Raw genomic sequence first — 121,896 nt, forward strand, 5'->3', positions numbered from 1 at the left:
GTCTACAAATAACAAAATGCTGGAGAGGGTGTGGAGAAAAGGGAACCCTCCTACAGTGTTGGTGGGAATGTAAGTTGGTGCAGCCAATATGGAGAACAGTATGGAGGTTCCTTAAAAAACTGAAAATAGAACTACCATACGACCCAGCAATCCCACTCCTGGGCATATACCAGGGGAAAATTATAAGAAGATACATCACCCCTATGTTCATAGCTGCACTATTTACAATAGTGAAGACACGGAAGCAACATAAGTGTCCATCAACAGATGAGTGGATAAAGAAGAAGCGATATATATATAGAGAGATAGATATATACACACATACAATGGAATATTACTCAGCCATAAAAAAGAATGAAATCATGCCATTTGCAGCAACATGGATGAAACTAGAGGTTATCATACTAAGTGAAGTAAGTCAGAAAGAGAAAGACAAATGCCATATATCATATGTGGAGTCTAAAATATGGCACAAATGAACCTACCTACAAAACAGAAACAGACTCACAGGCATAGAGAACAGACTTGTGGTTACCAAGAGGGAGAGGGGGAGGGGGAGGGATGGACTGGGAGTTTGGGGTTAGTAGATGCAAACCATTACATTTAGAGTGGATAAACCACAAGGTCCTAATGTAGAACATGGAACTATAGTCAGTATCCTATGATAAACCGTAATGGAAACGGAACTATAGTCAATATCCTATGATAAACCATAATGGAGAATATGAAAAAAAGAATGTATATATGTGTATAACTGAGTCACTTTGCTGTACAGCAGAGATAGGCACAGCATTGTAAATCAACTATACTGCAATTAATAAAAGAGAGAGAGGGACTTCCCTGGTGGCGCAGTGGTTAAGAATCTGCCTGCCAATGCAGGCGACACGGGTTTGAGCCCTGGTCCGGGAAGATCCCACGTGCCACGGAGCAACTAAGCCCGTGCGCCACAGCTACTGAGCCTGCATTCTAGAGCCCACGAGCCACAACTACGGAGCCCGTGTGCCACAACTACTGAAGCCCGCATGCCTAGAGCCCCTGCTCCGCAACAAGAGAAGCCACCACGATGAGAAGCCCGCGCACCGCAACCAAGAGTAGCCCTGGCTCGCCGCAACAAGAGAAAGCCCGTGCGCAACAACAAAGACCCAACACGGCCGAAAAAAAAAAGAATTTGCCTGCCAATGCAGAGGACATGGTTTCGAGCCCTGGTCCAGGAAGATCCCACATGCCACGGAGCAACTAAGCCCATGCTCCACAACTACTGAAGCCTGCACACCTAGAGCCCACGAGCCACAACAAGAGAAGCCAACACTTGCCACAGCTAGAGAAAACCCACGTGCAGCAACCAAGACCTGACACAGCCAAAAATGAATAAATAAATAAATAAATTTTTACAAAAAGAGAGAAAAAAAAAACAGGTCTCTCAAGCCCCAGTGCCATGCATTCAGCCATTAGCTCCCACTAATACCTTGAGTTTGATTTATATGTCGTATTTCCAGCTGTTCTCTTAGCAGTGATAAATTATCACTGAAGGACAGGAGAGTCTGGAAAGGGGACACTACCCAGAAGTTACAAATTCAGGGCTCTGAAGTGGGAAGTACTGGGTGACAGTGGGGACTGGAGAGGCAATGAGAAGGCAGAGATGAGAAGGAAGCTCAGCACTTCCCTGGCAGTCCAGTGGTTAGGCCTCTGCACTTTCACTGCAGAGGGCCTGGGTTCAATCCCTGTTTGGGGAACTAAGATCCCACAAGCCAAGTGGTACAGCCAAAACAAAGAAAAGGAAGCTGGACAAATAACAAATGTTAATGAGGATATGAGGAAAAGGGAACCGTCCTGCCCTGTTGGTGGGAATGTAAGTTGGTGCAGCCACTGTGAAGAATAGTATGGAGGTTTCTCAGAAAACTAAAAATAGAACAATGACCCAGCAATTCATTCCTGGGGATTTATCTGAAAAAAACAAAAACACTAATCCAAAAAGATACATGCACCCCAATGTTCGTAGCAGCAGAATTTACAATAGCCAGACATGGAAGCAACCTAAATGTCCATTGACAGATGAATGGATAAAGAAGATATGGTACATATATACGATGGAATATTACTCAGCCATGAAAAAGAATGAAATTTTGCCCTTTTGCAGCAACATGGATGGACTTGGAAGGCATTATGCTAAGTGAAATAAGTCAGACAGAAAGACGAACATTGTATATCATTTATATGTGGAATCTAAAAAAAATACAACAAACTAGTGAATATAACAAAAAGACGTACTCACAGATATTGAGAACAAACTAGTGGTTACCACTGGGGAGAGAGAAGTGGGGAAGGGCAACATAGGGGTACGGGAGTAAGAGGTGCTAACTATTTGGTATAAAATAAGTTACAAGGACATAATTATACAGCCTAGGGCCTATAGCCAATATTTTATAATAATTATAAATGGAGTATAACCTTTAAAAATTGTGAATCACTATACTGTACACCTGTAACATGTTCAGTATAATATTGTACATCAACTATACTTCAATTTAAAAAAAAAGAAGGGCTTCCCTGGTGGCGCAGTGGTTGAGAGTCCGCCTGCCGATGCAGGGGACACGGGTTCATGCCCTGGTCCGGGAGGATCCCACATGCTGCGGAGCGGCTGGGCCCCTGAGCCATGGCCGCTGGGCCTGCGCGTCCGGAGCCTGTGCTCTGCAACGGGAGAGGCCACAGCAGTGAGAGGCCCGCGTACCGCAAAAAAAAAAAAAAAAAAAAAAAAAAAAAGAAATGGAATCTGGAGAGATGACAAAACAACCATCCTCAACTTAGTTTCTACCTTTGGCCACTGAACTAGTGTTTGCTATGATGCTACAGTGAAACCTGGGTTATGTAATTATTTCCCAAATCCCTAGGCATTAAAGGAAAACAGTCTACCTAGTTCCTATCTCTGCCAGCCCTCAAAATGTACCTTTTCCTCCCCAAGCCGATATCAACGGCACCTAATTGAGAATTCACAATTTCACATGGAATAATTTGTGAGCACTGGGTCTCAAATGGATATCAGGTGTGGCTAACACGCATAATAAAATCTCAAGGGCTTGCCAACTAGAGGTGTAACCTGTAAACTGGTTCTAATAGCAATTCATTCTGTGACAGACACTGCGTGATGAAAGCGTCCCACAGAATAAAAGAGCTTCTGTTTGCACAGAATACCATGGCAACTGGCAATTGCATCCTGATAGAAACATTAGGATAAAAGCAATCTAACAGAGGTTTGGAAGAATCAGAACTTCCCTGAGAGCCTGGTCAGTTGGAGGGTTTGCTCCTGGCTTGGCCTGTGAGGCCCAAGAAGCAAAAGCTGGGCAGTGACTTGGGGAGGGAGCTCACGGGAGATGGCAGGACGTTGTCACCTGGGGGAGAGAGAAGTAAAAGCCCAGCATCTCGGAAACCACCACATCCTCTGCAGCAATCAAGGCAGCTGGAGAGATGGAGGTGGTGGCCATGAGACCGTGGGTCAGGGGAAGGTCACCCCTCTCATTCCCCGCCCTGCAAACACTTCTATCTCTCACCACTGCTCCACTGGCCAAGGCCACACTGAGTCAGCTCATGAACCTGGTACCTTGCAGCAGGCCTCCTGGTGTGAAACCCACCTGACCGTTCAGATCCACTCTCTGGGCAGGCTCTTCCTCTTGCATTTGGACAAAAATTCTTACAGTCAGCCTCGGATATCAAAAAGCCTCCAGCAATGTGAAGTCATTAAAAATTTGTTTCGATTCAGTGACGACTGTATCCAGTCTGGTGCAATAAGTTAAAATTTCAATCTTCATTCAGAGTTAACGTCTTCTCTCTCAGCTAAGGCCTGACACGACCAAGTGGACCTGGGGCTTCTCTCTCCTTGGCCTCTCATTCCCACAGCTGGGCACTCACTCAGGTGCCTCTGGGTCCTCAGGAGCTGAATCCCAGCCCCAATTCTCCAGATATGTGAGTAATGGATTGAGATCACTGCTGGTTTCTGACCACCTACACCTTTGATTGACTCAACAAATTCATTAAAATATCCATTTGACTTCTTGATTTAATAAAAATTTACAGGATAACACCGTGCTAGATACTGCATAAGACACACTCCCTGCCATCCAGAAACTTTGGCTCTAGTTCTGATGAGAAAATATGTACACAGATCACGAGACCACAAGGCCGTGTAGACTGGCCCTATTGGTCGTGAGCACAGTAAGTGCTCCAAGAAATGAGCGAAGGAAACTATCCTTTCCAACATGGCTCATCGGAGAAGCCTTTATGAGGAAGTGGGACGTGAATTTGAGACGTGAATGCTGTGTAATAATAAGAGCTCAATGTGGTGTTTTACATGGATATGACTCCTTAATCCCTTCAGCAACCTTGTGAAGGGGGTACTATTATTATCTGTAGTTACCGCTGAGAAAATTAAAGCCTGGTGATATCAAGTAATTTGTCTAAGTTCTCGTATCTGGGAAGTGAAGGATCAGGGATTCGAACCAACATTGTCCATTTCTGAACCTGGAGAGAACTTTCCAAAATGGGAGGTGGAGGTGGAATAACAGATAAAGGAACAAAGTGAGGAAAGGAGAAAGGTGGCTCAGGTGTGGCTCATCTGATCCTTGACCAAAGGAGTCCCCTCAGCAGGAGTGAGGAAGATAGTCCTGGGGTTAGACAGGGCAGTGGACTCCACCGTCTCCACTCCAAGAAGAACAGCCTTTAAGAACTCTAAGGCTTCCCTGGTGGCGCAGTCGTTAAGAGTCCGCCTGCCAACGCAGGGGACACGGGTTCGAGCCCTGGTCCGGGAAGATCCCACACGCGGTGGAGCAACTAAGCCTGTGCAACACAACTACTGAACCTGCAAGCCACAACTACGGAAGCCCGCGTGCCTAGAGCCCGTGCTCTGCAACAAGAGAAGCCACTGCAATGAGAAGCCCGCACACTGCAACGAAGAGTAGCCCCCGCTCGCAGCAACTAGAGAAAGCCCATGTGCAGCAATGAAGACCCAACGCAGCCAAAAATAAGTACAAATCAATCTTTTTTCAAATTGTATTAAAAAGAAAAAAACTCTCACCGAAGAGCATGTCTGGAAGATCTGTGTCCCATTTGCGAGCTCCCAGCGCCCCTGTTGCTGGCTGCATGGCAAGTTTTTCCTGAGCTCCTGCGTGGGTTTACTTCTTTATTTCCTGTGGCAGCAGGATTTGATCTTACAGCCATGTACAGGAGGGCCTCTATCTGCACAGTCCTGTGTTCATGCACCTGGGCAGCTCATGCTGGTTCCGCTCCTTTTCCTCAACCCAGATAAATAAATATGCCAATCAAAAGTGTCCAGTAGGGGGCTTCCCTGGTGGCGCAGTGGTTGAGAGTCCGCCTGCCGATGCAGGGGACACGGGTTCGTGCCCCGGTCCGGGAAGATCCCACATGCCGCGGAGCGGCTGGGCCCGTGAGCCATGGCCGCTGAGCCTGCGCGTCCGGAGCCTGGGCTCCGCAGCGGGAGAGGCCACGACGGTGAGAGGCCCGCGTACCACACACACACACACACAAAGTGTCCAGTAGGGCAGGCTGCTTTGGTTTAATCTTCTGGTGTGTTTAGAGGGTAGGTTCGGCGGGGGGAGACCTGAGCGATACAGGAAAGAATAGACTCAGACTAGGGAATTCAACAGCGGGATGATCTAGAGGGTGGATCCGTCAAAACTAAGAAAAATCAATTCATCTGCCCAAAGCCAGTCACGATTTTCAGTGAGTTCTCAGGAAGTGTGACATAAACTGCCATTTAGCCACAAAATGCCTTTTTTATTTTTTTAAAAAAGTATGTATTACCTATTGTTATGTTTGGTGATTTATAGAGTTATTTCATTGTGAAATGATGAGACTAGTGATTTTTCTTTCAAAATCAGCAGTTCACATGCTGCTTCTTCATCTCCTACGTGACCATCTCTCCCCTGGTCTGGGCTCTTGTGCTTTAATCCACAAACACAGTCACATTTGTCACCAAGAGTTTGCATTTACTAGACTCCCTAGCTACTACTTTTTTCTCCAAATTAAAAAGAGACATAAAATGGTGAGTGCAGCCCTTGACAGCTACAGGAGAGTGAGCTAGAACTTCAAACCTGGGGGTGTCCTGGTTAGTGCTGGGTCTGGCCCTGTGTTGTAATGCCTATAAGGGTTCCTGTCAGTGAGGTCCAGGAGGAAATTCCAAAAGCATCAGGCAATACAATAATTGATACTTTCCATGTGGTTTTCCCCGTTTCTCAGAAGAGGTATGGTCTCAGGTTTTGGATTCTCTTTTCAGGCATGTTTTTTTGATATAGTAACGTTTGGAACCTTGCTTTTCATCTCCAAGAAGAGCAGCAAATGTGCATGAAATGCCTCTCTAGGAGTTGCAGAGTGGTGTGCTGATAAGCTCTGTAATAAAGAATTACACTCAATTTTGTTCCTCCTGGAAGACCCGATAATTTTCTTCTTGTAATAGCTAATTGTCATCTTGTAGACCGTGCTAGGAAGCACTGTTACACATGAAAGGGAAGGCATGCAGCATCTGGACCATCAGACTGGATTATAATAAAAGTCTTTTCATTGGACAGGAAGAAACATAATGGAGAGTGCATAACAGTAAGTGTTTTTTTCCCGCGACACCTGTAAATTAACTGCATATCCTGAATATAAACTGTTGCTATGAGTTTTAAGATGCCTGAGATAAAAATAAAATAAATAAACCAGAGCTTATCAATGCAAGTCTCATTTTCATGCTGTTTCCCACAGAAACACACTCTAGGCTTCCAGAGAAATCTCTGGACTTTTCAAATGAACATTCTGAATGTAGCCGAGCTCCATACCCTGGCTCCTTATTTCACCTGTATAAATAGGTGTGACCCACTGAAAACTGCAGAGGTGCAGTTATGTGCCAGGAAAGTACAATTGCAGACAATTTTTTTTTTCCTGCAAACTGGGATGAAGCCCTCCAGTGGCTAATTTAATCAAGCAGTGATTCCCTACCTAAGCAGAAAAGCATGCAAAGCAGCAGCTTCACTGCAGCTGTAGCCATGACAAGGTGCTCTGAGTCTAAGAGACCTAGGAATAAACAGCCCTGTGACAAATACACATTTCCCTGGGAAGAGAAAATAAAGCCTGAGGACAGAAGGAACAGAGTTTACCTCCTTACTTTGTGGGTGGCCTCTGAAGCCATTCTCATCAATTTCATGGCGGTGATTTACCAAAGGGAAAGGCCCGGAATTCGGTGCCGCGTCAACAGTGAGAGAATATTAGTGCCTAAAAAAAGGAAACCCACCTATTTCCATGACTCAAATGTCCCAAATGTTAAACGAAAAAGAATTTTCCATTTATCCAGAAATAATTTATCTGGCAGGTGCTATAGGTTGACTGATTGTGTGCCCTGCAAATTCATATGTTAAAAATCTAACGCCCATTGTGATGCTGTGAGGAGGTGGAGCCTTTGGGAGGTCATGAGGTCATGAGGGCAGAGTCCTTATGAGGGAATTAGTGCCCTTATGAAAGTGACCCCATAGAGCTCCTTCGCCCCTACTGCCGATGCGGGTACAGGTACAGTGAAAAGACAGCCGTCAGCTAGGAGGAAGGTCCTCAGCAGACACGGAATCTACCAGCGCCATGATCTCGGGCTCACAGCCTCCAGAACTACAGGAATAAATGTCTGTCGTGTATAAACCACCAGTTCGTGGGCTTTTGTTACAGCAGCCCTAGTGGACTAAGGCAGACATTGGTACCGAGAGTAGAATGCCGCTGTAACAAATCCATAAAAATGTGGAAGACGTTTTGGAATGGGGTAATGGTGAGAGGCTGGAAGAGCTTTGAGGTTCCTGCTGGAAGAAGCCCAGTTGCCATGAACAGACCACGAAGGGCGATTCTGGTCAGAGACCAGAAAGAAAAGAATAGACTTCTAGAGAAGGCCTCAGTTTTTTAGAGAATACCTAAGGAATCCTGAACAGAGTTTTGGTGGGAATATGGACAACGAAGCCCATTCTGATGAGATCACAGATGGAAATGACAAACAGATGACTGAGTGATGGAGGAGAGGCCAACCTTGTTACAAAGTAGCAACGAGCTTAGAGGAATTATGCTCACCTGGGAGGGTTTTGTGTCAGGTACGGCTTTCCAGGGGTGAAACCGGATATATGGCTGAGAAAATTTCAAAGTGTCAGAGAGATTGCCTGATGCCTCTTGACTGCTTATAATAAAATGCAAGGACAGAGGCATGACAGAGATGGAATTGTTAATCAATGATTGTGAGAATCAGGCCTGCCCCTCCCATCACAGGCCCTGAGAGCAAGGGCCTGGGGGCGACCCATTTCAAAGGAGGGGGTCTGCCCCACCCCCTGCACTCCATCGCCCCCCTGGTGGAGCAAAGCTGTGGGGAGGTAGCTGCCTCCTCCCAGACTTCAAAGGATGCCCCCAAGAGCCTCAGGTCCAGGCAGAGAACCGAGGGGGGAGTGGGGCTCCTGCCAAGAGCCCCAGCTAGGGCCACGCCCAGCGGGACAGCAGAGGGGAGCCAGTGGACTCAGCGGTGGTGTGGTGAGTTCCCGTGGAGAGAGCCGCATGCCTGGGCTCCCACCCAGCAAAGCCCCTGGGGCAGGCCCTCTAGAGCCCTGCAAAGGGGGCCTCCAGAATCCCCGTCCCAGTGTGTCTGGAAGGCAGAGCCTCCGCGAGGTGGGCCCGAGGCCAGAACACCAGGCCCAAGGTTATTCCTGAACCTTGAGGTGTGGGTTGGATTTGGGAGGTGCTGGGCGCTCTGACCTTCCTATGTCTGTACTGTGCCTGCGTCACCACTGTGTTTTGGAACCAGAGATTCACGGCTGGAGTCTCCCCCACATCTGCTTTCGACGGTGTTTAGAGGAGACTTTTAAAAAACAAAATTGGAGGGTAAGGAGAATGACCTCATCCAAGACAGATATTACTCAGCAGAATTTGGTTGCATTCTTGCAGTCACTGCTCCCCAAGCTCCCATCTCCTGTTTCCTTGGCTGTTTTCCTCATTCTTGGTCTTGGCTACTGCTTTTGATGCCCCTCCCCACCCCGCCCCATAACATCACCAGGTGAAGTCCTTGTTTCAGCTGAGCTTGGTCCCCTAATCAAGTACTAATCAGTACTGCCCTTTGCTGCTGTGTCATTTGTCATTTCCTGGTAATAACACTACTTGCTCAGAATTTTAGGTCTGATCAACTCTGTGATCTTCTAAGAATAAAACGATAAGAGCAGTTCTTTGAAGGAGGCTGATCTGGAGCAAGACATCTGGAAGACTGGAGTGTGATAAAGACGACGTGACGCTTCTGCCTCTTTAGGTGGATACGGGATTCTCCGTGTCTCCAGGACTCTTCAGTCGCCTGTGAGCTCCTGGAACACACCACCTGCATCCTCTTGGCTTTTCCAGTGCCTAACACAGTTCTGACCCATAACTGGCACTTAATAAATGTTTCGAATGAGTAAATGACTAAATGGATGGAGGGAAGGGTAACTATTTAATGGTGGTGATGGCTATTTGCTAATGGAGATCAGCCAGTCAATTAATATTTATTGAGAACCCATGATGTGCCACTTTGTGCTTGGAGCTAGATTCCACGAAATTGTAGTAGAGAAAAAGTGGATTGGTGCATCAGCTGGACCTGTAATCCAGTGTGAATGTGACGGCTCAGCCATCTGTGAAGCCTTTTTAAGGGCGTTTGGATCGTCCTCCTAGTGCTAGCTAAAGGATAAATGGTCCCAGGGCTACTGATCTGGATTAAGCATAGCTGGACAGACCAGGCAGTTTAGTCACTGTTTAGTTGGTAGTCTGCCAGGGTCCAGTGGTCACAGATAGGGTCAGCATGCAGTATCAAAGATTAACTCGGGCTTCCCTGGTGGTCCAGCGGTTAAGAATCCACCTGCCAATGCAGGGGACACAGGTTCGAGCCCTGGTCCGGGAAGATCCCACATGCCTCGGGGCAACTAAGCCCGTGTGCCACAACTACTGAGTCCGTGTGCCTGGAGCCTGTGCTCCACAACAAGAGAAGCCACCGCAATGAGAAGCCCGCACACCACAACCAAGAGTAGCCCCCGCTCACCGCAACTAGAGAAAGCCCACACGCAGCAACGAAGACCCAGCGCAGCCAAAAAAAACCAACACACACACACACACACACAACAACAACAAAAAACTGAAGTGGATTGCATCAAGGATTTTACATTAAAAAAAGATGAATTCGACAGCTCATCTGCAGTCCATCCGTGTAGCAACCACCTGGGACCAGCTCTGTCTGAAGCTGCCTCTGACTTTTGATCTGGCAACTTAGACAAAAATGGACCCTTCCCACCTCTCCCTGTCCTCTGGGTTTAACACAATCACCTGGGTTTCCCTAATTAGGTGCCTCACGATCAACAGCCCCTACAGGAAGTCCTTTCTGCCAGGACAGGCCAGGAGCCTGAATGCCCCAGGGGCTCTGGGCCTTATCAATGCTGATGCTACCCTCCAGGGGTGGGCAGTGCCCTGTCAGGGGCTCATTCCTGATTGGTAGTGTTAATGGTTCCCACATCCAGAGCCTCATACTGCTTCGGTAGGAGCCTGGTTTCACCCCAGGACCTGGAATTCCACGTGCATCCAGTCTTGTCTTTTATTTGCAGCAGCTCTTATAACAAATGCAGAAAGAGGTGTTTATTCCAGAGGCCAGTTGTGACGTCTGTTGTCTTGAAAGCATTAAAAAGATGGGAAATAAATATTCCTTTTAAAATCTTATCTTGGATCAGGAGCTTAAAGTTAGCTGAATCCTAGAATCAACCACTCTTAAGGAATAGAGAGGAATTCTGATTCCATTTTCATTGTCTTTTATTAATCCATGTTTCACTAACAGTCTAACCCTAAATAGTAACCCCAGTGACTTTTAGCTCTAAAAAAGATATTCATTTGGTAGCTACTATTTTTGCAGTGTGTGTTTTCTCAGTCTGTACTGTGATTAGCATCCTTTTCTATTTTAGCATTTTATTGGGTCTGAGAGCCTTCAACTATGCGATCTTAAACATTTCACTGATTTTACTTGTCAATTCCCCTGTTTTCATAGAGAATTTTCCTTCAGAAGTCCACCAGCAAAAATATCTGTTTTAAAGTATGTTGGTGATAATTGTGTTACCCCAAATTTGGCAAAAAAAAAAAATTCAAAGAATTACTCTTTTCCCCCAGCAAGGTCAACAATCTTATACAAGTCTATGGACACACTGTAGCTTAATTCTAGGCAGACTTTAGTTTGTCTTAGTGACAAGCTTTTATTAACAAAAAAGAATACCTTTCAAAGATACAGATCTCAAGAGGATCTTATTTAAGACCGACTCAGTTAAGTAAAACAAAAGCGTGGGTGGACAGAAATTGTGTGATTTCAAACCATTAAAGATGAATCAGGGCTGGGCAAGAGGGACAGAAAGAGGAGTCTTTTAAACGAATACAGACGAAGGAGCACCGGCCTTGCCCCAGTGAAGGCCTGGGGAGGAAGGGGACCTCCGCAGCGTCCGAGTCTGGGCCGGGGTCCCTGTGCCCCCGGAGAAGCTCAGGCGGCTCAGCCCGCGGGACGCGCACGGGCGTACGAAGGGAACACCTGCCAGGCTGGCCGGGTGGGCGGGGCCTCGGCCGCGCGCTCGGTTGTGGGGGCGGGGCCTTCCCTATATTTGTGTGCGCCGGGGCGCGGAGAAGTGATTGGTCGCCCTTGAACCGGAAGCAGTCGGCGGCGCACGGTTTCTCGGCGGGACGGGCTTCTTGCAGCGGCCACAGGATGGTGGGCGGCGGCGGGAAGCGCAGGCCCGGCGCGGAGGGGCCGCAGGTACCGCGCGGAGGTCCAAGGGCGGTGGCGGGACTGAGGGCGGCGCGGCGCGTTTGCCCCCAGCCGGAGCGGAGAGCGGCGCCTCGCGTTCCTGCGTCTCCCGGGGGCGGGCCCGGGGCGGGTTACATCTCGGGGTTCCCCCGGGGCCGGGTTGGCGCAGTCAGGAGCCCTCCCCCGGGGGGGGGTTGACTCAGCCCGGTCCCCCCACAGCACGCTCCCCCAACCCTCTGGTCCGGCCGGCCGGCCAAAGAACCGCGGACGCCCCGGAAGGAGGGCGTCCCCGAAGGCGGGAGACGCGGCGGAGGGGTGGCCGGGCGCAGCGCCGAGCTCGGCCGCGGGGAGGCCGGGATGGGGATGGAGGGGCGCTGACTACGGAGGGGCGTCGGCTCAGGCTTTCCTGCGACCTCACACGTTCTGTCTCCACTGCAAGAGCGGCAGGGAGTCAAGCAGGAAAAAAGTAGAGGTTTCCGAAACTCTGGCTGCGCTGTCAGCTGGATGGGGAGAGACGGTGCAGGAGGGCCGCGTTCTGGGCGTTCTTTACCCCGGCCCCGCTCCCCAGGAGCGGAAGGGTTAAGGATAAGGGCAGCCCCTGAAGGGCACAGCCGTCCTAAACTCTAGTTATTAGGGATTTGGGCATGCAGCCAGCGTGTGAGCTCAGGCAGAGCTGAAAACACCCTTTTCTCTCTTTGAAAGGGCAGTGAACTTCTTTGACAGAGTGTTAGTCTTAGAAATAAAGCATCAAAAACTACGATGCGTCTGCAGAGACTACGGCCAACAGTAATAGCCAGCATTTATGTATTCTGTGCTAGCACTGTTTGTGTATTTTTACGAATAATTTATTCCTTGTAACAACCCTGTGATAGAGGTACTACACAGGCCTTTTTTTGTAGATGAGAGAACGGCACAGAGAGGTTAGGTAACTTGCCCAAGGCGACAGAGCTGGAAATGGGAAAAATCAAGAATCAACCAGGGCAGCTTAACCATTATGCAACACTGCCTTTCGGCAAGGTAGATTTAAAGCTCTTCTTTCTAACATCTTAAGTTTGAGCTAGTCTTTGGAAGTCTCACCAAAGGCGGGCATACACACAGAGGGGAGGCTGGGTCAGGACTTGACATGCTCCTGCTGTTGTGTGTTTGCAGCTGAAGAGACAGCATGAAGTGGTTGGATCTGCTGGGGGGCCAGCCCACCTGGGGTTAAATGCCTGTTCTCCCACTTTCTAGTTAGGGACCCAGGGGAAGTCAGCTAACCTCAGTTTCCTTGTCTGTAGAATGTGGATAACAGAATCTAGCTCATAAGGAATTTCTGAGGACTAAATGAGTTAATCCATAGAAGGAGTTTAGCAAAGTGGCTTGGCACCATAGTAAGTGCATAACAAGTAGCTGTTACTTACTGTTTTTACTGTTATATTTATTACTGTTTGCTATTATCACCATCGGTTTTGGATCCATATTTGAACAGCCTTCTTGTTCAATTTAATTTTTTATGACTTCATATAGACATGTTATAATCCTTGGCGTGATACACTGTTATTCTTGGTCATGGTCCTGTTTTACCTGATTTGTTTAATAATACGACAGACACCTGTGAGGCTGTTGCCCAGGCCAAGCGCTGAAAGGCTGACCGTGGCGCTCCATCGTCATGTTGCTCACCTGTCCTGTCTGCCTAACTCCTTCCTGTCGACCCCATTCGGTGTAGCTACGATCCTGAACTGTTTGTTTTCTTCTGTCTTCTTTTTATGGCTTTATCACCCATGAGTTGATGCCTGAACAGTATTTTTTGAACTTCATAAAAAGGCTATCATGCTGCCTATAATCTTCTGGGACGTTTTTCTTCATTCGCCATTATATTACTAAGATTGATCCATACTGTGTGTGGCTCTGTTTCCTTTGCACTAAGCGTAGTATTCCATCGTTTGAAAGTCCTGTAACCATTCTGTCAACAGGCATTTTCATTTGTCCTGTTTTCCACTCGTAAAACAATGCCATCAAGAACATTCTTGTATATGTCATCTGGTTCATAAATACACTTTGCAGACTTTGAACGATACCCAAAATAACATCAATAAACTTGAGCCTGCTGGAGAATGTGAATATGAGAAACATCAGGTTAGAATTTCTCAGTCGTGACCCCTGTGGACATCTGGGCCAGATAGGTGTTTGTTAAGGGGCCTCTCCTGTGCGCTGTAGGCTGTTTAGCAGCATCCCTGGCCTCTCCCCACTGAACGCCAGCAGCACACCACCCCCCAAGTTTGTACAACCGAAAAGGTCTCCAGAAACTGCTAACCGTGTCCCCTTGGGGGCAGAATACCTCCGGGTTGGGCAGCACTGATGTCCTGATAGCTGGACAGGAAGGACAGGAAGGAAAGGATCCAGGTGCCCGGAAAGAACAACACGCACGGCCGCTCCCGAGACTGAAGATGCATCCTCTCCCACCACGCGTTTTATTCTAGTGGGAATAGGTCTCAGATGTAATAAGCATTCTGAAGCCTAGCATACTTACAGGGTGAACCTATACTGCAGAGCTGCTGGAGCTGAGTTTTATAACCTAGTCTGGCCTTAAACGACCTTTTCTGAAATCATTGTTTTAACTGGTAAATCCCCTTGCATCCACTTATTTCTGGCAGTTTGCTTCTGGTGTGGGCACTGAGTCTGTTTAAACGAAAGGCACGATGACAGCTGTTTACCAAAACAGGGCAAAACCTGCCATTTTCTTATTCCTCTTTTCCTGCTGTTTACCTTTCCTTTTATACTTTCTGGTTTTTTATTTTCTGCGTTTCCATTATCTTAGGGAAATATGTTTAAAGAGTTGCTGTGTGCGTCCCTCTTGACACCTATATATTATAAACTGTTCTTTTTTTCCTCACCCAAAAGAATCCCCAGATTTTACTCAAATACCATTTATAGAGTTTTAAAGGAAACTCGTAGAGTTGGGGTGAACAAAAATGAGCGGTATTATTAAGCAGTCCAAGTTGCTGAAATTTCTTTGGGAGAAACACAGTTTTGTGTGCGGATTTTCAGGGTGAAAAAGCAGTCGCCGAGAAGAAGGGTAAATGCGGTGAAGCCGACGTGCCCAGCGACCTTCGAACAGAGGCAGAAAGTCATTACAGGCTTTCTCTGCCTGAAGACTTCTATCACTTCTGGAGGTTCTGTGAAGGACTTGATCCTGAACAGCCAGCTGGTGAGTTGCTCCAGAATCTTTCTCTGGCTTCTGCCAGTGGAAAAGACAGTAGGAAACTGGACCCAGGATCTAAACAGTTCATGGAAAAGAAACTTTTCCAAAGATGTTTCAAATGAGAAATAAAATGTTATACTAGCAAAGGTACATCATTCCACAGCATGCTTTGATGAGAGTTTGAAAGAAAACGAGCACATACTTCTACGTGTTCCAGGACTTTTAGTGTGACCTGGCAGTGTTGCTCCTGGGAACTTGTCTTAAGGGTTAGGTGAACCCAAACTATGTTAAATGATACTGAAACAAAAAGGAGAAAATGGCTTAAATGCTCATCAGTTACCCATCTTTCAGTGGACTTATATAGTTTTAGAAGAATCAGGCAGATTTTTAAGCGATGACAAAGTATCATGCCTAGAATATTTCAAAAGAAAAAAGGAGAGTGTGTAGCATATGCTACCGTTAGTATTTTTAGGTCAAGAATACACACACACACACACACACACACATCCCTACATACCTCCCATGTGCGTATACTCTCTCTGAAAAGGTAACACTAAAAACTGATAATGTGGTAACAGTTACTTTTCATTGTTACCCTTTTGTACTGTTTAAATGTCTTCACATGAGGTGGGGGGAAGCAGTCCCAGAGACTGCTGACGAAAATGTATACTGGGAGCTATCTGAATTTTGGCAGTATATCAAAACACTGCAACCGTGCAGCACCTTCTCTGAAAGTACTCATGGATGTGTACAAACGTGTTAGCAGAGATATTCACTGAAGCATCGTTTAGAATAAAAAAGAAACAGTAAATGCCTAGCAATGGTAGACATATTAAAGAAACGTTTAATAGCCTGAGAAACTATTCAGAAGATTTAAATGAGGACAGGATGAAGAACAAAAAAACACTACAAAGCAGCACGATCTCCCTTTATCTATATATTTATATCTGTCTGTATAGGGGGGAAATTAAACTGCCCCCATGCTTGTTTTCCACATTGTTTCCTCCTCCAAGAATTTTCTTCCTCTCTCCATCCTCACCTCCTTGCATATCCAGGTCCTGCCTGAAGTGCTTGCCTCCCTCTTAGAGAAGCACGAAGGCCCATCTGATGCTGTAAACGTGTACATTTGAACAGACTTGATGACTGATCTGTGGGTGGAGAAAGAAGGTGGGCTCATCCAGGATTAGGGTGAGCCGGATGGATGGTCAAGGAGGCAACGAGTCGAGAGTGATAATTAGCTGAGGTGCAGGGAAGGGGAAGGAAATACTTAACATTAAACACCTTTTTAGTTAAATTGTTCGTCCTCGTGTGCTGTCTGTCACCTCTCCCTTGGTCTGGAGGTGCTACAAATATTTGAGGCCGACAGCAACATAGTAATGAGACAAGGTAAAGGTTTGCAGTGCATAGGAACACAAAGCAGTCTTGTTTTGGCCAAAATAAGAAACAGCAGGAATGTTTGAAATGTCATCAGTGGTAAAGGTAAGAGGAAATCCTAAATGTAAGTGCCACATCTTCATTGCTCTGATTTCTTTTCCACTGAGTATTTACAACTAACATCTTCACATGTAACTAAAGACTTCTCTCTTTTTCTTTAGAAGCTCTTTTTTAAGACAACTGCTTAGAAATATTTTCTGAACGAAATGCAGTGTTTTCTGTCTGCCTCCAGAAAGACACTGTCTAAATAAACATATTTAATTTATAGATTCACTTTCTGCAAGCCTCGGACTTCGATTAGTGGGTCCTTACGATATCCTTGCCGGAAAACATAAAATGAAGAAAAAGTCAGCAAGCCTGAATTTTAACCTTCACTGGAGATTTTACTATGATCCTCCTGAGTTCCAGACCATTATTATTGGAGATTGTAAAACTGAGTTCCACATGGGGTATTTCAGGTAAAGGGTCTTTTCTTCTCCTAAAATATAGCTACCGTCCCTGTAACGAGTGTAAGCAGATGTTCACTGGCCTCACCCCACGTGAGGGATATGTACCCTCTCCTGGTGGGTACGCAGGCTGTCTGCCCTTTTAACCTGCTAACCTCCCCTGGGAGGGGTGAGCTCGTTAGGCTAAACCTCTCCAGCTTTTCCTCTGTAGTTATAAACTGTTTTTTTCCTTTTGAGTTCAGAAAAGCTCTTTTAGCCTAGGAAAGGTCATTTAGAGCAGCTGCTGTGACTTAAGTTGGCCTTGTGCTTCCAGGGGCCATAGAATTAAGAACACGCTTTGGAGGCAGGCTGGTCCTCCTCCTTATTACCTGGCTGACCCTGTGCCAGTGACTTTCTGTGACTCAGTTTCCTGTCCTGTGATCATCAGACACGCCTAACGGGAATGTTCGGAAGGTTAACTGATAACGTGCAGGAAGTGTAGACTGTTAGAAGTGGGGGTCAGGGGTGGCTCCTCCGCTTGGAGCAACGCTGGCACTGACAGCAAGACCAGGAGAAGAGGACGTGGAGAAGGGGTGCGGGGGAGCCAGGGGGCCGTGGACGCGCGGGGCTGGGAGCCGGGGCACCTGGGTCTGCTGGCCTCCCGCCGCCTCACCAGGACCTCGGCCCAGTCGCCTCGTCTCCATCGGTCCCCTCAGTCGTAGAGTAAAGGGATTTGTTATAGATGTGAACCGGCTCCTTCCGCTGCCAATGTTTTATGATCCTTTCTGGCCTGTTTCTCTTGGTTTGTCCACCTTTCTTTTTTTCACGGACTGTTAAACTGGGGTAGAGATGATTGTGTATAATTTCACCTCCTTTTGACAAGCTTTATTCCCTCTTTCTTTGCATTCAGGTATAAAAGTAACTAGGTCCTAAGAATCTTAATTTTAGATTCATTATATAAATAAGATTTGTCCTAGTTATTCATAAGAAAACTAGAGCTTAAACCTGGCAAATCCATTGGCGATTTTTTGAAACATGCAGATATAATTTGTTGTTTATAGACCTAAAATTCTGCTTTGCTGATAATACAAATTATGGGCAGCTAAATTTTTAATATCTTTTGCTTAAACAGGGATTCTCCTGACGAACTTCCTGTATTTGTTGGTACAAATGAAGCAAAGAAAAATTGTATAATTGTTCAAAATGGAGATAATGTGTTTGCTGCAGTCAAGTAAGAAAATGTTTTATTTCAGTATGTCTCCTATTTATATTGATTTACAATTTTTGTACTGTATCAGCCCGTCTCTGAGGGGAAATGAGGTAACCAAAAATTATTAGATACCTGGAGATCATTTACGTGACTTTTGCAGGCATCTTATCCACACTTCAACTTTTCGCCAAACAACAGACAAATAGAAATAGAAAACAAAAATACATTGGTGATAGATTTATAACTTAGGTGAAGACCAGCAAGTGAGTATATTTGAGTACCTAATGCTATTTCACACCAAAAATGTTTTGCACCTCCAATAATTTATCTCAAACATAAAGGTTAAAAGCTTATTATACTTTTCAAGTGTTACAGTATATATAGTATTCTTTTTTTTTGAGACTTTACTTAAATCAGCTAATCAAAACAATTTCTATATCAGCCTCAGTAATGTCTTTTAAGGCAGACCGATTGTTATACACAAATTATTTTTATGCCCAGGGAAACTAGTTCTCTTTGTGTAGGATTTAATAGTAGCCAAAGAAATGCAAATTTCAGCTAGCAAAGATGAGTAAAGATTAAAGAATGGTAATACCCAAGGATGGTTAGGGTATAAGAAACCTTTCTGACATGTGTTAATTGGTAAGACGTTTGTGGAAAGCAGTTGGAATAAGGTTTAAATATTTTTTCAAAGATTTCTTAACAGATAATGAACATTGCCAGCTAATATGCTATACCTTAAATCAGCGATTCCATTTCTAGCTATTTATCTGAAGAAATTTTGGATGGGTACACATAAATATCTGTGTATATTTCAGACTATTTATAAAAAGGAAAAATTAGAAAAAACATACATATCCAGCAGTTAGAGAAAATTAGGTAACTAAAGAGAAAATGTCCATAAAGTGTAACACCAGGATATTGATCTGTTGTTTTGGGAAGGAGTTGATACATTATGTGAAGAGGTCAAATAACACAGCAGTGTGGAACGGTTGGTTCCCTTTTCACATCCTCTAATGCACATGGAGAGAAATCTAGATAGATTGAAAGTTTTAAAATACTTATCTTTGGACAACAAAATTAGGAATGATTTTCTTTTTATTCTGTTCTTTTCCCTAAAATAACTGTAGCAATAGTTTGGACCTCAAAAACCTCCTAAAAGGTCTCAGGGGTCTTTGGGGTCCACAGACCACTATTTGACCACTGCTGTTTAGTTAATGGTTTCAAACCTGACTACACACGGAAGCCTCCCGGGCTCGTGGTTAAGAGCTTCACCTCAGCTTCATTCACTTCAGCATGTCTAGAGCAGGACTCGGGAACGTTCTTTAAAAATACATATTCCAGGGCTTCCCTGGTGGCGCAGTGGTTGAGAGTCCGCCTGCCGATGCAGGGGACACGGGTTGGTGCCCTGGTCTGGGAGGATCCCACGTGCCGCGGAGCGGCTGGGCCCGTGAGCCATGGCCACTGAGCCTGCGCGTCCGGAGCCTGTGCTCCGCAACGGGAGAGGCCACAACAGTGAGAGGCCCGCGTACCGCAAAAAAAAAAAAAAACATGTTCCAGGTGTATCTAAGTGTAGATATACTTAGAGATCTCATACCTGTATGTCTATAATTTTAATTCTTAAGTTTAAAAAATTCATTTCAAGTGAATGAACATTCATTTTAACGAACATTTAATGAATGCTTCCTTTGTACAGGCCCGAAAACCATTTAAAACACTTGGTGCATAGTACAAGAGTACGTGCAGGCAGGGTATCGGCTCTTGGGTCGAGACGCGCTGCTAAATAGTCTCTTTTCCTCTTATCTGCACCCCCCAGCATTCTCTGCCACCCTACGTTGCTGTACTGGGTACTTTCAACCAGGAACCCAGGAGGTTCTGACGTGTAGTCACGTTTAAAACCATTAACTAAACAGCAGCTATCAAACAGTGGGGTGTGGCCCCCAGGGGTGCTTGCCCACTTCCCAGGAGGCCTGTGAGCTGCAAACTCTGGGTGATGACAGGGTGTCGTTCTCACACCAACAGCACAAAGGTGGAGGCGGGTAAGCCCTGCTGGAGCCTCGACGGGGTTGGGGCGGTGGACCTGGTGGGCAGTGGACCGTGGGTTATCACAGCTGGGATGTGACGCGGGTGTCACTACGAAGGTCCGTGATGACACAGTAAAGGCGGATCAGATCCCTGCCACTGGGCACGTGTCTTCTTAACGTCCTGTGTGACGGGAGGGGAGGTACGGAAAAGGCACTCTGCACGCTTAGGGTTTGTCTCGAGGAAAAAGGTCTTGTGAGGCCGAGTTGTGAGCTCAGCTTTTTCCACTTTGCTGAAGAGAGGGACTGGCAGACACTGGTTACTCTGACGTGAGTGTTTGGCCGGCGTCTCAAACGAACCGATGGAAACAACTGACTGTGTTGCCAGTGTTAAAATTTAAGATTTCAAAAGCAAACATGAGAATTGGGGAGAGTTGTAACCACCCTTGTGAGCTTGACAGCTTCTCACTTCCTGAAGACTTCGCTAACGAGGTTGGTGGTACTATTAATGAATGTGGTTTTTTCATACTGTGATAGAATGTAGTAAATCAGATCCAGTGAAAAGGGTCACTCTTTGGGACATCTGCATAACTTAGTGAACCAGTGTTTTCTGCATGACCGCTGCAGGACTCACTCAAGGTTCACAGTCTCCCACTAGGTTTAATGGGACAGCACAGAATGTTCTGGCTGTTCTGTGTGCACATTGCAGCAGAGTATTGGATTGTAGGTGTGAAGCTGGGAGACAAAAGCTTAATAAACTGGAACGGAAGTGGTCCTATAATGTGGTAAGGATGAGAAGACCAGTACCGAGGGCCGTCAGGAGACGTGGACGTCTTCTGAGAGGGTGTTTCCCGTGGGCCTGATGAAGGCAACAGCCTCCCGGGAGGAAGGGTGCTGTGGACAGAGAACAGCACAGTGAGGACAGCAGCCCGGGGCCCTGGCGTCGCCGGTGTGCTTTGTATGGTCGTTGTAGATAGAGCCTCTTGATTACTGTGACGCTGTGCTGTAATCATAAGACCGTGGTTTTGGTGGTCTTGGCTTCTGTGGCACTTTAGTCCACGCACACTGATTCTGTCAGCTTGGGTAAGTTGATTATCCTCTGTGCCTCAGTTTCCTGATCTGTAAAATGGGGATCAGAATAGCACCCACAGCGCCCAGCCCATAGCAAACTGCTGAATGTTAGTGGTGGGCAGGAGCGGGTTTCCTCCTGGCAGCCTGGTAGTGGCTGCAGGAAGGGGACCAACTGTGTCCAGCTGGGCACTGTGTCCAGCTCTTCCTTTCGCTCTTGCTCTGATGGCAAAAGTCTTTTTTTTTTTTTTTTTGGAGTATAGTTGATTTACAATGTTGTGTTAGTTTCAGGTGTACAGCAAAGTGAATCAGTTATACATATACATATATCCACTCCTTTTTAGATTATTTTCCCATATAGGCCATTACAGAGTACTGAGTAGAGTTCCCTGTGCTGTACAGTAGGGCCTTATTAGTTATCTATTTTGTATATGATCGTGTGTAGATGTCAGTCCCAATTTCCCAATTTATCCCTCCCCCTTACCCTCTGGTAACCATGTTTGTTTTCTACATCTGTAACTATTTCTGTTTTGTAGATAGGTTCATTTGTACCCTTTTTTTTAGATTCCACATATAAGTGATATATGATATTTGTCTTTCTCTATCTGACTTAGTTCACTCAGCATGACAATCTCTAGGTCCATCCATGTGCTGCAAATGGCATTATTTCGTTCTTTTATAGCTGAGTAATATTCTTTATCCGTTCCTGTGTCAATGGACTTTTAGGTTGCTTCCATGTCCTGGCTATTGTAAATAGTGCTGCAGTGAACATAAGGGTGCATGTAGCTTTTCGAAATAGGGTTTTCTCCAGGCATATGCCCAGGAGTGGGATTGCCGGATCATCTGGTAACCCTAATTTTAGTTTTTAAAGGAACCTCCATGCTGTTTAACATAGTGGCTGTACCAGTTTGCATTCCCACCAGCAGTGTAAGAGGGTTCCCTTTTCTCCACACCCTCTGCAGCATTCTTAACATAAAATTATTTCCGTAACTGGCAATAATATATTGTACTATTCACATACCTTTAAAAATATTTTTTAAACATTTTTATTAAATAAAAATATTTTATTTTTTTTAGAAACTGCTTTTTTTAAAGAAATTACTGTTGATGACAGAATGTGTCATCAACACATTGTACGAAAGCACAATAAGCTGATACGAAAGCACAGTGGACTTTTAGGTTGTGCTTTCGTATCAGCTTATAGAATAGTTTTGCTTTCCTTTTATATTATTTAAATTTATCTTAATGCAGATTTGAAAGTAACATTGAAAAGAATCTCCTGATGCTTACGTATTCTAAACGTCCTCTGGCTCTTTAAAAGTAGAAAATCCTTTTTGGTGTCTCCACTCTTCTGTTACGTCAGACTTCTCCAGGGCGGTACGCCGATCTTAGCATCAGGCGATGCGACAGGAACTTGGCTTAACCTCATTTTGGTAATACCCTATGTCTTCGTTGTAGACATTACAGAGATAATACAGACAAATCTTGTTTGCTGTTTCTGTGACTGGCAGCTGTTTATTATAGTGCTTTTCTCTTGCTTGAAGAACCTGCTCGGGATTCTGGGGGCTCTGGTGGTGGTTCTGCGGTCTTTCCCTCGCATGGAGTTTGATGTCTGTAACTCGGCTCCCCGTAACTTCCCAAGGTCTGTGTGCTTAGCACAGTGGCCTGCGTACTAATGAGGGCTTTTACTTCTTTTTCAGATTATTTTTGATGAAAAAACTTAAAGAAGTAACAGATAAAAAGAAAACTAGTCTCTTGAAAACCATAGATGAGAAGCTCACAGAAGCAGCCAGAGAACTGGGGTTCTCACTGGAACAGAGAACCGTGAAGATGAAACAGAGAGATAAGGAAGTATGATTCACATCTGTTCGTCTCTGACGCTTTTGCTGTTTTTTTTTTTTTTTTTTTTTTTTTTTTTGCGGTACGCAGGCCTCTCACTGCTGTGGCCTCTCCTATTGCGGAGCACAGACTCCGGACGCGCAGGCTCAGTGGCCATGGCTCACGGGCCCAGCCGCTCCGTGGCATGTGGGATCTTCCCGGACCGGGGCACGAACCCGTGTCCCCTGCATCGGCAGGCGGACTCTCAACCACTGCGCCACCAGGGAAGCCCCTGCTTTTGCTGGTTTAATGGGCGGTTTTCCTCTCTCCACTGCTTCCCACCTGCACCTTCTCCCCATCTCTCGCTGCCCTGTCCTGGAGAGAGCTGGACGCTGCCCTCATGGGGCTCCCGCGGAGGCTGTCCAGGATCTGGCCCGGGAGGTCCTGCAGGTGGGCGGCCAGGCTGGGTCACGTGACGCAGTGCCCTTGCTGCGGGTGCATGACTCAGCCAGGTCTTCTCACTCGTGGATCTTGATTTACCAGTTTCTCCTGTAGAAGAGTGAAAGCGGCTTTGTGCATAATATTTGCTTGAATTTCTTTTTTCAATGGCTAAGGTCTGTTGATTTCGTGCCAGGTGTTTTGGGGGTAGATGTGTAAAGGTCTGCCTTACAGTGCCTTATAGTTATAGCCCCTCAGGCAGTTGGCATTTGGGAGCCGTGTGTACTGAGGTGTGTAAACTTCTCCGGGAAATGGTGCATGAGGAGGCCCCTCTCCTTTGCCTTATGGAGCCCACCAACCAGCGCTTCCCTTGGCGCCTGCAGTGTGAGTGGTCTTGTAAACAGCAAATACTTCTGGGTTTTGGATCCTTTGGGTTTTTCACTTACAATTGTCAGAGTAAGTTAATAGAGAAGCTAGAAGAATTCTGCCCTGGGGTAAATGAGAATCGTGTAGGAGTCTGTCCTAATAACCCTGGGGAAGGAGGGCGTTCGTCACCGGGGTCGGGGCCGCCAGCCTCTCAGCAGCGTCTCGTGTGCGTGCGGCTTCACCTGAGCGTCCTATAGGCCAAATAACCCGGAACCAACTGGTGCTGGCCGCCAAGTACGTCAGCTTACTTAGTTATTGAAAATCCTACCTCAGTGCTTTTTCTGATCTTGACTCGGCTGCAGGGGTGATGTTCTGATAAGTTACAGTCCCTGAATCGCAGTCTTATCAACTCTTTCTTTAGTCCTTGAGATCAGAAGCAGTTTCTAAAAATGTTGTTCATTTGAATGAAACTCCTTGCAAGGGGGCATTTTTCAGTTGCTCTAAGATTTCATATTGCCATTTCACCTTTCTGGTTTTCACAGGGAGCCTCTCCCACCTTATAGGGTAGGAAGGTGAGCATTTCTCACCCCGTTGTGACGTATTTGTCCTAATTTGTCTTGACTAAAGACTAAGCTGCTCTGAGCAGAACAGCTGCCAGCAGCACATTCTGTCATCAACAGTAATTTCAGATGAGACTTCATTAATTCTTCCCCATAACTGTAAATTAGATAGGAGTCTAATGTAATCTGAGTCTTAATCTAAACTTATTAGATTAAGTTTCATAGGAATGTTTGTCCTGGCCCCCTCCCCCCATGAGGTTTCTTTTTAGTATTTGTTTTTCTTACAAAAATCGCTGGTAAACACAAATTCAGAGAAAAAAAGAACTTTTAATACAACCATGATTTTATCTTCCCAAAGGCAACATGTGGTAATAATGCTTCCAGATCCTTTTCTAAGCTTATTCTTTTATTGTTATTGTGAGATCTTCAGGGAATGAATATTTTTTTAGTCCTGATTTTTTCAACTCAGCTCCACTAGTATCTGTGAGTTAGTGACTCGGTCCTTATGTGTGTGAAAGTCGCACGTGCATTCTAGGACAATGGAGCCCTGCACGGCACACTAACAATCTGTGTGTTCATACCAGCCGTGCCTTACAGTGCTTTGGCCGGAAGTCCTTGTGAGCTGCTCACTCCACCCTGCGACTGACAGGCAAGTGCAGTGGGTCTGCAGAGGCTTTGCTGCTTGTGCAGAATTTTACATGACAGGCCTGAGACCCAAACTCACACCTTTCATAGCTGGCATTCCGTTCACCCTGTCTGACTAGCTGGCTGTGTGCCACTTCACCTCTTCCAGTACCCAGATGTCACTTTGAAAATCGACATGGAGTTAATGTCGCTGTAAAATGAGGGTCCATCATTCTGTCCACCTCTGGTTCTGATGCCTCACGACATCACCCACCCTTGGGCAGGGTTTTCCTAAACTGGTAATCTGATTCTTTGTAATACAATTAGGATTCTGATGCTCTACTAACAACTGATACCTCTTTACGGACAATTAGTACAATTTCTCATCAGTGAAAATACGTACATGGCGTGGATCTTGTTGGGTGTCACAGCCGTGCCATCACTGTTCCCTTTTGCGTCCGTCGTCAGCGCTGCTTTGTGAACGCGCTGTGGTCATCGCACCATGTGCTGCATGGCAGGTCTGCCTCGTAAGGGCGCCGTGTTTATGTTCAGAGTTTAGGGTGATGAAAACTCCACACGTGCAGACAGCCTGCCATAAATAACGGTTCACACCTTTATTTGCACACTTACCTGATTATTTCCTTAGAAGAAATTCCTAGATGTAGTATTGCCAGGTCCAAAGTGGTTTTTTAAAAAAATTTATACAGGTATAAAAAAAATTGTGTGTGTGTGTTTGTTTGCAGAACTCCCCCCCAGGAGTTGGACTCCTTTGCACCCCACCTGCAGGGGCTGTGCGCCCCTTTCCCTGGGTCCTCGCCGGTGCTGGTCTTACTAATCCCTTTGGTCTTTCCATCCTGAAATGTATAAAATGATCTACCATTGTTTTAATCAGCATTTCTTTGATTGTAAAGGACATTAAGTCGTTTTCATTTCTCCACTGGCCATTTATATTTCTTCTGTGAACTGCTTGAACTTTGCCCGTTTTTCCATCAGGTTAGAATTACTTGTGTTTTCATTAGGGTGTTAAGTCTTTTCCATTATTTGTAAGACTTGCTTTATAGTTTAAAGACATTCATCTTTATTAACTTTATTGTTATATGTATATATTGCAGATATTTTTCATCATTTAATTTGTGTTAATTTTGTTCTTGGTTTTCACTTGATTTTTTTTGTTAATTTTTTTAACCTTTGGCTGCATTGGGTCTTTGTTGCGGCACGCGGGCTTTCTCTAGTTGCGGTGAACGGGGGCTACTCTTCGTTGTGGTGCACGGGCTTCTCATTGTGGTGGCTTCTCTTGTTGCGGAGCACAGGCTCTAGGCACGCGGGCTTCAGTAGTGGCAGCATGTGAGCTCAGGGGTTGTGGCTCATGGGCTCTAGAGCGTAGGCTCAGTAGTTGTGGCGCACGGGCTTAGTTGCTCTGCGGCATGTGGGATCTTCCCAGATCGGGGCTCGAACCCGTGTCCCCTGCATTGGGAGGCGGATTCTTAACCACTGCACCACCAGGGAAGTCTGATTTTTTTTTTTAAATGTAGTCAAGTCTATAAGTCTTTTCCTTCTCCAACCCAAAATCATATAAAATATTTGCCTTTTCTTCTAGTAGTTTTATGGTTTTATTTTTACATTTAATCCTAAAATCCAACTGCAAGTTATTTTGGTATCAGGAGTAAGATACAACATAACTGTGACTTCATTTGTTTTTTCCCAAGGGGTGAGCAGTTGTCTTGGGACTTGTTTGGAATAACCTGTCCCCTGTGTTGCTTAATGAAAGACAGTGAAAGCAGCGAGAGGGTGGAGAGCTGGTACAGAGACTTGGGGGCGAGGACCTTAAAACTGAGAGCGTCCTTCCCTCAGGAATGTCACTGGACTGCACAGAGAGATACTGGAAGCAGATGTTTTGTTCAGGAAAGACCTAAGAAGAATGCCACTAGTGTAAGAGAAAAACACAGACTGGAAGGGTTATGATGGGGGTTGTGTTTGGACCTCTGTTTGTCTTTGAAAATTAACACTTAAGAGAAGCTCACCGGTTTATGTTATTTGCCTCCATGAGGGGCACCACAACACTAGAAACTGCCCTACTTTGGGGAAGTTTGCTGACGAGCCTGAATTTTCTAGGTAGGAATGGGGGACCTGAATTTCATAAGATGGAAAGGAGTTCTGCCTTCCACGTCTTCCTGCTGACAAAAACCATCCCTTCTCCTTCAGGGCCCAGTCCCGCAGGCTCTCTGCCTAGAAGATCCCGTGGCCGTGGATGGAACTGACACCGCGCCCTGCTTCCTGTAGTGGGACGCACAGCGCAGACTCAGACAGCTGACACAGCTAATGAAAGCCGGCTGTTTCACTGTCGTACTTACTTCAAGTGCTTGACTTCTAGCTAATCTTAAAGGAAAGAAATAATATTAAACTTGTGCCCTGGGGTCCAAATTTACTGAAATAAAAGGACATTGCATGTTGCATTTTGGCAGAAGTCTTGAGGGTTTGTGTGTGTGCTTTGTTTTGGGGTTTTTTTCCCCCGTTGTTTTCGTCTATTTACGGTGACTAAATTTTGTTTTTTTGTTTTGTTTTTTCCTTTTATTTAGGTCGTGACAAAGACCTTTCATGGGGCAGGCTTGGTTGTCCCAGTAGATAAAAATGATGTGGGATACAGAGAGCTCCCTGAAACGGATGGTAACGTATTTCTCATGTGAACATGTGCGTGTGCGTTAATGTATGTGGAGAAAGGTTTCCTTATGTTGAGAAAGGTGAGGACATGTGCCATGTGGGGGACAGTCACCTCCCCTTAGTGCAGAAGGACTCAGGCTCTACGGTCAGTGAGGCCTGAACTGAAGCTGGGTTTGCCGCTGTGTAGCCTCAGCAAGTTATTGAACTAACCGGAACCGTGGTCTTCTTTACCCGCCACGCGGGTAGTAATGGTGAATACCACCCGTAGGGGTGTTTGTGGTGTATCTGAGCACGTAAGTGCTTAGCACACTCCTTGCCTGATAGCGCTCAAAACAGAGTATTTTTACAAGTTTAAAGAACGTGAACCTCTGGTCTACGTGACTTTTTCTGAACTATTTCAGAGCCATTGACCTCGTAGCCAACAATGTACAGTATAGTAATTCGTGAGACACCACGTGTTTGTCTAGCGCTTTGTGAACAGTCTTTCTTCTGTATGTAAGTCTGTTGAGCTTTTAGAAGCCAGTGCTGAGTTACTTCATCTGTAAGTATAAAAACGACACAAAATCTACTTCTTGCCACGTTGAAAAGAGGATGAAAATCGCTTCTCAGCTCCCCGTGCCCACCCCCCTTTACTTGAGCACCCCGAGGGCACCACCTTCTCATCACCCTGCTCCCTGGGGGTCAGCGGGGCGAGGGGCCCACAGCGAGAGGGAATTAGAGGCGCTCCTGCGCAGCACGTAAAATGCAGGCCCTCCCTTGTTCAGAAAAGACTTGTGGCCTCAGCTGCCCTCCGCCTGGAGGACTCCCAGGGAAAAGCATTATTGCACGTGGGCCCCGCGGTGGAGGGGCTGAACTTGTAGTCTGGCTTGGTTTTAACTCACTTGGATGTAAAAACTGCAGCAGCGTTAAGTTTTTCCTACATTGACCATGTGTAGAAATGATACTGTTTCGGATATGTTGGGCTAAATTAGATAGCTTAAAATTACTTCCACATTTCTGTTTTGGTGTGATGCCAAGGTGGATTACACGTGCTGCACGTGCGCTGCACATGCTGGGCCTTCCTGGACCGCCCCCCTGAGGCCGGAGGGGAGAGGGTCTCTGTCCCGGGGGCGGGGGGCAAACCCTGGTCTTTGCCGCCTCCCTGTGAGCCAGTCCACCCCGAGCTTTAGCAGCTGCTTTACTGTCCTGTTGGGGAGACTGAGGGCATTTGTTACAGCGATCGCGGTGGCTGTTAAACCACGGTGCCCTGGAGTAAACCGTTACCTCCCCTGGCTGGGGTTCTGGGTTTTATGTCCAAGGTCACTTTTAGCTACTTGTCCTTTTTTCTAACATCCTAGCGTTAGATCCTTCCGCGGTTTGATTATTTCTGAATGAGAAGTGGTGGCAGACACAGTTCAGGATCTAGCGAGTGTCTCACTGCTTCGTTGGCCAGGAGGTGTAAGTGGCTGGTGGTCTGTGGACGGTGCCAGCGCCCAGCGGGTCACAGGAAGTCTGCTCCCGCCCAGCCTCCCCCGAGGCTCTCGACACGGAACACTGTGACGCGGCCCGGGGGAACCACTTATTGGGCACTGGATCGTGTGGTGGTTGACGCTGTCGGGGACGTGTACACGGCGTCAACTCAGTCCTCGCCCAGGCCTTGGCGCGGCTCTTACTCTCACGTCCGGGAGGCGGGGACCTGAGACGTGACTGAGTGTGGCGTGGTCGCCGAGCCGGCGGCCTGACTCCCCTGAGCTGCATGCAGCCCGCGGCCCCGCGGCCGTGCGCCGGGGGCGGGGGCGGCGGCGGGGGCGGCGGGGGTCAGAGCAGAGGCACTGAAGCGCAGTGGCCGTGGAGGTGCTCGCACGGTCTCGCGTTTGGGTTCGGAGGCGACGCGCTGCAGCTGCCGGTGGAAGAACATGTCTGTCCTCCAGTAAACGCGTCACTGCGGTCTGTCCAGCGCAGCACTGCCTGCCGCGGGGCGGGGCCGGAGCGCAGCCCGTGAGCTCATGCGCAGGCTGTGTGCCGGGGCGCGCGTTCCGAGGTCAGGCCCTGGCAGACGCTCACCGCGTCGTCAGCCTGGCTGTGTGGTTGGTGTCAGCGGAGTGTGTAATGTCAGGCCCTCCTGCGAGAAACGCGGCACCGCGAGCTCCAGGCGGGGCTGTTCCCGTCGTGACCGACCCCCGCCCCCGCCGGCACGGCCGCCCCGCGTCCAGGAGCGTGTCTGTTGCTCCGAGAGAGGGATAGCTCGTCCGCATTATCGGATTTTCCCAGGTTGTCAGAAAGGAAGTCTAATGAGGCATCGTTCGGTGCCTTCCTTCTCACGTGCCTCGCGGGAGCTGACGCACCCTGGCATCCGAAAGCAGGGAGAGAAACGTTCCAAGTCAGATAGAGATGTTAAAGCACTCGTTTTTATTTAGATAAATGTTAGCAGTTTTCTCTGTTCTCACCTCGGATTACACTTTGGCCGTAGCTGCACTTCTTTCCCCCACTTTGGTAAAAGTACTGGTAAAGGTTTAATTCTACAATGATTTCTTGTCTCTCGTATGTCTTTTTCTGGCTTTTAAGTAAGGTAGGAGGGGGCAAAAAGAGCAGACTTTACTGTCTGGATTTTTTTTTAATTCCTTGTTCTCCATATTGTTTTTGTTTTTTCCAACCATTTACAAATGGGAAAACACTCTTAGCTTGAGGGCAGTTAGAAACAGGTGGGTCAGGTTTGGCCATAGTCTGTGGACCCTGGACTAGCCCAGGGAAAACCTCTGGAAGCTGGTGTGATTCCTGATGGCAGCTAGGTCCCACTGTGCTAATACAAGAAGTCTTTTTTGTTAAGTAAGCCATTTTTATGCTTGAATCTTAAGTAGAAAAACCATGGCCGTTGTAAAATACAGTGCCAACCAAGGAGGTGCCCGTTGCACTAGGACAGTCAGTCATGAGGAAACACCCAGGTTACCGCCTGCGCGTGGTGGTTACAGGTAACCTCGTGTCCTTGATCTTCCAGCCAGTCTCAGGAGAATCTGCAAGACCATCGTGGAGGCCCCCAGTGATGCTGAGAGACTCAAAGCTTTTGCTCCTGTTCAGGAAATGATGACTTACGTGCAGTTTGCTAATGATGAGTGCGATTATGGGATGGGGCTGGAGCTCGGGATGGACCTCTTCTGCCACGGTTCCCACGTGAGTGAGCACACCCCGCCCCCTCCCTCCCCTGCGCCCCCCCGCCCACACACACCCGCTCTTGCTGTCCGCAAGTCCAGCGCGCAGGGTATGGATTCAGCTTGAATTTCAAAATGAACATTTTGAAATGATTTTTAACCAGATGTTGTGAGCATACTTTTTGTTTGAAGTTCCCCTTGTACTCCGGCCGAGGTGAATGACCCGGATGTTCTGCCCAAGTGACTTACTAGCCACGTGCACGGCTGTGCCTTCACTCGGGGGTGGACACGCCTTCCTGGCTCCACCTCACTTTCCTTGGGGGTTTGTTCTTGTGCTTGAATTCCTGGATGAAGAGTCAATGGTGTCTGTAAATATGCTGGAAATTCTTTAACATAGAGGAGTTGCCGTTTTACCATGAACTCCCTGCTCGTCACGTAGGAGAAACGTACAAGGCAGCTGCAGGAGGCCGCTGAGCCGCGGCTGGCGGGGGGTCGGGCAGGCGGGCGGAGTGGGGGCCCCGGCCTGCGTCCCGTCTCCCCAGGAGTAGCCATGGGAGCGTGGGCCGTGCTCCCCGCACCTCCGCGCCACCTGGGGCCCTCCCAGGCCGTCTGCCCGCTGTGGAGACCACCTAAGTCTCCCTTCACCTACCGTGTCACCCGCGGCACAGAAAGAGCCCCGGGGGCTCAGGGCCACACGGGCAGGCGGCTCCTGCATCAGCCTTTACCCCAGAAGCTGACTGTGCAGGCTGTGGAGTGCAGGGTCACCTGGGGACACTGCGGGGCTGGAGCGGCGCCCCGCCCGCGTCAGGGTGCCCCGGGGGCTTGTTCCCCACAGGCTGGTGCGCCCCCGACCCCCCCAGTCCCCCTGGGCCTCACCCAGTTCCCTTCCCGCGGGGGCCTGAGCATTTGCGTTTCTGATCGACAGTTACTGGGTCAGGCTGACACCACTGTCGGGGAGTCCGTTTGGGGGACTCTTTCGTGTAGGGCTGCCTGTTAGCAGTAAAAACAATCAGAGTGGTTAACAGCAAAGAGTCAGTGACCGATCAGAATAGCTCTTGACCAGCTTCACAGAAACTCGGTTGTCTCGAGAATCCAGCAGCATCGGAGAAGGGACGGTGGGGCCGGCAGCAGGCGCCGACGGCGGTGCCCTCCCTTGTCCTCGGAGCGCGTCTGGGCCCTTGGCAGACGGAGGCAGCGACTTCAGGGGTGGAGGCTGACACGGGGCGTGGGGAGAGAAGGAACTGAAGACACGGGGGAGCCTTCAGTGCGACGTGAAAACTCACATTCAGCTCCGTGTTCTGACGGTGCCAGCTAACGGAAATGGTGACTGAAGTCTTAAGCGGTGGGGACACGCCGACGAGAAGGAAAAGGCATTTGAGCGTATTGGGGGCCAAAGGGGGTGAATAAACCGTATCTGAGGGAATAAGGGCGCTTGCAGTGTTTACTTGGTTTTCTGGAGTTTCCTTCAAGAAGTGCCCTTCGTCCTGAACAGCTGCACGATGCCCCAGGGACGGTGCCAGGCGCTGTCTCAGAACTCACTGTTGTCATGCAGACGCTGACTGAAACCCGGCGTGTGGGGAGCGGGCTTTGTTAGCAACTGCTTTTTCCAGTATATTACCTGCTGCGTCCTCTGGCTAATGTCATCTTTTGTTTTTCAGTATTTTCATAAAGTTGCTGGCCAGCTTTTACCTCTTGCGTATAATCTGTTGAAGAGGAATCTCTTTGCAGAAATTATTGAAGCTCACCTGGCAGACAGAAGCAGAGAGGACGTGGACCAGCTTGCAGCATGAGTGGGAGGTGCCTCTCGCGGGCGTACAGTATTTCAGAGCTTCAGTATGAAACGGGATGTTTTGTTTTTAAGGGGTACGGAAAATAAATGGACGGAAACATTTACTAAAAACTTTTCTGAAGCTCTCGTGGCCGGTTTTCTTTCTTTCACGTGCAGTCAGATCATCTGCGTGGTGATGCCCTCATCACATGTGAAGAGGGGATGTAGCCGCCGTGGTCCTCTCCGATGTCATAGGATGTCATGCCTGACACCTGTGGACGAGCACGCGGTCCTCCTCACTCCTCACTCCTCCCGGGAGTGAGTCCTGCTTCAGCGTTTAACACATAGGCAGCGAGGAATGTGTTTCTGGGACTTAAGGTGACAAAAGCTTCAGCTGTAAGCACTGGGCTCCTGGGCAGCAGGGAGGGCACAGGGGAGCAGACTCAGGACCCACCCCGGATCCTCCACAGCCGCATCTGAACAGCAGCTGCAGGCACGCGGGCCTCACCCCACGAGCGTCCACTCGCTCCGTTAGGTTTGTTCCTTGCAGCAGCGCCCCTCGGGCTCTGTCTGTACCTGACAATCGACCCAGCGTTAGGGTGTCGACACAGTATGCAGTCAGGGTGCCATTCAAGTTTTCCATTGGGTTTCCAGTACAGTCTGTGGGTAGCTGTGTTTTTGACCAGCTCCAGATCCTTCTTCAACCTGACAGAACGTCCTTCACCTTAAAACCTCAGAGCTCACAGTGAAACACAAAATAACAGCACACTGTGGATTGGGCCAAAGGGCCCCTTAATGAGGTTTCCCTTGTGAGGTTCAAGGTGGGAAAGCCGCAGGTCACCTGGCTCACCCCCCATCTTGCAGGCCTGACTGGACCTGCCCGCAGAACTCTGCAGAGTTAACTGGGTCAGCCGCCTCCTTAGAACCCACCTGAGACCCGGGCTCTTCATGGCAGAGGGCGAGGAGATGGGCAGGATCAGGTGCCCCTGGTGAGGCTGTGGGCTTTCAGGCCCCTCAGTAGCACCAACCCTTGGACATACGCGTATCTGTTAACCACCGTGGCCCACACTCAGCGCCCAGGGAACCCACGCTAGCACGGTCTGGGGAACTGCCTGGTGAGATGCCCAGAAGCTGGGGAGCCCTGACCTCTGGGGCCACTAGTCCCCTCTGCTGCAGCCCACGTGCGCAGCCGTCCTCCCGCTGTGGGCAGTTAAGACTCAGCTGATGGCGCCTGTCCCTCCCTTTCACTCCCGTCCAGGAACGTCCTCGTCCTGACATCAGGGCTCCCGTTCTAAGAACGGACGGAGTTCCCTTACGTGACACCCTGCCTGTGGCCACCTGGGCCCAGCTGAACACTGAGCTGCTGTAAGTTAAAACGTGACAGTAACAACCAGCTCACACGTGCTTTGATTCGGAAAAAAACGGATCACGTTTGGTCTTAAATAACAACCTTTTAAGAAGCTCTTGAGCTTTTTCCCACAGATTTCTTCCTAGAGTGCTTGTCAGTACTGTGGCAGTATTTAGAAATAGTTACTAACACATTTATCTAAAATACTGATTACGAAACAAGTGTCTTCCACTAAAACGGTTTGCTCAGCTAGAAATCCTAGGTTCCCTTAAACTTGCTATTTGTTGATCCAACAATCTCAAATGTGAGTTTTTAAAATTTGCCTTCTTGTGATCAGTAATGCGGATTACAACAGGATTTCCTACGAAGGGATAAATGAAAGGGGACAAAAAAATTCAGCTTTTCATCCATACCTTACACAAACCTGAGTGCAAATCTTCAGAAAGCTGGGTATACTGGAGCCAAGACAGGATTTGGACAGGAGTGCCAGGCACGTGGCAGTTACAATTTGGATGCTACAGCTGTGAGCAGAGCTTCCTGAGGACAAGAGTCTTGTGAAATACAGACATCTCCAGTCTCAAAGCCCAGCGGTTGTGTCCGAGGGCTGGCAGCGCGTTTCAGGAGGGACTGGCCTTCCAAGGACCGAGCCTCGGCCGTTCGAGAACAAGCTCCTCCCGCCAGCCCGACACCAAGCACTCCTTTTTCTACCTTTTTCCTGCACTGACTGAAGGCACAGTCCTTTGAAACCTCGTTTACTAGATATTTTTATCTACTCTTCAATGGCTATTGCGGCCTCCAAATGCCACCTGCCTTCCTGTTCATTTTAAGTACGTGGGCTCTTTCAGGAATAAAGCACCTTGACCCAATCAGTTTAACAAAATCATTACCTAGCTCAAATTTAGCTAAGCTCACACCTGGAGCTTGAAAAGTTTTTTCTGTGTAACCTCTAACACATGTAGAATGATTCACCCAAGAAAATAAGCGGAAGCAATAAACCTCACCCGAGACCGTGATCTCAACTGTCTCCACAAGGACACACCCCCTCGCTCCAGCTCAAAGCTCCCGCTCAAGGCCGCCTGTCCAACCTGCTCCCCGCCCCCTGGAGTCCCTCCTGCTACTCAAGGACCCCCCCCGCCCCCCGCTCTCAGAACAGTGAGTCTCCCTCAAACATCCCCACTGCTTAAAAGAAGCAAAATCCAACTGAGTAAACCCCGAAGACCTTGCTGGCTGTGTTCAGCGATTCATCCCATCCAGCGAGCAGGAGGGGGTCCGAGGGGCTGTGGAAAACGGGCGGCCCTCCTGGGCCCAAGGGGAGACGGCGCCCTGTTGGGGCTCAGGTTACCTACCTGCGGGGGACAGAGGGGCCCGTGGCAGATGACCTCACTGGTGCTGACCGGGCACCTCCAGGCTGCTGGGGGCTGGACCTGCCCTTAGCTGAGGGACTGAGCCGTGGTTTGGTGACGTGGGCTTGGTACAGGGCCTCCGTCGGGGCCCGCGGTGTCCTTATAACACCACGAACAGCAGCACAAGCCATAGTTTCCCGCAGCTTACTCACAACACAGCACCGTCCATCACACACCGCTCTCCCGAAGGCGGCCCCGGATGCATTCAGCCCCTTCCGGTCTCCGCAGAACTCCCTCCAGTCACACTGCGGCCGCCCGATCCCGCTGAACCTGCCCCGGCCAAAGTCATCGGTGACGTCCGAGGGGCCGACTCGTCCTCACTGACTTCACCTGTCGGCGACCGTGACTCACGCGCCCGGGCGGCCCACCTCTCCCACGAGGGGCCTCTGCCCCCGGCCTCACGCTGCCCTGGCCGCTCGACCCCACGGTGGCCTTGCCCTGCCCCCGAGGAGGCTCAGGTCAGGCCTGCGTCCCGAACACGGACCTCAGACACAACCGCCCACTGGACGCCCTCCCCCACCCAGCCGGTGCTCCGAGCTCCCTGGCCCGAAGCCCGGGAGACCTGACGGCCGGCACCCCGCTCCAGCCCTGCACGTCCCGAGGGTCCGCACGCCCCGCCCCGCAGGCCGAGCCTCAGGAGCGCCCCCCGCCACGCCACGCCCCGCCCCACGGTCTGGACCCACAGAGCGGCCGGACGCCTGCCCCGCCCACCCTGCTCCTCCTCTCCCGCCCCGCCCCCAGCCCCGCCCCCACCACCTGCCGTCCGCACCTGCCGGGGCTCCCGCCTCGGGACGCGTGCTCAGCGTGGCTCCTACCCCCGCGGGGAACTGCGTCAGCCTGCCGCCCCCACGGTGCGCTCACGAGTAACCCTACCCCTCGGACACGACCAGCATCCCCGCCCCCCGTGGCTCGTGTCCCCCCGACCCGAGTCACCGGCCGGGACAGCGCGCGGTCCCCGGGATCGCATAAACACACGTGCTCGGCAACCACCAGACACGTGTCGGCATCTGACACCCCGCGTGCCGGGAGGCCTCGGGAGCAGGGAGCAGCGCTGAGCACAGTCGGTGCTCCGGCACGTGTTAAGCAATGACACAAGGCCCACCGGGCGCGTGGGGCCCGGGCTCCTCCCGCCGGACACCTCGGAGGCCTTTCCACAGCGCACCCGGCACCACCTCCTCGCAGGCAGTTCTCTCAGCAAACCTCCACACTTGTTCTTAAAAGCACACGGTGCCGCTGACTCACGCGTCGCCTTTCAGGGGTGTGACAGCAAACTGAGAGCCATCTCTGTGCGGGCCCGGAGACGCTGCCGACCCCATCGCTGGTACGTCTACCTGCTGTCACCCCAGCGTCTGTCCCCTGTCGCTCCTGCCTGCAAAGGACAGCACCGGCCCTGTAACGCGAGAGACGCGGGACGACCCTCCCCCAACTTCGAAGCTGCGCGCCGGGCGCCTCGGCTGCACCACGGCTGTGACCGCGGGGGACAGTGACAGAGGGAATCAAAGGCCAAACCACACACTGTCATACAGATTTTAATAGTTTCTGATTGACTCATCACAGTAACCATTTTTACTGTAATGATATGCAGCTTTACTACATGAGTATAAATAAAAACAGATAAATACAGCTCTAGGCAACATCACAGATTAACAAACTAAGCATTCTTCATGAGCCAAAACTGAAAACAATGCTGAATAAGAAGAGATGCTGACACCCTTGCCCATTCTCATCATACCTTCTCTAAAAGGGTACTCAAATGAGGCGCTCCACCCACATCGGTCAATCTGTTCGCCCACGAGCCAGGCACATGGATCTCATGGTCTCCAGTGTTCCCTCCATTGGCTGAAAAGCAGACACACCCCAACGTACCAAAAGGAAAAGTGGAACAGAGTGACGCAGACAACCACAAGCGCACTGGAGACACGGCCCCCCTCCCCTGTCTCAGCAGGGCGGACACACCGAGAAGAAAATCAACATCCGCCCGAGATGTCAGTCTCTGAAGCAGGACCTGAAATCGGAAAGGAAACGTGGGAGACAAAATCCACGCCACGTGTGACTTCGTGAGGCCACGCCTCTCGGGGGCAAATGCACGGATGACAGGTCGAGAGGAGACGCACAGGACCATCATTCAGGAAGGACTGCCCTCCAGACACCAGGAAGAAAGCGTGGAGGCGGCCAACAGGGGAGGAACGGGAACAAAACACTAACTGCAGGCAGACAGCAAAACTCAGAAGGTCTCGCGAAATTCCTAACATTTTGCTCAGCTCTCAACTGTCACTCTAATCTGGCCGCATGATCTTATAAACCTTCCAGATCGTAAAGATCTTCCGTGATCTCACAGATCTTACAGATACATTAAGAACCAGGAAGTGAAGAACCACTGCTAAAATGTAAAAACAGCTCATTGCCAGTTATGTTTCAGAAAATGTGCCCGTAAAAATTCATTTTTGCCTCTTTTAGGCCAGTGCTTCAAGTAAACTGCCTTTGCCAATAGTGAATTAAGACCACGATTAAGTCAGATATTTCCAAAACCCACAATTCCAAACACATCCCAGAACATTTTCAACTCATCCTGCAAAAAAGTGCAGTGTGGATTCAAAACATCACTGGACACCTGGACGCGACCTATGCAAAGATTCACAGGTTCTGTTCAGATTAACGTTTTAACTGCCACCTCTGCAATTCTACTGTTTTCATTTCATTTTTTTTTAAAGGTTAACAGTATTTAACTTTTGGTTTTAATCTGCAAAATAATATGTAGTGTTTCAGCTTCCAGTTAATGAGTCAAAATGGACAGGTCAGAAGACAACCCAGGGGATGGCAGTGAAAGATCAGAAAAGGTTTCCGTACACATCTGATCACAGAGAAATAACCATAACCACATCTTAAACCCTTGTTCCCACTGTAAACTTTGTTCATATCTCCATATTTCTAAGTCTGAATTAGTCTACAAAAATCACATTAAAAAGGTAAAATTACTTAAGTGAGATATTAACTGATCTGTATTTTATAAATTTTAATCCATAAAAATATAAATAAGAATGGTAAATTTTTAAGAAAGAAATATACATTTAGTGCAAGTTATGAATTACATTTCTTCTTCAGTGTCAGCAGTAAAACACCTTGAGGAAAGAAAAGAAAAGAAAAAGACTGATCTAATTTCAAGAAAAAGAAAATTCCAGTGTTTAAACATGCAACTCATACCAGGTGCAGCTAAACAGAATTCTTCCTTCTCGTCACTGTCAAGGAAGCAGCATCTTGTCTCCTTACGCTCAACAGTACGTGTGTATTATAGGAGTTTTAGAAACAGAAAATCTGCATACGACCAGGTCACATTATCCATAAAGTCAGAGAGGGGCGGAAAAAAAAGCAAAAAGAAAACTGTTTATCCTCACAAGTCAAGTTCCCCGTCGTTGGTTCTGAATCACACGGCACCCGAGCGGGAGCTCGTCTCTCCTCCGCGGAGGTCTTCCCGGTGCCACGGCCCCTGTCGGCGCCCATGTGACTGCACCGAGCATCTCGTGACGGGGCAAACTACAGGGTTAAGGGCACAAGAAACACTCCCTTCTTCTGTGTGAAACCTCAGTACAACCTCAGTACATCTCAATATGAGAAAGGACTGCTTCCAAAGGGCACACCAACTTACAGAGGCTTTGTTAGAGCGCGCGAGAGAGGGGCGGCGGGGAGAGGGAGAAGCTCGTCCGGAATGTAGAAAGGTAGCGCCTTAACTGTACACTTCATGAGTTAAACAGAAAAGTTTTGATTAAAAAAGGGCAAGACCTTGCAGTCTTAGAGATGGCTCGATTCAGAGGGATCCCTCCCGGAACAGGCACGTCTCCGCGGTGCTGGAGAGCAGGCCGGGGGCCGGGGTCAGGCTCGGCCGCCCTCCCTGTGGAGGGAGGCCCAGGCCGCACCCCGGGCTGAGCGCATCCAGCGCAGACAGCAGACCACGTGGCCCCCTCGTGGGACGGGAGATACTCACCGGCCTCCTTCTCTCCCTCCTTTCCCTCCCCAAACAACTCCCCCATTCCACCAGCAGGACTGCAAACCACGTTGCAGCAGCCCGGCTTTTCTATTTCCTTTTCGGAAGGGGGTTAAAGCACGGCGCTGCTCAGCAGGCAGGCCTCCTCCCCGGCCTCCTCTCCCTCTGACGTCACGGGACTCAGTTGAACATTATGGACGCGGGGTCTTGGTTTGCCGTCTGGGCCATATGACGGAGGATATCTTTTTTTGTGATGATACCAAGGAGGCGTCTGAAAAGGATAAACAGAAGGCTGACGTTAAAATCAACCGGAAAAGAAGAGAGGAGCTAAATCCACAGCTAAACCCTTTTTGTTGACAGGAGTACAGCAAAGCAAGCAGCCCGAGTCTGTATTTTCTAAAAGCATTTTATCGGTGAAGATAATTAAATACCCAGCACCCATCCTTGGATATAACGAGTACGACGTCACGGACAGCTCGGTGTCCTTTCCCCGAGACCGAGGACTGAGCCCCCCTGAAGCAGAGCCACTCTGAGTAACGTGTGCCAGCGAGAAAGGGACAAAGACGGGAGGACGTAGAACAGAAAAGGACGCTGACCCCACCTGAGAAGGAGGATGTGTTCCCACCGCATCAAGAAAGACGTGTCTGATGACCAAATCCCCTCAGTGTTCCACTTTTTTTAAAGCCAAAATGAACTAACTTTAAAAAAATAACTTAAGGATTGCCCAGTTGTATGCAGAATCTACATGAAAGCACATACAACTGCGATAAAATGCATATAAAATGGTCAACACAGAATTTCAATCCCAAACTTCAGAATCCCAAGAATAAATCTCTGAGACAACCCAAATTTCTAGTACAGTCATCAATGTCTTCCTTTTTTGATTTTGGTCAAAAAAGTTCAGATACAGTGCTTTTATGAAAGTCTGAGTTGTTAATGCTTACATTAAAAGATAGGTGAAAACGTCAAGAAGCAGTCCTGAAAGATGATTATAGATGAAGCAGAAAGCAGAGTGGATGGGTAGCTACTTACTATTCTGGTTAGTAGCTTTTTTTAAAAAAGGATGCATGAAACACTTGTGAAGGGTTAGCGCACAACAGGGGTGCCTGGTCGGTGCTGGACTGGGACAGGTCTCACGGAGGGATGGCAACTGCAGGGCAAGACAGTTCCAGGCAGTAACGGCCAAAGCCAGGCCACTTATCGGATGATTCAAAATCATCTCCAGTCATGACCCCACTGGGACAGAGAGCCAGTTAGAACCACCGCACATGGCTCTCAAAGCTGCTGACAGCGTTCTAGAAACAGCCTGCGAAGGGCACCGGGGCCCACGCCCCAGGGCTCTGCAGGTACGGCAGAGAACGGAGGCCCGTGACAACCACGTCTGAGCCAGAGTCCCCACAAGACGGCCAAAGACCAGGGAACAAGACAGAGACGGGGCGGGGCTGGGGGACACTGTAAGCAGAGCGGCTGTCCTCGAGGGCACGTATTTGCCGCAAGAACGTCCAAGAGGGTCCACTCGTCCGCCGACCAACTGCCTACAGCCCCAAATCCAAGGAAAGACCCTGATGGGAGGTGGGACCCGCTGGCCCTCCCTACGGTGGGGCCTGGACACGCCCCCAGCCTCGCGGACAGACTGCGGGCGTGTGGGGGCCGGAGGGTCACGGCCCCCAGGTTCCCGCCTCGGCCCCGGCGGTCTGGCGGCGTGTGCCCAGGTGCACGGTCACGTCACAGCGCGCCCCCCACCCCCGGGTCTGGGGAGCAGCTGCGTGATCACCAGGGGCTCGGCGCGCCGCGTCAGCTCCTCCAGATGCTCTACCATGTTCTTCTTGGTGATGATCCCCAAGACGGTCCTGCAACAGACCACGTGATGCTAATGACTGCGGGAGAACTGAGGCGGGAGGGGCTTCCAATCATAATGATAGAGAATGCGAGAAAAAATTAAAACATGAACCATAAGAACGCTTTCATGAGCTTTAGGAAAACAAACACAAAAATGATCTGAAATCCCAGGTCCCACTGCACGAATTGTACTGACTTTCCAAAGTGACATGATCCTATTTGAAACACTGGTGGGTGGTTATCCTTTTTAAATTAAAAATCAAACGCTCACAATGACGATGACTACAAAAAAGTACAAAGAAACAGCATCCATCACAGCTACGAAACTCTGAAATGGAGCTTCATTTTCTGCGTTCTTCCCACAGAGGAGAGCGTTTCTCTCATTTCTGAAATGTCGCCCGCGGCCCTCCTCACTGGGCCCACCCTGCCGGGGAAAAGGCAGAGGCGGCTCAGGCTCCTCGGGCTCTGGCCTCCAAGCCTCTTGCCTGTCAAGAGACTTAAGAAACCCCGTCACTATTACTTGGAATTAAAATGAAAGAAAACGCACACTAAATAAAGCTGACTAATACACGAGCTCCCTGATTTTCAGGACCTGCCAAATTCTGCTTCTTAAAATAAGCTTAATAAAAATGATTTTTTGATTTTATACATTTTTCTCTAAATAATGATTATTTCTCGGTTAATATCATTATTATAACATCAAGCAAGATGATGAACAAATTCTCATGAGGGTACTTGAAAATAATTCAACTGCTTTTTAATCATTAAAACAAAATTCTGGTAACTGGCTTTATAATGGAAGTGAATGACTTCAACTACAATGTATGGCAATACAGACGGTGAATGTCAAGAACCCTAAAAAGCTTTCATCTTTGAATTCTGAAAGCCCATTCAGCGTGCCCTTCAGGATGACTGGATGTCCCTGTGATCTGGTTAAGTCAGCACTGTATGGCACTGCCTCAGACCATCCTGACTTCCCAAAGAAGTCACAGGGGACCTCGTTCAGTCAAAGGCTCTGGTCCCCCACCGATGTCAGTTATAAAGCTGTCACTGGGGGATGCTCGGGGCGGGGCGGCAAACAGGGAGGGTAGGGAATGGGAAAGGCAGAAACAGGTTCTTTGCTAATGTTTTCTCATTATGTTTTAAAATAACATACTTTGGGCTTCCCTGGTGGCGCAGTGGTTGAGAGTCCGCCTGCCGATGCAGGGGACACGGGTTCGTGCCCCGGTCCGGGAAGATCCCACATGCCGCGGAGCGGCTGGGCCCGTGAGCCATGGCTGCTGAGCCTGCGCGTCCGGAGCCTGTGCTCCGCAACGGGAGAGGCCACAACAGTGAGAGGCCCGCGTACCACAAAATAAATAAATAAATAACGTACTTTTCCTTAAGAACAAAGACAAACTAACTGAACAGTTCTCAGAGCATGGGAGCCAGTTTCCCTCCAAAAAGCTCAAAAAATGCACTACATAAAATAAACACTAACTCAATAGATGTTCTTCTCTGACAAAATGTTTGAGGTAAAACAGACAAAAACCATCTATTCACTTGCATTTATAGCTGGAATCAAGAAATGTGATCATCCTGACAATTCAGGAAAAGAATCGCAGTTTAGTTCTTACTCATTCTTTTCCACCCAGTTACATGCAATGATTAATTTCAGTTAATATGTTAGTAACGTCTGCCAAACCGCAAGGTACACAGTGAGGACAGTCACGAACTTATTAAAGACACAATGGCAAATTTATAGACTTCTAAAGTAATCTTCGTATTTACCAAGTAACAGCCCTAAAAAGGAGGAAATACACATATTTCCTCTCTTTAGTTACTGGAGAAAAGAGATTTGACAGTAATAAGGGCAAATTCAGTGCTGCTTTATTACTTTCAGAAGTGCAAGGAAAACCAATGCAAAATGGGATTCGCGTAGGAAACAATTTTCTGTTCCCTGGGGCAGGGGGGTGGGGGGGCGAACACTGACCTGAGAGTGAACAGGGCGTGACCCAGCATCTTCCCCAAGTATCAATACTGGTTTCCAAGAAACACCAGTCCCAGGAGTTCCTCTGCGCCCGTTTTCCTCCCCTAAAGGGTGCACGTTTGGAAAACCACGTTTGCTGTTCACCCCACTCTGAGAAGCTCCACAGTAAAGAACCTCCACTGTATTTAATCCAACCCTTTACAAACACATATGGTCACGGACCTCTTTTTTGAGCCATTGTAGTTAACATCCTGCTGGTTCCACCAAGACTAAAAGATTTTGAGAAATTCTGCTAATCAGAATACACAACGTGGGGAACCTTCAACGCTGACCGACACCCGCCTAGTCTCACTTTCTCCCTGCATCTCAGAGTCTAGGCTCCTCAGGTCTTCTTCCCCCCAAATACACAGTTATTTTCCACCTCGAAGGGCCCAGCATGAACTGTAACATGTTGACCATTAGACTCTCCACTGAAATGCAGAAGAGATGAGCTCTCTTCTTTTATCTTCCAGTCTATTTTCCTTGAAGGACATAAGTAAGGAAAATATAATCAAGGCCAATAAACATGAAAAGCCACCCCCCCTCCCACACTTTCTTACAAACAGGCCGGATCAGGTAAGATCTTCCTCAGCTGTCCCCCGCCTCCCCCCTTCACTCCTCTCCAGCGTCCGTGCTGCTGAGAACCTGAACTCCGTCAGCAGAGTGCACGACGGGCATGAACCCACACAGCCTGTGACGTGCTCCACCGGGACTGCAGAAGGACATCCACACTTGTTAAGACACAGGAGGACAAGCCACGCCAGGCACAGAGAGCAGCACAGAGCAGGTCAACGTTCAATAAGCCAACTCACTCCACCAGGCTTCCAAGCGAGCCATTCAATACTAAAAGGACCCCAAACCTCCATGAAAAGGTACTCCATTTAGCGTGTACTTATTAAGCTTTTTAAACAATGAAGTCTGGCACCATTACTCTTTAAATCAAACATTAAACAGAAGAAAGTAGTTATTTCACAACATTCACCTCTTCTCCCATCAGCATCTGTGGCATTTGATCGTCGGACTCCCTGCCCTTGATCAAGAGCTGCAACCCTCCAATGACTTATTTCCTCTTACCTAGACTTAATCTTAACTGGTTGGCACAGTGGAAACACCAATCATGGATCGAGTTCTCTAGCTTTCTGCTTCTGTTCCTAACCCAATACAGGCTAATATACTGTCCAAGAAAACAGCAGTTTAAGGAATCACAAAGAAAGAAGACAGACTCTATCGGTCAATCTCCACGTAAAGCAGCAAGAGGCTGGGCTTCCGAGCTGGAAGGCTACCTGACCCCTGAGCTACGCCGTGCTGATCACGTGTCTGGACACATCTCCCCAGCCTCGACGACCACCTCTGTGCAGGGGGCCGCAGAGGTAAATGAGAAACTCAAGGGAGGTGTCCCATCGGGAGGTGTTCACTTTCCCTCCTTTCTCTACAGAGGGGTCGTGTGTTTTGTCCCTACGGGACTGTTTGTTAAACCGCTGGGTCCTGTAAGTGTGCAGTGTTTCCAGGAGCCTCACGCGGCGCAGGGGAATCATCCCACGCACACACAGTCCAGCCTTGCTGTCATCCGCCTGCAGGTAAAACACTGTGCCTGAGGATTCCAAGTAGGAAGAGCCACACAGTAGGGATCAAGGGGCCCGGAGAGAAAGGGCAGGAGGCAGATGCCAGCCCAGAAGCAGGGGAGGGACGCCGGGCTGAGGCCCGTGCGCCGGGGCAGGCCCGCAGTGCGTCTCCACGCTGCCTGACACCCGCCAGGCCATGCCTCCCCACACTCCTACCGTGGGGAAACACGTGCAAAGTTTACGTGCAAAGGGCAGGGAAATCAATTGATACATTTTAAGTGCACTGGTGTTCATCTGCCAGCTCCTTATTCAAAAGATTTGTGGATGGAGACCACGGAAAAGCAGAAACAAAGCGTCTGCAAAAGGTTTTCATCTAATTCACAAACCTCGTTTAATTATATATGCTTTCCCTCATTACGCGATAAATCAAAGAGTAAACAGCAAAACATTTAGAAAGCTATTACTGTACTGGAGATGAATACTCTAACCATGGAACACTTACAAAAAGAGAACAGGGCGCCGCGGTGCTCCAGGCCGCGGGCTCCGCCGCCCTCTAAGAGGGGAAAGGCCCCCGGCCCGGCCCCGCCCACCCCGCACCAGGACGCCCCGGCTCCCTGCAGCTGCGAAGTGCCCCTGACAAATGTCACTTCCTGTTTTGGCAAAGACCTGGCAGTTGACACTCTGCTCGCCGTTGGTAAGTGGGACTCCGAGGAACCCCCTCCTCCCGGGAGGGCGATGGGGCTGACCGGGCCCCCCAGAGCGTCCCGCAGGCTGGCGGCGGCCCGGCCGAGCACACTCACCCGTTGTGCGTGACCAGGCACTGCCGCAGGCCCAGCTTCCGGAAGATGTCCACCACGATCTCCATGGGCGTGTGGTCCGTGACCGTGAATGGGCTCATGTCAAGGATGCTGCGGAGCTTCAGTGGCCGGGGACTCTCTGCTGGGAGGGACGGGGTGTGCTGCGCAAAGCACACGCGGGAACTGCCCACTATCCCTTCCTGTTTTTTTCTGGCACTCTCTGAAGAGACAGAGAAGACCAAAAATTAAAAAGCGGTAGGTTTTCTTTGGTTTGTTTTGTTTTCAGGACAACCTGCTTATTCAGAGATTTAAAACAATAAATAAACGTATCCTTTCGTTCCCCTCTTTCTTTTCCCATCTTCCTAACCAAGAAAAAAAAACGAATGAAAAGCCATTTAGCAATTTCTTAAGTTAGACAGAATTAGAATCCACCAATAACAAATCATCTTCATGCAGATAAAATGCATGTGGTATACTTATATCATGGTATAATTTTCTTTGCTGTGGTCTAACTTTGGGGGACAAGGAAGCATATTCGGAATACGGGCTTTTAAAGGTACACAAGTAACGACAGCACCACTGACTACAGGAACGCACCCCCGAGCGGCCTGCCTGTGCCGTGGGCCACTCCTCCTGCCTTGGAAGTGGGAGAATCGCATCCTTGCCTGGACCGTGCTGTCTGTCCTACCCCTGTGAACCAGCTAGTTCTTCCTCTTTTCTGATGTTCAAGCTTAATTTTCCAGGTGCGTCACGAGGTGGGTTGAAAGTACAGTTCCACACGTAACGGACGCCGACCGACTTCTGAGGTTTATCAGGCTCCGTTCGTTCCCGCTCTCCGGGGCTCCGCCTCAAGTGCTCCTGTCCTGTGCCTACTTCCTCCCTGCCACCTCTCAAACTGTGAGACAACAGGTGGCCAAGACGCAGAAAACGGCAGAGCAGGGGCAGAGGCCGTGGGGAGGAGAAGGAATCCCACGAGAGGGAGAGAATACACAAGCAAAGTGAGAGAGCTCACACTCCTCGTTAGTATGAATCCAAAGCTGTGTGTACAAATATCGTATCTGTCATACTGAACATATTCTGAACGTGAGTTTTGCCACAGAAATACGTAAGCCAAAATAACAAGCATCAGCCCTACACGAGCAGTGAGCCCAGCTCATACACACACACCGCGACGCCTTCTCCTCCTCCCGTCCAGCAAGGCCCTGCTTCACTGTGCGGTCACGGTCAGTGACGTTCTAGCCCTAGGGCTCCCTAAAGCACCTCAGAAGCATGAGAAGGGCACAGAGAAGAAGAAAGCCCATCGGCAACGGACATAAATGACTTCTGGAAAATGCTCGTGAAGCTGCTTTTGGCCCGTAGAAGCATCAGGCTAGTGGCTTGTGAATGGAGGAACGGAGGTGCTGTTAGCTTGTATGACAGTTGCTCTGTGAAACCTGGTAGTGGCAGATTCCAAAAACATCCCCCAGGGATCTACAGCTCTTTCACTTGTATTAATTTTAGAAACCAAAAGTCTCTATACTCATAAAATGGTGTTTCAACTACCTGAGCAGGTACAAAGCTAATTTTAACTCCCACAAAGAGATAAACAAAAGGCTGGTCCACGTACTGCAGTTCGGATTATTGAGTAAACGCTGTTTCACAGTCTAAGGCAGATAATAATACTGCCATGGGAAAAACCTTCAGCAGATCCTCTCTCCCAGGTGCACAAGCTAAACCTTTACTCTGAACAGAAGCTCCTGAGGGAGCAGGAGAAAAGGACGAGGGGAGCAGCCTAACTGTCACCGTGCCATGTACCTTTCTCGTGTTCAACATGTCGGCGGTATTCGAGTTCTCACGCATTAAGAATCTCCCTGTAAAGCTCACAGCTCCTAGCACGTAATCAGAAAGGAGCAAGTACACTTTTATACCTTAAGGTGGAAAATAGGAAAGATGATGCAATTCACACTATAAATGTAGTATTAAATATATGCTTCATTTTAAACAAATCTATAAAAAAGCATTCAGCCTCACTTTTACATCTGGACAAAAAAATGCAGGAGAAATGTCTCTCCATTTGGACTAAACTTTAACACAGTAAACTGTCATCTACTCCTGGTGAGAGTCCATGGCAGAACCACGACTTCGTGCAATCTGGAAATACCTTACAAAATTGCAAATGCACTACCCTCTGGTCCAGCGATTCCATTTCTAGTACTTCCCTACATCTGCATAGGCAAAACGTCAAGTACACAAGGTTATCAGATATGTGAGGTGGCAATTTTTATCATAGCAAGGCTGAAAACATCTTAAATGTCTATCAGCGGGAAGCGGATTTTAAAAAATCATGATGTATCCCACAATACATCCACTCAGTGGAGTACTGTGTAGCTGTTAAAAAAAAATGATTTGGAAAGATGTACAAGAAAACATTGCTTAGTGAAAAAAACAAGACACAGAACAGCACGTATTGGGTAGCATGTTATGACTTGTTTTTAAAAAAGGAGAAAATGTATACACTTACTTACACAGGCAGAGAATGATACCTACAGAAAACGTAAGAAGCCAAGGAGACAGCTGCCTACGGAGCTAAACTGGTGATTACGAGGTCGTGGGTGAGAGACTTTTCACTATATACCTTTTTTTTCTTTCTCTGTATGGCAATTCATCACTATAAACTTTTAATCTTCTCAAATTTGAATTATGTGAATGTACTATCTACATACAAACTAAAAAAAGGGACTTCCCTGGTGGCGCAGTGGTTAAGAACCTGCCTGCCAATGCAGGGCACACGGGTTCGAGCCCTGGTCCAGGAAGATCCCACATGCCGCGGAGCAACTAAGCCCGTGCGCCACAAACACTGAGCCTGTGCTCTAGAGCCCGCGAGCCACAACTACTGAGCCACGTTCCACAACTATGGAGCCCACACGCCCTAGAGCCCATGCTCCACAACACGAGAAGCCACTGCAATGAGAAGCCTGCGCGCTGCAACCAAGAGTAGCCCCCGCTCACCACAACTAGAGAAAGCCCACGCGCAGCAACATAAATAAAATGCAGCCAAAAATAAAATTAAATTAAAAAAAGAAACTAAAAAAAAATTTTAACGATATAACATAAAATTTAATGCCGAGTTTATAAATAAATTTGGAGAAAACTGCTCTTTTAAAATCTTGAGTTTTCCACCCCCAGACAGTATATAGTTCACAATTTATTCAAGCATTCCTTTAGGTCCTTTGATAAACTATTTTATATAAATATCTATAAACTATTATATACAAAACTCTAGTATACAGGTCTATTTCTCCCATTCAAAAACTAAAACTTTACCAAAATATATGTTGGCAAATATTTAAGGTATGTTAAAAAAAATCATGCTGTGACTAACCCTTCTGATGACATGAGTTGCTATTTCACACATCTAAAGTACCCTCATTCCCTTAAACTGACATTATCTGCTGGTCCCCAATGGTCTATTTCTCAAGACAGTAATAAAATCAACTTTTAAAAATATGTCCACAGAATCAATGGGAATATAAATAATTCTTAACTTTACCACTTTATCTTTTAAAAACCTGGGCTTTTTTTCCTTTAAATTTCTACATAAATTCCAAAATTCTGACCCTTTTCTTTTTTGCTTACTATTACAACGTAGTGAACAGCGAAACTCTTCTCCGACTGTAGGTCGGCCGTGGTGACGGCTCAGAGGCTGAAACACTTGAACGCGGCCACGTCTAACACACACTCTGACCACTCGGACAACTACCAGTCTATTAGCTCAAGGGAATGCTAGGCTTTGAGCAAGTCTCCCAAAGCTGCAGCCTTTCCTTAGCTGAACTGGATATTCTGCATAGGCTCTTTTCTTTCTTTCCTCTTTTTGCTTGAATAGCTCTTGTAAACTGAGCGCTTCCAGTTTGCCTTGAGATATGCTGCCCATCTACACCATCTAGCCTTCCCTCCTCAAATGGCTCAAGAACTGAAATATTTTACAACCCTTTGGCCACAGAGGTTAAGTTGGAGGGAGGTGACTGGCTTACAGGAATGACCTTTGGGGACAGGCTGAATGCTCTACATTTTCAGCTCTGAGTCCTCTACTGAACACCAGGAGTGGCTGGACGAAAATACCCTCTATCACAGGGGTCCCCAACCCCTGGGCCACGGACCAGTACCGGTGCGCGGCCCGTTAGCAACCAAGCCACACGGCAGGAGGTGAGCGGCAGGCGGATGAGCAAATGAAGCTTCATCGGCCGCTCCCCATCACTCGCACCACCGCCTGAGCCATCCCCCATCCCTACCCACCCACCCAGTCCGTGGAAAAACTGTCTGCTGTGAAACCAGTCCCTGATGCGAAAAAGGCTGGGGACCGCTGCTTTAAACTATATATTACAAGTTAATACTGTAAATCTACATCCAAAAATTGAAAAACCAAAACCCTACGGATCTGACATGAGACAGACCAAAGATGATGGAATTTTCAGCAACCTGCATTCAAATAAGCCAACTTTATTAACTACAAGCTGTATGCCTTGTATTAACATACAAGCTGTATGCCTCGGCAGTTACTAAGGCCTTGTATTACATGCTATTATGAATACTGTCAACAAGACTTATCTGAGTGAGAAAAGAAAGAGCCGGACTCCAGTCCCTGATAACAATGCCAAGTCAAAAGATAAAACAGTATTTAGCTGGAAAGCATCCCACGGAAAAGGGTAAATTCCCTTCCTAAAGCACCTAAGATATTACGAGACATAAAATACACCACTTGTCCCCACGAACCCAACCAATTAAATTTTATAGCTTTCCTTTCTTTCAGAAATCTATGACATATTTATATTCGTCCACCTAGGTATCTAGATACCAATAGACAGAGCCGTAGATAGACGTATATGTGTGTGTAGTTCTTTAAAAGGGTACCTATTGCAATTGTCAGGTCTCTTCTGAGGGCAAATCCCACTAATCTCTGAGACTCTTTGGACATTATGACAGGAAAGCCGTTGTAGCTGGTCTCGTTAATCATGTTTTCTATGTCATCCACGGTCATGTTGTCCTGGGTCAGGACGGCCAGGGGAGGGTCACTCCTCCGAGGTCTCATGACGTCAGCAGCCAGGGTGGTATGAGTGAATTCTTCTTTTGCATCCAAGAAAGGGTATCCGTTTAGCCGGATGTGAGCTTCATAAATGCCTTCCCGCCCAAAGGCATCTCCAACCCATTTACTGGTCATTACTGCGGCCATCAGGGGAACAATATACTCCAAGCCTCCAGTGAGCTCAAAAACAATGACCACCAGGGACACAGTCATCCTTGTCACACCACCTGAAAAAAATAAGACCACAGGTCAGCAAGGGCAGGGTCCTCACCAATCCACGGTGGGAGAATTTCTGCACTAGGCAGGCAGACACAAATTATAAACGGAACTTAGTGCAAAGGATCATCGCTATTTTAATAAGATCTAGAGAAAACAATCTTCTTTGTTCATAACACAGAAGACTATTAACATAACATTTTAAAACTGGTTTACTTCAGATAAAAAAAAGCACAGCTGACCGACTAATACAGATTGCCATTTTGGTTTACTGCTATCACAAAGACATAATTTCACCGCTATAAAAGCTTACAATTAATCCTTAAAGAACTTGGTGAAGCACATCATAGCTAACTTGTTTACTACCAATTTACAAATTAAACTCATGGGTAGAATATTAAATTAATACATTTCTCCCCTCTAAATCTCTTCCAAATGAATAAAACACTCTGACGCCTTGCGGTTTCTGTTAACAGTGTAATGCCCCCGCTTAGAAAACTCACCTGAACTATTCCAGGTACCTACCAGATCACTGTGAACCCTGCTCCCTGCTGAGGCCTCCCTGACCCAGGCCCCTCCACCCACGCTGTGTCTGTCCCGTGTCTCTGGCTATCCACACCTTATCTTCCGGCTATGCTGGTCTCATTTCCAACTGTGAAGACTCTGGGGGACCCACTGTCGCAGAAACCACCACACACTCAAAGCCAAACCCCTCTCCTCCCCCAGAGAGCTCCCATCCCGGCCCCCAACTCCAGGACCAGATAACACATTCCTCCTGACAACCCAGTGGCCACTCCCGGTTCATCCCTTTACTCTATCCCAACATCTAGACTCTCACCTAGTCCCAGCTGATGTGCTCTGCAAACATCTATCTAGTAGGGGCCCCTTTCTCAGTATTCTCTCTATTACCCACCTAGTCACACCCTCAAGTCTCAGCTCCTGAATTTGAATACTGTTTCATCTAACCTCCCGTTATCTTCCACCCACTTTTTTTTTTTTTTTTCTTTTTGCGGTATGCGGGCCTCTCACTGTTGTGGCCTCTCCCGTTGCGGAGCACAGGCTCCGGATGCGCAGGCCCAGCGGCCATGGCTCACGGGCCCAGCCGCTCCGCGGCATATGGGATCCTCCCAGACCGGGGCACGAACCCGTATCCCCTGCATCGGCAGGCGGACTCTTAACCACTGCGCCACCAGGGAGGCCCTCTTCCACCCACTTTATAAGCCATGTCCCCAGGTTAATCTTCCCTAAGTGCTACTTTCACCATGTTGCTCCTTTGCTCAAAAATCTACCAAGGCTTGTCAGTTGATACTGTGTGAAGCTAAAGCTCTTCCTTTTTGTTTTTTAACCTAAAAATAGAAGGGAGAAAGAACCTACTATATGTTAGGTATCTACACTATGCCAGGGATGCCCTAGGTGGTTTACAAAGGCTTTTATTTTTTTAACCAAGCACATATTTTACCAAGCACTGTGCTAACAGCTTTATATGCATTTTATTTTACATAATCCTCAAAAACAACTGTAGGAAATAAGTAGTTATTATTTCCATTTTAAAGATAAGAAAGATAAAAATCAAGCAGTAAAGGAATTTTCCCAAAATCATCCCACTAAAAATGGCAAAGCCACAACCCTGCCACGGATCTGACCAATTCCAAATAGAAATTCATCCTGACATAAGTCACTGCCTCCTTCTCACCAATCCACCTTTCTTTCCCAAAGTGCCCAAAATGCACTCTCTACTTCAACACTGCCGGGTTCTCCAAAGCCCCCCGCGTGCCGAGTTCACCCGTCCCAACCCGCTGTCTGCACATCACTCTCCTCTTCAACAAAGGTGGCTCCTTCAAGCCCTGCTCCTCTTCCAGAACCCCTGCCACCACCCGCCCTCTGGACGCCCGCAGGGCCCATGACGCTGCTCCTGCACTGGAGCCTTGTCCCCCACCCGCGTCTCGTGAGGGGAGGGCCCACGCTCACACTTCGCTCTGTACAGCCCACCGCACCCCGCGCGGCGCTCAGCACCAAGTGGATGCCTGCTTGCTGCTCTGCAGAAAACGATTCTTCCCAACACTTTCCTTTAATATTACACTTTAGAAGATCAATAACTACACAATTCTGGCTCACTGAACAAAACTGAGTCAAAATACCAGTTGTAATTAAATATTATAACCAAAGTTTAGTTGACATTTTAAATATAAAATAAAATAATGATTTTTCATGTCCAAGAGGACAAGAAATAGACTTAAGAATGTAATGCAGACATTTTGCTTTTCTTTGCCTTAGAACACTAGTTAGCTTTTTCCTTCGGCTGTAAATGCATCTTAAATGGAGGCAGCCTTGCAAAGGACCTTTTACTAAGGCTGACGGGGAACCTCTGCAGAGGCGGAGTAAAGGTACCCCTTAGCTCTGCTGAGTGCTAACCCAGGAACCACGCTAGAGGGGCTGCAGGTAAGCCAAGCACCCCGACAACGAAAAAACAAACACCTCCTTGGCCAGGATTCAAATCAAGCCTCTGTTGTAGTGAGATGTTTTCTGCTTACAGAATCACGCGATATTAAAAAGATGTTACCTGCTCCTACGGTTTTGCATGAACAAGTGTGCAGGGGCTGCCGAGATGAAAACCAGTGCCGCACAGGCCACATGCCTCGCCGTGCCCTCCTCTCCCACCCCGCTCCTCTCTCAGCCACAGACACGCGCGCGCGCGCCCGCGCAGGGCCCCGTTACCTAAGCACGCGGCCGCGCCGACCATGGCGTAAAGGCCAGGGGTGATGCAGTCGGCCCCGACCTCACACCACTCCTTGAAGATGAACCAGTCGTGGTGATAGTAGGCCAGCTGCTCCACTGCAATGCCCACGATGCGGCCGGCGATTGCACCGATGGCCATGCTGGGGATGAACAAGCCGGACGGGACCTGCAACGGGGCAAGAGCTCGGTGAGGCACGTCCTCTGAACGCCTGCTCCAGACCGACGGTCTAAGCCTTGAGGCACAACGCAAAATCCTGGTGCAAAGGAACTACAGCAAACCCTTGTTGTAACTGTAAGGGCAATAATCCCACCAGCTCAGTTACAAAGTAACAACCCACACTCCCCAGCCCAAAGAGAAGGTGACCCAAGGGTTATTTCTCCTTTAGCTCAGGGGTCTCTTCATGCCGGTCCCTTACATACACACACACATGAAATGATTAAAAGGCGCACAGTTTTCTTGATTCAATTTAGTGAGGAAACCAGGAACAGTACAGACCAACTATTTAACCAATATTAAAAGACCAACAAATCCAACCTGCCAGGCACGAAACGAGCCCAGCACAGAGCAATACGTGTTGACGACTGTGTCAGGTCATGAAAAGAATATGCACGTAGAAGGGATCAAAACAAACATTTCACTCTCCCACCAGGTAGGCCCTCGGCCAGAGTGGAGGGCTACGTGGGCCTTGGCGGCCTGCCCGCTGCCTCCGGCTTCCGCAGGAGAAAGTTGGATTTACAGAGCAAACTCCCTGCAGAAGGGGGGCTTTAGTGGCTCTTCTAACTTGATTCACTATGAAAAAAGGGGAAACTTCACGGCTTTTCTATGCCTTAAACCTTATGCCCAGCGGACTAAGGCAGAGCACAACAGAAGAGAGAGAGCGTGGTTCAAAGGCTGCTGCCGCTGCAGTCTGCTGAGCTGCAGCTGTCCTCCCGTGGCTCACGGTGGTGTGTCACTAGTGAATGGTAGCAGCTGCGTCAGCCACAGGGGCCGGCCTTTAAAGAACAAGGGTCCGAAGGACAGACATCGGATTCCCACACACATCACTGACGATCGTAAGAATTATATCTCTGGCAAATCACTAACTGATGAATGTTATTTCTCACTTTCATAAATTCAAAAGAAGCGATGTCCCGGGGCACAAGGCCTAGCTGCCTGAAACCCCTGGTGGAAAGGCCTGGTGCCCCCAGGCCTAGTGACTGAGCTCTGAGCCCACAGGGCCCTCTCCAGCCAACATCCCACAGCATACAGGAGGCAGACCAAGGGCTCCCCACAAACACCCACCCCCGAATTCCTGGGCATCGGTCTGCGGTCCGCCGCAGGGCTGTTTAATCAGCTGACCTGAAAACAGGAGGTTACCCCGATGATGTGGCTGGGCCTGAAGTAATCACAAAGGCTTTTCAAAGGTGAAAGAAGGCTTTAGAAGAGATTGTGTCAGAATGCTGAGATAAAGCAAAGACTTGACCAGCCATGGCTCTGAGGATGAAGGACGGGGCCAGGAACCAAGGCACGTGGAGGCTGGAAAAGGCAAGAAGACGGACTCTCCCCCAGAATCTCCGTGAATCCCTGTTTGCACCTTCACTTTAGCCCAGGGAGACCCAATTTGGATTTCTGATGTCCAGAACTGTAATAAATGTATGTGGCTTTGTGGTAATTTGTCACAGCAGCAACAGGAAGCTACTAAAAATGGTTTTTAATGGTTTTAAAACATGATGATGAATTCTCTGACACCCCTTCCCACTCTGAGGTATAGTGTGCGTCCCCTCCCTGAACCCGGGGCCTCTGTGACCGCACAGAGGAACAGAACTCAACAGGAGGCGTGCTGCAGGACATCCTTGGCTGGGTTAGAAACGGTCCTCTTGGAACCATGCTCTGGGGACCCTGAACTGCCACCATGTGAGGAATCTACCCACCCTGAGGCCACCAACAGGGAAAAACCAGAGACAGACAGCGCAGGAGCCCAGCTGTCTGAACCTGCGCAGCCCAGGTACCTGACACACGAATGGCTCTGAGATGCCTGACACACGAATGGCTCTGAAATGACCCGCCGAGCCGTGTCTTGATGACAACCGTGGAACTGACCACGAACACGATACGCCCAGCTGAGAGCTTCCCATCTTACTGGCCCAACAACAAGAGCACAGTAAGAGGTTCTCTTAAGCTGCTGGGTTTGGGGTAAGTTGTTAACCCAGCAAGAGACACCATGTTCAACAATATATCCTAAAAAATTCTTCTTTTCATGACTAAACCTTGAACCCAAAAGATAACTTTTTCAGCCTACATTTGAGAAGCAACCATCTTTAGATAAAACTTTCATTTCTCATTCCACATACAAGTTCTGAACCTGCCAAGACTACTTACGTATCACCTCACAGGCGCACCTACCTTGATACCAAAAGTAAACACTGTCATTATGATTTTAAAGATGAGTGCCAAGCATAACTGCCATATAGCTGAATATACGCCAAGGCCTGCTGGACGATCAGGAATGTCATCAACGATTTTACTGGCGTTCATGTCATTTCTGTAGTCACAGAGAGAAGAGGATTCCAGGGGGCCGCAGTCTGTAAAAAGCTCTTTAATCAGTTCGCTGGTGTTGAGCCTTGTGTAGGGATTAGGGAAGGCTGCCACAGCAGTGATGGCTGCAACAATGATGACCTCGAGTACAGGATACTTTCCAAACTTGGTGGATTTACGTCGGCGACACCAGGCGATATTTGCCCTAATGAAAAAGGCTCCCCATAGCCCTCCAAATACCCCGAGGAGAATAAAAGGAAACAGTTCAAAAAGGTACCATGGTGTATGATACTCCACATAAAAAAGGACCAGACGGCTATTACCAAATGGATTGATGGATCTCAAAACAAATGCAGCCACTAAAGCAGCAAAAAATGATCTCCATAAAGTTTTTAGAGGAAAATAATAGCTAACCTAAAAAAAAGGAAAAGAAAAATTAATGCTATAATTTTATAAGATAGTTCTGATATGTTATAACTTGAACAGTAAATGTCAACACTCTAAATTTTGCTGCAGCTAGAATTTACATATAATGGATTTTACCGTGGTAAGAAAAATACCACTATTTAGTAACTTTGGCTATCACATCATTACTAATTCACTGTATCAACTGATTATAAATGTCTAATAATTATTTAAAATACCGAGCATCGTGTTATTTTTAAAATGAGCTTCATGCCAATTCAATCATGGTAGTTAAGAATAAATGTACCACCACCAACTCCTGTTAGTTCATAAAGAAGTATTTAATTTCCCTCTTAGATATTAAAGCAAAAAGAAGAACATAAACAACTGGGGGAGAAAAGTAAATTTTAAACATTTCTAAGTCACATTTTTGTGTAGATGTGTAAAAACTCTTAAGCACCAGTGAGAACACAAAAACAAAATATTCCACTGAAGCGACTAGAATTATTTCCTTAAACATCAATAACTGCCACAGAAATAATCACACAAGAAAAACTTAAAAAGACGACTTAGAAACTGATTAAAAATCTTTAAATAAAAACAAGGCTATAATTTAGCCAATAAGGATTGTTTCCAATATTTTCTATTTGTGCTTACTCTTAATTATGTTCAACAAAGTTAAATTTTAAATAATCACTAACATTTTATACATGAATAATATTTTTTAAAGACGTTTCTCAATAAAGAATATATTTTCATGACTTTTTAATGTAAGAAAGTGAAAAATAACTATGAAAATAAATTTGAAAACTTAAAAGCAAAGTCTGTATCTATTACACTAGCTATAAAACTGAAAAGTTCTTTTTTCTCAATAAAGAACATATATATTACTTTTTATGACTTATTAATGTAAGAAAGAGTGAAAAATAACTATGAAAATAAATTTGAAAACTTAAAAACAAAGTCTGTATCTATTACACTAGCTATAAAACTGAAAGGTGTGCCAAAATACATGTGTAATGGTAATTATACATAATTTTAATTGCTGGTGGTTGTTGTTTTTAACCTACCTCTTCCAGGCTGAAAAGAACTCCTCCGATTGGTGCACCAAAAGCTACAGAAACACCTGCAGCTGAGGCAGCTGATAGCACCTACAAAGAGGATGTGGGTTATTTCACATGTTCTTATCAACTCAAATATACCAAACACAAATTCTTCATGTTACTCAAATTTTCGAAATGCCCTTCTGAATTTAACTCACATGTCTCCCTCTCTCCAAGCAAAGGCAAATATTTCTTCTAAAAAGATCTTCTTCTCTTCTGCTTTAATTGAAAGGTCACTCTTATATTCAATATTCAGTCAAAAAAAACATTTGTGTGAGATATACCAATGTAATAAGCAGGATGTAAAAAAAAGGCAATGACCACAGACAACCTTTGAGATGTGTGCTTGAGGACACCAGTGGAGAGACCAGTGGAGAGAGCTGTTTGTTTGTTTTTAAACAGGATATTATTTCTTCAGATTTTGGAGCTCACTGTTGCATCATTAATAATTACTCTAGCCCACATCCTAGTGAAATGTCCAGGGAACTTAAAACCTATCGAGCTCCCTACAGGTTCAGTTCCCTAAGTCCTCTGAAGAGACCGCTACTGCTCCCATGGGAGCCTCAGGTGAGGGTACAAACCATGGCCACCCGAGGGCGCACGCCCAGCACAGGTCACAGCAAGGAAGAAACAGCACTCACGGTCCTCCCTCCAGTCCCCAGGTGGCCACCAAATGCTGCCCACCTCCCACCAGGGCGAACGAAGCCAAACACACATATCAAGTCACTGGGCATCTACTGGTAATCAAGTACTTTTCTAAGTCTTTATTCCTTTTACTACTTTACTCCAGTAAATATCTGAGGCTACCAAAGCATTTCCTCAGATGGTGAATTCTGATATCTCTGAAAGAGAAATTTGAAATAATAAATTGTAAGTGTTAAGAGCATGAACTCCATAGTCAGGCTCCACAGTCAGTAGTTGGTAAATTAAAAATGAACAAATACTTGTTTTAATTAAATTGTACCCAGCTTTAGAAGGCAGACTGCTTATTTGGGGGGAGGAGGGAAAGCAAATCTAACTTACTATTTTGTTTTTTTTTTCCACCAACAGGATTGCAGACAACAGACTTAACTGAATTCTCTGATTCTATGTTTAATATAATAGAATTTTACAATCAAGCTAGCACCCACATACCTAAAAGTCACAGATGTTTTCATCTGTTTCATAAATATCTAAAAATCACTTAATTTAAACTCATCAAGGAAGTGGTCAAGGGAAGAAGGCCAAAATACGAAGCCTAAATGCTTTCAACTAACCTGCGAACTCTAGTCATTTACGCGCCAAGGTGTCAGAATCAAGTTAATGTCAAAAACATTACTAATCTTCACAGTGTGCACATTAAAATCTGGGTGAATTTAATTTCTATAATGTTTTCTAATAAATTAATTTTTGTACTTATAATGAATAAATAAAAATTAAAATCTTACCCCACAAATGTCAAGGTACAATAGCAAGTAAAGGAACTGCACTGGGTAGACAAATGCAGTTGAGACTGGGGAAACAGGAAGGGACTGGGCTCCCAAAGTCTAGAGCTAATAAGAAGGTCCCAGGGGCCCACTTTTCTTCTAGAAAATATCCACAGCAACCTAGAAACATCAGGGGAACTCTATGATATATCAAGTTTAAAGGTCTCCTAGAAGATCTCAGGCAAGAGGAAGTCCTGTTTCCCCTTAACATGAATCTCTGATGTAACCTCAGGAGGTTAAAGACCCTTCGAACTTTCCTAAGGTTCAAGAGAGCTCTCTGAGATGACACACCTCTCCCACTGGGCATCAGACACCTCCTCCAGAGGAACACAGCTGGTGAGATGGCCCACCCCAGGAGAAACACTGATCCGGAGAAACAGGAGTAAAAACAATGTTACATTTGGGAAACACTTCAGAGGACGAGAGGTGTCAGGCAAAGCAAAACCAAATGCAAATCTTTGTGAAATTCAGCTGAAACCAATGGACACCAGGCCACCTAAACCTCCCTGAAATACAGGAGTGAGCCGCACTGGGGATGGACTCCAGATATTGGAGATCATTCAGAACACATTAAAATTATAATCTGAATACAGAATGTATCCAATGTGATCCTTACACGAGAAAATTCTTCACTGATTAAGTCTATGTAACAGATGTTCGTCTGTCAAATAAACAACAGAAGATGCTTACCTCTCTTTTCTTAGCTTCATTTGTGCTGTACTTCGGAAAGAGGTAGGAAAAGATATTTCCACAGCAACAGGCAACGTGTACCAAGGGCCCTTCTTTACCTAAACTCAAACCTGATGCCACAGCCAGTACTAATGTGATGGTTTTAATCATTAAAGTCCATTTTCCCAAGTAGCCTCTGATGATGAATCCACTCAAAATAGTTTTAATCTACAAAGGAAAGATCAAGGCAGCTTAATTTCCTTCAAGAAACATGAGACCTTAACTAATAGATCACTCTCTTGTTTTACTCACCCTGCAAACTTTGGTGGACAATGGAAAGATGCACAATTCATTTTCTGAAACCTTGAACTATTATGCTCTATATAATAAATCTGTAATGTATTCTAATTCTCTTCCCCAGCAAGGATAGAAGGCAACCCTATCTCATGAACAAAACTAAAATACCAGGCCATGTTAAGGGGCTACAGACTTCAATGCAAGGGGTATAATTACATAACCAGCAAATGGTAAATTGGGATATTTCTGTTACAGACATATAATACAGTTAGATACATTTCAGACATTCTGTGTCAGAAATAAAGATATTTTGCCTTTAAAGATATTGTGCCTTCTCAGAGTACTGTAATAATGTGTAATATTTTCCTATATATTAAGAAGGATGAGTGACAACTGCTAAATACTACACAGCATTGCTCCTTATCAAAGATATTCTTAATTAACACAGCTTTAAAATCACTAAAATTGTTTTTAAAAGCAATGCACTAGGAAAAGCTAGTAACTTATTTAAGACAGAAAAATAAAAAGGGAAAAGAAATAAGTTCACATCATGTTCAATCCTAAGTATATTCTTCTTTAAGTCACTGTTGATAAAAAATAAAATCCAAAAGTTTGTACTATGGACCCACTATGATCAAATATTTATTTTGAAGTACAAAAGGGTTATAAATGTTATCTGCCAAATTCAAGGATTATTAACTTATCTAATTAAAAGATACTTATAAAAAGAAAATGAACGTAATCAAATCCAGTTCATATGAGCAAAACATCAACTAAGTCACCAAAGAACTTTAGGCTGCAAGATATTTTCCAGGTTCTTGGTGTTAGCTGAGTGCTGATATTCGTTTAGTCATGTGCGAAATTAGTGGTGAGGAAAAAAAATCAACCTCCACAACAAACAATGAAATGAGTACGGGGAAGAATGTCTTTCAACGATGTGTACTATCAGCTGACATTTAAAATATTTTCTTTTTCATATTACAGACAAACCACTTCCCCAGAAAAACCACTACTTTTCCCCCCTACAGGCAAAAAGATAAGTATCACAACTGCAACATGCTGATGACACTAAACACTGCATGGCTTACCTCTGGAATCCCAGAGCCACAGGCATATGGAGCAAACACCTTCACCAGGGAAACGGCAAGAAAGGCGAAACTCAAGGCCCAGAAGATGTACATTATGTAGTTCATGATGTACGAACCAGGACCCTAAGAAACAAACAGTTCAATAGCATGAACTTAATTTACGGGCACCACTAATTCAAGTGCTTGCCACCTAAGCAGCTTGGGTAAAACCTGTAGAAGGCTCCTGGTTTACTGCCACAATAATAAAAGCTTTACATGAACAAAATATTTAAGTAGAGTCTAAAAACGTATTTGTATACGTACCAAGGAGACCATCTATTTAATATTTTTCCTAGCTTCTTCCTGATCCTCAAAGTCTTGTGGCCAAGAATCTCAGCTGCACTTCAATCTCCGCCAACCCACAAACCACTTTTTGGAAACAGTTGGTGAAGACAAAACTACCTTCACACTCAGATTTCATTTTGCTGCGATTCTCCTGAAGATTAAGTGAGAAACAGCATACTGCCCATCTCACCAGCAGATATATTCTTTTTAGTGCTAAAATTCAGCTATAACAAAATTTTAAAAACATAGCCATATTTTACCATGTAACCATATATATATATATATATATATATATATATATATATATATAAAATATAATACTGTAACTTCTAAAATGTTCTTTATAGAACATCAACAATAGTAAAATACTCATTTAAAAACTGTCAGGCCACAAAGAAAAATCTAGGCATTTCTGCAAGATATTTCCAGTTAGAAGGCTTATTTTCACTAAAATTTTTGATAATTCATACTTCCCAAACAATTGTGATGAATTATGTTCATAGGCACTTTGTGGGTACACAGCTCCTACTGCACTTATTTTCTACAATAAGAAACACATTTTACGTCATAACCCAGCAGATTTGTACGTGGCTATGCAGTTAATAGAAGAGCCTCTTGAAACAGTACCTACATTTTACTCACGGCAATGTATTCTCATATTTTCCATTCTATCCTATTAAATTTCTTTCTTTATTTTCCTTTAATGCAGCTGCAGTCATCTAACATGTCATTAATTCTATAATTAAATGAACTGGAGACTCATTTCACGGTATCAATTATTAATTCACTTTGAGACAAAGCAAGACTCACCTCCGCTTGCCCTATGATTAACTCCGCCCATGTTTTCCACTGTGGACATTTATCCCTCTCCTCAAATGTGGTTTCATTAGACCCCCAGCAACACTGTTCGTGGTTGTACCACAGTGCGCTAAGGCAGATGCCCTCCTTGAGGTCAGTCATCCAGTCGGCGGCGATGTCTATTAAGCCAGCCAATGCCCCTGGAAAAAATGTTGGAGGTGGTGAAAACAGGCAGTCCATTTCTGGGGAGCCCAGAACTATCAGGTTAAAAGGGTCAAGGAAAGCTGGGGACTCCCTACAAATCAAGGGTCATAAAGGGAATACTACACACATTTAAGATTTCAAATCGTATCAGAAATAAGTTTCTATTACTTTTTAAAAAGTGTAAATAGCTATTCTTTAAAATAAAGTTGTTATTCTTTGCTTGAAATTAACACTACTCACATCATTAAAATTCACTGTGATTTTTAAAATGTGTCGGAATCTTCCAAAGACAACCACCTGGCGGGAGGGGCTCATCTCAGGCTGTGAAGTCACAGTTTTTACTAGTGTTTTCATCTGAAACCTAATCCGTAGATTTACAAAGGATCTCAAGCTCATCAAAATGGAATATCCGTTAGAATTAGTGAAACTCATGGCATTAATGAATTACTGTGACAGACTATCAGGTTTTCGTTTTTTTTTTCTTTTAACAGAAAATCAAATATACCAAGATCACCTTACTGACAGAATACAGAGAATCCACAGATTTATGGTCAAAATCTAGGTCCTTCTCATATAAAAAGATCAATGGGTCACATAAACGGCGGCCAGCCAATAAGGGGTATCAGACTGCCTCTACTCTCTACACACATTTTAACTTTCCCTCATGTTCTTCGGGACATAATCTTCCACAGTGGAAGCTGAAAGTCAGTAAAACAGCCCATCATGTTTGTTTTCACATCTTCAACCGCTATTAAAGTCTCACCCAGAGGGCCTCTGGGCACGGCACAGCCCACACAGAGCTTAAGTGCGGGCTCTGACCGTGGCCTGCCGACTCTCTAGCTACGTGACCTCGGTCAAGTCGCTTAAGCTCTCTGTGCTTAGTCCCCTGGGCTGTTAAGACCCAGGCCATAGGACTGCCATGAGGCTTACACACACGTAAAGCTTTCGGAACAGTGTATGACCCACAGGAAGCACTCAGTAAGTATCAGCTGTTTACTGTGATGTTAACATTAAAATATACTTCACTCATCATCGGGTCCAAACCACGTCTTTTACAGATAAAGAAACAGAGCGAGAAAGGTCAGCCCAATTGGATAGACACGTACGGGGACAGAGCGAGACTAGAACTCTGAGCCTCCTGCCTCCTCGTCTTATATTGAAGAAGATTTTTTTTGAAGGAAAGAAACAAAACAAATGCTTCTAAAAATCGAAAAGTACCTGAAAAAAAAAACTGCAAGAAGGAGGGGAGAACTATTTATTATCCTGTTAACCAAAAAAGGGTTACATTAAAAATTTTCTTTACCTGATGCCAATCCTGTTAGTGTTACTACTAGCCATCCTGACCACGCATCATACAAACTTTTTGTCATTTCCCATGCTGATTCTTTCTTTTTGCTGTTGATCTGAAATTAGAAATGTTTATGCTTCATTTTTCAAACTACGAACAGAAGCCAGAATTCTAGACTCTAACAATTTTCTCAGTTACTATACATGGAACAGTGCTTTCTGAACTAAATAATGGGATAAGTGAGTTTGGCGCAGAATCACGAGGTCAGGCACCTGTGATCCAGATGACAAGCATTTACCCAGAAATCTGTATGTTTAACAAGAACCACAGGATGAGAGCAAAGGGGTCCACAAACCACATGAAGTCTGACAGAGATTGTTTTAAACTGAATCACTCTTAGCTGGTATACATCTTTTATATTAACAGAAATAAGACATTAGAGCTTGAGATGTCTGTCATTCCCTGCTCATTCTCTGCTTGTAGCAGTTAAGTGGAACATCATAGTCTTTAGAAGGTAAGGTCCGTGAATAACAGTACTATGCCCATAAATGGAGTACAAAGCAGTCATGTGAATAAAGGGGCTGCCAAAATGTGCAGGCCTGTAATATGCGGGCATGGAGCGCTCCAATCCCAGGGGAAGGGTCCCATCACTGTGTAAGGCAGAAGCCTCGTCTACAAATTCAGAGCAGGAGGTAAGATTCACAGGACGGCAACAGACGTGACTTCTAGATCTCACTCTAAGACACAAGAGGGCAAGTCTCTCCTCTCTTCCTAGGAAACAACCCCTGACTCGCCCAAACCTCTGCTGTGCTAACTACCATGGCCGCTTCACAAATCCACATTCTCGGGCCAGGACTTCAGTGCTCCTTCATCCCACAGGAGGGCTACAGCCGGAATTCCATGATCTGGCCTATTTCAAACATTTGCTCTATTTCAGGCCACAAGGCTCCATTCAAAAGACTCAGTAAGTTCTAAATTGAATGAGGCAATTTTATTCCTTCTATATGATAAGCAACCAATCACAGATATTAACCATTCTTTAGAATTGAAAGTAGGTCATTCCTTTCAAAAACAATAAACCTCATGTTGCTTCTTCCTCTAAGTAAGAATAACTGTAATGTTTAATGAGATATAACATTAAGTAAAAATTTGAAAATCATCTAAATGTTCATCAATATAGTACTGGTTAAATAAATTGCAGTACATCTATGTCATGAAAAACTCTGTAGCCATTAAAAAAGAATGAGATAAATGCAGTACCATTTGGGGGAGAAGCAAGGTATAAGTGTGTATAGGATGCTACCATTTATCTGAGAAAAATAAGTAAATAAATATATATGCTTGTATTTTAAAAAATAAAGGGACAAAACATAACATTGAAAGTGTGAATCATTACCTGTAAGAGGAGGAAGGCAATAAGTTGGAAGGCACAGGGACTATAAAAGAAAGTAATTTGTATGTATAACCCTAGTGGGATAAACACTAAGGACAAAAAGTATCGTAAAAAAAGAAAACACAAACTCTTCAGTAAGCATACTGCTGGCGAGAGTGCTGGCAGCATTATTCTGAAATAACACATCTGCTGTGTGTGTGCTGTGAGGAGAATCAATGCACGTGATGCTGAGGTTCTGGGCTTGGCTGAAAGGAGATACAGGTTTAAGGACTAGAAGTCAAATGAAAGCCCTCCAGCATTTAACTTAAATTAGAAGGTTCCTCTAAACTTAAGAGGCTAGAAACGAGGGCCAGCCTGCAAGCAGTAAGAGCCTCCAGCGCTCAGGCTGCCTGTGTACCATTTTCCTTCAAAGGAACCAGAGCTCCTTGGAGAGGTCCAGGTTCGGTGCAGGAAACGTGTAACATGAGCCAGGATTATCTTGTCTTCCCAGAATACATCAAAGTGTACTAAGCACGGGCCAAAGGACTCAGACACCAACCTAAATCAGCTGCCACTGGTCAGCAAAGGAGTAACATGGGCATCAATAAGGATACTAATTGTGATGATTAAAACACATCAAATATGTTTAGACCCAGGAAGATACAGAAACAGCAACCAAGCAAGCGAACCAAACCCTCACTGGTCAACTCTGAGGATGCTAGGGCGGCGTGAGGTGTCAAACCTCCTCCCTTCTCTGTACAGCCCGAACCTGAGGGAGTCCAGGTAACTGGTGTGGGAAGGTTCTCTTTATAGAAAAAGTCAAGCTAATAAATAAAAATGGAATGAGAATTAGATTGCTACCATCCTGCGAAATAATGACATAAATATTTGAAATGAAATAATGCTGAATTTGCTTCAAAATAAGCTGGGGTAGGAGGGCTACAAGGATAATTAAAAGTTTAGGGGAAAAAGGAATTAGATAGCTATACATACTGAAATAGAAAGTTTTCTTTTTTTTTAATTTGATGCTTTAAGAACAACAGTAAGAACATCTACATGTAGAACTTCCCAGCTTTAACAGAGTTTTATGCTTATATAAGCATATACTGAAGCACTGAAAATGATATTTGACTTACTTAGAAAGAGACGATCGATGTGAATAGCCAGGACACTCACTGACTACTTCACTTATTGTTATATTATTTGAAATGTTTTCAAGGACCATGGACTACTTTCATAACCAGAGAAAAAAAGGGATGCGTTGTGGTTTTAGTTTCAGTTTTCTCTGAAATTTTATAAACACGGCATCTATGGACCCTTTCCTACCCCTCACTTGAGAACACATTTAAACCCTCCCTGAATATGTCAGTGACTCTGCAAAGTAATATACTTCCAAGTACAACTGTGTTTACCTAACAATCACACAAGGTACGGAATTTATAGTATGTGTGATTTAGGCACACTGGATTAAAACAGTGGTTCTCAGGGGCTTCCCTGGTGGCACAGTAGTTAAGAATCCACCTGCCAATGCAGGGGACACGGGTTCGAGCCCTAGCCAGGGAAGATCCCATATGCCGCAGAGCAACTAAGCCCGTGCACCACAACTACTGAGCCTGTACTCTAGAGCCTGTGAGCCACAACTACTGAGCCCATGTGCCACAACTACTGAAGCCTGAGCACCTAGAGCCCATGCTCCGCAACAAGAGAAGCCACCGCAATGAGAAGCCCGCGCACCTCAACGAAGAGTAGCCCCCGCTCACCGCAACTAGAGAAAGCCTGCGCGCAGCAATAAAGATCCAGCACAGCCAAAAATTAAAATTAAAAAAAAAAAACAAAAAAACAGTGGTTCTCATGGTGTGGCCCAGACACCCTGTGTGTCCCTGAGACCTCTTCTCAGGGGTCTTCAAGGTCAAAGCTATTTTCATAGTAATATTAAAACATGATGTGCCTTTTTCACCATGTTGATGCTTTCACTGATAACACAAAAGCGATAACATAACTGCTGGGTCCTCAGCAGAGTCAAGGCGGTGGCATCCAAACACCCTGGCAGTCATCACATTCTTCACTGCCACTTAGAGCTAAAAGGTAAGTAAGTGCCAGTTTCACTTTGAAATGTCTTTGAGGAAAAGCAGTAAAAAGTATTGCGCCCAGTCCACTGAGGCTTCCTAACACTGCGTGTGATGACTGAAGTATACACACAGCACTTCCGATGCACACTGAAGCCAGAGGCGAGGCCTTGAGGAAAAGCACCTGTGCGATCTACTTGAGCTGCAAAATAAACCGCTTCCATGGAACACCCATATTACTTGAAAGAAAACCACCAAGCCATGGTTTTTCAGACTTGGAAATTTGACAGGTATTTTTCTCAAAAATGAACCAAGTAAGCCTGTCATTTCAAGTAAAATGTGTATTTGTTTCCAATGATAGAATTTGAGCTTTCAAGTAGAAATGAATTTTAGAAAACTTGTAGCCATCACTATAAGAATGACAGATCCCAGTCCTTAAAGACTTTTCTGAGGAGATCAGTGTTGATATTAACAAATGTGCCTTTTTTGATATTGTATAATGATATGGTGTAATGAAAGTGTCAACTATTAAAAGAACTGCATGAATCAATGAATCACTATTTTTTTCTTTCTTTCTTATTTTTTAATTTTTTTACTATTTTTCAAAGGATCATGGCATAATGTTACAAAATCATCCATTCAAAGTTCAACAGGAACCAACAGATTTTAATGTAATAGGAGACAAAAAGTTCATTGATACAGTTTCAGATTACACACTGCATCTAACCTTTAAGAAACTACCACTTGTCACTGTCACTGTCATGCGGTATCAAAGAATATCCACAATGATCTGAAAAGGTTATTAAAATACTCCTGGCTTTTCCAACTACACATCTGTGTGAGGCTGGATTTTCTTCATGTACTTCAATCAAAACATATCACAACAGACTGCAGCAGCAGATATGAGAAACCAGCGTTTTTAGTAAACCAGACAACAATGAATGAATGATTTATAAAGATTTATAGAGATGTAATACAAGATACTCTCTCACTAAATATTTTTTATTTTGGGAAATAGTTATTTTTCATAAAAATATGTTTTTTATGTCAGCATGTAATGGGTTTGTTATTGTTACTTTTTTTTTTTTTTTTTTTGCGGTACGCAGGCCTCTCACTGTTGTGGCCCCTCCCGTTGCAGAGCACAGGCTCCGGACGCGCAGGCTCAGCGGCCATGGCTCACGGGCCCAGCCGCTCCGCGGCATGTGGGATCTTCCCAGACCGGGGCACAAACCCGTGTCCCCTGCATCGGCAGGCGGACTCTCAACCACTGCGCCACCAGGGAAGCCCCTATTGTTACTTTTAAATGAATTAATATTTTTGAAATTTTTCCGTTTTAGTACCTAATATGGTATTACCTCTTATTTTCAGTTACACTCTAGTTATAATGTTCCCAGAAAAGGTAAATATTGACTAATGAATCTCAGAAGCAGTACTTTTCATAAACAATATAATCTAAGTCCAACTTAAGGTTTAAAACACATATATACATTATTATGAAAGGTAATACCTAATTTGTACAAGCAATTATTTCATTTACAAGTAACTTTCAGAGCTCAAATTTGCAAACGGCCTTTTAGAATTTGGAATTTTATTTTCAAGAGATTTTTTTTTCTATTTTAAAATTATTTTTGAATTATGCTGTATCAGTAAGGCACAATCGACAACAAAAAAGTTAACATAAGTTGTAGTTTTTAGCAAAAGCCATTCTTTTTTAAATTAGTGATTCATTACAACATTCAATATGCCCTATACAGGACTCAATTTGAGAAATATCTCAGAATTTAAAACCAAGAAAGGAGATAAAAGAAAACAGCAAAACCCCAGGAAACTATCTCCCCAGTAAGCTGCTTCTTTTTCCAACAACTGAAATTATGTAATACGTCTCCTCCTTTGCCGTAGCCGCTGTGCTGCTCACAGCCGGATATCATGCTGACTCTGCTACATCCTGAACTTGGCTTCACCCTCCCTCCATTCACAGGCCGCGTTTTCCCTTTCCTTCCCGCTTTGTCTTACTATACTTCTTTGATTTTAAGCTACTTCAAATCCTTTCCAGAAAGACATGGGATATAAATAAACTTTTAAAAAATTACATAGAGAAAAAACATATTACTTATAAAATGTAGGAATTTACTTGAATGTACTTTTAATGTGTAACATATTTTGGCAGGCCAAGATCACATATTATTAACTGATCTAATTGTGCACCGTCCTTTTAAAGATTACTGCAAACACTCACCCGTCTATGCCTTTCCCTGTCTTTACATCTCTCCCGCACCCAATCAATGGTGTGGAAATCGTCATAGGTACCAACCCCGGGGATGGGTTCATCCAGAAGGTCCAGCAGGTGGGTGGAACTGCTGACGCTGCCTCCGTTTGTCATTGTGTAATGAGTCCCTACAAAGAAAAAGGGGACAATGAGCGTGTTCTGTGAGACACAGTGGTGAACTATGCAGCCTCCTCAGCAGTTCATCAGGGATTCATAAAGAAAGAGTTATCGCTTGAAATAATTACACTAAAACAGAGGAAGGAAAGCATTAGAAAAATGCATCTGAGACTTGGAAATAGGCAAAAAGACGATGGCATGTCCTTTCCAACTCACACACTATCCCCTAAATCAGCTTTGTCGTCAAGCTGGTTCCCTCATTAGAGTTAAATAAATATTTGACAAGCGTCCACTATGTAACAGACTTGAAGGTACAAGGAAGTTGAGACAAAGACAATTCACAGAAAATAAAAACTGGCTATTAAATTTGAAAAGAAGTTCAATCTAACACAGAAAAAGAAATGCAGATAAAACCTACAATATCATTTTCCTCTATCAGATTGGTAAAGATTAAAAAAGCTGGCTAATGCACTGAGTTGGCAAAGTTATGGGGAAAAGAGGTCCTGCCACAAAAGCATTAGTTTCAGTATAAACTTGTAAAACCTCTTTGGGCAGGCAAAGCTACACAATCTCCAACCCAGTGGCCACATATCTAGGAATTCTTCCTGCACGTATCCTTGTACAAGTCCATAAGTCATGCACAGTGTGGGGAGAACATCTTACTAGTGCTCCAGAAAGTAAGCAAAAACAAATGCCAGATGCTTACGATCTAAAAGAGGGGTCAGCAAAAGAGCCAGAGAGTATATGTTTTAGGCCTTGGAGGCCGTATAGTCAGAACTACTCAACTTTGCCACGGTAGCACAAAAGAAGGCATAGACAATATATAAATGAATGAATATGGCTGTGTTTCAATAATAGTTTACTTACAGGTGAAGAATGAGATCTGACCTAACCCCTGACCCTATTTTCAAGTGCAGATGAGCATGTTTAATTTGAAAATTATTTAGTAAGATTTATTTTGGTTTACAAGTTACGCTTACATGTATATTTAAATACAGAGAAAACAGTATGAAGAGATATGAAACATGTTAATAATGGTTACCTCTGGCAAGTAGATTTGTTAGAAAAAGCAGAGAATGAACTTTGTCTGCATAACCCTTGTAGGTATATGAATATACCTATCAATATCAATGAAAATTACTTTTCTAAATAAACACACACACTATTAACAGGGATGTGAACGGGACTGAGAATAAAGGAACCTAATGGATCTAACCATTAGGTAAATGAAAAGAGCAACAAACTGCTACCAAAGGCCCAGTTCTAGTCATAGACAGCTAAGTAACTTTGGACAAGCCATCTTCAAATATTAAGCATCTAAATGATATATGTTATGCATCATTTTGTTATACCTTATAACAAAGACATATAAGCAAAGAAGCATTTGGAATTTTTCTAAAGCCCTAAAAACTTAGAAACGCCGATACATAATTTCAAACAGGTGATCTTAGCATAAGTGATTACAGATTACATCTTCAAATTATGTAGCAGTAATATAGATTTTATGCCAAAAATAATCATCTAAAAGCGTGTCATTTTAATAAAAATGTACTAACTGATATAGAATATAAGCAGTGGCACTATACTCACGTTTAAACAAACACTATAGAAAGAAACCCAAGAAACCAGTTTATTTTATTCTGTAGCTTTTAAGGAACAGAGTAAAATTTCCAGACTACTCCTGCAGTCTGATGGTTTAAACTGACTTGTTCTCTTTCGTTTACAAAGAAACTATCATAAAGGTGAAGTCATTCACCAAAGGATCACGTGGCAAAGCCAGAATCTGAACTTTCCCCCCTCGCTATAGACAACGCCTAGATTAGAGCAGGAGGGGGTCTTGAAGCAGTGGGGCAGTGGGAGGGAGAGAGACACACAGCCACCATGCCAAGACAGGGACTCATTTTGTTACTGTTCAGACAGAAACCAAACAGACGTCACTGTGGGTTGCAAGCTCTGTTTCTTGATCATTCAAAGAGGCAGTATTAGGAACACGCATTAACACAAAAAGGGTTAGTATTTCAAACAATGTAATAAATACTGAATATTGTACTAATAAACTTCATGTCTCTTTACTTCTACGAGATAGAACAGAGTTCTCTCTTACCTCCCCATTTAATACATTTGTGCTTGCCTTGGAACGGTGTAAAACTTCTAAAAGGAGAGGAATGTACTGATTTCAGTGTTTCGGCAGAAGCCCTCCAGGAATAAATAATTCACCATTTTGGCTGAGGGTTTAAAGGCCCAAGCCCTGCAATGGCCCATGCTTGCTTACATAAAACATATGCTCTAAACCTTCCTCTTCAGCCTTTACATACACTAGCTCTTTCTTCCTCCCTCTATGCTGACTTTATTCACTAATTTCCACTTTGTGAAAGCTAACTGAAAGGCCACACATCTTCTGAAGAAAAAGCGACAGGAGAGTAAAAATAATAAGAGTATGTATAACATCTGACGAATTTCAGAAATCTGACTCTGCTTTCTGTACGATAATACTAAAACTGGTCATTGTGAAGACAGTTTCTGGAGGGAAGCACCACAGCCTCTGTACCATTTAGGAAAACTTCTGGATGCTCTGCCCAAAACGCACGATCAACACGACAAATCCAAGCTGAGGGAAATTCTGCAAGATAAATGGTTTGCATTCTTCAACAATGGCAAAGTCACGAAAGACAAAGCATGACTGAGGAGCGGCTCTAGATTAAAGGAGACCCAAGAGACAGCCACAGAACATAACCTGTGCCCTGGACGAGCAGAGCAGGACGGGGACAGACATGTTTGCGCTTTTGTATTAAAGGACACACGGCAACAAGCAGCAAATCTGGAAACAGCCTGTAGCTCTAATAACAGTACTGTATCAATGTCAGTTTTCTGAGGTTGAAAACTGTACTTAGCTATACATAAGCTATATATCCTTCCATAAGGAAATACACACTGACATATTTAGAGGTTAAAGTGTATCACGTCTGCATCTTACCCTTATAGAGTTCAGGAAAAAATTATGTGGTAATTATATGCACCACATACATATAAATAGCCGTATATATTATGTATTACACAGAAAACAGTACATATAACAGCGAGAGAAAGAACAAGACACAGGATGAACAAATGTAAAATGTTAACATTTCAGGAATCTGGGTGAAGGGTATATGGGATTCTCTGCACTATTTTTCAACATCTCGAAGTTTGAAATTAAAAGAAAAAAATGTTTTAAGTCTACTGTGATATATTTTGCAAACTTCAAACTTTTCCCCTGTTTGCCCTTATCTGGGTAGAGTTGAAGAGACATGAACTCCTGATCTTTATTATTATCTTCTATGAAAAATCAAAAGCAAAATTTCTATAGCACTTAACATGCACGCACACAATAGGTCACCAGCCCCATGATGAGAATTCCCAACCGTGTGCACCATGCGGGTACTAAGCAAACACAGAGTGTATCCCTCCCACAGGCTTCTGAGCTAGGGAGGGGCGGGGAGAGACCACTAGGCCTAATTTCGGAGGCTGCCCCCCACACACGTCCACAGAAGCCCTGTGTCTTGCCTCAGTGACTTTCAAATCATTCGTCTGTAGAAACTACCCTGACATCTAACTTACATAACGACACAGTAACTCAAAAGTCCTGGACGTCAGATATAAAGTATTCACCTTTTTAAACCAAGGACCCTGTGCACCAATGATTTATGTTTGGGGACTTCTATGTGTGTCCCTTGGAATTTCTGGGGCTGCCACTGCACATTTTAGCGTAGGAATTAGCCAGAGCAGTTTGTGTCCCCAACAGACGATTTGAAGTCAGTCTGCCCTCTCACGCCTATTTGCTTCTACCTGACACAGCAATGCTGTTTGAAAAAAGCAGAGTATGGGAGAAATGCTGATTGGTCTTGGTTTGGGGGGAGCCCGAAGAAACAGAGGTTCACTGTTTCCCCTCTAAATTATTCCGAGAAGAGGTCTGAGTCCTTCTTGTGACTCTTGCTATCAAATCGGCTTAGAAAGTAACCAAGATGGATTTTGCTATGAAAGTAAAATAACACCTTTTTGCTAGCTGATTAGAATATTTCTCTGGCACTGATAAATATAATTAAAAGGAATCTCCCGGAAGAAAAAGGCAGACATTTCTTTTTTTTTTCCTTTTTTGGCTGTGCCACGTGGCATGCGGGTTCTTAGTTCCCCCACCAGGGCTCGAACCCATGCCCCCTGCAGTGGAAGCACGGAGTCTTAACCATTGGACCACCAGGGAAGTCCCAAAACAGACATTTCAATCTGGCTTTAACCTCTCTCCTTTCATCCTGTTTCTTACTGGGTTATTATTAACAAATGAAAGATATATCATATTGAATGCAAAATCAATTAACATATTTTTTATATTTAAAGTCTGCTTTGGACTTCCCTGGTGGCACAGGGGTTAAGAATCCGCCTACCAATGCAGGGGACACAGGTTCGAGCCCTGGTCCAGGAGGATCCCACATGCCACGGAGCAACTAAGCCCGTGCGCCACAACTATGGAACCTGCGCTCTAGAACCCACGAGCCACAACTACTGAGCCCACGTGCCACAACTACTGAAGCCCACGCGCCTAGAGCCCATGCTCCGCAACAAGAGAAGCCACTGCAATGAGAAGCCCACGCATCACAATGAAGAGTAGCCCCTGCTCGCTGCAACTAGAGAAAGCCCATGCGCAGCAGCGAAAACCCAATGCAGCCAAAATAAAATAAAATAAAATAATTTATTTAAAAAAAATAAAAAGACTCCGCGCTCCCAATGCAGAGGGCCTGGGTTCGACCCCTGCTCGGGGAACTAAGATCCCACATGCCACAACTACTGAGCCTGCACGCCGTAACGAAGAGCCCACGTGCTGCAATGAAGATCCAGTGCGGCCACAATAAATAAATAAATAATAAATTTTAAAGTTCTCTCATACGTTAAGTGCATCTCTCTTTCTTTCCTAAAATATTATTTCAAGGGTTGGTTAATTAGGAAATTATAACATGGCTTTCCTAACGCTGTTCTCTGTCCAGAAGACAAAGAGGTCGACAGGATGAAATAAAGGGGTGAGGCCGCACTTCCCCGACAAGGCCTCTCTTTGCCTCAGTAAAAACTCTTGTTATAGACGCATGAACACAAAAATGACATGATTTACCTGGACCTCCCATTTCTCAAAGCATGTGCAGCTCTCACTGATCTATCTGTGGAGACGGTAGCAGAGACGTACCGGGACACCTTTTGGAAATACTACTCATCAGGTTCCTTATCCGACACGATCGCCTCATCCTCTCCACACGTGTTCCCCACCAATTCAGGAAACACTCACCACCACAGGGAAAGAAACACACAGCAGAACACAGAAAACAAGATTCAGCACTGTGGCTTCTACGAGTTTCCAACTCAGGCTTTTGAAACCCATGTAAAAGGCAAAGTCTTAAAAGCCAATACCTTTGAGTTGTAAGCAACGGGTTTCTGGGTTTCAAAATGTTTTAAGTAAAAAAGAGAGTTTCTGCAATAAGCCTTGGATTGAAAAAGGAACAGATGAAGAAGCAATTCTACACAGTTACATAAGGTTTGTGGGAGAAGCAAGGAGAGGGAACTGAGTAAACAAGAGAGTTTAAAATAGTTACACTGGCAACTGGTTTCAGCTTTTAACATTTTATGCAAGAAAAAAAGATAAGATCTAATTAGCCACATTTATTTATAAGCTTGTAGCATATTTTCATTACCCAACATACTTTCTAAAAACCATCTCATGTCATTAAATGCATAGGCACATCATTTTCAAAGGACTTCAGACTACTGCAACTGTTGTGATATACTCTATCATTTAGGTTAGTTTGCATTAAAAACAGTATAATATACAATGAACATACGTGTACCTAGTCGTCCTCTTTTCCATTTTTAAAATTTTAATCTTGTTCTTGTCCTTAACTTTTTTCCCAACCCTATGTCCAGATAGTCAATATTAATAACCAGATATATCGCCAAACTTAAAATAACCACATGACCTAGTAACCGTCCTCAGATTAGGTTAATATTTATGTAATGGATCCTTATTGTCTCTGCCCATCTAGCAACCCTTTCCCCTTCTTTCTGAAACAGAACCCAATTATTTTTAGGAAACTTCTACTCCTCACTGCACGCAATCTTGATGGGGGCATCAATCAAAGTATCTTCCCCAGTCCAGCTAAGAAAACGGCACACAATCCAAGGTCGGTTAATCAAACTCTACCTCTTGAAAATATAAACCCTGAGCAGAGTGATACAAAGACAGTAGGAGTTTATTAATTTTAACACCTGAACTTCAAAAGGATATAGGATAGTCCCTGCTCCCTAGATCCCCAGATCTCAGAGTGTAAGAAAGTAGGACCTGAAAGTAGTAGCTCCCAAATTTAAGACAAAAACTTTTCTGGAGGTCTGGCTACCAGATGCCAGTGACTACCCTTCCACTACCCAATGGCTGAAAAACAGTAACAAGGAAAGACCAGAGAAAAGATCACCTTCTTTTCAGAGTGGCCCAGTAGAGAAATTCCACGACCTTAATGCACTTCGAGGTCAGAAAGACCTAGAGTCAAATCCCACACAAGCCAGCACGAACTATGAATTAACCTCTTAGAGTACCGGGGTGATCTCACCCACTTTTAGAATGTGGTGTGTGGACTGGAGATAAAACATGTAAAATACCAACTAGTATATCTGACAAACAGTAGGAAATCAATAAACACAAGTTATTGTTTCTGCTCAAATATTTTGGCATTTAAAATTTCATCAGGCTTAATTATGTTACTCATATGGTATTAATCTTAACCAGAAGACTGAAATATGACAAAGGGAAGAAAAAGGGTCTTACAAATTTGAGCAATGAGTTCTTCTGTAACTGTATACTAGGCAAAAATCCTGTAGAGTTTTAAAAGATAACTTAATTCATTACACCTGGTATGGACACAAAAACAAATTTCTAAAATGTATGGTCGGACTTCCCTGGTGGCACAGTGGTTAAGAATCCGCCTGCCAATGCAGGGGACACGGGTTCGAACCCTGGTCTGGGAAGATCCCACACACCTCGGAGCAACTAAGCCCATGAGCCACAACTACTGAGCCTGTGCTCTAGAGCCCGAGAGCTACAACTACTGAAGCCCACACACCTAGAGCCCGTGCTCCGCAAGAGAAGCCACCGCAATGAGAAGCCCACACACTGCAACGAAGAGTAGCCCCCACTTGCTGCAACTAGAGGAAGCCCACACACAGCAACGAAGACCCAATGCAGCCAATAAATTAACTAATTAATTAAAAAAGGAAATACCATTAAAAAATAAAATAAAATGTATGCTCAATGACCAACCTTTCCACAAAATGTACATCGTATAATTTAAATATCACCAACAATATTTCATAGTTCAAGTATCACTAACACTAAAATATCAATACCTCAGCAAGTAGGAAAAATTATCCAGTCAATGAGCTGTAACTGTAACTGGTTTGCAGCTTTCTTGCAAAAATAACTTTATTGATAAGAGGACTTTTTGCCTTGTTTATTATTTCCCCAGACACAAAAGCATACCTATGTAAACACAACTTTATTATTAACGTCTATAATCTAAACAAAGAGTTTTTAAATTATCTGTCGGAAAATTTTAATTTATGTTATTTTGTTTTGGTTTTGGTTTTTGTATTGAAGTATAGTTGATTTACAGTGTTACGCTAGTTTAAGGTGTACAGCAAAGTGATTCAGTTATACGTATATATCTATTCTTTTTCAGATTCTTTTCCCTTATAGGTTATTACAAAATATTGAGTAGAGTTCTCTGTGCTATACAGTAGGTCCTTGTTGGTTATCTATTTTATATATAGTAGTGTGTATATGTTAATCCGAAACTCCTCATTTATTCCCCCTGCTTTCCCCCCTTTGGTAACCATAAGTTTGTTTTCTGTGTCTGTGGGTATATTTCTGTTTTGTATAAAAGTTCATTTGTATCACATTTTTTTTTAGATTCCACATATAAGCAATATCATGTATTTGTCTTTCTTTGTCCAGTATGCTTCACTTAATATGATAATCTCTAGGTCCATCCATGTTGCTGAAAATGGCATTATTTCATTTTTTATGGCTGAGTAATATTCCATTGTATATATATATACCACATCTTCATTATCCATTCATCCGTCAATGGACATTTAGGTTGCTTCCATGTCTTGGCTATTGTAAATAGTGCTGCTATGAACACTGGGGTGCATGTATCTTTTCAAATTATGGTTTTCTCCAGATATATGTCCAGGAATGGGATTGCAGGATCATATGGTAGCTCTATTTTTAGTTTTTTAAGGCACCTCCATACTGTTCTCCATAGTGGTTGTACCAATTTACATTCCCACCAACAGTGTAGGAGGGTTCCTTTTTCTCCACACCCTCTCCTGAATTTATTATTTGTAGATTTTTAATGATGGCCATTCTGAGCATTGTGAGGTGATACGTCACTGTAGCTTTTATTTGCATTTCTTTAATAATTAGCAATATTGAGCATCTTTTCATGTGCTTTTTGTCTATCTGTATGTCTTCTTTGGAGAAATGTCTATTTGGATCTTCTGCTTATTTTCTGAATAGGCTGTGGGTTTTTTTGATATTGAACTGTATGAGCTGTTTGTATATTTTGGAGATTAATCCCTTGTCAGTCACATTGTTTGCAAATATTTTCTCCCATTCTGTAGGTTTCCTTTTCATTTTGTTTATGGTTTCCTTTGCTGTGCTAAAGCTTTTAAGTTTAATTAGGTCCCATTTGTTTATTTTTGTTTTTATTTCCATTGCTCTAGGAAATGGATCCAAACAGATACTGTTAACGATGTATGTCAGTGTTCTGCCTATGTTTTCCTCTAGAAGTTTTAGAGTATCTGGTCTTACATTTAGGCCTTTAATCCATTTTGAGTTTACTTTCGTGTATGGTGTTACAGAATGTTCTAATTTCATTTTTTTTACGTGTAGCTGTCCAGTTTTCCCAGCACCACTTACTGAAGAGACTGTCTTTTCTCCACTGTATATTCTTGCCTCCTTTGTTGTTGATTAATTGACTGTAAGTGCATGGGTTTATTTCTGGGCTTTCCATCCTGTTCCATTGATCTATATGTCTGTTTTTCTACCAGGACCATACTGTTTTGATTACTGTAGCTTTGTAGTATGGTCTGAAGTCAGGGAGCCTGATTCCTCCAGCTCCATTTTTCTTTCTAAAGATTGCTTTGGCTATTCGGGGGTCTTCTGTACTTCCATACAAATTTTAACATTGGTAATTTCATAGGGATTGCACTGAATCTATAGATTGCCTTGGGTAGTATAGTCATTTTGACAATACTGATTCATCCAATCCAAGAACATGGTGTATTTTTCCATCTGTTTATGGTGTCTTCAGTTTCTTTCACCAGCCTCTTACAGTTTTCAGAGCACACGTCTTTTGCCTCCCTAGATAAGTTTACTCCTAGGTATTTTATTCTTTTTGATGCGATGGTAAATGGGACTGTTTCCTTAATTTCTCTTTCTGATCTTTTGTTGTTAGTGTATAGAAATGCAACAAATTTCTGCGTATTAATTTTACATCCTGCAACTTTACCGAATTCTTTAATGAGCTCTAGTAGTTTTCTGGTTATATTATTATTTAAAGAAATATTTTCATCAATGGGAAAAGAACAGTCTCTTCAACAAACGACGCTGGGACAATGGGCTAGCTATATGTGAAAGAATGAAGTTGGACCCTACCTACCTCACACCATACATGAAAATTAACTCAAAATGGATCACAAACCCAAATGTAAGGGCTAACATTATTAAACTCTTAAAAGGAAACAGAGGAGTATATCCTTGTGACCTTGGGTGAGGCAATGGTTTTGCAGATAAAACACCAAAGCACAGGTGGCAAAAGAAAAAACAGAGAAACGAGACTACATCAGAATTAAGATAATCGTTCCCACCTAGAGGCCAGACATTGTGTGTAATACTAACAATAAAAGAACTAACATGTATTGAGTGCTTACTGTGTGCTAGACACTGTTCTCAGCACTTTACATATATTAGCTCATTTAATCCTCACAACCACCCCAGGAGACAGGTATTACGATCTCCATTTTACAAATTAGAAAAGGCAGGCACAGAGAGTTAAGAGATATGCCCAGGGCCACATAGTAAGTAGTGGAACATGGATTCAAACTCAAGTAGTTTGATTCCAAAGGCATTCCTTCCCACTGTGAGTACTGCCTAAAAACAGCTTCACGGTTTGTTTGCTTGTCGCTCTGCGAGTAGATTAAGGCTGTTGATGCTGCCTTCTCCCCAAACACCTGCGCACAGGCACTGAGCGCTCATACAGTTAACACAACCCAATCCTTCACCGTCACCGGCCCTCTCTGCCTTTGGCCCCAGACCACAAGTCTGCTGCACAAGTTGTCACTGGCACTGCTGTGGTACCAGCACTCACAACCCTGTGCTGCAGCAGAGGTCAGTGACAATGCCACACCCCATTCTCATCCTCAGGTTGTTCCAAACTCATCTTAGGCACAGGAAGCAGAGCCAACTGCCCCTCCAGGGGTTTACTTAGAAACTGGTTTTCAAACTTTTTTTTTTTTTTTTTTGTGGTACGCGGGCCTCTCACTGTTGGGGCCCCTCCCATTGCAGAGCACAGGCTCCAGACACGCAGGCTCAGCGGCCGTGGCTCACGGACCCAGCTGCTCCATGGCATGCGGGATCTTCCCGGACTGGGGCACGAACCCGTGTCCCCTGCATCGGCAGGCGGACTCTCAACCACTGCGCCACCTGGGAAGCCCTCAAACTTTTTTAACGGTGGCCCACAGCAAGAAATATTTCTCACTGACACAGTATACAGATATGCACCTAAGTAAAACCAAAGTTTAGCATATTTACTATTTGGCATATACTCTGGTATTTTTATTTTGTTTCCTTCCTTCCTCTTTTTTTCTTTTTTTAAATATTGGTCACAACCCAACATGCTGAAACCTGTAATTTGACAAACACTGAACTAGAGAAATACAGACATCAATGAAATTATCTGCCTTCCCACAAATAAAAACCTTTATATTCCCACCCACTAGTCCTCAATATATATTTGCTGAACTGAGCTACACAAAAATAGTACTTAATTGTTACACCTTAGAGTGAACTAATTTATTAGTAAATTTCACCATCACACTTCTTCCGCAGTCTAAGTCTTTTCTCAAAGGGGAATATCCAAATAATAGTTCTACATGCGAAAGTAGGTATATATTTGTTTACTAAGACTATAGCTTATTACCGCTGGGGTCAATCTCAAAAGATTTGAGAGCAGTGATCCTTGTCATTTAAGCTCATAGGCAGATTACTGTGCTATCACACACATATAAAACATATATGCTTTTATTTTAAATTATGGAATAAGGCAGGCAGAAATCTAAAATTCTGCACATTCCCTGACAGCCCAGTTTCAGCTGTGTATTAAGAGCAGGAAGTCTAAGTCCCCAGTGGATCTTCTCCTCCCTCTGTGACCCTACTGATAAGAAATGGTCACCCTGGTGAGGGAGGGGAAAGTGAGTGTTGTAAGTTGATAGTGGAAGTCCCAGAATGTCAGCAGATTTCCAAATGGAAGATTGAAAGTGTAACAGCACAGTGCTGGTACTTAGGAGGTGGTCAATGGGACATCTGCTGGATAAATTAATATGATAAATAAAGTATTTACTCTCTGAATTTGTTCTGGCATTCACAGTCATACTTAACTGCCGCCTATTTAAACGGCAAAGCCTTGGAAATTAAAACCAATGGCAAAGAAGTTGACAGAAGATACACGACCAGTAAGTAGCAATGCTAAATTACCCAATTCACTGTTTCCTTCTCTGTTCTACTGACACCCCAAAACAAAAAGCCACATTCTTAAGTAGGGATGATAAAGTGGGTATTAAGACATCTGTATAACTGGAAACAAGTTGCATGTTCATTTATTATCTCTGCACATAAGATGATTTGTAGATTACATGAATAAAAAGATTCATGGAATTTGCTCTCTTAAATGGCGGAGGGAATAAATTGACAAACTAAAGCAAATCCATCTTTGATCTAGTTAAGGTTGTAAAGGACTACCAAAAAACTATGAATTAAACATCTGTTTATTAAAAAACAAAAACAAAACTTTAAAATACAATTTAAGCCACCAGTCTCCTGTGGCCCCGTGTCAGCACGAAACAAGAGACCTCAATGCTGGGAAAACAGCCAAAATCACAAACCTAATCTACGTGGCAAGAGACCTGCTCACGTTTTGATATCTTGAAACACAAAGCATTTTTAACTTACAACAAGCCATGAGATGGTATAAAATTAATCATACTAAAAGTGTCAGCTAACTTTAGAAAACAGAGCTAGAGATAGTAATATGAAACACATTTAATTGAAGATTTTAAATTCATATACTGTGGGCAAAATAAATCTAAAGACAGGCTTTGTTTTATACTATTATTTTAGAATACAAAGACTTTTTGACATCAGATGAATTAATTTTTTTTTTTTTTTTTTTTTTGTGGTACGCGGGCCTCTCGCTGTTGTGGCCTCTCCAGTTGGGGAGCACAGGCTCTGGACGCACAGGCTCAGCGGCCATGGCTCACGGGCCCAGCCGCTCCACGGCATGTGGGATCTTCCCGGACCGGGGCACGAACCCGTGTCCCCTGCATTGGCAGGCGGACTCTCAACCACTGCACCACCAGGGAAGCCCAGATGAATTAATTTATAAGAAGAGATTTAATTTTCTAGTTGGCTAGAAGATTAAAGGTAAGAGAAGTACAATAAGGACTCGAATCCTAAAATAATTTTACAAAAAATCTACACAATGCCCCTATGGCAATAAGAATCTAACACCTGGATTTTCAAATAACGTGCAAAAAATGCTAACTACTGATACTTTCAGGGGGAATAAAAATGAACAAATTCATCTATTCTAATAGGAAGAAAAAAGCTTTACTTAAATATATGTCTGAGCTAATGGATGTCAAGAAATGATTTCAGGTAGAAACTTTAAAAAACAAAACAAAACAAAAAAAACTTTGGGAATTCCCTGGTGGTCCAGTGGTTAGGACTCAGCACTTTCACTGCTCTGGGCCCGGGTTCATTCCCTGGTCAGAGAACTAAGATCTCGCAAGCCGCTCCGCAGCAAAAAAAAAAAAAATTTTTAAACACAAAAAAACCCCCTCAAACTTTATTTCAGAAGGAAAGCCACACCTCTTGTGGTTTAAGATCAGTATTAGTCTAGCATTCAAGTTCCTCTGGGATCTGGCACTCTTCTACCTTCCTAAAGGACCCCTTTAGCTGACCCAGTGACACGACAAAACTAATCAGGGAACAACATACTAGGCACTTGGTCCCATCAGAGCACTTACTAGCCTATCTTCCCCACCAGGAACGCGTATCACATCCCCTGTGGACGTGGAAACTCGACCGACTTTGATAACACTTGTCAAAAGAAGACTGGTCTCCACACCCCCACCCCCCAAAAAGAGACTCACAGAACATGCAGTCTGTACCATTCACGAGAAATTAGCTTCCTTGGGGTTTTGTTTCTTTGTCTGTAAACCTGGGAAGCCTTCTTACGCTCCTACCAGACTGCACATGCCAAGTTATCACAGGGACAGACACAGTACAAAGCATTGTATCTCCACAATCAGACTATGAGTCTCATCATCTGCACTGAATCCTGACTTTTCTTGAACATTTCTTTTTTTTTTTTTTTTTTGGCGGTACGCGGGCCTCGCACTGTTGTGGCCTCTCCCGACGCGGAGCACAGGCTCCGGACGTGCAGGCTCAGCGGCCACGGCTCACGGGCCCAGCCGCTCCGCGGCATGTGGGATCTTCCCGGACCAGGGCACGAACCCGCGTCCCCTGCATCGGCAGGCGGACTCTCAACCACTGCGCCACCAGGGAAGCCCCTTGAACATTTCTTTACCTCAGTTTTGTCAACAGGAAAATGGGGATTATAACCGTTCCTACTTCACAGTCTGTGACAGGGATTAAAATAATTTGTTACACATCAATGAACTGACACATGTAAAGCACTTACTAGAACAGCGTACAGGTATTAGCTTTTATTCATATCACCATTACTACTCCCACCAGTTCTCCACAGCACCTGAGAGTGCCTTATACACACAAGAGAGCGCAACACAAACTTCAAATGAAACAATATTCAAATAATGCTAAAAGTCCCAAAGATCAAATCCACTATAAGGGCCTGTTAGAATAAAAAAGAATTCAACCTCCAAACTACCTAAACTTCATGAACAAATAAGGAAAAAAGTCAGAGTATAAAACTAACAATCCAAATAAACCGAAGGTTTTCTTCCCCCGCCCCCGATGAAAATGGAAGAGACGTTTTATGAAAGAACTTAATTGTGTCTGATAGGAAATTTACCCCCAAAGATAACTATTCTAAAATGTCATATTAATTTCTAATTTCTAATCCATCAACAATATATTAACTAATTCTATTTTTTTAATAAATTTACTTATTTTATTTATTTATTTTGGGCTGTACTGGGTCTCCGTTGCTGCATGCAGGCCTTCTCTAGTTGTGGCGAGCAGAGGCTGCTCTTCGTTGCGGTGCACGGGCTTCTCATTGTGGTGGCTTCTCCTGTTGTGGAGCACGGGCTCTATGCATGTGGGCTTCAGTAGTTGTGGCACACGGGCTTAGTTGCTCCATGGCATGTGGGATCTTCCCGGACCAGGGCTCGAACCCGTCTCCCCTGCATTGGCAGGTGGATTCTTAACCATTGTGCCACCAGGGAAGCCTTAATTCTATTTTTAATTTACATACGTTTCTAGTCTCTGTATTATTCACTTAAGTGGGAACTGTCATATTTACCATCTTGCCTGGACAAGGAGCATTAAATCTAATTTATTCCACAAAGGTAATTCCTAACTCTAGCACTCAGGGATTCAGTAAACAGTCTACGTTTCCTTCACTGATATCCTTTACAATTTTATACTTGGGTTATCTGCCTCTTTGCTCTTTCCCAGTCCCAAGAGATATTTCTAGTCATTGCAATTTAGTCCTTACAGGGTTGCTGATTCTTTTTCTTGATTCATGTTAACTGCTTGTGTCCACATCTCCAGTTCCTTTGTTTTGACCCATGGCCAGAAAAGGTCATAAATTATGGAACACAAATAACTTCTTACCCACAGATGCTAGGATGCTACAGAACAGTCAAGTGAGCCTAATAACCAACTGACCTGTACTACAAAGACACAGTGTTACTCTCAAACAAAACGGCTTAGGTTGGCTGAGGAAGGTCTTGTCAAGGGATAAGGAACCCGTCTGAGCGGCCAAGAGTGGGACTGACTTAGACCTTAAGCAAGGTTCCTAAAGGACTATTTGTGAAAATATAATAGAAGCCAAAAGCTTCTAGTTTACTAATAATCATGCCAGGAACCATGCCTACTCGCACATAAGCTTTGGCTTACTTATTACTTGCACACCTTATACAGAGGTGGGGTCCATGCGCCAAGTCATGTGAAAGATTGCCACGGCTAACAATGGGAATTTAAATTTCCCAACCCCAGGTCTTCTGGTTTGTTATAAATCAACAAACGGAGGTTGAAACAGCTCAAAGAAAACACAGTTTAATTACTGATTAGCAAATACTGTGACATCTGAACAGTCACCATTCATTCAGGTTGCTTGCTGTTTAAAGAAATCCCTACCAGAAAAGGCATAATGGGAACACAGAAAAAAAGGAAAGCACAGCAACACATTAGAACTGGAAAAACAAACAAACGCAACAATTCTAGGTGCTAAGATTATGAGAAAATTTAATTTTCTTCTTTATGCTTTTAGGTATTTCCCCAAATGTTCTAAAATAATTTATATATACATATATATGTATATTTTACTAAAAAGGTAACTAAGAGAAAGCACAATATATAACATGATCTTCATATAGTTTTTCTCAAAATCTGAAAAGCACGCTTTTACTAACAACAGAATACTATGGGATATATAATGTTACAACTGTTCAGAGCCTAAAATATTGTCTAGAAGACACAAGTCAACCAATAAGTATTTGTTAAATATATTACCATTTTTTTCATCCTAATGGAACTTAATACTAAAGAAAGGTGTTATCAGAATACAAACTATATTTTAAATAAGAGGCTAAATATGCTCAGGAAAATCATGACTTCCTTACTTACAAAATGAGTTCGTAATATCATGCAGGAAATTCAAACTAATGTGGCTCATAAATGAAGTCATCTGGCTAAGAGATTTTTCTTGAGGTTCCGTTTTTTTTCTAGAACTGCCAGTCTATTTTCAGAATAATCAGTTTAAGAAAAATGAAAAAGGGGCAGTTTAATTAACATGTAATCAGTTCTGGCAGTGCCTGCCGAAAGACTTACATGAATGCTGGGCGCTTTTCTGGCTTTTACAAACTACTGACTCTTATTTTTTCTGATGTGTAAAACTGATCGTATATGTTTTTATCATATAAATTTTTACCAGATACCTATGGAAGACAATGTAGTTAATCTGCTGAATGCACGCTAAATAAAAAGATTCATATAAAACAGTGCTCCTCTCTACTGCCATTTGAAAGTGTTCTAAAAGGCAGGTAGAGCTTCTCCTAGGAATTGACGTTAGGGTGCAGGGGCTCCACGGTAACCGGCAGCAGCTGAAATCCAATGGCACCGGGACACGCACAGGATTTCGCGGTGTGAATTAAGGTGGAGAAGAGCCACTGCCCGCGCCAGCCGGCAGCACCAGGGCGCGCTGTGACGGCGGCCGCGATGCACACGCAGGGAACAGCCGGACCAGGACCCTCCAAGGCCCTCGACACCCGCGGCCCGGGAGCAGCCCCGCCGCCCGCCCGCATTACCTCGCCTGTGCAGCTCCCGCAGGGGGATGCAGTCTCCTCCCCCGTCGTAGGGCAGGTAGGGGTCGGAGGCGGCGTCCATGGCCGAGGTCCGCAGGAAGAAGCGGAGGGAAAGCTCGCGAGCTCACCGCCCGCGCGCACCCCGCAGCCCCGCCGCAGCAGGCTGGGCAGCCGCCATGCCCGACCGGTCGGCGCGCGCAGCCCCGCGGGCTGACGTCACCAAGGTGCCACGGTTGCCAGAGCGACGGGCTCGCCTCCCCATCAAGCAGGCCCTGCTACGTGTGACGGTGACTAAGCCCGGGGGTGACAGACCAAACAGCTTCCACAGCAAGGGGGCAACCACAGGACGGCGACAGAAACCGTACTACTTCTCGGTTTCCGACACAGAGCTGTGAACGGAAATTCTGCGTGTCCAAAACGCATGATCCTTTTCACTCCTAATGGAGATAAATGCGAGCAACACAAATAAGGCCGTGTGATTTTACAGTAAAAATATACTAATTTGTAGGTAGTAACGTCACGTGAATCATAAAGACCTAGAAGATACCAAGGGCTTCAAGAAACTTAGGTTTAAAAGCCTATTCCTAATTATCTGAAATGTACTAATGCGGACTTCTACCGTGGATTCAAAATTCCAGTAACTGGATCGGTACTAATCCCCTTCAGCAGCCTCTTATTTCCTTCCTTCAAGGAACTGGCTAGTAAGACATTCCAGGTTTGAAGAGAAAGAAACGTAACATCCTAAGTAAATAACTTAGCTAGTTGTGAAACTATGCAAAAAGAGATGTACTAGGTGGGAGATTTCCTCTCTCATGACTTCTTTTCCTACCTCACACAGATTTTTGTTGTGCTAAAAAATAAATAAATAAAATAAAAAGGCTTTTAGTGAAATATGTCTCAAAGTGCACTGTCTCTTTGCTAGACATTTTATGAAATTCAGAAATAAAGGAACTCTTTCTGTTTCAAACTGTCATTCCAACCAAAAGAAGAAAAAAAAAGCTGATGCTCATTTAAGCTGAGTTCAGACTTTTAAAGCTGCCTCTCAGGTGATTAGACTAGGAGATTCTCCTTCTGAAATAGCTATGGCGGGACGATGCCACTAATCAAAAATGTGCTGTTCATTAGAAGCAGTTCCACAGGACTCAGAGGCTTTGTAAAATTTGTTTTCCTAAGTACTGAATGAGCCAACGCTAAAGTCTACTCCAGTTCAATGATTTTATATGAGAATTGGGGGCAAGAGAAAGAAAAAGAGGACTCAGATGGCAGTAAAGAGAGAAATTCTATTCGTCTAGTACATCTTAGTTATTTGGGAACTTTTTAAAAATTGGATTAAATAAAGTTTTTATATTTCAAAAAGTTTGAACCTCAGAAAGACATACCTTCTTATAAAATCCCACCTGGGAAAAAAGGTTCTGGGAAAGGAATATAGACTAGTTACTGCCATAGGACTATTCCATCTAATTCTGATTCTGGCTATTAACATGTATCAAATGACCATGGGTGGCTTTCTCCTTCTATTTTCTCTATGTTTCCAATTTTCTTGGAAATGATTTTTCTCTTTTTTCTGCATGGAGAAAGGCGTCAGAGCCCAGCAAGTCCACCGCCCCCCCGGCCCTGGCACGACCCTGTCCCGTCCGAGCCCCCAACCACCCGAAATGATTTTTTTTTTTTTTTTTTTGGCAGTACGCGGGCCTCTCACTGCTGCGGCCTCTCCCACTGTGGAGCACAGGCTCCGGACGCGCAGGCTCAGCGGCCATGGCTCACGGGCCCAGCCGCTCCGCGGCATGTGGGATCTTCCCGGACCAGGGCACGAACCCGTGTCCCCTGTATCGGCAGGCGGACTCTCAACCACTGAGCCACCAGGGAAGCCCTCTACCATGCCTTTTTATAAAATGAAAAGCTATCTACAAGATTTCCTGGTAATTTGTAGGCACTCTCTTAACCTGTTTTTCCTGATTTACAACTTGGTCATACAGGAAAAATAAAAATGATAGCTAGCTAACACTAACTAGAAGGGGGAGAATACCTCCCCTATAAAATACATCGACAGTGTTGCATAGGTAAAAGTTTTGTAGCATAAGTAAAAAGTTTTGAATATTTTTAAAGAACAAAACATTTGTATATGTATGCATGTATATATAATATGTCGTGTATCTGTATAGAGTTAAGTTTAAAATGAGATATACCAAACTTCACAATTATCACTGAGGAAGGAATGAGGTGGAAGTGGGGAGGATGATGGTACATTGTTTTTACTTTATATAAAGTTCTACATTGTTTAAAATTTTTAAACAAATATATTACTTATTTAATTTTGAAATAAATGATTACTTTTGTAATGATAAATCTGAAAATTAAAAAAACTGCAGAAATGAACGTATTTCTCATGCTTATGGGGTCCATGGCTGACACTTTCTCCTAAAGTAAAAGAATTATTATTCAGGCTAAGGTGCTTTCCAATTACACTTCAGAAAGGGAAGAGGTAAACTGGAAGGTGTGGCCAAAGAGGACTTGGACACAGATTAGGTATTATCAGACTAAGAAGCTGAATTACAGGTAAAGACAGCAGAAGACAAATTCAAGAATTCTTAGGCATGGCTGTGGGGCAGGGCAGGGGAATGCTCACGTCACCTACAAATTGGCACTTGCCATCTACCTCTACAAGGATCAAATCCGGAGCCGCTGAGGCTGCTGACCCTCAGCACCCCCTGAGAGGAGTTCAGGGTGGAGAGCAGGAATGAGGCAGGTGCTCTGGGGAAAACGGGCAGAACAGGTCTTCAGATAGTTAGATATTTTCAGGAGCCAATTTTATGAGCCCAATTCTTGCATCTCCTCGTATCAGAAAAGCACTAAAATCTTTCTTGGTGACGTCTGCTCCTCGTGACTAGCAGAAACCTTCTGCAAAAAATATGTGCTTGACTGCATGTACTCCCCCTTCGCCAAAATCACATGTATACTGACCTTGACCCCAGCCTCTGTGGAGCAGTTTCTCAGAGCTCTCTGAAATGCTGTCTCCCGGGCTATAGTCCTCATTTTGCCCCAAATAAAATTTAACTCACAACTCTCACATTGCGGGTTTTTTTTTTTTTTTTTTAGTCGACACGCGGGACAGAACCTCTGAAGAAACAAAACACTTAAGTGGCAGCATAAAAAAGGACTTAGAATTTCAAAAGGGGCAGGTCCTTCTCCTTCCAAATGCACCCTCGATTCTAACCGCAAGCTGATGTGGGATTCTGGAGGTATGACAATCAGGGAGGCACAGGGCATGATTATATGATTATAACCATGCACTATAACTACACGTACATAACTACATGTAATGTTCAACCTTCAAGCCCCTCTGAACCCACATGATCCAAGAAATCTACAACATTAGAAGTGCTTAAAAAATAAAAAAACAAAAATGATTTTTATCTTTAGATATAACTACCAATTTACAGGAAATACAGGAAACAGAGAAACATGTTAAATGACAGCTCAGGAACACAATCAGGAAAACTCAGAATGGGAAACAAATGATCTGATTTGTTCGTTTCTTCAACAAATACACAGTAAGAAAAAAAAAAGGGAAGGGGAGCCCTATAGAATTTCTTTTAAAGATTTAAAAGATATCAACCAGTTTCAATGTACAATTTTTTATGAAACAATTGGGGAAATGTGAAATAGACAAGATCATTGATTATAAGGAATTATTTATTTTTTAGATGTAATAGCCTTTAAAAGAATTATTATCTTTTAGACATACATAATGCAATATATATAGAAAAACAGCAACCCAGAGCTGAAGAGTAGTTAAAACAGACCCCAATACAGAACTTGGCTCAGTGTTCTTTGGATTAGGATTTGCGTGCTCCTTTTTTATTTTTTATTTTTAATTCCTTTAAAAAAAAGACTTGCAGGGCTTCGCTGGTGGCGCAGTGGTTGAGAGTCCGCCTGCCAATGCAGGGAACACAGGTTCGTGCCCTGGTCTGGAAAGATCCCACATGCCGTGGAGCGGCTGGGCCTGTGAGCCATGGCCACTGAGCCTGCACATCCGGAGCCTGTGCTCCGCAACGGGAGAGGCCACAGCAGTGAGAGGCCCACGTACCACAAAAAACAAAACAAAACAAAAAACAGGAGCTAACACGGTACTGTAAATCAACTATACTTCAATTTAAAAACAAAACAAAACCCCAACAGGCGTTTCTGTGACAAACTCAGCTAAAATTTACATGGAAACGAAAAGGCCCAGGAATAATTAAGACACTCTTAAAGATAAGTGAGAGGACTTGCTTCACCAGACACTGAGACTGTTTATAAAGTTAGAGTGATTAAAACAGAGTGCTTTTGACATAAAGCTAGAAAAATAACCAACAGTACAGAATAGGGAGTCTAGAAATAGACCCTCCTTTACATATGACCCTTGATATATATCAGCGGTGGCTCTATAAAAGAGTGGGTAAGAAAATGGTTTTCTTAGGAAGTAGCATTGGTACCACAGGCTACCTCCATGAAAAAAAAATTAAATACACCCTTATCCATACACACCCACAAAAATCACTCAGATGGTTACAGACTTGAATGTGAGAGGCAAATAAAACTCTTACAAAATAGGGAAAAATATTTTCATGACCTCAGGGTAGGGAAATTTTTCTTACGACAAAAAGCATTAGCCGTAACACAAAAGATTATGACACAGGACCACATTACAATTAAGAACATCTGTTCATAGTCTGTCCATTAGGAGAATGTTATAGACTGAATGTTTGTATCCCACCAAAATTTATATATTGAAAACTAAAAATTTTATATATTGAATCCCCAATGTAGTGGTATTTGGAGGTGACTGGATCATGAGGGTGGAGCCCTCGTGAATAGGGTTAATGCCCTTATAACAGAAACCCCAGAGAGCTCCCTAGCGGACACAGAAAAAGATGGCAGACTATGAACCAGAAGCAGCTCCTTCTCACCAGACATGGAGTCAGCCAGTGCCTCAATCTTAGACTCCCAGACTCTAGAACTGTGAGAAATCAATGTCTGTTGTTGAAGCTACCCAGTCTGTGGTATTTTTGTTACAGCAGCCCAAACAGACCAAGACAGAGAGTGAAATACCACCCACAGAATAAAAGATATTTACAACACATTTAACAAAAAGCTTGTTTATAGAAAATAAATAACTTTTACATACCTCTAAGACAAATATGGCAATAGAAAAATCAACAAATGACTTGAATAGGTACTTCAAAAATTTTTTAAAATGGCTCATCAGCATGACAAGATGCTGAATCTCTTTGGCTACCAAGGAAATGCAAATTAAAACCACAATCAGAATCCATAACCTAGCCAGCAGATGGACAAACTTAAAAGTCGGACATCATCAAGTGGTCGGTGAATGTGGAGCCAGGGAAGCTCTCATACATGCTTACCTGAGTGTAAAGTGGAACACCACCATGGAGAACATAGCCTACGACCCAACAAGTTCACACCCAGACCAATGAAATTTGTGCACATACCCACTAGGATACATGGATAGTATTCAAAATAGCACTGTCTGTACCCACCAAAAACTGTTAAGAACTCAAAGATCCATTAGTAGTAAAATGAGTAGGTGTACTGTGGTGCATTTATAAAAAAGAATGATATAGTCTAGAGCAACATCACAAACACTACTACTTGCAGCAAAGAAGATTCTTCGAAATCATGCTGCATAAAAGCAAGAAACAGGGCTTCCCTGGTGGCACAGTGGTTAAGAATCTGCCTGCCAATGCAGGGGACATGGGTTCGAGCCCTGGTCCAGGAAGATCCCACATGCTGCAGAGCAACTAAGCCCAAGCACCACAACTACTAAGCCTGCGCTCTAGAGCCTACGAGCCACAACTACTGAGCCCATGTGCCACAACTACTGAAGTCCACACGCCTAGAGCCCATGCTCCACAACAAGAGAAGCCACCGCAATGAGAAGCCCGCGCACTGCAACAAAGAGTAGCCCCCACTCACCACAACTAGAGAAAGCCCAAGCACAGCAACGAAGACCCAACACAGCCAAAATTTAATTAATTAATTAATTAAGTTTTTTTAAAAAGCAAGACAAAAACATTTACTGTATGATTCCATTTATTTAACCTTCAAAAACAGGGCAAAGCTAAATTATAATCCCATTGATGCATACTTAGATGCTCAAACCATAAAGTAAAGTGAAAAAAGTGACTAGACAAAGAGAAAACAGTATTTATCTCTAGGGAAAGGGAAGGGGTTGTGATCAGCAAGCTTCTGGAGTACAGTAATCCTTTATTTTCTTAACCTGAGTGGGTTGCAAAGGTGCTTGCCTTGTAATAATTCATTAAGCTGCACAAGTATGCTTTACGCATTTTTCTGACATGTTATACCTCACAATTTAAAAGTCTGAAAAGTTAGAAATTTATCCTAAATATCTCTAATTCTACTAACATTTAGTGTGGATTTATTACTCTTTTTTTCTTCCCTATCCTAAATCTCTCTAGTCAAATCTTATTTACAGTGTCAATCAGTTACAGATAACAGGTTCGTAAGTATCTACACTGACTTTCATTTGTTCTAAGCACAGGTTCTTCCAAAGAACTTCCTCTAAATGATAGTGTTTTAGAAATGTTTAAACAGGTCCACAGACTCCCTATGATTTTATGTATTTACTTCAGCGGATGATTTTATAGGCTTAGTTCATAACTCCTGAAGCCTTTTTCAACTGAAATTTTTAACTGGAACCACAACACAAAATGGGATTTACCCGACTATTTTCTCAATTCTCCCAAGAACAGTTCATAAGTAATGCTCTACGTGCACAAGAACAGAGTCAATTCATTACATCATGACATTAGGGTAAGAGGGGTAGAGTACATGTACCCAACAATTATTCATTGACCGAGTAATTTTAGTTAACTTTCTATGGACTTCTTTTTGTGGAGCAAGACAATAATTACAGGTGACATTTGAGGTACAGATCCTCAGGCTCTATATATGAAAATCAAAACTAAGCTCACTTCTTTCCAATGACCTTCCTGAGGATATCCAACCAGTATTTGATTGGCTTTCCATTGGTATTTTAGGCTAATTTCATCAAGGCACCACTTTACAATACCAAGTTCTTTTTAGTAACATCTTGAATTATAGCACTTCATAAACTTAGTATGGGTTAGTTCTCCCTAAATGTGTGACCTAACCCTTATCCAAGCACACAAATTTGGGAAGTTCCCTACTCCACACATATTAGGTAGGAAATACAGGTGCAGAAAATGTTTACAAGGTAGTTGTCAACAGAAGGTGAAGGGTGTCAAACGTATTAAGAACACTGCTTAGAATAAGTATCAGATGAACCCTAGAATTATTTGCTCATTTCTAAAAATAATTCTGAGTAGACTGTTTGAAAGAGTTTTGACCTTCTGCTGACAGATAACCATTAAATGGTAGTGCAGTGTTTTATTAACTTGATTTTAAGAATTTCTAAAAAACCCTTGACTGAGGATTCACGATTTAACCATTTCATGTTTTTAAAAGGGTTGAATTTACGTTGCCAAATTCAACTTTAGGGCCAAATGCCTCACTCATTAGAACCAAGCCACCAATGTCATAGGTAGATGCCAGATGAAACTAAAAACAACTTGTCGCCTACTGATGACATCATGAACAAACGTAACCTCTGAAAAGCTGTAGCAAAGTCAGATTATCCTAACTCAGAATGCATTTCTTGGATTTCTGAGTTATACCACAACTTTACGCTATCAGTAATTTGTTTTTGCTTACAAATCTCCATGCGAGGAACTGAGTTCACTAAAAAATTACTCTTGGCTTACTTTATTAATGTTTTCTACCTGCCGCTGACATCAAACAAAGAACTTCATTATTCTTGTTCACAGGAAGCGACCAGCTCCAACTGTCTTAGCAGCATTTAGAGTCTTTAGCAACAATTCTACCACCCATTTTCAAACCACTGTATTCACTACACATAAACAGATATTAATAAATGCCTTCCTCCCAGTAATTTTTGCTAGGAATTTAGAATACATTCATGTGTTCAAATATTACGCAACCATTAAAAATTATTAAGGTAAGCTTTTGTAACACAAGGCAATGCTTTGAGTATTAACTGAAAAAGGTCCCACTCATATATGGCATCACCAGCTTCATGCGCTAGGAATACAGAACGCTTAACTCTCCTTTCACCCCCAAACCACATCCAAACAATCAGCACGTCTGCCTGGTTTCACCTCAGAAGCTACACTGAACCCGTCTGCTCTGCATCCGTCACTCTGCCCGTCAGAGATCCATCACCTCCCTTTGACCTACCACACCTACCTCCCTGCCCTCACTACCTTCCAACCCACCTGCTCACATGGCAGCCGAATCATCTTCTAAAATTACTAACATGTTACTCCCCCGTCACTCTTTAGGAAAAAGTGCCCAAACCTTAAAATGCAGGATTTCAACCTCGCTTAACTACCTCTTCAGCCTCAGCCCCTTCCGCCTCTAGCTCCTAGCTCCTTCCTCCCTGAGGGTCCCCCGCCTGTACGAACTCCCAGGGCCCCCGCTCCACCCTCCCTCACCCGCCCGACCCCTCATTTTTCAGTTCTCGCCTCCAATGGTGCATCTTAGATTTCCCCCCAACATGTCCTCACGCCCGTACTGCTTCTCTACAGCATTTCCCACAACACCACTGTAACTGGTTCTCGTGGGATTATCACTTATTGTAATGGCGCTCGCTCTCTCTCAGTAGAGCCCAGACTCCATGAGACAGACTCACATCACTCTTGTTTGCTGCTCTATCCCGAGCTCCTGGCATGGTGCCTGGCCCCTAAAGGAGGCTAAGAATTATTTGCTGAATGGAACATACATAGAATTAAGTCTAGAAAAAAGATACGAAAACTGTCAGCTATCCATGGGTAGCAGGGTTACGAGTGGTCTCAATTTACTACCTTTTCTCATTCACATCTTCTGCAATAAGCACATCTGCTTTTATTATTTACAAGTTAATTCTTTCCTACCCATATTTTACAATAAACATTACTTGGGACTAATTTTAGATTTATAAAAAAAAGTTGCAAAGATTGTACAAAGAGGTCCCGAGTCCCTCTCACTCAGTTTCCCAGACTGTTAACATCTTATGTGTCCAGGGCACATTTTTCTCAGCTAAGAAACTGACATTGGTACGTTACCACTAAGTCAAGCCCAGACATTCTCTGGCTCACCAGCTTCTCTTTTACTGTCCTGTCTCTATTCCAGGGTCCCATCCAGGGCATCACATTGCATTTAGTCAATGCATCTCCCTCCACTCCTCTGGTCTTGACAGTTTCTCAGTCTTTCCTTGTTTTTCATGACCTTGTCCTGTAAAACATGCCCTCAGTCTAGCTTTGCCTATTGTTTCTCTTGTGCTTAGACTGGGGTTATGGGTCTTTGGAAAGAATATCACAAAGGCAAGTGCCCTTCTCGTCACATACTGGGGGTATGTGACATCCACATGGCCTCAGGGCTGGTGGGAACGTCCAGTACTCGGCTATAACAGTGTTCGCCAGCTTTCTACACTGCAGAGTTACCATTTTCCCCTCCTCTATTCTTTGGAAGTAAGTCACTAAGTCTAGCCCACCCTCAAAGGAGGAGGTAGGAATTAAGCTCTTCCTCCATGAGGGTGGAATAGCTACATAAATTATTTGGAATTCTACATGGGAGACTTGTCTTTTCCCCCCCATTTATTTATTTGTATGTATATGTACTCATTTATATTTATCTTACACTTTGGTTATAATCCAATTCTACCTTATTGGTTTTTGCTCAAATGCTTCCAGGTTTGGTCACTAGGTACTCTCTCAGGTTAGTTTCAGTGCTCCTTTGACACGCCTTCATCTTTTTGTCTTTGAGCACTTCCTTCCTCTGGTACTACACATACCCTGGGCTCATCTTGTACTTTCCCTGCCCCAGGTCTAGAATTAGCACTCCTCCAAGGCAAGCCAAGTCACCACTAAGCCCTGAAGTTAACCATATAAGATTATTGTGAACCCAGGATAATCTACGTGAATGTCATGATGCAATCTGTTTAATGGCTACACTAAGTGTAAGTAAGTTTAACCTCTGAGCACCCAAAGCCAAAACTGCCACAAAGGACTCTCAGGTATAATAGCAACATTGGCACCATTTCTTTTACTATATTCTTCTATTTTGTTTTCAAAACTAATCTGAGTTGAGTGGGTAGAATAGATTTGATATTTTGTCTTCATTTTTCAGATAAGAAAAATGAGAAACAGAAGTGATGACAGTGATTACCGTCAGGGAGCTGGATGTAACATAGACAGTATATTCCAGCCTGTGCCTTTTCCCTCCTGGATGACGATGACACTGCCACTTTGGGCCCCTGTGCAATACAGCTGTAACAACATGGGTGAATGACAGTTCCTACCACTCCACTGAATATCCTACTGGCTTCATAGATGTCCAGTTAAACCAAAACTCTTCTCAATACACCAATATTCGTTCAATAAATAAAAAGGAAAGATGACTCCTAAACACTATAAAATAAGACTAGCTAATATGTTAAACAGATGAATATTTTATAAAGTAGCCAACTTTTAACAAGCTTCTACTGGATGTATGCCAATAGATTAAACACGTAAGAAGGGAGGATGAAATAAACAACATCCGTGGCTGTCCACGGTTCACTAGTATCCCAGCCCCACAACATTTAGAAATGAGGAAAATAGCATTGCTCATCAAGAGTTAAGATATGTCATCAGTACATAATGGATCAGCTCTAAACAGAACAACGCAGACAGAAAAATAAATGACTTACTGGCCAACACAAATTAGTAGGATAATTAGACAGAAAGGTAGTGGGCTTAGTCTAGGAGGAAGGCAAGCTACAACCAAAACAAATAAGAAAAGTCAGGAAAGCAAACATACAACAGAAGCAACACAGTTCACAACACAGGAGAGGCCCCCAAGCCAAACCTGAGAAGTCAGGGAAGGCCTTCTAGGGGCGTGAGGTGTAACCTGAGAAGCAAAGCACATGTACTAACTGGTATTACAGGCAGAGGAAACATGTTCAAAGACCTGGAGATATGCCGGCCAGGCACACGCCCCAGCCTGACATTTACAACGCCCAGCACAAGAGAACCAGAGAAGGCCCATTTGCCACATGGCTAAATTTTAAGTTATAAAGCAAGTTAAACTATTCATGAAATATGTTCTATCTTCCTACATTGACAAATACACCTTATAGTGAGTTGGAAGTTTTGGCTCAGTTTTCTAAATCTGAAGACAAATTGGTGACAATTTGGAAAACACTGCAAAGCATTAAAAAAATAAAATTCCATCACCCAGGGAAAAAAATCATTATTTTGGTGTATCTCCCTCCAAATTTGTGTGGGGTATGTGTGTGTATATAGTATTTTAAGAGAACTGGGATCACATTATACAAACAGATTTTACCCTTTTTGTATAAGCCCTTCCATTCTTACAGCTTATAATACAACACAGCAAGTCACCTTATTCAGTTACCCAATGTGCATTTTGCAGCTGGCTTATCTTAAGTCATAATTCTCACAGTATGGGCACGTGTGCCCCGCAGACCCCCTGGAGATGCCCAAGATCTTTTTCAGGGGGTCTGTGGGGTTAAAACATTTTCATAATAACACATTTGTGTATGACTGAAATGATACATTTGCACCAGTTTCCTATTGCTACTGTAACAGATTGCCACAAACTGAGTGGTCTGAAACAACACAAATGTGTTCTCTTCCAGCGGCGGAAGTCAGGCGTGCACAATCAAGGTGTCTGCCGGGATGCGCTCCTTCTGGAGGCTCTGGGGGAGACTTCTCCCCTTGCCCTTTTCAGCTTCCTTCTCCGGTTGGGCCGCGGCCCCTTCCTCTTAGTACCCCAGGCTTGGGTCTCGGACTCAGCCTCCTGCTTCCGCCTTGCAAGGAGCTACCCAGATAATCCAAGAGAAATCGCTCCATCTCAAGACTCCTCACTTACTCAAAACTGGAAAGTCCTTCTACCATGTAAAGTAACCTGTTTACAGGCCCTCGGAATCTCGGAGTGGGGGTGGGAGGGTCAGTGAGCCTCCACAACAGCATCTGTCTTTTTCACTCTCCAGTATTTATGGTACATGAGCAATAGCAGGTGCATGGCTGGCACCTAGCACAAAGCCAAGCAGGGGCACCAAGATGGACCAGCAGGCACTGTACTCTGTGCCACCATGTCACCACGGGAGAACAAAGGCCTGTTTCCCTTCCAAACGTCCTTCATAAAACAGTAAAAGTTATTCGCTTTACGAAATCGCAACTCTTGAGTATACATCCTTTGAACGGGAAGAATACACAAAGCCTTTTTTGTGTATACCGTGGAACAATGGTTCCTTCTTGAGGAAAAGCAAAAATTAAATTTTGAAAAACCTGTATTCACCAGTGTGAGCCTGAGAGCTGCCCAGCACTTAAAGACGTCTGATGGGATTGTGGGATTGGTGGCAACAAAATGTGACTTGTTGGTTTTCTGTAATAAAATGTGTGAACATTAGCAAGATCTGCATAAATCTGAATTATGGGCTGAACCGTGTCCCACCAGACGTGTATGATAAAAGCCCTCGCCGCCAGCACCTCAGAATGTGACCAGACTTGGAGGTAAGGCCTTTAAAAAGGTAACTGAGGCTCAGTAAGGTCACTGGGGCAAGGCCTAATCCAGTAGGACTAGTACCCTCAAGGAAGAAGCGATGAGGACACAGATATACACAGACCATGTGAGGACACAGGGAGAAGACTGCCATTTACAAGCCAAGGAGAGAGGCCCCAGAGGAAATGAACAACCCTGCCAAAACCTCCATCTTGGACCTTCAGCCTCCAGAACTGTGAGGAAATTAATTTCTGTCGTTTAAGCCACCCAGTCTGTGGTACTTTGCTACCGCAACCCTAGCAAACTGATAAATCAGTGCCTTAATTTCCAAAGGACTAATGCATATTATAAAAGCATGCATGGGTAACAGATCCACTCAAAAGCACAAGATAGGTCAATGGATTTTAATGTAACGCAACGCAGAAAGTTCATTAGTATGGGTTCACTTACCACATTGCAATTAACCTTTAAGAAATTACCCTCTGTCGAGTTTGGGTGTAGTATCAAAGCAGGATATCCACAATGATCTGCAAAGGCTATGAAATTATTTCTTCTTTAACTATGTATTTGTATAAGGCCAAATTTTCTTACCTATTTCTCATGGGTTTCAACTGAACAACACATTACACGAGGTTGAATGAGGAAGCAGATCTACGAATCTAGATGTTTCCTATGAAGCCAGACATTAGAGATAGTGAAACATGAAACGTCGCTCTTCTCAATTTATTTTTACTTTGGAAAAGTTATTTTTTCATAAAAAGTGTTATTAATGTTATAATATAACTAGTTATTGTTATTTTTAAGTGAATTAATAAAGGACTGAAATTTAATTTTTAATATGGTAAGTATGGATAGCTATAACCTACATTAAAAAAAAAAAAGCTTGTTAGGGTCCTCTATAATCTTTTAAGAATACAAAGGTATCTTGAGAACAAAAGGTCTGAGAACTATTGCCTTAAAAGGTATACATAAATATTAGTCAAAGCCAGGCATTTTGTGGATACTTTTTTTTTTTTAATGTCTGTGGTAGCTACTCCCTTTAAAATCTATCATAGCTGCAATCATCATGACCTTGTCACATGGAACATAAGTTTTGGACCTTCTGTTAATCATTTACCTATGACTTCCAGTAGGCACAAAATTATTTTCAAAACAAAGACCCCCAACCCTGCCCACTTTTCATTAAGAGGCCTTCTAGTGGCTTTTATTCAGTCTTAGGTTTTATTAGGCTTTTCAACTTCTTAAGGAAAACGAGCTGAATGTAAGTAAATAGCTCCGTTATAATTCCAAAATATAATTCTAAAATCACTGCTATCTAATATATATCAAACCTACAGCAAAAAAAAAATCACAATAATAATATACCTTGATGACTTCTGAAACGCTTCATACTGTCCATCTATTCCAAGATACTCTAAAATACATCTATGGATCCTGCCAGATCATCATAAATAATCAATGCCTGTACCATATAATACAGTACCCTTGTGGAATTAGGTCTTGTGATTCAAGTCAGCAATACTGATGGATGTTATCACAAAAGCCCTGTGAAGAGCACTGCTGTTTACTCCAAGCATAGTCTTGAAAATCAGTCTAGTACATAGATAGGAACCACTTCATAAAGTTACTCAAAAATGGATTATCTTAATATCAGCAATAGGGCTTCTGCTGAGAAACTGATTGGGTTTTTCTCTCATAAACACTGTGAATCACTTAACCAAACAGGTTCCCTCATTTCACTTGCTGCTACAAAGATTAGAGCCAAATTCCTAGTCTCCCCTCAGAAAGTAAGTACTATGTCGCTAGTAAGTTTTCATTGGCCTCATTCATCTCTACATTTTATGTCATTTCAACCTGTTTTCCCTTTGCTTCAGCCTTCTCAAATACTTATGTTGATTACTGAATTTCGTGTATCTTTATACGCTGCTTTACGTCCTTTCTTTCAAATGAAGTAAAGCATTAGCATATTACTCACTGTAAATACATGAGCACTTTTACCTAACAAGATATAAGATCCTGGTTAATCTGAATCCACTTCTAAGAAGCAGCTCAGTTCCCTGGGGCTGATACCATGCTTCTGTGTCTGCAGGACAAAGGACTGGACCCTGGACTGTGAGGTTTGGCCATATCCTAAGAGGTATCCTGTAGATGGTCGGCCAGCTTCTGGCATGGTCCCTCTGCACCCACGTCGCCAGGCCTTTCCTGCTGACATTTCTAGTAGAGACAGTTTTGACAAACACACCCGCCAGAGGGTAGGTGACCAATGAAATCACGACATTGTGAATAAAGCTAAATCTAACAGTAGATATGCAAATGAGACTGCTGGAATCTCTTGTAACAGCTCAGAAGGTAAGTTACGTCTGAGCAGAGGTAGAAGGGTCACAAGACCTACAACAGAACAATCCACCTCTCAGCCCACACAGCTGTACGTGGTTTCTGGGTTCTGAGGCTCAGGATGCGATACATAGGTGAAACAGAATACAACAATCTATGTGATGTCTCTGCATTCCATTCCCAGTGATTACATGTCCCAAGGTCTTGGAAAAAAACATAACACCTGACATTTGAATTTAGTATTTCCAAAGTTTGTTTAAGGTTCTCTAGAGACAGGACATGGAAGCAATCAGGAGTGAGCCCTCTGGATGCTACCGTTCCTTGCCCACTTCCTCTCTCGGTTTGTGACACTACCATTTACACACAATCTAGAAAGCTGGGAGTGACTCCTGATACAGCAAGTAAGCCACACTATTCACAATTCACGCATGACGAAGAGGGATATAAGAATCTAAATGTTAGACTCATTACCGTCATTAACACAGATTAATCGTTGAGAGTTAATTTGCTGAACAGAGGCCGACTCTAGTTTTTACCCCGTCAGTCAGTCTTCTTACTCCCAGTGAGAGCCGTACATTTAAGAATAACACTGCAGTTGTACAGAGGAACGCTCGTGTTTCATCTTCAATGAAGCAAGAACCTTATGGTTCTCTTTAATGAATGCAACTCTGATGACAAAACCTTGGCACTCTCTTCCTGCTACTTGTAATGAAAAATTTTGCATTTTCCAAAGAACCTGAATTTTAGACTAAAGTGACTCACTCAATATACTTAATATAAATACACATCAAGCCTAATTTTTCAGCTTTTCACTAGTTTAGATTTTCGATACTACTAATTAGTCATCATTGTTAAGGATAACTTCTATTTTTTAGTCACAGTGTGTTCTGGATTATTTAGGAGTCACTCTGAGCAGACAAGGCTGATTTCATTTTTTTTTTTTTTTTTTTTTTTTTTGCAGTGCATGGGCCTCTCACTGTTGTGGCCTCTCCCGTTGTGGAGCACAGGCTCCGGACGCGCAGGCTCAGCGGCCATGGCTCATGGGCCCAGCCGCTCCGCGGCACGTGGGATCCTCCCGGACCGGGGCACGAACCCGTATCCCCTGCGTTGGCAGGCGGACTCTCAACCACTGTGCCACCAGGGAAGCCCTGATTTCATTTTTGAGATCTGGGTCCATCTCTTTGTTTTCAAAACAAGGGCTAGCTATGTAACAAATAAGTAACTCAATTATCCACTGGAGTCAGGGGAGTCCAAAGTGGTTTATCTCTACAACCTAAATCCTAATCCAGAGTCGGATTTTAGTGTTAGAGCTATCTCTCTTTTTAATACTACCAGAAATGTTCCTGACACCTCACTTGAATGCTAAATTAAAAGGAAATTGTTCAAGTTGGGGGAACAAAGTCTAATACACCTAAAGGGGAAGGAACACAGGAGAAAAGGGTACCACTGCTAGTTACAGAGGAAAAAACTCAGGTAAAGTGACTTGCAAGGGTTACAGGGTGAGTAACTGGCACAGCCAAGATGTAAGTTCAGGTCTACAACTTGAAAGCCGATGAACATAAGATTTCTACTCAATACATATGCCAAACACTACCAGTTCTTTCCAGTGATTAATTATCCTTTGGTATTCTAGAGAGATATTGAGTCATAAAAGAATATTTAAGACTCAACTGCTTGTCCACTGTCTATGTCCATGCTCCATACACAGAGCAGACACAGAGATGAGCTCTCTTCTTGGGCACCTGCCTTGGCCCGGGCAGGGAGGTCTCTCTGAGGCCCGCACTTCCACCACAGGACTGTCCTCTCCCAGCTACTGTGAACAGAACCACTTCAGCTCTGCTGAAAGAAAGGATACCACCATCCTACCAAGGACATTCACTGTCTCACAACCTAATACCTTTTCCTACCACTGGGCCTTCATGCATTATCTCCCTTTCCAGAACACTCCACAATTCTAAACAGGTACTGAAATAATGTCCTCTTCGCGAGATGTAAAATTTATAATCTGCACCACCCAATTTGACACTTAGATAGTTGTCATCAACTGCTGTTCCACAACTTGTACCTTCAACTAGGCTAACTCAGAGGACAGGCTCTGTATGAGAAACATTAATGGTTGCTTACCCTACGGTCATTCCAACTTCTCCCTTGTTCACAGAACCTTTTGTTTGGTTGGTAATGTGCCTAAATGCAAGGAATAAATCATGATTGCTCTAACCAGTCAATAAGCCTCCTAGTCAGTGATCAGTCTAGGTGAGGTCATGTAATCTACTTCTGGCCAGTGATGTAAGAGTGTGTTCTGTGATCTAGAAAAGTGTCCTCCCTGATAAAGAAAAGAAAAAAGACCCTTTCTTCCCCCCTTGCCCCTTCCTTCCTACGTGACACTGTGTCCTTTGGAAAACCATGAGTGAAGACATCACCAACACTGGACGGCAGTGTGGAAAGCTGGAAAGAGCTAGGTCCTCCTGTGTCTTTCTACTGCCCTGCGTTACTTCTCTGGTTCACATACAGGGCCAAGGAGCCACTTAAACACAGAAAAGTGGGTTTGCTGTTAAATTTCACCTGATTTTTCAAATTATGAATACATGTGTTTAGCTGGTTTATAACTTGTAGTTAAAATTAGGAAAATCTCCATCAATGATGAGGCGAGCCAATGATTAATAACAGCAAAATACTGCTGCTGCTGTTTTTAAATCAAAGAACATTTAACAAAATAGCTGGAGAAGACACAAGGCAGTGAGAAGCTGAAGTGCCAACATTGTGAGAAGAAGTGAAACAGGTAAACCCAACAGCCTTGGTCACTGTTTGCCCTGAGTCGTTTCCTGGTTCAGAGCAGCACCGTGACGGAGAGGCCCAGCTGGGAGCTTTTGCCAGTCTCACGGGGCCACGGAGACAAAACCACCAAGGCAAGTGGACTTGAATGGGCGAACATCCTGGAGAAAAGAGAACAGTTCATGCCATGATGCCTTTCCCTAAAAATATCTACAATTCCTAAACTTCATGAGCAAGAGGCTGAGAAACCAAGCACATGGCAGTGGTTAAGAGACTAAAATGATAAGCAGAGCTGTCATCAGTTTCAAAATGTCAGAGAGATAGAAACTGAATTTCAGGGCCCCAAAAAGAGAAAGAGTCTTCGTAAACACACTTTAGTAGGCTTTCTACTAAAATCCTCAAGGGGCTGTGCCCTAAAAATAAAGTCAGTCCAAAATAGACTAACCCTCAGAAAGTCTGAAACCAGGCTGCAAATTCTCTCCACCTTTCATGGGATCATTGTAACTGGATCCTAGACTACCTGCCTGCCAAAAAAAACTAAATACACTACGGTGAAGATATCATCCAGAGCATCTATAATCCAGCATTCCGTAAAAAAATTACAAAGCCCATCCACAGTCAGGGCCAAAAGACTGAAAACCAAGAGAAAAAAGAGGCAAAAGATACAGACCCACAGGTGATCCATACATTAGAAGACTCAGACACAGACTTTAAACAAGTGATTAATATGGAAAAAAACACACACACACACACAAACAGAATTTCTCCCAGAATACAGAAGTCTATTTAAAAATAATCAAATGGAGGGACTTCTGCCTTCCAATGCAGGGGACACGGGTTCAATCCCTGGTCAGGGAGCTAAGATCCCACATGCCATGGGGCAACTAAGCCCACGTGCCACAACTACTGAGCTTGCAAGCCTTAACAAGAGAGCCTGCGTGCCGCAAGCTACAGAACCCACGCACCCTGGAGCCTGCACGCCACAACTAGAGAGAAGCCCATGCGCCACAAGGAAGTGCCCGCACCACAACGAAAGATCCTGCATGCCTCAACGAAGACCCTGCGTGCCGCAACTAAGACCCAATGCAGCCAAAAAAATAAAGAAAAAAATAATCAAATGGAAATTTTATGACTGATAAATAACTGAAATTCAAAACTTGATAGAAAACAATGAGATAGGACTACACACCTGTTGCAACAAATCCAGAACACTGACACCACCACATGCTGACAAGGATGTGGAGCACTGGAACGTTCATTCATTGCCAGTGGGAATGCAAAATGGTACAGCCACTTTGGAAGACAGTCTGGCAGTTTCTCACAAAACTAAACATAGTATTTGATCCAGCTATCATGTTCCCCGGTATTTACCTGAATGAGTTGAAAAAGCCAAATGAGAAAAGGAAAATACAGAAACGAGCATAAGAGACGCAAGGATCTCAGTGAAAAGATGTAACACATGTGATTGGAGTCCTAAAAGCAAGGGTGGGGGGGGAGCAGGGGAGATGGCAGAAACAGTATGTGAGGACACACTGGTCAAAATTATCCAAAGATGAAATTAAAAATAAATTAAAAAATCAAGTCACAATTCAGGAGTTCTAGTAACCCCAGCCAGAATAAATACAAAGAAAACCAGTTAGGCACACTATGGTTAAGCTTCTGAAAAACCAAAGACAAAGAAAAAAGCCTTAAAAGAAGCCAGAGTAGGGGAAAACACAACTGATAGCTGACTTTTCAGCAGAAGGCAAATGACACCAAAATTACATCTTTAAAGTGTTCAAAGAAGAAAACTGTAGATCTGGAATACAGCTGCAAAAATATCCTTCAAAAACAAAGGTGAAACAAAGGCTTGTAACTGTGTGAATTTATTGCTAGTAGATTATAATTAAAAGAAATACTAATGAGAGTTCTTCAGGCAGAAAGATAACTATCCCAGACAGAAACATGAAAATGCAGGATAGAATGAAGAGCAATGGAAAAAGTAAAGCCACAAAATCTAATTAGGCATTGACATAAGATGACAATAATAATGTCTCATGCAGTTTAAAATATATAAAGAATTAACAGAGAGGATAACAATGGCACAAAAAGCAGGAGGGGGGATAAAAAGAGGTAAAGTATCGTAAGGCCCTTAACATTTCCCATAAAGTGGTAAAAGTAGTAATTTATAGTAGAACTAATAAGAGTGCATGTTATAATCTCTAGAGTAACCCACCAAACAGAATATAAGAGAATGCATAACTAACAGGGTACTGGGGGGAAGAGAAAGAAAGAAAGGAAAAAAAAACAGCTGTGACAAATAGAGCATAAATATAGATTTGAACTTAAATATATCAGTGGTTACATTAAATGTAAATGGACTACATTTACATAAAACCAATGTGAAAAACAAAACTCATATATATGCTGGGTTTTGGTACAAAGATAGCCAAATATTTCAAGGTAACCGAGTAAAAAGTCAAGAAACAGACCTACAGAAATAAATCTACTTGACAGATGACAAAGATGTCAGTGCAGTACACTGGAGAATGGAAGGTTTTTTCAATATAGGGGCCAACTAGTTATCCATATGGGGAAAAAAATGAATCTGAACACTTAACTCACATCACATATAAAAATTAATTGCAGGTAGATTATAAATCTAAATGCGAAAGACACAAAAAATAAAACTTCTAGGAGAAAACGAGAGAATATCTTCTTGACCTTGAGGTATGAGAAGCTATCTTAAACAGAACACAAAAAAGTATAAAAAATAAAGGAAAAGATTAACTGCTTTTCATTAAAATTGACGACACCTTCATCAAAAGATTCCATTAAGAGTGAAAAGGGGGCTTCCCTGGTGGCGCAGTGGTTGAGAGTCCACCTGCCGATGCAGGGGACACGGGTTCGTGCCCCGGTCCGGGAAGATCCCACATGCCGCAGAGCAGCTAGGCCCTTGAGCCATGGCCGCTGAGCCTGCACGTCCGGAGCCTGTGCTCCGCACCCCGGGAGAGGCCACAACAGTGAGAGGCCCGCGTACCACAAAAAAAAAAAAAAAAAAAAAAAAAGAGTGAAAAGGAGGCATACCACAGAGCAAGAGAAGACATTTGCAATACATAAACCTAACAAAGGACTCAATCAGAATGCATAAAGAACTCTTATAAAGTAGGCAAAAAAATTGAACAAGGACTTCAAAAGAGGCTACCTAAAAAGCCAATCAACATATCAAAGGCATTTAAACTCACAGGTCATTAGGCAAATGTAAATTAAACCCAAAATATGAGACTACTACACCCACAATTAGAATAGCTAAAATTTTAAAAACTGATAACATCAAGTATTGGTGAAGGTGTGAAGCAACCAAAAGTCACACACTGCTGACAGAATGTACAGGTTACAACCACTTTGGAACTATCTTTAACAATATCTAGTAGCACTGAGACCCACACACCCTGTCATCTAAGATGCCATTCTGAGGTATAAATCCTACAGAATTGTGTACATGATATGCACTAAAATATATGTATATGAAAATTCTCAGCACCATTATTATTAATAGCCAAAATCTAAAAAACTATATTTTAATTAAAAAACCTAAATACCCTTTAAAAATATATGATGGGTAGAATAGATAAATTGCAGCATATTTACACAATGGCATACTACACGACAATGAAAATAAATTTAACTACTGCTATATAAACAAAACAGATGAATCAAGACATAAGTAAATGACACCAGACTCAAAAGAGTATATATAGTACAAATCCATTTATATGAAGTTTAAATACCTGCAAAAGTAATCTGTGGTGATAGAAATCAAAATAATAGTTACCTTTGAAACTGGAAGGGGGAACAAGGGAGGAGGATTCTGGGGGAACCAGTCGTGTTTTATTTCTTGACTGAGGTATATGAGTGTGTTCACTTTGTAGAAATTCATTACTTTCCACGCTTGTGATGTGACGACTGTTGTGATGGTTAATTTTATGTGTCAACTTGAGTGGACTTCAGGATGCCCAGATAGCTGGCAGAACATCATTTCTGGGTGTGTCCGTGAGGCTCTTTCCAGAAGAGATAAGCATTTGAATCGGCAGACTACAGACTCTGCTCTCTGCTCCATTTGGGATATCTTTCTTCTGCCCTGGGGCATCAGCACTCCTGGGTCTGGGCCTTGGCACTCAGACTGGGATTACGCCACTGGCTGCCCTGGTGCTCAGGCCTTTGGGTCTGGACTGGAACTACACCACCAGCTCTCCCGGGTCCCCAATTTGCAGATGGCAGACGGTGGGACTTAGCCTTCACAATCACATGAGCCAATCTTTCATAATAAATCTCTTTCTACGTGCCTCTCTCTCGCTCTATCCCATCAGTTCTGTTCTTCTGACAGCTCCAATTACAGCTGTATACCCCTCTGTACTATGTATACTAAAATTTTAAACTTTACCCATATACAAGGCTTTCTTTTGGGGTAATGAAAACTAGACACAAATGGTAGCTGCACAACACTGTAAAGGTACCAAATGCCACTGAATCGTACACACTTAAAATGGTTAAGTCTGGGCTTCCCTGGTGGCGCAGTGGTTGAGAATATGCCTGTCGATGCAGGGGACACGGGTTCGAGCCCTGGTCTGGGAAGATCCCACATGCTGCGAAGCAACTAGGCCCGTGAGCCACAACTACTGAGCCTGCACGTCTGGAGCCTGTGCTCCGCAACAAGAGAGGCCGTGATAGTGAGAGGCCCGCGCACCGCGATGAAGAGTGGCCCCCGCTCGCCGCAACTAGAGAAAGCCCTCGCACAGAAACGAGGACCCAACACAGCCAAGGTTAAGTTTATGTTACATGAAATATCACAGTTAAAAAGAAAAGTAACCCCAAAACTTAACCTCAATAAAACAATGTATATATTTATTAGCAGACATTCATGACTATAAATATTAAGAGTTGTAATGCCAAACTTACCAACTGCTGTGTCACCATCTAACAAGTTATCATCTTCAGAAGTCTGAAAGTCCATAATCACACCTGCTCCATCTAAAAGCTCCTCATCACTACTTGCACTGGTTATACTGTTGTAGCTGTTTCTATAGTAGCCTCTATGAAACAGCTGCTCAGACTCCATTTAGCTGTCTGGTTATCTGAAAAAACAAAGGGGGAAAAATGGCTTTAACATTTTCCCAACATATAATAAAAATTATCTACTTTAATAAGTCGAAGGAAACTTCTGAACTCTGTATTAAAAAATATATATACTAATTTCATTCACTGTAACAATAGCTAACTCTATTGTGTTCAGTTTTGGGGGATCATTTGATAATTCTATTCTCACCAAGAAGCTGTAAAAAGGAATGAAGAATTTCTTCAGGTGGTGGTATAAAACAATCTCCAAGATCAACTGTTAAGTTAAAAGACAAAGTACAGAGAAGGGATTATAGTACACTACAATATATGTGGGGGGTCCCCCCGAAAAAGGGGGGCTGTGGTAGGGGATGAAATACAGTACACAACTGGTTGTGTACGTACAGATCATCTCTGGAGGGAGTTCCAAGAAAGCTGCCCACAGGGAAAAGGAACAGTGGCTGAAGCACCAGGTCTGAGAGGGAAACTGTATGTCCCTTTGGAATATCTTACCAGATGCAAATACTAATTTTAAAATACTGTCATTTAAACGTTTTTAAAATTTCATTCTCCTTTCATCATTTTAAAATTTATTTATTTATTTTATTTATTTATTTTTGGCTGCGTTGGGTCTTAGTTGCTGCACACAGGCTTTCTCTAGTTGCGGCGAGCGGGGGCTACTCTTCGTTGTGGTGCACGGGCTTCTCATTGCGGTGGCTTCTCTTGTTGCGGAGCACGGGCTCTAGGCACGCAGGCTTCAGTAGTTGTGGTGCACGGGCTCAGTAGTTGTGGCTCACGGGCTCTAGAGCGCAGGCTCAGTAGTTGTGGTGCATGGGCTTAGTGGCACTGCGGCATGTGGGATCCTCCCGGACCAGGGCTCGAACCCATGTCCCCTGCATTGGCAGGCAGATTCTTAATCACTGCACCACCAGGGAAGTCCCCATTTTAAAATTTAAACCTTCAGAGCCCATGGTCAAATATCAGCCATGAAAGTATGATAATAGGTCACGATTTCTATTTTTTCCCAGCAGATAACAAATAAGCACACGTTTCACTGTTCTTACTCCATACTTTAAAAACAATGTAACTCCTAAATAGTTTGATGTTTTAAATGCATCTATCTACTTGCTCAACATCCAAATGACAGTTCAACATTAGTGAGCTAGACACCAGCAACAGGCTTGAGAGGTTCACGTGTGGGACTTGAAAGGTGAAGCCATAGGAGAGGTCCACCCAGTAAGCCTGGTAAAGCAAGACTTAGCTTTGTCATGATGAGTACACACAGAAAGTAAAGGATGAATGGAGTGACAAGCACTCCAATTCGAGTGCTGAATTCTAGCACCGAACATTTGAAGGGTTTTAAGACAATCTCTTGTCCTCAGTAAATGTTCCTTCGGCACATGGAAAAACAACCTCAAAGAGCTGCAACGATTAAAAATTATTTGTAAAGCTTTTACACTTTTTAGAAAAATAAAATACTGATAACTACTTTTAAAAGGTATACTATATAAATTCCCTAACTTAAAGACCACCTGAGAGAAGGTGAAGCTTGAGAGCTCTAGTCTCAGCATCTGGCACAGTGACTGGAACGTAATATACGGATAATAGTGGTCAAAATGCCAGACTGTTTTCTCAATCAACCAGGTGAAAAAAGAGAAATGAATTCTGTCTTCAATAAACAAAATCCTCTTTACAACAGTGTTAATCTGGTCTTGGGAGAATAACCAAAACCTAGCACCTAAGTTACAAAGAAAACATTAAGTATTTACCACTTTGCAATTTTATTAATGTTTTATGATTACCTCTACCAAAGAGAGCCTATTATACTGAGACTTGTTAGAATATACTAATTAAAACAAGGGTTTTATTTTAAGGTAAATGTTAAAATAGAATAGCATGAAAATAACTGTTTATGCTAAGAACTCTGCAGTATCCATAGAGGTGATCAAATTCAATATTGTGGCTCTTGAGTAAATAACTAAAAGGCTTTTAAAAGAAAATAAGGATTAATAGTTCAAGAGTCGTTTTAATTTTGATGCAGCAAAGCACATATGCTAAGATTTTGCAAAGGACACAGACATTCTATTCTTCACTTCTTTACATGACGGTCACACTAGAAGCGCTAATACATGTGATAACATACGTCAATGAACGTTAATTCGCTAGAGGCTATAGAGCCTGAGAAATCGCTCTAAGATAAAACTGTCTGTGTCGTAGGCCCTCAATCAGCAAGTTCCAACATAGCTCCTACATTTATCCCTGAAAGTCCTCAAAGACCACTAGTGATAACTGCTAACTTAACCCTTTCAAAATGTCTAAAAACTTCATTTCACGAACACCTCTGAGACATCTAAACTCCATACCTTTCTTTATAACAAGAGCAACCCACTCTGTTCCAAAGGTTTATTAAACTCAGGCCTGCATGGGTTCCTATTTCTATAAATTCAATAACTTTAAAAAAACTATTCTTATTAACCCAGAAACCTGCAGAGCTGAACTGTGTGATCAGCAGCCACGAGTCCTGAAACACGGCTCTAAGGAGAAACACCTACTGGACTTGTAGGACTTCAGGGCAAAAAAGAATGTCAAGGATTTCATTAAAAATTTCATATTGATTCCATGCTGAAATAACACTTTAGATATACTGGGTTTAATATAATATATTATTAAAATTAATCTCGGGCCTCCCTGGTGGCGCAGTGGTTAAGAGTCCGCCTGCCGATGCAGGGGATACGGGTTCGTGCCCCGGTCTGGGAGGATCCCATATGCCGCGGAGCGGCTGGGCCCGTGAGCCATGGCCGCTGGGCCTGCGCATCCGGAGCCTGCGCGTCCGGAGCCTGTGCTCCGCAACGGGAGAGGCCACAACAGTGAGAGGCCCACATACCGCAAAAAGAAAAAAAATAAAATAAAATAAATAAAAAAAATAAATAAAATAAATAAATAAAATTAATCTCACGGGCTTCCCTGGTGGCGCACTGGTTGGGGGTCCACCTGCCAATGCAGGGGGTGCGGGAAGATCCCACATGCCGCGGAGCGGCTGGGCCCGTGAGCCATGGCCGCTGAGCCTGTGCTCCGCAGCGGGAGAGGCCGCGGCAGTGAGAGGCCCGCGCACTGCAAAAAAAAAAAAAAAAAAAAATTAATCTCACCATTTCCTTTTTACCTTTTTAATGTGTACACTAAGAAATTGAAAATTTCATATGTGTCTTGAATTTGCAGCACAAATGTTTTCATTGCACAGCACTGCTATGGAATAGTCAAGGTTCTATGGTAGCATAAAAGAAATACACAGAAGGAATCTGGACACCAGTGTTAAATCACTCTAGGTTTCAAACTCGATTCCCAGGCTTGACTACAAAAGGCTATTTAAACCATAATACAGCAGCTGAAATTTGGCATATAAAAAATGAAAACAATACTACAAAGTCATTTTTTCCTTTTAAATTGTCAAAAATATATTTAAAACCATTACAAAACATTATAATAGACACAGCAGCTTGCAAATATATTCTTGCAGAGCTAGGAAGAGGAGAGCTAACCCATGAAAATCTCTAGGGAGAAGGCCTGGTGCACTGCAGTGAGTTCCCAAAGATCTATGTACCGCCACCCTGACCTCTGTCATCTGGTCACACAGCAGCCAGCATGGTCTTTTCTAAAAGCAGGTCTGATGGGTCATCTCCGTGCATGCCACGGATTTAGGTCTTCATCACTTCTCACCATGCTTAGCAGACAAACTCTTCCACACGGCGCACGAAGCCCACGCAGCCCGGCTTCTGCTGCCTCTCCCGGGGCGCGCGTCTCCCTCTCAGCCCCACCAGGCCGGCCCCAGCTCCTGCCCTAGGCTCAGCTGCTCCCTGAGCCTGGAACAGACCCTCACCTCCTCATCTAGGTAATGCTCCGAGGCATTCTTCAGCTCTCACCTCAAGCATCCCTTTATTCAGTTAACAAACTCTCAAGCAGGGACTTCCCTGGTGGCTCAGTGGTTAAGAATCCACCTGCCAATGCAGGGGACACGGGTCCGTGCCCTGGTCCAGGAAGATCCCACATGCCATGGAGCAACTAAGCCTGTGCGCCACAGCGACTGAGCCTGCGCTCTAGAGCCCACGAGCCACAACTACTGAAGCCTGCGCGCCTAGAGCCCGTGCTCCGCCACAAGACAAGCCACCGCAATGAGAAGCCCGTGCACCGCAACGAAGAGTAGCCCCCGCTCGCCACAACTAGAGAAAGGCTGTGCATAGCAACAAAGACCCAACGCAGCCAAAAATAAAAATTAATTGATTAGTTTAAAAAAAACCTCTCAAGCAGAGTTTACTACGTCAGGCAGCATCCTAAGCATGTTACAAGCTAACTCATCTAAGCTTGGTACTAAATACAACCAAAACCCTAAATCTCAGGTGCTGTTCCCATCCTCATTTAACAGATGAGGAAACGGAGGCACAAGGGTTGCAGCAACCGGCCCAAAGTCATGCAGCTGTAAGGAAAGCCTTCCTAGCCTACCTCCTACCCGGGCCAGGCTTCCCCGACCAGGTCAAATTCTCACTGTGAGTTCTCACACCTCTCCTTGACAGCACTTAGCCCAGGTGTAATGGCACCCCGATTCACGTGATAAGTCCTCCCCTCCAGAGGGTGGCATGAGACCCGGCTGTGCCCATCTGTACTCAACTCTGCAATGCTGAGCACAGTACCACCACCTACGAGGGGTTCACTTTCTTAAATTAAACTTTTTATTCCGAGATATTGTGATTTCACATGTGGCTGTACATAATGCAGAGAGCTCCCATATACCCTTCACTCAGCTTCTTCCAATGGTAACTCTGGCACAATCATGATACTGACAGACTGACACAGAACATTCCATCACAAGGCCCCCTCGTGCTGCCCTTTACAGCCTCAACCACTTTCTTCCCCTCCCCCACCCCTTCCTTAACCCCTGGCGACCCATAATCTGCTTTCTATTTCTAAAACTCTTCCACTTCAACAACACTGTATAAATGGAAGCGTGCAGTCAACGACTTCGGGGGTTAGCTCTGCACTCAGCATGACTCCCTGGAGAGCCATCCAGGGGTCGTGCATGTCAACAGGTCTTCCCTCTTCGTTGCTAAATAGTGCTCCACGATACGGACACACCATGTGTGTTTGTTTAACCATTCACCTGTGGAAGAATGATCTGGCTCTTTCCTAGGTTTGGGCTATTATAAACAAAGCCGCTATAAATATCCACGTACAGATTTTTTGTGAACTTAAGGCTTCATTTCTCTGGGATAAAAGCCAAGGAGTGCAACAGCTGGGCCATATGGTAACTGCATGGCTGGCTTTTAAAGAAACTGCCAATTTAACATCCCAATTTTACAGCCCTACCAACAATGTATGGGTGAGCCTGTTTCTCCACATCCTTACCAGCACTTGGTGGTGTCGGGTTTTTTTTCTTTTTTTTAGCCATTCTGATAGGTGTGTAGTGGTATCTCACTGTTCTTTTCGTTTGTATTTCCCTAATGGCTGATGACGTTGAACATATTTTTATGCACTCACTTGCTACCTGCACGTCCTCCTCAGTGAAATGACTGTTCATATCTTTTGCCGATCTTCTAACTGGACTGTTTTACTTCCGAGTTTCATATTTTAGAATATATATTCTAGAGACTAGTCCTTTGTCAGGTATGTTGCTTGCAAATATTTTCTCCCACTCTGTAGCTTGGTTTTCTTCCTTTTGATAGGGTCTATCACAGAGCAAAAGTAATTTTGATGAAGTTCAACTTGTCAGTATTTCCCTTAAGGAGTATGCTTTTGGCGTCAACCCTAGGAAATTTACCTACCAAATATTTCCTCCTAAATTTTTTCCCAAAATTTTTATAGCCTTACATGTTACATTTAAGTCTGTGGTCCATGTTGAGTGAATCTTTGTATAAGTTGTAAGACACAGGTTGAAGTTTGTTTTTGTTTTTGGACGTATGGATATCCAACTGCTCCAATGCCATTTGCCAAAAAAGTTATCTTCCTTCCACTGAATTGTTTGGGGGTCTCGGTCAAAAATTAGTGGGGCAGGGCTTCCCTGGTGGCGCAGTGGTTGAGAGTCCGCCTGCCGATGCAGGGGACACGGGTTCGTGCCCTGGTCCGGGAAGATCCCGCATGCCACGGATCGGCTGGGCCCATGAGCCATGGCCACTGAGCCTGCACGTCCGGAGCCTGTGCTCCACAACGGGAGAGGCCACGACAGTGAGAGGCCCGCGTACCGCAAAAAAAAAAAAAAAAAAAATTAGTGGGGCATATTTGTGTGAGTCTATTTCAGACTTCTCTGCTCTGTTTCGTTGATCTGTGTGTCTATACCTACAGCAGTAAGGACAGTATTGACTACTGGAGCTCTTGAAATTGGATAGATTGATTTCTCACACTTGGTTCTTATTTTTCAAAATTGTTTTGGTTATTCTAGTTCCTTTGCCTTTCCATATAAATGCTGGAATAGTCTGGTCTATATCTACAGAACTTTGCTGGGTCAATTAATGTCTATAGTATGAATGAATAACAAATGCCTGACGGATGACTGATACATCTGTACTTGGATGTTGCATGGGAACTCGAATTCAACAAGACCTAAGCCAAACACACATTTGCCCCAAACCTGCTCGCTCTCCCCCTCCCCCATCTCAGTTTACAGGATCACCATCTACCTAGGAGCCAAAGTCAGTTTGGAGAGTCACTGATTAACGTATTTAACAACCGCCTGCTGAGCGCCCAGCATGTGCTGGGGTGATGAGTAAGAAGTGGTCCCTATTCAAAGGCAGGGAAGGTGAAAGACAGACAAACAATGACATATGGTGTGAGCAGTGCCACAGGAGAAGTATGCACAAGGTACGTGATGACACTGAGCAGGAACAAGCTGCTGCCTGGGGAAGTCTGCAAACACTGAGAGAGGAAATGAGCACTGAAGGATTAAGGACGCATCAACTAGGCCAACTACGAGGTGCCGAGTCAGTAAAGGAAAAGAAAAAAGGACGTGCAAAAGCACAGCAGCATAATAAGACCCGCTCGGGTAGCTTACGGAAGAGGCAGGGGCTGGAGAGGAGCCGGGGAGGTGGACGGACGCCAGAGAAAGGCAGGCGCTCCTACGTCCTGCTGAGGAACTTACTCGTGACAACACGTGGGAAACCATTAAGAGGTTTAAGAGAGTAATCACCTGATCAGATACAAACTTCAACAAGCCAACGGCAGCAGCAGTGTGGAAGGCAGAGGAGAAGGGCAAGAGTGACCCGGGGAGGGGACTCCAGGAGACCTTGAAGAGCCATGGCCACAGCCCAGTGAGGTCATCACCAAACTGAGTCATGGCCACATGAAGAAGTCGGAAGGGCTGCGAGGGACATTTAAGAGGCCACGGTAGCTAACAAAACGCGAGGAAAGTGAAGGAGAAATTTAAGGTATCTGCTTGGCTTCTCACTTGATTGATTCAAAACAGCTGGAAGAAACAAAGTGCAGTCTCCAGCAGCTTGTGGGGACTCAGAACCAGAGCTCTCTTTCCAACAGCAGGATTACACACCCAGGCTTTAGTCCTATTCCAGGCCAGACTACAGTGAGGGGATGGCGACCCTGAGTGCACCCGTCCAGCCCCCCAACTGCAGACACTGAGCGGTTCAGCACCAGCACTGGGGGTGGGGAGCAGAACGAGGGAGACCTGGAACCCTGAGCCTGAGGGGGGCACGCTGCTTCTTCATAGCTTCCAACAAGGCTTTGCCCTCTCATCGAGGGGACTGGGTAGGGCTGAGGACCATGGTCAAGCTGCAAAGGCATGTCAGTCAGCTATCTGACAGAACAGCAGGCACAATCAACCCCAGAGAAAGAAGAAAAGAAAATCCCAAACGTCAGCAGCCAGAGAGATGAACAAAAGTCTCAAGAGCAGGGCTTCCCTGGTGGTACAGTGGTTAGGAATCTGCCTGCCAATGCAGGGAACACGGGTTCGAGCCCTGGTCCGGGAAGATCCCACATGCCGCGGAGCAACTAAGCCCATGAGCCACAACTACTGAGCCTGTGCTCTAGAACCCGTGAGCCACAACTACTGAGCCCACGTGCCACAACTACTGAAGCCCGAGTGCCTAGAGCCCACGCTCCGCAACAAAGAAGCCACCACAACGAGAAGCCTGCACACCGCAACGAAGACCCAACACAGCCAAAAATTTAAAAACAAACAAACAAACAAAAAGTCTCAACAGCAATGACTGCAGGGAGGTAGAACTCTGACTGATGTAGTCACTTGGAAGTAAGGAGCTTCCTCATGTAAATATTTCAAGAACTGGGTGTGCGAAAGACTTGTCAAAGATTAAAACGTGATGATAGTTTTCAACACGATCACTTACACATTTACTAAAGTTTGTAAAATGGCTACTCATGTACCAGAAACTGTAAAAAAAAAAAAAAATAGATAAAATTTTTATTTATTAATGGCATCATATCTGTATAGGCCTTACAGCTTTCAATAAACTTCAGCATAAATTACATAATATACTGTCCTCAAAAGGGATATGGTAATTTTTTCCTATAAATTACTATATATCCATATAATGACAGGCAACTCATGACAGATGTCACAGAAGACACTGAAATTGGTATAAGAGCTCGGGGAAAAGATAGCATCCATCTCTAATTGATGATGAGAAGACTTCTTTGCAAGAGACACACTTGAATTGGACCTTAAAAGGTAAGTGGGAGGGATTCTCTGGCGGTCCAGTGGTTAGGACTCGTGCTTTCACTGCCAGGGGTCCAGGCTCAAACTCTGGGAGGGGAATTAAGATCCTGCAAGGCACGTGGTGTGGCCAAAAAAAAGGTAAGTGGGATTTTTATGGGGCACAGGTGGGAGAAGAGGTTAGTTCATTGAAGCAACATTGAAGCATTGGCGTGAATCAAGCCATGGAGCCAAGAAGGTGACAAAGACATTTGGAGATGAGTGAGTGTGTGCAGAGAACACAAGTCCAATACAAGGTTTCGTGGTCAGATAAGTTTGGGTAATAAAACATACCCTGTCTAGAACTGTAATGGCTAACAGCATAAGAAAGGTTCTTGAGAAAACCTGTAGTAAACATTAACCTCATAAACAAAATTTATTAAAAGTTTCTCAAATTAACTTTACCAGGGAATGACCCCTCTACCCATTATAACATCATGAAACTTAAATCACAACATCACCATGTTAAAAAAGAATTTACCCTAATACAAATTGTCAGTACTTACAAGAGATGACAGAAATGAAACGGATTTCTCCCCAAAGTAATAGTTCTTGATATTTTATCCTACTGTCCATTAAGTTAGCTGCATGTCCAAATCGCTGCACCTTAGATATTTCTCTTCAAAAAAGTATTAAATGGATAACCTGCTAAAGAAAGTGGCTTTCTATTCTGAAGAAAATTTCCCAGATTCATAAATATTTTTAGATCCAGTCAAAACATAACTGCTAGGTGATTTTAAAAGGAAAAACACACACACAAATATAAAAGTCAGACTATACCAAGTAAAAAGGTAAACAATCCAACAAAAAGATGCTGTGGAATGGAAGACTTAGACTTTGAAGACTAAAATTTAATTTCCATGACTTTACAAGACAAACTGTTCAACTACTTCCCACGAGGGCAAGAAATGTATTTACCTGACATGGTTCCAATCAAAGTTGCAGATCAAATCTCTCTATATTTCAGCAATGCAAATAGGCGTTTTCCCCACGTGGGTTCATCTTTCATTTTATACTTAACCTTATACGTAACCGAAGAACACTGATCTTTAAGAATCAAAATGTATCATAGCTACAATGTTTATAGACATGTGAAAGTGCATAATTAAAAAACACAAGAAAAGAGTTTATTAGAGTAGTGGCATGAGGATTAAAAAAAATTTTTCCAGGGCCTCCCTGGTGGCGCAAGTGGTTGAGAGTCCGCCTGCCGATGCAGGGGATACGGGTTCGTGCCCCGGTCTGGGAGGATCCCATATGCCGCGGAGCGGCTGGGCCCGTGAGCCATGGCCGCTGAGCCTGCGCGTCCGGAGCCTGTGCTCCGCAACGGGGGAGGCCACAACAGTGAGAGGCCCGCATACCGCAAAAAAAAAAAAATTTTTTCCAGAGTTTCTGTAATTTTACATTATTTTTATAACTGAAGAATAAATGGACCTGCGGTGCCATCTCTCTCACCCCATCTTTTCTTCCAGCATTTTGTTGACTCTTGCTCGCAATGAAGTGCAGCCACTGAGAGCAAGAGCTCTGAAATCACACTGCCAGGCTTCAGGCTCAGTTCTGACACTGACTGAGACCCTGGGCAAATTAATTAAATCCTCTATGCCTCAGCTTCCACAGCTCTATAACGGGAAAAATGAAAGTACCTTCTTCAAGGGGTTGGAGTGAGAATTGAGATAATCCACAAAACCACTTAGGAAAGATCCTGAACCACAGAATTCACTCAATAAATATTAACACTTATCATATTTTAGATTCCTGCTGAAAAGTTTGACTAGAAACTAAGATGAAAGTTCTACAAAGCAGTGATAGTGGCCAAAAACCTCACAGGACACTGCTTTGATATCTGACCCACCACAGAGATCAAATCTGGCTTCCTGAGCCATCTGAAAATTATTACCAACATGTCACAACAGGAAATGGAAAGCCTATCACCAACATGACCTGGAAAACAGCCAATTCACTAACGTAAAATCCTAACCTCAGCAAATCCTTCCCCTAAACTGTATATATCCAAAGCCGGGTTAAATATTGGCATTCCTAATGAGCTATGTATGATTGAAAACACATGCTGAAACACAAGTTCCAACTCAAGTTGTAGGTACTATACATTCATATTGACCTCTTAAAATAATGTGACCTGTTCTTCAAACAAAGATTCAGTCTTTGAAGTGTGGGGAGTCAGGTGTGGGAGAGCTGCAATCTGCCATGGGTTCTTCCAACAGTGGCTGTTCTTATTAACCAGAGGTCATAAAAGCTGGCGTAACCTGAATAAATAACCGCAGGGCGCACACCTGGTTTTTAAGCCACCGTCTTGTAACAAGCAAATTAGCAACAGCACCTTTTAAGATGAAATCAACAACCTATACACGAGCATTTTAACTTCTCTGTGTACTCCTGTGCTACACAGACAGTATTTTCCACTGACTCACAGAGGCAAGTAAAATTGACTGACACCAGTTAAATTATTTCCATGCTGACCTCATCAAGAAAAGATTCTTCTAAATTAACTCTTGAGAGATGCAAAGTAAAGCATTTCTGGAAAGATTCAACAAAGACCTAAACCACAGTGATGCTGCTGTAACTGAACTGCATGCTGTAAACTCAAAAAAGTTTATAGTTTGCAGAAATAAACTTTTGAATTACCGAAGAGAAAAAATGGTACGGTCACTGTTGATTCATTTCTTATTTAAAAAAAAAAAAAGAATTTTCTTCCAAAGGAAACACAAATCTCGGCCTCTAATATGCATAAAGTATGTGTAATTATCTTCTAGGTGCTCCGGTTTTGAAATGCTATACAAATAAAGCACATTATATACAAATCGATTTGAGTCTAAGGTGGTTTCCGGTCCAAGTTTAAGAACAAAACACAAATGTTACATATACACACAAACTATGTCTTGATATACACATAAATGTAAAGAAAGAGACACTGAACTTTATATTTGGGCAAATTTCGCAAAAGTAAAACCCACAATTAATCTCTTCCTGGCACCTACGTCCATTCTGCTCAAAGGTCTTTCGGCGGTTCCCGAAGGAAACAGGTGAAAGCTCAGAGAACGCCCGCGGGCCACGCCTGCTGCGGGCAGGGTCAGCGTCCCAGGACGGAGAGGCGAGCGGCCCGCCCCTGCCGCGTGGACGCCACGGCCCCCGACCCGCTGCTGCCGCCGCCGCCGCCGCCGCCACTCACCTCGCCGCTCAGAGGCAGACAGCAGCCCCGGGGCCGCGTCCTGCGCCGCCGGCGGGCTCCGCATCTGAGGGCGGCCGGCGCGGCCAGCCCCACCGCGACCGCAACCCACGGGCTCAGCCGGGAGGGAGCCGCATCAGGTTGCAGCCGCCGGCTCCGGGGCCCTGGACTCGACCCGCTGCTGCCCCGAATCAAACACGACCGCCTCCGAGCTCACCTCCCTCTGGAGGGACCGCAGCTGCAGCCATGCTCCAAGTCGGGGAGGAACTGGAGCGGCCGGCCACCAGCACCCCTCCTCGGCGTTCGGCCCGACTCCGGCCGCGGGCGACGGGACTGCAGGAAGGGCTGCGGCTCGGGACCGTTCCGCCCGACCCACCGACCCCGGGAAGCCGACCGCAGCGGCGCTAGCAGGGCCGACAGGTGCGTCGGCGCCTGACGTCACCGCGTAGCCGTGGACGTCCGGTCGGAGCCGCGTCGATGCCCATTGGGCCGTGTGGGAACAGGGGGCGGGACGCGTGGAGGCAGTAGGCGGGACCTTTGGAAGCAGGGGCGGGGCTTGTGGAGGATGGGGAGGGACTTGTGGCGGCAGGGGGCGGGCCGCGTGGGAGCAGTGGGCGGGCCTAGTGGAGACGCGGGGCGGGCCTTGTGGAAGCAGTGGGAGAACCAGGTGGGAGCAGGGTTCTGACCGTGTGGAGGCAGGAACGGGCCTTGTGGGAACAGGGCGCAGGCCATGTGGGGCAGTGAACGAACCAGGTGGGAGCAGGAGGCGGGCCGTGTGTGGGTAGTGGGAGGGCCGTGCGATGCAGTGGGCGGGGCCGTGGCGCCTTGGGGCGGGGCCGGCTGCGGGCGCGACCTTTCCCAGTGGTTGGTCACGCCCCTCGCGGTGTGGAGGTCCTCCTCGTGGTGACCTCGCGAGAAGACTGAGGTGGTACC

The 121,896-nt window shown here is 44.4% G+C and overlaps 2 protein-coding genes across 8 annotated transcripts; one reads left to right on the forward strand and one right to left on the reverse strand.

Moving 5' to 3' along the window:
- Window positions 1-11,694: 11,694 nt before the first annotated feature.
- LOC132492802 (histone PARylation factor 1) lies at window positions 11,695-32,632 on the forward strand. 2 transcript variants are annotated; one of them, XM_060102666.1, is made up of 8 exons: window positions 11,695-11,803; window positions 14,822-14,981; window positions 16,678-16,867; window positions 17,967-18,065; window positions 22,834-22,984; window positions 27,516-27,603; window positions 30,572-30,744; window positions 32,381-32,632. In XM_060102666.1, the coding sequence occupies exons 1-8, from the start codon at window positions 11,756-11,758 to the stop codon at window positions 32,510-32,512; spliced, it is 1,041 nt and encodes a 346-aa protein (XP_059958649.1). In that variant the 5' UTR covers window positions 11,695-11,755; the 3' UTR covers window positions 32,513-32,632. The 2 variants fall into 2 exon arrangements, with proteins under 2 accessions (XP_059958649.1, XP_059958650.1); XM_060102667.1 differs by having other exon boundaries at window positions 32,451-32,632.
- Window positions 32,633-36,754: 4,122 nt separating this feature from the next.
- Window positions 36,755-121,383, reverse strand: CLCN3 (chloride voltage-gated channel 3). 6 transcript variants are annotated; one of them, XM_060102671.1, is made up of 14 exons: window positions 121,181-121,383; window positions 108,923-109,098; window positions 69,269-69,426; window positions 63,610-63,709; window positions 62,115-62,302; window positions 60,981-61,103; window positions 59,617-59,823; window positions 57,428-57,508; window positions 55,821-56,366; window positions 53,417-53,603; window positions 50,314-50,712; window positions 45,430-45,646; window positions 40,995-41,070; window positions 36,755-39,491 (listed from the first exon to the last, which is right to left on the reverse strand). In XM_060102671.1, the coding sequence occupies exons 2-14, from the start codon at window positions 109,080-109,082 to the stop codon at window positions 39,333-39,335; spliced, it is 2,601 nt and encodes an 866-aa protein (XP_059958654.1). In that variant the 5' UTR covers window positions 109,083-109,098; window positions 121,181-121,383; the 3' UTR covers window positions 36,755-39,332. The 6 variants fall into 6 exon arrangements, with proteins under 6 accessions (XP_059958654.1, XP_059958655.1, XP_059958657.1 ...); XM_060102672.1 differs by lacking the exon at window positions 121,181-121,383 and adding an exon at window positions 120,967-121,146; XM_060102674.1 differs by lacking the exon at window positions 108,923-109,098.
- Between the last annotated feature and the right edge of the window lie 513 nt (window positions 121,384-121,896).

Source organism: Mesoplodon densirostris, chromosome 6, assembly GCF_025265405.1.
Source record: "Mesoplodon densirostris isolate mMesDen1 chromosome 6, mMesDen1 primary haplotype, whole genome shotgun sequence".
NCBI lineage: Eukaryota > Metazoa > Chordata > Mammalia > Artiodactyla > Ziphiidae > Mesoplodon > Mesoplodon densirostris.

Bases quoted from the DNA above. Each gene is read 5' to 3' on its own strand.
- CLCN3 (XM_060102671.1), bottom strand. From the start codon at position 109,082: ATGGAGTCTGAGCAGCTGTTTCATAGAGGCTACTATAGAAACAGCTAC. The intron at 63,710-69,268 runs GTGAGTGTTTGC...TTCTAATTTCAG, and splicing joins ACAGGGAAAGGCATAGACGG to ATCAACAGCAAAAAGAAAGA. The intron at 39,492-40,994 runs GTGATCACGCAG...TATCCTTTTCAG, and splicing joins CGCGGCGCGCCGAGCCCCTG to ACGCCTCCTTGGTATCATCA.
- LOC132492802 (XM_060102666.1), top strand. From the start codon at position 11,756: ATGGTGGGCGGCGGCGGGAAGCGCAGGCCCGGCGCGGAGGGGCCGCAG. The intron at 16,868-17,966 runs GTAAAGGGTCTT...TTGCTTAAACAG, and splicing joins TTCCACATGGGGTATTTCAG to GGATTCTCCTGACGAACTTC. The intron at 27,604-30,571 runs GTAACGTATTTC...TTGATCTTCCAG, and splicing joins AGAGCTCCCTGAAACGGATG to CCAGTCTCAGGAGAATCTGC.